Below are 127,415 nucleotides of genomic sequence, written 5' to 3'. Positions count from 1 at the left end.
AGTACAGAACTAAACAAAGAATTCTCAGCTGAGGAATACTGAATGACTGAGAAGCACCTAAAGAAATGTTCAAAATCTTTAGTCAGCAGGGAAATGCAAATCAAAACAACCCTGAGATTCCACCTCACACCAGTCAGAATGGCTAAGATAAAAAAAAAAAACTCAGGTGACAGCAGATGCTGGCAAGGATGTGGAAAAAGATGAACACTCCTCCATGGTTGGTGGGATTGCAAGACTGGACAACCATTCTGGAAATCAATCTGATAGTTTCTAAGAAAGTTGGACAAAGTATTACGTAGGACCGAGCTATAACACTCCTGGGCATATACCTAAAAGATGCTCTAACATAAATCAAGGACACATACTCCATGTTCATAGCAGCCTTATTTATGATAGCCAGAAGTTGGAAAGAACACAGATGCCCCTTTGCTGAGGAATGGATACAGAAAATGTGGTACATTTTCACAATGGAGTACTAGTCAACTATTAAAAACAATGACTTCATAAAATTCATAAGCAAATGGATGGAACTAGAAAATACCATCCTGAGTGAGGTAACCCAATCACAAAAGAACACACATAGTATGCACTCACTGATAAGTGGATATTAGTCCAAAAGCTTGGATTATCCAAGATACAATCCAGAGACAACAGGAATCTCAAGAAGACAGAACATCAAAATGTGGATGTTGTTGTCCTTAGAAAGAGAACCAAAAATATTCACAGGAGGAAATACAGAGACAAAGTTTGGAGCAGAAACTGAAGGAAAGGCCATCTAGAGACTGCCCCACCTGGGTATCCAGCCCATATACAGCCACCAAACCCAGATTTTGTGGACATTTCTGATGCCAAGCAGTGCAAGTTGACAGGAGTCTGTTATAACTATCTCCTGAGAGATTCTACCAGAGCACGACAAACACGAAGGTGGATGCTCGCAGTCAACCATTGAACTGAGAATGGGTTCCCATTGGAGGAGTTAGAGAAGGGATTGAAGGAGCAGAAGGGGTTTGCAACCCCATAAGAACAATAACAATTAACCAGCTCACCCAGGGACTAAACCACCATCCGAAGAATAAACATGGACTGACCCATGGCTTCAGCTGCATATGTAGCAGAGGACAGTCTTGTTGGGCACCAACGGGAGGAGAAGCCCTAGGTCCTGCCATGGCTTGACCTGCCCAGTTTAGGGGAATGTCGGGACAAGAAGGCAGGAAGGGATTGGTGGGTGGCTGGGGGAATACCCACATGAAAGTATGTGGGGGGACAGAGTAGGAGGTTTATGGATGGGAAACTGAGAAAGGGGATAACATTTTAAATGTAAATAAAAAATAAATCAAAGGACACAGCCTAAAAAGAAAAAACTAAACAAACAGAAGAAATCTAATGCAATAGCAATAAACCGCTAAAATGATTGTCCCAACAAAACATTTTAGTCAACTATAGTTATTCAACTATAGTTATTTCTTAAGCAGAGGAATTTGTTCCTTATATTTTAAATGTAATTTTTTTTAAAGAATAGAATAAAATACAGTTTATTCAGGGCACGGGGAGGGGAGTTAAGAGGGTAGTAGGGCAGAGAAAGAGAGCAGGGGAAAAAGAGAGAAGTAGAGAAATAGAAGAGTAGAGGCTGGCCATGAGCACATGGAGGGAAGGGGACTGGGGAGAACAGGGACAAAGGGGGTTAGAGAGGAAGGGCAAGTGGGGTCAAAAGCATATATAAAATTTAAAAGTAGACACCTTTTTTTTAAAGTGAAAGATACTTGCTTTCAAGTAGAGATATGCATTTGAGTGAGTTATAAAACATCATCCAGTCTAACAGAAGAAAGGTACACTAGTGAGATTTTGTTTAAAAAGTTCAGTATATTCACATGTTAGTAACACAAAGGCGACATCAGATGAGAATAGAGGGGGACTATAACCAGGTGTTACCGAGTTTCTGGGAAGGAACTCTGCACTTATGTTTCCATGGCAACAACTTTTCTTCTCACGCTCCCCTGTTATCCTTAGTTTTAAAAAACGAGACAGAATCAAATAAATAATAGTAAGACATACCCTTATCTCCCTTTGTGATAGGGTTGGAAAGGAGTTTGGGAGAGGTGTATAACATCCACAAAAATGAAATTGTGAGAGAAAAATTTTAGGAACCTTAATGTTAGCTTTTTGTCTAAGCTCTGCCCCACAGTTACCTGGCAACAGCCAGGTGTACCTGACTCAATATAAAAGGGGCTGCTCACCCCTGCAGCTTTCACCCCCTCAGCTCTCTCTTGCTCTTGCTTTCTTTCTCCTGCTCTGTCCTCTTACCCTTTCCCCCTCTCCATTCCCCTTCCCCTCTCTCTGCAAGTGCTCATAGCCTGGTCTCTCTCTCTCTCTCTCTCTCTCTCTCTCTCTCTCTCTCTCTCTCTCTTTCTTTCCCTCACTCTCTTTGCCTTTCTCTGACTCTACTACCTTCTCAACTTCCCTCCCCATGCCCTGAATAAACTCTTATCCTTACTATACTGCCTTTGTGGCTGGTCCCTCAGGGGGAAGGGGTGCCTCAGTGTAGGTCTCAGATGTGTCCCCTCCTCATATCTCTGACTACACATCCACCAAACATATTCCCTCTCTCTTTATCTTTTTATAAACACAATACTTATTCTCACAAGCTTCTATGTATGATGGAAATCAGCTTTGTTGTTTTGTTTTGCTTTGCTTCGTTTACCTATCCATTGGAGGTGACTTGGCGGATAGGAGCTGCTCTTGAGTTAAATGTAGACTCCATTGTAGTATGCTCACAATCACTAGCTGGAGGCTTGGCAAGCGATTGTGAGGTCTTGGCTCATTGACTGCACTGACTGCCTTTGCAAACTGTTACAGCAACCCGTGCTAAGTGGGCTCGATATTCCTTAACACACGGAGCTCAAATGCATTCTGCACATTCAGATTTCCCTTCTACCAGCTTCCTTCCAACAGCAGGAAATGCGATGTCTTTAGAGGCTGCCACATTCCACTGAAAGGTGCACTAATTGCTGGAAACATGTTGTTTATGCCGAGCTGAAATGTGTCTTCCAGTAATCTCACCTGATTAGTTTACTTTAGTGAGTCACCCACGGCAGTTCTAAAAAAACCACTTTCATCTATTCATGAGTGTCAATGACTTTGAGTTAATGCCTCATATAATGTGTTTAACAAAGATGCATACAAATATACCTCTCAGTGGTTGCCATCTTTAAGTCATTACTCAGTATAAATCACAGTAGTATATCGTCATGCTCTATGTAATGAAGTCTTCCTTGGTTAGCAGTAGATCTCACGTATGGTGGTTATATCCAGTCATATACCTGTGATGTAATCACTTGAGTTTGTGATGTTTTCATGATTCACTTTACCCTGTGGTTTGAATGTGAAAAGTCTCCCATAGGTTCACATGATCCCTGGCTGCTGGCCCTGTTGTGGAAGGACAGATGTGGGACTTTCAGGAAGGAAAGCCTTGCTGGAGGAAGAGAATCATGGGAGCAGGCCTTAGGGTATGATTTATTGCTCAGTTCCCCTACCATTTCCTCTCTGCTTCCTGACCATCAACACACTGTGGCCATCCACCTCTTGCTCCTGCCACCAGGCCTTTCCATTCTTGGTGGACTGTATCATCTGAAATGACAGGACGAAAGGAGCTCCTCCATCTTTTTTTTTTTTTTTTTTTTTTTTTTTTTTTTTTTGGTTCTTTTTTTCGGAGCTGGGGACCGAACCCAGGGCCTTGCGCTTCCTAGGTAAGCGCTCTACCACTGAGCTAAATCCCCAGCCCCGAGCTCCTCCATCTTTAAATTGCCACTTTTTAGGCAAATCAGTCATAGCCTCGCAAGGTCCCTCCATAAGTGACAAATCAGTAGACTTAGCTTACTGGCAATAATATTGTGTTCTTAAATTTGGAAGTGTGTGTGTGTGTGTGTGTGTGTGTGTGTGTGTGTGTGTGTGTGTGTGTGTGTTCCTCTCTTCTCTATGGGAGTTGTTGACCCAGGAGGACGAAGGGAGCAAAACTGAAGGACAGCTTTTGATGGCCTTTGAATACAACAGAAATGGTGGACTTCCAGGATCAGGTTCAGAGAGGCAGCTCAGCTTTATTTGGGGTGAACCAAGGGTCATACAGTTTTTGGAAATAGCATAGGGATTTCCAAGGTGGATATATATCATTGGCTGGAGTTTAGAATATGAGGAATGTCTCATTATCACAGAGAGGCATTCCAGGAACTCCAGGCGCTTGCTGGACAAGTTCTTTCTTTCTTTCTTTTTTTTTTATTAACTTGAGTATTTCTTATATACATTTCGAGTGTTATTCCCTTTCCCGGTATCCGGGCAAACATCCCCCTCCCCCCTCCCCTTCCTTATGGGTGTTCCCCTCCCAACCCTCCCCCCATTGCCGCCCTCCCCCCATAGTCTAGTTCACTTGGGGTTCAGTCTTAGCAGGACCCAGGGCTTCCCCTTCCACTGGTGCTCTTACTAGGATATTCATTTCTACCTATGAGGTCAGAGTCCAGGGTCAGTCCATGTATAGTCTTTAGGTAGTGGCTTAGTCCCTGGAAGCTTTGGTTGCTTGGCATTGTTGTACATATGGGGTCTCGAGCCCCTTCAAGCTCTTCCAGTTCTTTCTCTGATTCCTTCAACGGGGGTCCTATTCTCAGTTCAGTGGTTTGCTGCTGGCATTCGCCTCTGTATTTGCTGTATTCTGGCTGTGCCTCTCAGGAGCGATCTACATCCGGCTCCTGTCGGTCTGCACTTCTTTGCTTCATCCATCTTGTCTAATTGGATGGCTGTATTTGTATGGGCCACATGTGGGGCAGGCTCTGAATGGGTGTTCCTTCAGTCTCTGTTTTAATCTTTGCCTCTCTCTTCCCTGCCAAGGGTATTCTTGTTCCCCTTTTAAAGAAGGAGTGAAGCATTCACATTTTGATCATCCGTCTTGAGTTTCATTTGTTCTAGGCATCTAGGGTAATTCAAGCATTTGGGCTAATAGCCACTTATCAATGAGTGCATACCATGTATGTCTTTCTGTGATTGGATTAGCTCACTCAGGATGATGTTTTCCAGTTCCAACCATTTGCCTACGAATTTCATAAAGTCGTTGTTTTTGATAGCTGAGTAATATTCCATTGTGTAGATGTACCACATTTTCTGTATCCATTCCTCTGTTGAAGGGCATCTGGGTTCTTTCCAGCTTCTGGCTATTATAAATAAGGCTGCAATGAACATAGTGGAGCACGTGTCTTTTTTATATGTTGGGGCATCTTTTGGGTATATGCCCAAGAGAGGTATAGCTGGATCCTCAGGCAGTTCAATGTCCAATTTTCTGAGGATCCTCCAGACTGATTTCCAGAATGGTTGTACCAGTTTGCAATCCTGGACAAGTTCTTATAGGGATATAGAAAGCTGAACCTGTAATCTTCATGAGGCTATGTGACATTCTGCAGGTAGAGGATGTGGTGGACTATGGCCTTCAGCAGCAGGGCCCACACATATTACTTTATATACTTTTATGAGTAAGTAGGCATAAAACTATTCCTTGGCTCCAACTCTTTTCAAACTGGAGACTAAGTATGATATGCTGAGAGAAATAAACTATGTTAACCTGTTATAGCCGAGGATGAGGCAATAGCCAGGTAAGACAGAGGTTGTGTCAAGATAAAAGGTTGGTGGCATCTATTTTTAGACACCATGACTTGCAAAGAATTAATTTTGTCTTTTGTTGAATCGCTTTTATTTAGTCCAACTTTTTCCTTCTCACAGATAAAAAGCCTTGTACAAATGTCTAATGTAAGAGTGCATGGCTTTCTTACAAAGTATTTAAAACAACAATAACAGTACTGGATCCACCGAATGAATACCTGAGCTTTTGTGTGCTCTGTAGCCTTTTGGTACACGTCTTTCCTCCTTTCAATACCAATGATGCCTGTTTGACTTAGGCAAAAGGAGCAAACGGAAGTATTGATCTCTTATCTATCTCACGTCATTGACATTCATTCTGTCTATTCCCACCAGTCATAAAGAACAGTCCAAGATACTGATTTAATTTTGAGCACTTAGGAATCCATAGACAACATATGTTCTGCAGTGAAGGGAAGGCTGGGTGAGCGACAATGCCATGGCGACTTGACTGGGTTACATACATTTAGGAAAGCGTCAGGGGATCCAAAATTTGAAGGATGAACCAAGGTTCTCCAAAGAAGTATTAAAGAGAAAGAGCAGCCAGCTCATCGGTGCCCTTTCAAAATTAAAAGGATGTTGAACAATAGTCAAAATTCCACATGCCAAATTGTCTCAGTCTGCTTCACTATCAATAGTGAAACTGGGGTTTCAGAAATCAAAAATCTGCAAGCAAATAGTGTATTCCACGTGCTTTAATGTAAGATCCAAGATAAGAAAACACAGGAAACTCTCCATCATGTGTGGGGCAGGATTTAATGAATAAGAACAACTACCAAACCAGCCAATAGGATCTACAGATTGGCAATACTGCTCACAGTGAGGTAAATGCCAAGAAGAAGCTCTCTGTAAAGGGCAGATCAATCATGGAGCCGATTATCTTTAGTAACATGCTGCAAGGAACCCAGAGCTTTTTCACATTAATAAAAAGAAAGACTTACCTGCAAATTGTAAAGAGAACAGAAAAAATTACGGTGAAGTGGTCAGAATATGCTTTGAGGGAAGAGGTTGTTCATAGTATTTTAATGAAAAGTTTACTTCTTGGGCTAAATTTGAAGAAGAAATCAGACAACTCACAAATAGCTACCGTTTCTTCAGATTAATCAGGCTTACTTAAGTTGGGAATAATTCAAACCACATGGTAGAAACCATTTTTTCATAACATAAAACAAATTAGGCAAATGCATCGATGCCTGAAAGTTAGCAGACTATAATTTAAATGTTTCTTGTTCTTAAAGGGTTAATACTATGGTGTTGGGGACAGTCATCTATCTTTGTGTAAACAAGTTTTTAAATTATTAATTAGTATTATGTGTTTGTAAGCATGTCTGATGTGTATGTGCCAGTAGTATATGGGTATGTGCCAGGAGTATACATGCTGTGCCAGGAGTACATGTGTATATCCCAGAGTATATGTGCTGTGCCAGAAGTATGAGTACCATGTTGCATGGTTGGTGGTCAGAGGATCATTGAGGAGCTAGTGTTCATCTTTCATTTTTATGTAGGGTTTCTTCTTTCAACCTTTATGGGTCTAGGCACCTGGATCCGCCATCAGGCTCGGTAGCAAGTGAATTACCCACTCACCCTCGTGCTGTTGTTATTCACCACTTCTTAAATTTTATGTCAGTTTTACTTACAAAAAAGGATTATGATTACTAATAGATGACTAATTCTTATTCAGATCTCATTTCTGTTATGGATTTTTTTGATATTGAAAGCATAAATTTAATGAGAAACTTCATAGCTTCTGTTTTGAATGCCAGTTCTATATGTATACAAGCTCTTTAAGTTATATAGACTTTGGGCCTACCTAATTTTGATGTATGGTCGTTTCATTTTTTTGTAAGTATTTTTTAATAATTAAGATTATTAAACAGAAATAGGTCAGGCAGTGGGGGCACATGCCTTTAATCCCAGCACTCAGGAGTCAGAGGCAGGTGGATCTCTGAGTTCAAGGCCAGCCTGGTCTATAGAGCTATTTCTAGGATAGCCATAGCTACACAATGAAAACCGAGACTAAACAAATAGAAATTAAAAAAAAGTTATGAATGGAAAACAGGGATGGCTTAGGGAAAGAGGAAGTAATATTCATACATATGAACAACTCATAATCCAGAAAGCATAGCTTTAGTTGTCCCACTTCAGGGTAAATAGGCATTCACTTAAAAATGGCTAGCCCTGCAGTATGTCCCCTTTACAGAAGAAAATGCAGCAAGACATGATGTTGGAATAATATTACTCACACAAGCATAGCCATAATTAGACATGCAAAGGTGATTATGAATCTGATAGTGATTAATTAAGCCTTTTGCTATTATTGGATATCCGTAATATCTGTAGCCAAAGGTAAAGATGCTAATATTTGAACATCAGTGTTTAGGGGACAGAGTAAGGCACAGTGACAAAAAGAACACAGTATACATAAAAATGCCATACATAAGGTTACTCTGTATGTTAACTTAAAATTAATAAAAACAGGAAACAGGTGCGTAGGTTCTAATGTGTTTAAACAGTCAAGTTTCGTTAGTTTGTAGAGCTATTAAATTGATTATAATTACTTTAGGGGGTGAAGAAGAAAAGGATGGGCAAGAGAAAAGAGTCAGTGTAAGAAGAGATCAAGAGAGTGGTGGGTGGAATACTCTAAGAAATAGAAAGTTATCACGGAAAAATTTTAGAGCAATGGAGTATTCAGGAGGAGTTATGCTTTCTCAGTAGAGCACCATATAACAGGAGAGCATATATGCAGGGGCAATGTATTTTTTAATTATAAATTATATTTAACACTTTTATGGGAATTGAGTTTGGACTGTGAGTTGGACATGACTCAATTATGAATTAATTACACATGCAGATTTTATTACACTTATGACGATGATTAATTGTATTCATATTAGCCATGTAATCTTAACTATATTGCCTCACTTTTGTGATGTAATTGTAAAGGAACTGATTTGAACTATTCAAATGATAATAGGGACGGGGGATGTGGTTCAATGGAGAGTCAGCATTTTTAAAATTCTGTGTTCTGTGCTAGTTGAGTCCTAGAGTATGCAAAACACTCTATTAGCTCTATCTTGTTTTTTCTTGTTGGAATTATGTGGATATCTTGAAGTGGAAATTCTGTTTAATGGGATAAGCACAGAGTAGCCGTGTTAATATGTTGTATGTAGGGGACTCCATATAGGTGGTGTGAGAGAGAAGTGTAACACAAGTACAAGAATTCCCGTATATAGATCAATAAGACTTTAAAATATGACAGTATTTCAATACATGGCTCTCAGGTGAAAACATTGACAAAATTTCATGTCTTACTTTTAATTGCTCTGAAGTTACACCATGACCAAGGGATCTTACAGAGGAAAGAGTTTGTTGAGGGCTACATTTCAGAGAGGGAGCCCATAACCACGGCAGTAGGAAGCATGGCAGCAGACAGGCTGTCATGGTAATGGAGTAGTAGCAGAGAGCTTACACTCTGTATTCAAGCAGAGAGAGAGAGAGAGAGAGAGAGAGAGAGAGAGAGAGAGAGAGAGAGAGAGAGAGAGAGAGAACTGGATATGGAATGGTATGGGCTTTTGAAACTTCAAAGCCTATCCCAGTGACACACCTCCTCCAACAAGGTCACACCTCCTAATCCTTCCCAGACAGTACCACCCACTGGGGACCATTTAAATATGTGAGTTTTGGGGGACCATTACTATTCAAACTACTACACCCCAGAAGTCCCAACTGTACCCTTTTAAGAAGCACCTAACACTTCTTCCTCAACAGAATAGCATTTCAGTGTATGAGTATATGACATTTGCTCTCTAACAGTTGGGCGTTTGGAAAACTTTCCAGCACTGAGCTACTAAGAAGACTGTTTTCATAAATTTCTACACTTTTATATAAATATTGGTGAATATATAAAACACATTTTTGTACGTATAAACCTAAGAGTACACATTCTGGGTTGTAGTAGCATACATCAACAACTTGATGTAAATGGAAAATATTCTATATGTACTCAGCTTCACCAGCATTGCCAAAAAAGGTCAGGTGAAGTGGCAGTATTGAGTCTGCCTCTTTTTCAGTCCTTTCAGGTGTTTACCATAATCACTAATATTTTGTAGTGCCTTTTCATTGCAGCCTCCCCATAGACATGCATAGCTGGAGTGTTATGGCTTTCAGGTGTATTTCTTTGATGCTTAATGGCTCTAAGATCATCGTCGTAGATTTGTATTATCTTCCATAAAGAACCTTATACTCGTTCTCTTATTGATGTGTACGCATTTGTTGAGTATTTCAGGAGCTAATCTTTTGTGAAATTAACTGTAAACAATTTTCCCAAGTGACAGCTTTCATTTAATCCATTATATATTGCATAATTTGCTCTTCACAAGTGTAAAGGTTGGAGATATTTGGATAGTACCTAAGCAATCCCTATGGGCAGTTCCCATGGTTCAGTTATAAAATACTCTCTTTATCCCTAAAGTTTACCTCACCCCTATCTGTGGCCCTTCCCAATTCCAGTGTGCACCCACAAACAGCCACTGATCAGTGCTAGGAAGCAAATATTTTCATGTTTCAGAATAGTTAGAGCCTTCTGAGCAAATATTGCCAGCACCTGGTTAAAGGAAAGTTTTACAGAGGACAATAAACATTTTTTTTTTCAGAGCCAAACATGTGTCTGTCTGGGTTTTCACTACCTCTTACCTGTCTGGGAGAATTCATTTGTATTTCAAAGGCTTACAAATGAGAATCCTAGGTGATGTCCACAGTGTGGTGCCTGCCTTGGATGCTTGGAGACCAGAGTTTGGATCATTAGTATTCAAATACATGCGCAAGTGACACATATGTGTAACCTCAGCTCTGGTGGTGGTGGTGAGGTGCAAGGCACACTGGATCCCCAGAACTCAATCTAGCCAATTGGTAAATAAATTCTGGTTCAGTGAGAGACACTCTTTGAAATCCAAATGGAGAGTGGTAGAGGAAAATGACAGGCAATATATAATGTGCCCACACCCCCCCACACACCTCTCCCTTCCCTCATCCAAAATTAAAAGGTGAAAGGGGAAGGAGGTTACTTTTCTTCAAGGAGGGGAGGGGATGCAGCAGATGTGATTTCTTTTGTTAAGCTCATGGTTCCTGAACGCAGAGTTCCTATCCAATAGTGACCCTTGACTCTTGCATGAGCTTTGAACATGGACCTTGTCATCATTACTGTGCTGTGTGGACTCTGGCTTGTGTTCTAGAAGACTCCCTTCTTTGAGATACCATGTAGAAGTGAAACGGAAGCAGAGAAATCTGTCCTGGTTCGCAGCGAGAATTCACTCCACACACACAGGAAAAATAAGCAAAAAGCTCTTTACTTGCAGTGTGCATCCAGTTCTGGCTAATGCCCCCAAAGGAGCTAGCCTCAAACCAAAAATTTTGCTAAGCTATGTAGACCGTATACTTATCCATTCCACGTACATGATTATACTTAAATCTTTTTCAAGCCTCGGCCCCAGGTTACACTTTGAACAATCTAAACAGAGACAGGAGATTGTAAATCTGGCATCTTAGGCAAACGAGAGACTTGCACAGCAAAGACGCTGCCAGGATTGTTTTGTAAGCTGTGGTGTTGTTCTTTTCCAGTTCCTGTCACCCAGGGTCATTTTTCCAAACATGGCAGAATTATGTTTTTCCTAAAAAAATAAACAGGGCTTTAAGTTGGGCCAGGGCTTAACATGATTGTCACCTTGTGCTGACCCTGAGATGCCTGATAGAGGTGGGGGTCTCTGATAGGCAGAAGAACCTATTGAGTCACTGTACATCCCTTCTGTTATGGGAATGAAGCCAAATAGTTGATCAATTCTAATCACCATTTACATGTTAGCAATCCTAACCTTGGCTTGTTCCAAACAAGCCTGGTTAGTGCACTACTTATTTTTGGGGTACTTTAGAGGAAGAGCCTCCTTAGCTAAACTTACTTTATGCAACCTAATGTCTCCTAAGCTAGTTTATTGGTAAATTCTTTATGACAGCAAGAATATTTCTTCAAGCTCCTTCTATATCAAAACCTCATTTATTTTGCTGACAATGATGGTAGTTTGTTTGAAATTGTTCCCTTTTCTGTTCTTGCCTCTTCCTTCTTTCTCCTTCTCTTCCTCCTTCCTCCCCTCTTCCTCTTCCTTCTTCCTCCTCCCCTTCCACCTCCTCCTCCTCTTCCTTCTTCTTCCTCTTTTTTTTTAATCAAGACAGTCTTGCTGTATATAGCCCAGGTGGCCTTGAACCCCTGACAATCATCCTACCTTAGCCTCCTGAGTGCTGGGAATCCAGGCTTGCACAAAAGGACTGGATTTTGAAAGATGATTGTGTAGAAGAAAGAGAAGAGAGCCCCACTTATGACTGGTAAGATTTGAGGGAAGCCAACAAGAACTGAAGCAGTCATTTTCAAGAGGGCAGAGAAAGTGCTGGCTTGTGCTGAGGGCAGTGGGGCAGTGGGTCAGGCAGGTCAAATGCTGCTTTTGTCTTCAGTTCCAGGGAAAGGAAAACAAGATCTGGGAACATCCAGGTTTTCTAAAGAGATTGTCTCTCTTTCTAAAGAGAATTCTCTCAGAGATTCCATCGAAGTCAAAGTGGATCATGCTTGTACATTAGGTACTTAGACATCGCTTTTGCTAAGAAGCAGTGGCTGACAGGGTAACCAAAAAGATCCGTCCTGGTGTCTACCTGACTTTGCATCAGTGCTTCATCTGCGGGTAGCCCTGAGAATCATGCAAAGAGCATCTATCCAAAGGCCATAATACCTCATCTTTCTTATCCCCTTCCAAAGCTGCAGGCATAATGATGAGTAACCGGGTGAACTTACCAGCAATGTGTTGCAGCATCCTATCCCAGATCTCTAAAATACATCTAGAGTTCTGTATCCTTTGTTCTAAACCTGCAGTAACCTAGGCTTACAAGAAGAATGAGCCCTAGCCAAATAGAATATTAGTGCCCAATGAGGACGAAGCTGTATCCTGAAGTGGTAGTAATCATCTCATGCAAACTGGCTTGTTACCTCAAGCAAGGGTCTTCTTTGAACCACACTGTGGACCCATAATTGAGATAACCATTAAGGAGACTCTATTTAGAACCAGGACAGTTTAATCAGGAATGCCTTTTGCACCCTGCCCTAATTCTTCCTTTATTTAAGTCTAAATTTTATGACAGCACCATGAGGATGAGCTTGGGGTCACTCCATCCCCATTTCTGCTCCCCTTTCCAATGTGCATGCTCCTTTCTCTGCTTTGCCCATCATCCATCTAACAGGAGTACTGGGGTGTGTGGCCAACCATAGCTGTTGAGCCTGGATTAACAATTACTTGGGAGATGTACAACAATGCATCTTGAGGCCAGTGTGGATACCAGGGACTTCACAGCACAAGCCAAAGGGTAGGTAAAGTGGGTCTTCTCCATCCCACAGGTTGCTTAGGCCACACTGCCCTGCAGCCTGCTGGGAGACAGCAGGACACCTGGCAGCTGGGAATTTTGTAGCTGGAATTCTGTGGTAACTGTAGCTTTCAGTAAAGCTTGAAGGAAAAAAAATAATTGATAACATTATGCAGCTGATATTAAATCTAAATGCCTAGTAAAAATAATGAAAGACACTTAAAGGGATCCTTTGGATGTTTGGTGGCAGAGGAATTAAAAAGAAAAGTAGTTTTGAGTAATAAAGGATTTTTTTTCCCTAACCATGTAAAGAATTCCACTGACTGTCACACACAGATACAGTGACTTCATGAGGTGACAATTTTAGGTGAAAGGAGTTTGGAGCCCAAAACTAGGAAGGTTTATCATGATGCTTCACAAGATGAACGAAGCTTTACCAAGATACTTACTTGTTTGCTATAGCATTGATCTGTCGAGGAGAAACATACTTATCAATGGTACCTATCCTGAGTTTTTTTTCCCCCATCTTTATTATTTCTTATTTACATTTTGATTGTTATTCCCCTTCCTGGATTCCGGGCCAACATCCCCCTAACCCCTCACCCTCCCCTTCTCTATGGGTGGTCCCCTCCCCTTCCTCCCTCCCATTACCACCCTCCCCCCAACAATCACGTTCACTGGGGGTTCAATCTTGGCAGGACCAAGGGCTTCCCCTTCCACTGGTGTTCTTACTAGGATATTCATTGCTACCTATGAGGTCAGAGCCCAGGGTCAGTCCATGTATAGTCTTTGGGTAGTGGCTTAGTCCCTGGAGCTCTGGTTGGTTGGCATTGTTGTTCATATGGGGCCTCAAGCCCCTTCAAGCTCTTCCAGTCCTTTCTCTGATTCCTTCAACGGGGGTCCCATTCTCAGTTCAGTGGTTTGCTGCTGGCATTCGCCTATGTATTTGCTGTATTCTGGCTGTGTCTCTCAGGAGAGATCTACATCTGGCTCCTGTCGGTCTGCACTTCTTTGCTTCATCCATCTTATCTAGTTTGGTGGCTGTATATGTATGGGCCACATGTGGGGCAGGCTCTGAATGGGTGTTCCTTCTGTCTCTGTTCTAAACTTTGCCTCCCTATTCCCTCCCAAGGGTATTCTTGTTCCCCTTTTAAGGAGGGAGTGAAGCATTTGCATTTTGGTCATCCCTCTTTTGAGTTTCATGTGTTCTATGCATCTAGGGTAATTCGAGCATTTGGGCTAATAGCCACTTATCAATGAGTGCATACCATGTGTGTTTTTCTGTGATTGGGTTACCTCACTCAGGATGATATTTTCCAGTTCCATCCATTTGCCTATAAAATTCACAAAGTCATTGTTTTTGATAGCTGAGTAGTATTCCATTGTGTAGATGTACCACATTTTCTGTATCCATTCCTCTGTTGAATGGCATCTGGGTTCTTTCCAGCTTCTGGCTATAATAAATAAGGCTGCTATGAACATAGTGGAGCATGTGTCTTTTTTATATGTTGGGGCAAATTTTGGGTATATGCCAAGAGAGGTATAGCTGGATCCTCAGGTAGTTCATTGTCCAATTTTCTGATGAACCTCCAGACTGATTTCCAGAATGGCTGTACCAGTCTGCAATCCCACCAACAATGGAGGAGTATTCCTCTTTCTCCACATCCTCGCCAACATTTGCTGTCACCTGAGTTTTTGATCTTAGCCCTATCCTGAGTTTTCAATAGTTAAACTCCTATCTCAAGAGCTAAGAATGAAGTCCCTTTAAAATCTCCTTTAAAATTAAGTGTATACATGTATATATAAATTATATGTTTGTACAAATATATATAAAATATTATATATACATATATATTTACATCATTTAGCACTGTTTCCTCTAATTTCCATCTTCCCAAACCCCTTCCAAAATTCATGGTCTCTTTTTCTTTAAATATATAACATATACTTAATTATATATATGAATAAAAATGTAAGTGCACCCTGCTGAATCTTAGAAAACGATCTTGCATACATACTTTTATAAACCATTGTCATCCAATACTTTCTTCTAGTATGTTGATCCTGATTATTCTTGTCTTCAAAAGGACTTTTTGCAATCCTTTTTTCTGTGGGCACAATAGACTGTATCTTTTAAAGTGTCTGCAAGCCCACTGATTCTTCTATATAACATTTACCCTCCCCTCTTGAGGAAGGGGAGTCAGGAAATCTGCAACCTGTTTCATCATGCAGACCTTCACGACCTTCGCTTCGTGAATGCTTTTGTGCCCATAGGTAATTTGTGTCTTTCTCCTATTAAACAGGCCGGCAGTTCACTCCTGGACCCAGAAGGCCCAGACAAACTCCTCCTTTTGCCCGCTTGTTTATTAGAATTTCATGGTTGTTTAGAATTTAAATGTCAGTTGGTGCCACATTTCAGTCAGTTCTCAGTGCACAAGGAACATTAATTCTGAAAGCATTGATCCTGGGAGGATTCACATGATATAATCACATTGATAACTGGGTTTGGATTTTTATCTGGAAGACAAATTTTACGTTTGATTTGTGAAATAGCATGTTTCCCACTTAATTATCAGTAGAAAAAAATGGCAGGTAGTGAATAGGCAGGGCATTTCTAATGAGCCTTTGTGTTATTACATCTCAACATGGGGAGTTATTGTTCCCTGCAGTTGTATCTGTCAGTTGACAGAGACTGTGACAGGATTGTGGCAAATTTGAGAGAAAGGAAATACAATCAGTACTTGGGTAAGTATAGTTTAAACTGATTAACTTCCTAAGAGAACATCTTGATGCCAGTCAATGAATCAGTCCTACCCAGTCAATGAGTCAATGCCACTCATATGTCTAGCCAGTAAGATGAGTAAGAAAGGCATATCTTTTCCAAAAACAGAATTCTTAGTCCATCAATCTGGAGGCTTTTGTAAAAACAAACAAAACCAAGATGTGAACCATAAACATAAGCTTCCATATCCCTATGGAGACACAAAAGTTTATCTGATAACTACATTTTTTTTTCCTTTCCCAAAGTGGTACAAACTGAACATTCACAATCCCAGCCCCTATGTTTCTGTCCTGGAGATTGCTTAAAGCTAGTGCATTTTGTAATACTCAAAGCTGTGTTAGAAAGGCAATGTTCTGTGTTACGAGGAAATAAAAACGATATAGATAAAGCTTGCATCCATTTAATTTGATTTTTTTGCTCAGCTTTTTACTGAGACACTCTGTTCCAGTAGCAAGTTTTTATGGCGCTAGAAACTTCTGTACTCTATGTCAGTTTTGTTATTATGAAGAATGGTATTACACATAATTAATTCTAAACTAGGCATGGTGGCATGTGCCTGTAATCTCAGCACTTTTAGAAGTAGAGGCAGGATGATCAGAGGTTCAAGATCACTGTGGTGGTACGAATAAGAAAGATCCCATAAGCTCATATATGTGAATGCTTAGTTTCTAGTTGATGGATTTTTAAGGAAGGACTAGGAGGTGTGGCCTTTTTGGAAGAAGAGTGCCACTGGGTAGGGGCTTTGAAGTTTAAAAGCTCTCCCTGGCCCTCTTTCTGCCTCCGACTTGTACATATGATATAAGCTTCAGCTGCTTTTCCAGCATCATGCCTGCCTGCCTGTTGCTGTGTTCCCCGAAATGATGGTTATGGACCGACCCTCTGAAACTGTACATGGACCCCTAATGTTTGTCATGCTGTCTCTTCACAGCTCTAGAAGTGTAACGGAGCCATCATCTCCGTGTAGTTCAGTTAAGTGCATTTGTAGTCATTCTGGGCTACATGAGTCCTTGTTTAAAATTGAAAAGGGAACCTGGTCATGGTAGTGATGTACTCCTGGGATGCAGAGACAGGAGGATCACAGTGAGTTCAAGGACAGCCTGGTCTACACAGTAACTTCTGGGACAGTCAACCATAGAGAGACAGTGTCTCTTGGGGTGGAGGGAGGTGATTAGTTCTGTTTTTTTTTTTTTACATTTTATTTTTTTTTTATTAACTTGAGTATTTCTTATATACATTTCGAGTGTTATTCCCTTTCCCGGTATCCGGGCAAACATCCCCCTCCCCCCTCCCCTTCCTTATGGGTGTTCCCCTCCCAACCCTCCCCCCATTGCCGCCCTCCCCCCACCAGTCTAGTTCACTGGGGGTTCAGTCTTAGCAGGACCCAGGGCTTCCCCTTCCACTGGTGCTCTTACTAGGATATTCATTGCTACCTATGAGGTCAGAGTCCAGGGTCAGTCCATGTATAGTCTTTAGGTAGTGGCTTAGTCCCTGGAAGCTCTGGTTGCTTGGCATTGTTGTACATATGGGGTCTTGAGCCCCTTCAAGCTCTTCCAGTTCTTTCTCTGATTCCTTCAACGGGGGTCCTATTCTCAGTTCAGTGGTTTGCTGCTGGCATTCGCCTCTGTATTTGCTGTATTCTGGCTGTGTCTCTCAGGAGCGATCTACATCCGGCTCCTGTCGGTCTGCACTTCTTTGCTTCATCCATCTTGTCTAATTGGGTGGCTGTATATGTATGGGCCACATGTGGGGCAGGCTCTGAATGGGTGTTCCTTCAGTCTCTGTTTTAATCTTTGCCTCTCTCTTCCCTGCCAAGGGTATTCTTGTTCCCCTTTTAAAGAAGGAGTGAAGCATTCACATTTTGATCATCCGTCTTGAGTTTCATTTGTTCTAAGCATCTAGGGTAATTCAAGCATTTGGGCTAATAGCCACTTATCAATGAGTGCATACCATGTATGTCTTTCTGTGTTTGGGTTAGCTCACTCAGGATGATATTTTCCAGTACCAACCATTTGCCTATGAATTTCATAAAGTCGTTGCTTTTGATAGCTGAGTAATATTCCATTGTGTAGATGTACCACATTTTCTGTATCCATTCCTCTGTTGAAGGGCATCTGGGTTCTTTCCAGCTTCTGGCTATTATAAATAAGGCTGCAATGAACATAGTGGAGCACGTGTCTTTTTTATATGTTGGGGCATCTTTTGGGTATATGCCCAAGAGAGGTATGGCTGGATCCTCAGGCAGTTCAATGTCCAATTTTCTGAGGAACCTCCAGACTGATTTCCAGAATGATTGTACCAGTCTGCAACCCCACCAACAATGGAGGAGTGTTCCTCTTTCTCCACATCCTCGCCAGCATCTGCTGTCACCTGAGTTTTTGATCTTAGCCATTCTCACTGGTGTGAGGTGAAATCTCAGGGTTGTTTTGATTTGCATTTCCCTTATGACTAAAGATGTTGAACATTTCTTTAGGTATTTCTCAGCCATTCGGCATTCCTCAGCTGTGAATTCTTTGTTTAGCTCTGAGCCCCATTTTTTAATAGGGTTATTTGTTTCCCTGCGGTCTAACTTCTTGAGTTCTTTGTATATCTTGGATATAAGGCCTCTATCTGTTGTAGGATTGGTAAAGATCTTTTCCCAATCTGTTGGTTGCCGTTTTGTCCTAACCACAGTGTCCTTTGCCTTACAGAAGCTTTGCAGTTTTATGAGATCCCATTTGTCGATTCTTGATCTTAGAGCATAAGCCATTGGTGTTTGGTTTAGGAAATTTTTTCCAGTGCCCATGTGTTCCAGATGCTTCCCTAGTTTTTCTTCTATTAGTTTGAGTGTGTCTGGTTTGATGTGGAGGTCCTTGATCCACTTGGACTTAAGCTTTGTACAGGGTGATAAGCATGGATCGATCTGCATTCTTCTACATGTTGCCCTCCAGTTGAACCAGCACCATTTGCTGAAAATGCTATCTTTTTTCCATTTGATGGTTTTGGCTCCTTTGTCAAAAATCAAGTGACCATAGGTGTGTGGGTTCATTTCTGGGTCTTCAATTCTATTCCATTGGTCTATCTGTCTGTCTCTGTACCAATACCATGCAGTTTTTATCACTATTGCTCTGTAATACTGCTTGAGTTCAGGGATAGTGATTCCCCCTGAAGTCCTTTTATTGTTGAGGATAGCTTTAGCTATCCTGGGTTTTTGTTATTCCAGATGAATTTGCAAATTGTTCTGTCTAACTCTTTGAAGAATTGGATTGGTATTTTGATGGGGATTGCATTGAATCTGTAGATTGCTTTTGGTAAAATGGCCATTTTTACTATATTAATCCTGCCAATCCATGAGCATGGGAGATCTTTCCATCTTCTGAGGTCTTCTTCAATTTCCTTCTTCAGTGTCTTGAAGTTCTTATTGTACAGATCATTTACTTGCTTTGTTAAAGTCACACCGAAGTACTTTATATTCTTTGGGTCTATTATGAAGGGTGTCGTTTCCCTAATTTCTTTCTCAGCTTGTTTCTCTTTTGTATAGAGGAAGGCAACTGATTTATTTGAGTTAATTTTGTACCCAGCCACTTTGCTGAAGTTGTTTATCAGCTTTAGTATTTCTCTGGTAGAACTTTTGGGATCACTTAAATATACTATCATATCATCTGCAAATAGTAATATTTTGACTTCTTCTTTTCCGATATGTATCCCCTTGACCTCCTTTAGTTGTCTGATTGCTCTGGCTAGAACTTCAAGAACTATATTGAATAAGTAGGGAGAGAGTGGGCAGCCTTGTCTAGTCCCTGATTTTAGTGGGATTGCTTCAAGTTTCTCTCCATTTAGTTTAATGTTAGCAACTGGTTTGCTGTATATGGCTTTTACTATGTTCAGGTATGGGCCTTGAATTCCTATTCTTTCCAGGACTTTTATCATGAAGGGGTGTTGAATTTTGTCAAATGCTTTCTCAGCGTCTAATGAAATGATCATGTGGTTTTGTTCTTTCACTTTGTTTATATAATGGATCACGTTGATGGTTTTCCGTATATTAAACCATCCCTGCATGCCTGGGATGAAGCCTACTTGATCATGGTGGATGATTGTTTTGATGTGCTCTTGGATTCGGTTTGCCAGAATTTTATTGAGTATTTTTGCGTCGATATTCATAAGGGAAATTGGTCTGAAGTTCTCTTTCTTTGGTGGGTCTTTGTGTGGTTTAGGTATAAGAGTAATTGTGGCTTCGTAGAAGGAATTCGGTAGTGCTCCATCTGTTTCAATTTTGTGGAATAGTTTGGATAGTATTGGTATGAGGTCTTCTATGAAGGTCTGATAGAATTCTGCACTAAACCCGTCTGGACCTGGGCTCTTTTTGGTTGGGAGACCTTTAATGACTGCTTCTATTTCCTTAGGAGTTATGGGGTTGTTTAACTGGTTTATCTGTTCCTGATTTAACTTTGGTACCTGGTATCTGTCTAGGAAATTGTCCATTTCCTGTAGATTTTCAAGTTTTGTTGAATATAGGTTTTTATAGTAAGATCTGATGATTTTTTGAATTTCCTCTGAATCTGTTGTTATGTCTCCCTTTTCATTTCTGATTTTGTTAATTTGGACGCACTCTCTGTGTCCTCTCCTTAGTCTGGCTAAGGGTTTATCTATCTTGTTGATTTTCTCAAAGAACCAACTTTTGGTTCTGTTGATTCTTACTATGGTCCTTTTTGTTTCTACTTGGTTGATTTCAGCTCTGAGTTTGATTATTTCCTGCCTTCTACTCCTCCTGGGTGTATTTGCTTCTTTTTGCTCTAGAGCTTTTAGGTGTGCTGTCAAGCTGCTGACATATGCTCTTTCCTGTTTCTTTCTGCAGGAACTCAGCGCTATGAGTTTTCCTCTTAGCACAGCTTTCATTGTGTCCCATAAGTTTGGGTATGTTGTACCTTCATTTTCATTAAATTCTAAAAAGTTTTTAATTTCTTTCTTTATTTCTTCCTTGACCAGGTTATCATTGAGTAGAGCATTGTTCAATTTCCAAGTATATGTGGGCATTCTTCCTTGATTGTTATTGAAGACCAGTTTTAGGCCGTGGTGGTCCGATAGCACGCATGGGATTATTTCTATCTTTCTGTACCTGTTGAGGCCCGTTTTTTGACGAATTATATGGTCAATTTTGGAGAAAGTACCATGAGGAGCTGAGAAGAAGGTATATCCTTTTGCTTTAGGATAGAATGTTCTATAAATATCCGTTAAGTCCATTTGACTCATGACTTCTCTTAGTCTGTCTACATCTCTGTTTAATTTCTGTTTCCATGATCTGTCCATTGATGAAAGTGGGGTGTTGAAATCTCCCACTATTATTGTGTGAGGTGCAATGTGTGTTTTGAGCTTTAGTAAGGTTTCTTTTACATATGTAGGTGCCCTTGTATTTGGGGCATAGATATTTAGGATTGAGAGTTCATCTTGGTGGATTTTTCCTTTGATGAATATGAAGTGTCCTTCCTTATCTTTTTGGTGACTTTTAGTTCAAAATTGATTTTATTTGATATTAGAATGGCTACTCCAGCTTGCTTCTTCTGACCATTTGCTTGGAAAGTTGTTTTCCAGCCTTTCACTTTGAGGTAGTGTCTGTCTTTGTCTCTGAGGTGTGTTTCCTGTAGGCAGCAGAATGCAGGGTCCTCGTTGCGTATCCAGTTTGTTAATCTATGTCTTTTTATTGGGGAGTTGAGGCCATTGATGTTGAGAGATATTAAGGAATAGTGATTATTGCTTCCCGTTATATTCATATTTGGATGTGAGGTTATGTTTGTGTGCTTTCATTCTCTTTGTTTTGTTGCCAAGACGATTAGTTTCTTGCTTCTTCTAGGGTATAGCTTGCCTCCTTATGTTGGGATTTACCATTTATTATCCTTTGTAGTGCTGGATTTGTAGAAAGATATTGTGTAAATTTGGTTTTGTCATGGAGTATCTTGGTTTCTCCATCTATGTTAATTGAGAGTTTTGCAGGATACAGTAACCTGGGCTGGCATTTGTGTTCTCTTAGGGTCTGTATGACATCTGTCCAGGATCTTCTGGCCTTCATAGTTTCTGGCGAAAAATCTGGTGTGATTCTGATAGGTCTGCCTTTATATGTTACTTGACCTTTTTCCCTTACTGCTTTTAATATTCTTTCTTTATTTTGTGCGTTTGGTGTTTTGACTATTATGTGACGGGAGGTGTTTCTTTTCTGGTCCAATCTATTTGGAGTTCTGTAGGCTTCTTGTATGCCTATGGGTATCTCTTTTTTTAGGTTAGGGAAGTTTTCTTCTATGATTTTGTTGAAGATATTTACTGGTCCTTTGAGCTGGGAGTCTTCACTCTCTTCTATACCTATTATCCTTAGGTTTGATCTTCTCATTGAGTCCTGGATTTCCTGTATGTTTTGGACCAGTAGCTTTTTCTGTTTTACATTATCTTTGACAGTTGAGTCAATGATTTCTATGGAATCTTCTGCTCCTGAGATTCTCTCTTCCATCTCTTGTATTCTGTTGGTGAAGCTTGTATCTACATCTCCTTGTCTCTTCTTTTGGTTTTCTATATCCAGGGTTGTTTCCATGTGTTCTTTCTTGATTGCTTCTATTTCCATTTTTAATTCCTTCAACTGTTTGATTGTGTTTTCCTGGAATTCTTTCAGGGATTTTTGTGACTCCTCTCTATGGGCTTCTACTTGTTTATTTATGATTTCCTGATATTCTTTCAGGGATTTTTGTGTCTCCTCTCTATGGGCTTCTACTTGTTTATTTATGTTTTCCTGGAATTCTTTCAGGCATTTTTGCGATTCCTCTCTGTAGGCTTCTACTTGTTTATTAATGTTTTCCTGTGTTTCTCTAAGGGAGCTCTTCACGTCTTTCTTGAATTCCTCCAGCATCATGATCAAATATGATTTTGAAACTAGATCTTGCTTTTCTGGTGTGTTTGGACATTCCATGTTTGTTTTGGTGGGAGAATTGGGCTCCGATGATGCCATGTAGTCTTGGTTTCTGTTGCTTGGGTTCCTGCACTTGCCTCTCGCCATCAGATTATCTCTAGTGTTACTTTGTTCTGCTATTTCTGACAGTGGCTAGACTGTCCCTATAAGCCTGTGTATCAGGAGTGCTGTAGACCTGTTTTACTGTTTTTCTTTCAGCCAGTTATGGGGACAGAGTGTTCTGCTTTCGTGCGTGTAGTTTTTCCTCTGTACAGGTCTTCAGCTGTTCCTGTGGGCCTGTGTCTTGAGTTCACCAGGCAGGTCACTTGCAGCATACAAGTTGGTCTTACCTGTGGTCCCAAGGCTCAAGTTCGCTCTCGGGGTGCTGCCCACGGACTCTTTGCGGCGGCAGCAACCAGGAAGACCTGTGCCGCCCCTTCTGGGAGCTTCAGTGCACCAGGGTTCCAGATGACCTTTGGTGTTTTCCTCTGGCATCTGAGATGTAGGTACAGAGAGCAGTCTCTTCTGGTTTCCCAGGCTTGTCTGCCTCTCTGAAGGTTTAGCTCTCCCTCCCACGGGATTTGGGTGCAGAGAACTGTTTATCCGGTCTGTTTCCTTCAGGTTCTGGCGGTGTCTCAGGCAGGGGTCCTGCCGCTCCTGGGCCCTCCCCCACGGGAGCCCAGAGGCCTTATACAGTTTCCTCTTGGGCCAGGGATGTGGGCAGGGGTGGGCAGTGTTGGTGGTCTCTTCTGCTCTGCAGCCTGAGGAGTGCCCACCTGACCAGGCGGTGAAGTCTCTTTCCCACGGGGTCTGGGAGCAGAGAGCTGCTGCGGGCCGGGATCTGCGGGTGTGGGACTTCCGGTAAACACAGGAAGTGCCCGGTCCTAGGGGAATTCTGCCTCTGTGTGTCCCGATTTCACCAGGCAGCTTTCTTGCAGCAGACAAGTTGGTCTTACCTGTGGTCCCGAGGCTCAAGTTTGCTCACGGGGTGCTGCCCACGGGCTCTCTCTCTAGTTCTGTTTTTAAACTATGAAACCCTCATACAAGAAATGAAAAAGAAAATATAAGCAAATGTAGCTGGATAGCAGAGTATGTGATTTCATTTATTCATTCAAATCTATATTGAAAGCACTGTGTTTGGGGTGCGGTTTATGTAGATGAACAGAAAGGCCGGCCTGTGTAAGATAGCATACAATGCCATTAAGAAAGAGCAAGAGGAAACATGGGGTCATGTTGCTGGGAGGGGATGGCGATCAGACATGGCTGTTATGCTTTTGTCTTCTGGGAGAACGGATGCAGCAGGGGCCTTTGGATCCTGCCTGCCGTTGTCGCCATACCCTTGCATATGCCACTGCTATGTCACTTAACAGACATTGAGCCAATGGGTAATTAAACATGCTTCAAATGAGCTCTTCCTCTAATCCTTAGGTCTTTTATACAAATTTTCTGTTCGGCCCTTCACTGACCTTTTCTTTTGCTTGTATTTATTGAGTACTTACTTGACTAGGGAGTACTTGGCTAGAAAGTAATCTGCAGATTGGTAAACCACTGTAAAGAGCTGTTAAATGAATGAGTATCCGGTTGCATTTACCCCTTAAGAGACAAAATAGCTACTGGCTTATCATGTGGGGATTGTTTGCTGGGTTAGGCAGTTTCTTGCAAGGTCACAATTTACATGCTTATGAGTATTACTAATAAGAAAAACCAATCCTGGAGGCAAATTCCTTGGAGAATCAAAGTGTAAAATTCATTGACTATAATTATACAACTTTCAGTGACACAGCTTCCAAGTTAAGATTTCTAATGGAAACTCGATCCAGAAAATCATAATATCCATCAATTTTTAGAAAAGTGAGAAAAGGCATATAAACGAATATGAAATGAGTTTTTGCAGTAGACTAGACAGCTAAGAGCTCTGTGATTTCAGAGACTGTAAGGTTCTTGGTGCCAAGGTGTTTCATTACTGGCTTCTCTGTTTGAAGAAACCATTCTTAATCTCCATTTCCATCCTGTGCAAATAGATACCTCCACAAATTATTTTCTGGCAGAAGCAGTGGGGGGTTTCTCTGGTCTTCCTCAGTAAAGGATCAGAAGTCCAAAATGATGAGGTTTATACTTGAGAGAGCCACAGGCAGCAGATAAATGAGTCCTGAGGGCCTGCCGTAGCCAGAAGGGAACAGGCAACGCGGCACCAAGCTGGAGTAGGTTAGACGGAGCCCTGCCCAGCCTTTCCTTCTGAGGCATCTGGGGGTGCACCGTGATTTGCTGAGAGTACTTGGGAGATAATTTTGTTCATTCTTTCAGTTTCCAAGGAGTGAGACACTGAGACTTTTCTTCCTTAGCCCACCCAGGACCACAAGCAAAGGGCAGGAGGGAGACTTAACTGGGAAAGGAAGCTCTGTGGGAGGGGGCAGGGTGATCAGAATACATTGGTTACCAGTACAAAAATGACAAATAATAAATAAACATATTTTGAAAATAGCAACAGATAATTCCAGAGCCATTTCCTGTCAGGAAACTTTTGGCTTGTATTCAGTATTAAGAATTTACTGTTATTTATAGAGAACCAGTAATCCCATCACAATAGGTAATAGGTACTGGGCTCTAGTGTGGGTTAAAATTAATAATCTTAATTTACTTCTTTCACCTTTCTTTGGCCCCTCTGCCATACTACAAACATGAAGAAGATTGCATGGTAAGATTCTACACTTAAATAACAATTGTACAGTCCGCCAGAATCCTAGTACAATATAATGGACTATAAAGAAGAATTTTTATGATAAAATCAACGGCAAAAAGCTTTGTAGAAATTTTTGTCCTTTGTAATTATAATGCAAAGTTGGCTTTGAAAAGGCATGCATTAAAATGATACTGCTAGTTAATGTTTTAATGTTTTTGTTCCTCTCCTAGGGTCTATATATCCTTGTCTGGCCTGAAAATTGCTATACAGACTGGACAGGTTTTGAACTCAGGGAGATCCACTGGCCTCTGCGTCCCATGTTCCGTGATTAAAGGTGTGCACCTATATGTGTGGATCAACCAAGGATTTTTTTTTAAATCTATTTTTCTTCTAAACTCTGTTTTAGCTTAGCTGTGGTATAACAAAACCTTATGTTATGTTACGTCATAACGCCATTTTACATTCTACCGAAGAAAGGCCTGTATTGATAGTGTTCCCATAAGACAAAACTTCAGGAAATGCTATATAGCAAAATGGAACATCACTCTTTAGAAACAAAGTAGTAAAAGTAAGCATTTTTAAAAACTCATCTTGCCGATTTTAGTATAGTTTCAGAGCTAGTTCACAGATGTGTCCACTGGTTTTCAGAATCATGGGCAGCTGCCTCTGTTTTCCCATATTTGCGCAGTAAATGGTGCAGGCCCCGCCCAACTCTTCCGTCACTTCCTGTCTGATCATTGTTCTTAGCCATAGTTCCTGCTGTCTGTGACTCTTTAAACGTGGCCTCGCGCCTTCTGCATTAAGAGAGAACATACCAAAGAAAGTTCTATGCCAGGACAGTGGCTGCTCCCTAGCCCTGAGAACAGCTCCGTTACAGAAAATCATTCTTCCATCCTCTCATGTTCCATAGTGGGTTTTAAACGAGGCCTCACTTAATCTGTATTTTCCATTTCTGTTTTTCCCGACTCTGTATTATATGTAAGAGTAGGGTCATTGTAAATATTATTTGTCAATAACAGAACACTGTTCTCAATGCAGTAACCACATTGGGAGGGGGGATCTCTTCATTTGCAAAATATTTATTACTGTGCTAGGACACTATCTCTTCTAAGGCCTGTTTGCAAAGATTTTTTTTGCCTGTAGTCAGGCAAGCTGGTACATGTCCATTAGTCACAAGTTCAAGACCAGCCTGGGCAGTTAAAAATACTAACAAGATTTTTATTTGTCAAACTGAATAATATGGCTGTTTTTGGAAGTCTAAAATTTAAATAAGAAAAGTCACACTATTGCCATAAAATAAATCACTTTAATAATTAATATACATAAATAGTTTATGTTGGGAACAATAAAGTCAAATCAACTCTGTATAACAACAAACTTACAAAAGTTTAAAAATATATTCATCTCCTTACATCCAAATAATGGTAAAATATGGTGACTGTAATTTTTATGAATGAGTTTCCTTTTATAGTTTATGAACAACCATAAAATTACAGTAACTTATGGTATTACAGTGCTTAGGAACCATAAAGAATTGAAATAAAATTCTTACGTAGAAACTAAAATAAAATAATTAAAATCACTTGCTTAACTTTTTTGAAAAAATAAATTAGGCACTTTATATTGAAATTTTTGTTTTATCAAAGTGTTTGGGACATAGTTACATTCATTTCTGGCAATGCTCAGACATTGTCTGCCGTTCCTTTAAGCAGGATGAGATGAGGTGCAAGCTGTCCACGGAAGAGAAGCAGGTTTTTCTCAGAGAACAGGCGACAGCAACGTGAAATAAAAGTAGCTTAAAAGCCCAAGTTTCATGTGATACATACACAATTTTTTCATCTAGAAGCACTGTTTTTTTAGGTCTTTGAGGGAACACAATCTCTGACTACATCCAAAGTCATTTTTTAATCGTGTTACCCTGTAATTACTCAAGTCTACCGCGGGTCACAGTCCCTCTCGTGATTCAAGGGATTCAAAGCATTTTGTTTGGTCAACTGACTCATGATTCGTCACGGTTTACACAGACTAGGGATAAATAAGTAGCCGCTTTCTCCTCCTTGTGTGGCCTGCAGAAGCATAGCCTTTGGCACCCAGGAGGGTAGTTTTGTCCACATGGCAGCCAGGTGCCAGAAGTCTCTGGCACGGAGCAATGTGAAAACAAGCCCGAGGCGCTTGGCTGAGGTATGTCTGAGCCAAATTCTCTGAATTACCTAGAAACCAGGCAATATAAGTTTAACCAAAGCATTTAGCCAGTGGTAACTCTTGGGTGGCATTTTGTTGAGGAGCGAGCTGCCCTCTGCTTCCTCGTCCTAGCCTTACTTTTCTTTTGCATTTTCTTAGCCTTGGTTTTGTTTGTCTTCTTTTTCTTGCTTTCCTCTTTATACCACGGACCCCAGACTCCTCCGTTGAGCCTAGGGTTGCTTCTGGGATCCTTCGGGGGGTACCTGACAGGCACCGCTGTCTTGTTGAACTGTGACAGTCTCCGAAGCAACTTCTTCACAATGCCTGGATACCTGCTGGATAGGTCCACCCTCTCATATGGATCAGCTGTGATGTTGAAAAGCCAGATACTCTTGCCAGTTGACAAGGTAATCCTTTCATTGTGCCACCGGTTTGGGCCCAGATTGCTGAAAGCCTGAGGGGGGACCCAGTCACTGTAGCCAGGATTTCCTGTGAGCAGTTTCCAGTGCTGCACCCGGATGGCCGACTGGATCGCGGTGTTCCAGATTCCATAGCCTGCTGCCCAGGAACCATTTTTTGCCTTGGTATAGATGGGGTCAATGTTGTGCAAAATATCCACTCGGGGTGAACGAAGACCTTCGCTTATGGTCTCCCAGATATCGTATCCATCTAGCTGAATGTCTTCATCAATCTGTCCTTCAGCCAGTGAAATCAAGGTCGGGTACCAATCGGTGATGTGCACAAGCTCCTTACACACCGTTCCCTTGTTTTTCAGAAGTGGGCTGTGCACAAAGCCAACTGCCCGGATGCCTCCTTCCCAATATGTTCCTTTGCTGCCTCTGAGAGGCCAGTTACTTCCTCCTGCTGTGGGCTGCCCACCATTATCTGAGGAGTAAATGATAATGCTATTGTTATAGAAACCATACCTCTTTAGAGCCAGGGTCACATTGTGGATCGCTTCATCCAGGCAGGAGAGCATGGCCGCATACCTCCTCCTGTTTATGTTGATAATGGATCTATAGTGTTCAAAGTACCTGCCAGGGGCTTGCAGTGGTGAGTGGACAGCTTGGTAAGCAACGTATAAAAACAGAGGCTTTGTGGGGTCGTGGGAGGCTAAGATTTGCTGCACTCTCTGAGTGTACATCTGTGTTGAGTAGATGCCATTGTCATAGTCCCAAGCGGCATTGTCGTTTTCGTACAAGTCATAGCCACACACCCCAGGACTGTCACATTTGTAGTGTGTGTAATAATCACCACTTCCCAAAAGTGAGCCAAAAAAGGTGTCAAATCCTCTCTTGGTAGGCATGCAGTCTTTTCTGTAAAATCCCAAGTGCCACTTCCCAACCATATGGGTTGAATAGCCGACCTCCTTCAGCTTCTGAGGTAGGGTTGCGTTGTCCAGAGGTAGACAGTTGGGTTGGGTAGGTCTAATGATAGAATGCTGAAGTCCTGTGTGTATCTGATACCTTTGGGGGGAAGAGTAAACATTTGGTCAAGGCAGGATGAAAGGGGCATTCGCTATACAGATGATTCTTAAATAAAGTTTCTGTCAAGATCAACTCAACCCCAAATTAAATATGATCAATTGAGTAGCTCTCTTCTACGTCACAAGTTTTAAGTGGCTTCCCATTTAACAGTTGAAGAGCATTTTCAGTACTTTGGAAACTATCAAAGTCTTTTAAAAATCCTTTTAAAACTCAATTAAAATAGTCTTTTAATTACATGACAGAGTGCTAGTAATATAGAGACGAATGAACTGGATTAGAGTATTATGGATTTCATACTAGCGTCTGAATCATATCCTGAGATCATGTCTCTCAAACTACCACTGGTGTTCTAGAACACAGGCAGAGTTATGAAAATCCCTGGGTAGCTTGTCCTGCAATATGTCACACTTCATCCTCAACGCACTGGATCTCTGAAATGGGATTGTTCTTCTAGTTCCACAGGAAGTAAGAGCACTTCTGTTTGCCTGTGCCTCCCTCCCCCATCCCATTCCTCCTCTCCTGACCCCTCAGTAAACTGATTAGAATGAAGTGTAGCAAATCAGAGTGACCTTTCTACAATGTATTAAAATGACAAGGAAGCGAATTTCCAGCATTTTCCCTAGACGTTTTCCCAAGGGATTATCCCCCCTCTCCCCCCAGAACCCGTTACTATCATAGTAAACATATGGGGTTACTGTGAATCCATTTGCACCTGTTAATTCATGAAAACAGAATTGACTACAGGTCAAATATTATTAAGTATGGTCAAAATAACTTTTAAAATAGAACACAAACACAAAGGCTGTAAAAATTTAGGTCAAAAATGAAGGTATTCTTGAACTCAAATGATTTTCTAGAAAGAAAATTAAGATAGAAAACCCAAACTTGGGCTAGTTTCTTTGTAAGAATTTTATTTCAGTTCTTTAATGTTACTAAGCACTGTGACACCACAAGTTACCGTACCATTATGTTTGTTTATAAAGCATAATAGGAAACTCATTTAGAAAAATGACAGCCATCATTTTTTCACCATTATTTGAATGTAAGAAAATGATTATGTTTTTATGTTTTTGTAAATTTGTTGTTATGCAGCGTTCATTTGACTTTATTTGTTTTCAATATAAACTATTTATATTAATTATTACAGTGATTTATTTTACGACTTGGTAAATGAGTTTAGAGCCTTAGGACCCACATAGGAAAAGTTGGTCATGGTGGCTTATATATGTATCTGAATATTGGTAGGGACAGGCTACTTGGAGCTGCACACACACACACACACACACACACACACACACACACACACACCCCAACACTTCTGTCCCCAGTGGTTGGAGCTGCACACACACACACACACACACACACACACACACACACACACCCCAACACTTCTGTCCCCAGTGATGTCATATGTACTTTGGGTGAATAGGACAATTCATGTTTGAAGGCTTTGCAGGCAGTGTGATTCGAGTGCCTCAGTGTTAGTTACACATGCGCACTGATGAGGTAGTGGGGCCTGTGCTGACCACATCTCACTGTGCCAAGCTGCATTTGCATCTGCCTTTCTCCCCATTCATCATTAGCAGTCAGCATTTCACATCAATCCCAATGGTGGGAACTGAAACCAGAGAAACTCCTAAAGACATTTCACAAGCCTCACTAAGGACCAAATGCAGAGGGTGTCATCACTGTTCTTGACAGTTTTGGTCTAGCTGAGGATCCGTAACAATCACTTGTCACATCACTAGTTTGGCACATGAGAAAAATAGAGAAAGGCCTACCAAGTTAAACCTGGAAAGAATTTAAAGGAGGAAAGTCTATATTTGTAAAATTTTATCATTAATTCACAGGGCTATGTTATCGCTTAAATAATTATCGTACATAGGCCATGCATTGACCTGAATGCGTATTTAATTCCTCAAACGGCTAAAGATTTTAAGCCTTTGTAATTAAGTTGGTTATTTTTTTACCTAGTGGTAGAGACAAAGGAAGTGATGCTTCTGAAAATATAAGAAATGTTTGTGGAGGGGAGAAAGGGAAAAAGAGAAGGAGAGAGGAGAGAGGAGAGATAAAACTGAAGATGGGGAAGATGTTAGCAGATAAATGAGAGTCAGTAGTGAACTAAGAGGTATCTGCTTCATTCAGAAGATGGGGAAGTGTTGGCAGATAAATCGGAGTCCAGAGTCACTAGTCCATTAAGAGGCTTCTGCTTCTCTGAAAACAGAAAGGATCCCACATTGGGAAAATTTGAGCTGATAACATAAAGGCTTGCCAATAGCTCCTAAGGAATGAGAGACTTTTCAGGTAATTTTCTCCATTAGTAGTTTCCAGTTTCAGACTACAGAAAAGAGTTTGGAGCAGAGTGTGGGACCTTGATTAGGTAGGCAGGTGTTGGAATCTGATATATCTGAGTTTGGATTTCCACAGTTATCTATGAGATTGCAGGCAATGATTAACCCTCTGATCTTCAGTTTCCTCATCAGGGAAATGAGGGTAATCATATATGCTGGGATGTTGTGAGTCCTCAAAAGGAGCACAGACTCTAGGGTAGGGGGGAGAGTTAGAAAATGGTAGCTGTCCCCATGACCACCTGAATGTATAGGCTGGTATGTCATGACATATTTTTAGAAAGTTTTAGAGTTCGTTGATTTTCTGTCATATATATAATTACACTTAATCCTCAGTACTGTCAGGAGAACTCACATCCTGTGTGTTCATTTCATGGCTGGGACAGCAGGGAGGCAGAGGGTTATAGTATTTTTATGAACTGCCTCAGTTGCCCATCAGGCTGTGACACTGAGTTTGGAATAGCATGGCTATGTCTGTTACTCATTTAGTTTTTTGTTTTAATTTAATTTTTTTATTTACTTTTATTTTTCTTTTTTTTCAGGTTTTTTTTTTTATTAACTTGAGTATTTCTTATATACATTTCGAGTGTTATTCCCTTTCCCGGTTTCCGGGCAAACATTCCCCTCCCCCCTCCCCTTCCTTATAGGCGTTCCCCACCCCACCCTCCCCCCATTGCTGCCCTCCCCCCAACAGTCTAGTTCACTGGGGGTTCAGTCTTAGCAGGACCTAGGGCTTCCCCTTCCACTGGTGCTCTTACTAGGCTATTCATTGCTACCTATGGGGTCAGAGTGCAAGGTCAGTCCATGTATAGTCTTTAGATAGTGGCTTAGTCCCTGGAAGCTCTGGTTGCTTGACATTGTTGTATATATGGGGTCTTGAGCCCCTTCAAGCTCTTCCAGTTCTTTCTCTGATTCCTTCAACGGGGGTCTTATTCTCAGTTCAGTGGTTTGCTGCTGGCATTCGCCTCTGTATTTGCTGTATTCTGGCTGTGTCTCTCAGGAGCGATCTACATCCGGCTCCTGTCGGCCTGCACTTCTTTGCTTCATCCATCTTGTCTAATTGGGTGGCTGTATATGTATGGGCAACATGTGGGGCAGGCTCTGAATGGGTGTTCCTTCAGTCTCTGTTTTAATCTTTGCCTCTCCCTTCCCTGACAAGGGTATTCTTGTTCCCCTTTTAAAGAAGGAGTGAAGCATTCACATTTTGATCATCCGTCTTGAGTTTCATTTGTTCTAGGCATCTAGGGTAATTCAAGCATTTGGGCTAATAGCCACTTATCAATGAGTGCATACCATGTGTGTCTTTCTGTGATTGGGTTAGCTCACTCAGGATGATATTGTCCAGTTCCAACCATTTGCCTACGAATTTCATAAAGTCATTGTTTTTGATAGCTGAGTAGTATTCCATTGTGTAGATGTACCACATTTTCTGTATCCATTCCTCTGTTGAAGGGCATCTGGGTTCTTTCCAGCTTCTGGCTATTATAAATAAGGCTGCAATGAACATAGTGGAGCACGTGTCTTTTTTATATGTTGGGGCAACTTTTGGGTATATGCCCAAGAGAGGTATAGCTGGATCCTCAGGCAGTTCAATGTCCAATTTTCTGAGGAACCTCCAGACTGTTTTCCAGAATGGTTGTATCAGTCTGCAAACCCACCAACAATGGAGGAGTGTTCCTCTTTTTCCACATCCTCGCCAGCATCTGCTGTCACCTGAGTTTTTGATCTTAGCCATTCTCACTGGTGTGAGGTGAAATCTCAGGGTTGTTTTGATTTGCATTTCCCTTATGACTAAAGATGTTGAACATTTCTTTAGGTGTTTGTCTGCCATTCGGCATTCCTCAGCTGTGAATTCTTTGTTTAGCTCTGAGCCCCATTTTTTAATAGGGTTATTTGTCTCCCTGCAGTCTAACTTCTTGAGTTCTTTGTATATTTTGGATATAAGGCCTCTATCTGTTGTAGGATTGGTAAAGATCTTTTCCCAATCTGTTGGTTGCCGTTTTGTCCTGTGAAACATAGCCTTGGCTGTCCTGGACCTGTTTTATAGACCAGGTTGGCCCTGAACTCACAAAGATTCTCCTGCCTCTGCTTCTGGCTCTGTCTTCTGAGTACTGGGATTAAAGACATGTGCCACCACGCCAGGGGCACTCGTTTAGTTTTTTAAACTATTAGTTACTATGACTGCTTTCAGAAACATGCAGGGCAGTCAAAAGTGAATGGTTAGCAAACCAGATAGTGTGACTTATACTGATCACAAACATATTTGAGATTTTTAGCAGAACCCATTGGGCAAATGCAAAAAGAAAGTCTTGCCATGTTAGCACCCCACACCCCCATCTCCACCCTCATGCACAACTCCTTCACTTCCTAAAGCTTTGGTATTTCCTAGTCCTAATCAAGATATAGCTAACAGTGGAGGTGACTTAAAGGTACAACTTCTCTTGCCTTAAGATCAGGTAGAGATGGAGGCAGTGTCTGCCAATCATAAGGAAATCGAGCATGCTGCTTCTCTTTGCTCCTTCTCCCACCAAGAACGTTGGTAGATTGTTTTAATTCAGGCAAGAGAAGGACAAAAGCAGAGATGAGTTTGCCTGAATATTTGGGGTGAGCATAGCTTTCACTTGACAGAAGACAAAGCAGATAACTTCAAAATATACCACCAAATCCTGACTGAACAAAAGGTAGCTTCTTTCTTCTTTGATCTCAACTCATTGAAGGAAGAGTCTAAAGGACCCCTATTAATCAAGAGATCAAAGTTAATGTGATTAGTAATGAGACAAACTGGAACTGCGTGGAATGCTACTGATCTAAAGAGGAAGCTTTAGGAAGGAAAAAACATATTCTCTACAGCATTCCAACCAAAGATATGGAGCCTGAACTTATTACAAGATCATGTTGTGCTAAGAAGGGTCTCAAAGAAAGGGGTGTTTCCAGTTTGAAAGGAATTAAGGGGAAATGATGATCAAACGTGTGATCCTAAACTACAGTGGGCGTGACTGGAGAACTGAAAGAACTAAAGTGAACTAATTGAGAAGAGCTGTGTTGATTTCCTAATTTGATGGATGCCTGAGTCTAACCAAGAAGAAAACAAATGCAATAAGGGGGATGGTGTGTTGTGGGATAACAGTATGAGGGGGTGGTGAATCCTCACACTAGAAATTAACTCCAAGAAATTTAAGGTTTCTGGGTATGCCTGCAATTTTTTTACGAATATGAGATGGGCTCAAGTTGAGTAAAACTAGACAAAAAGTAATTATAAGTGAAAAGTAATTCAGTTACAACTTCAATTAGTTTAATGTCTACAAATGGAAACTATAAAGGAAGATTCAATGAGGGAAAGGCTGGGAGAACACCAACATATGGGCAAGGAAAGCTGATGTTAATGGCCTTTGGGAAAAGCATATGGAAACCCACTATGCTAAAAACTTCCTAATTTATATACATATATTAAAACAATTTAAATGGAGTCATTGTATAATGAGGAAGACAATACCCCAATTAGACATCTTGTTCTCCCATGTAAAATTTCCAGTAGGTTTTACATCTAATTGAATCATTGGTCAAAGGGTTCCATGGGCTGCCCAAGTATCACAGACCATTGTCAAGGCTAATGGCTGCTCTCTATAACCTAATGCTAAGGTCCTGGTGCTGAATGTAACACTTATGTTTTCAACCATAGAGAAGTCCAGCTTGTGTCTAATGGCAGTGTTACCCCTCCTGGCAAGTGGTCATAGTGCCGAAGAGATTCTATGTTATGGGAAGAGAAATGTGATCATCACTGTCACTGAGCTACAAATCCTGTGACCTACAATAGGGACCAACCTGCAAGAGACACTGGTACAATAGTGGCACAAATTGTGTGAGAATAGCCAGACACTTTTTGACTACATTTAAGGTCCATTCTGTGACCTAGAATGCACGCCTGACGGCTAAAGTGGCCAAGAACCTCAAACTAGATAGGTCAGAAACCTAGGGGGAAACCCAATACTACTATTATTTTGCTAAAAAAGAAAACATAGCAATAAAAATGACCATTAATGACATTGCTGTACCCATAGATCAGTGACTTTTTCAGCCTTCATCAGAGAAGTTTCTTTATTTAGTAGATGGTGTTTGTATATGTATGATGCGTGTTAAAATTCATTTTGTGCTATTAAAAATAAAATAATACTCCTGAAATATAGTTGACTTCTTCGGTCTGGCTACTTTGGGAAGAAAATGCGTGAACCTGGCACCGATGTCAACTCTGGTAAGAGCAATAGCCATCATTCTCATTTTCTTTCCAATTGAAAAGAAACATGCTAAGTGGCCCTTTCAGCTTCGCAGACAAACATAGGAAGAAGCTTATAATCTTTAAAAAATATACTAATTTGTTTCACTAGGTATTAGATATTATAATTAAAAAATAATTCAATTTGCCCAAGAATGTAGGATCAGATTATGGTTTAAACTAATTATCTGTTTAACAAACCTTTATAAACAGGATATAGAGTGAATCCTAGTAGTTCTGTGAAGATTGTAAAGTCCAGAAGCAGAAAATAAGCCATTAGTTCAGTGCAAATTGATTTCAACAGGAGGGAAACAGATATAGGAGATCGTGGCTCATAAATCAAGTAACAGATATTAGTATGCCTAAAATAATATGACATACTGTGAAAGGTATTTATGTATCACTTGCTTTAAGAAGACTCTGCTCTCTTGCAGAATAATTCTATTTATAGGCCTTAATTTCATCTTTTAGCTAATAGTACCCTGGAGGTTGGTGTAGCTGGATATGAGTGTCAGAAGAGAAGGACTAATTTTTCACTTAACAGTCATTTTTCTACTATCGTCCAAACACAATGCTTACTTTGGGACCATAAAAACAATTAAAATGGTCTCTGCTCTCAAAATACTCAGTCTAGTGAATAAGACCAAAAAGCAATTAGAGAACCCTCTGATTAGCAGCAAACACCCCGGCACACTTCCATTAAGTGCTTAAGGGCAGGATCAAAAGACTGCTCATCTGGGGCCATGTTTAGAAATTTAGTACAATCATAGGAGTATCTTGGAGATGCTGATCAAAGAAATTGAAAGAACAAAGAATAAAGCACACTGTCAGGGGAGCTAGACTCTGAAATGGTTCATTTAAGAGGAAGCACCAACCAGGTGGGGGCTGAAGGAGAGAGGAGGAATGTTCCAGGGACTGGAGCAGAATATTCAAACTTCAACCTAGGGAGGCGTGGCTCTTCACTTATGAATCACTTCGAACGCTGTGCTGTCTGGTTTTGTGTGCCAAATTGACATAAGCTGGAGTTATCACAGAGAACAGAGACTCCCTTGAGGAAAACGCCTCTATGGGATCCAGCTTTAAGGCCTTTTCTCAACTAGTGATCAAGGTGGGAGGGCCCAGTCCATTGTGGGTGGTGCCATCCCTGGGCTGGTGGGCTTGGGTTCTATAAGAGAGCAGGCTGAGGAAGCCAGGGGGAGCAAGCCAGTAAGCAGCATCCCTCCATGGCCTCTGCATCAGCTCCTGTCTTCAAGTTCCTGACCTGCTTGAGTTCCTGTTCTGACTTCCTTTGGTGATGAACAGCAATGTGGAAGTGTAAGCTGAATAAACCCTTTCCTCCCCAACTTGCTTCTTGATCATGATTTGTGCAGGAATAGGAACCCTGATTAAGACAAACATGAAAGATTCACACATGTCTTCCTGGGACATAACTTGATGGAGGCAGGAAGCTGCCAAATGACACAAGCTTGTGTTACAGTGTGGAGCAAACTAAGTATTTCATCTAGGTCACAGGTTGGCACAGGAGTGCTGTTCAAAATAATGCATAATAAGACGATTGTATTAGAAAACTCATTCAGATGGTAGTGAGGACAGATTAGTGAAACAAGACACACTTGGGACTATTTACCTAGTCAAGAGATAAACAGTGTCAGCAAAAACTAAGATTAGCACAGTGAAATTGAGCTATGGGAACATTTGTGTTTATAATAGACACTCGATAGGGCTACAGACTGTGGGTGGGGAACAAGGAAGACAGAATGTTCAAAGTGGGCTCATCTTGTCCGGGTGTGAGGGGGTTTCTTACACTGAGTTATGCATCCCGGGAAGAGACATTGGAGTGAAAGGGAGGACAGCGAGTCCAGATAGGTGTTGCTAAAATGTACAGTGAACTAGGGGAGATTCAAAGCTTACAGGCAGCAGTCAAATTACAGACAGGATAGAGCCGAAGAGCCAAAGTGGGAGCCCAGAAAATGCCCCATTTTGGATTAAAGCAAGGAGTGCTAGCAAAAGGCTGAGATGAAGCAGCCAATGGAACTAGAGCAAGGGAGAACTTTTAAGAGTTAGACCCGGAAAGCATCAACAAGGTGCAATACAAAAATATTGTAATAGAAGTCGGAAGAAAACACAAAAGGGGGAAGAGATAGTGTTTTGTGAGTGGAGACACAGATGGGAGTTGGAATGTGCAGATTGTTGAACATGGAGGTGGGGCTGTAAGAGCTGATGGGGAAAAATGCTGACAATGTATCGCCAAGAGAAAGAACACGGTTGAAGCAGAATGACTGTTGTATTATAAAATGTTTATGACAAACATGTTTAGGTTCCATGAGGGTAGGGTCTTTGTTCACCACTATATCTATGTCACCTAAAACTGTATGGGATCCATATATCATACATATTTCCTAGAAAGTTGTTAAATGAATGAATAGTGTAGCATATTCCCAAGGAGAGAAAAACAAGTGAGACTGTATGTGAAACTATTACAGATGATTATTTCTATGCTAATAATTGTAGAAGACACTTTTACTTTCAGTTCTATAAACTGATACAATTATATGTAACTGAAACTTAGATGATTGCATTAAAATTAGTCTTTTCTACTCCGTGTACATAATAATTCTCATTGAGGCTACAAATTGTGTGTGCGTGTGTATGTGTATTAAAGGTCCCCTGAGAGGCTCTGCCAGAGCCAAACCAATACAGATGGAGATGTACACCACCAAACACTGGACTGAGGGTGGGGATCTCCATAGGGAAGTTAGGGCAAGGACTGTAGGAGCTGAAGGGGTTTGCAACCTCATAGGAAGAACAACAATACCAACCAACTAGACCCCCCAATGCTCCCACAGACTAAACCACCAAAAAGTACATGGGATAGCTATGGCTCTAGATGGATATGTAGCAGTGAATTGCCTTATCTGGCATCACTGGGAGGGGAACCCCTTGGTCCTGTGGAGGCTTGATGACCCAGGATAGGGGAACTCTAGGCCGCTGAGGCAGGAGTGGGTGGGCATGTTGTGGAGCACCCTCATAGAGCCAGGGGTTAGGTAGGAGGGTATCATGGGCTTGAGGAGGGGAAACTGGAAAGGGGGATAACATTTAAAATGTAAATAAATAAGATGACCAATAAAAAATAAATAAATCAAAGTTAAGAAAAAGAATTCATTCATATCATCGATGCTGTCTTTCCTAGTAGGAGCATTGACTCTGAAGACCTTTAGAATAAAGGGGTGAGCGCAATAGACTGAACTGTTCTCTCAAAGTCAGAGAACATTTATCCTTTCACTGAACAACTGGATTCAGATCATCTGGCAAGCAACATCCGAATTCCTGACTGTGTCTAATCTTTCTTGGTCATCAAATCCTCCCGTTTGTCCTTGCAATTGCTCAGCTGATCCCCAGTTGACTAACATTTATGGCATCGTATATTAATCCACACTAAATGCAGTTTTCCTTGTGGAAAAGGCTACAAAGCATGTGGCTCCTCTTTGCAAATAGTTTCCATCGAGAGGAAGATTCGTCACTAGCACAGAGTCTTTTCTCTCACATTCTTTTATTCTTTGGGGGGGGGGAGGAGTTGATATTAATTATTTAATATGATACTTTATCTCTTCAGAGTCATTCCGTGGAACCTGGGTTGGCCTCCGATACTTTCTTCCAAGTGCTAGAATTCCAGGCTACTTCATAGTAAGAAGCTCTGTAGACTTAATGCGGAATGACTAAGATTTCATGTGGAATTTACAAACTACCACATGTCTATCAAAAAGAATTCCGCTGCATGAGATTGGTGGATTCTTTCTTTGATAACCTATTTTCAGGAGAAATTTTGAGGAGCAGCTTTGTGGGCACATTTAATATTCTCGATTAGACACGTTTCGCAGACACAAGTATCACCTGAGATACTCTGTCTATAATTCCGAGTACTTACAGTTTTCCTCTGTTTCAATATGACCAGAGATTACTATGAAATTAGTGTAAAGTGTTCATGTTCAGTCTCTCTATACCAAATAGAAAATAATATTAAATGTTAAACCATTAGTAATGATCAGGCTATGTTACAGAAAATATCCTTAAAAAGTGTCTTTGTAACAGTAATTAGGAGATCACTGTAAAATATAGTCCCTGGAAAAATTAAAATTCTTTCAATTAATTCAAAAGTATTCCCTCTCTCCTTCATATGCATCAATCTACAGAGATGAGCTTTTTTCCTACAGATATAATTGCCATATTTAAGAAATGTAACATTTCTTTGTAGTTATGCCTTCTTTTTTGTGTAGTGCACGTACTTGCTTACGTGTGTGTATATGTGTGTGTGTATATGTGTGTTGTATGTATGTGTGTGTATACATGTGTGTATGTGTGTTTATGTGTGTTGTATGTATGTGTGTATATGTGTGTATATGTGTGTTGTATGTATGTGTGTGTATACATGTGTGTATGTGTGTATATGTGTGTTGTGTGTATACATGTGTGTATATGTGTGTTGTACGTATGTGTGTATACATGTGTGTATGTGTGTATATGTGTGTTGTATGTATGTGTGTATACATGTGTGTATGTGTGTATATGTGTGTTGTATGTATGTGTGTATACATGTGTGTATGTGTGTATATGTGTGTTGTATGTATGTGTGTATACATGTGTGTATGTGTGTATATGTGTGTTGTATGTATGTGTGTATATGTGTGTTGTATGTATGTGTGTATACATGTGTATGTATGTGTGTATATGTGTGTTGTATGTATGTGTGTGTATACATGTGTGTATGTGTGTATATGTGTGTTGTATGTATGTGTGTGTATACATGTGTGTGTATGTGTGTGTATATGTGTGTTGTATGTATGTGTGTATATGTGTGTTATATGTATGTGTGTATACCTGTGTGTGTATGTGTGTATATGTGTGTTGTATGTATGTGTGTGTATACATGTGTGTATGTGTGTGTATATGTGTGTTGTATGTATGTGTGTATATGTGTGTTGTATGTATGTGTGTATACATGTGTGTGTATGTGTGTGTATATGTGTTGTATGTATGTGTGTATACATGTGTGTGTATGTGTGTGTATATGTGTGTTGTATGTATATGTCTGTATACATGTGTGTGTATGTGTATATATGTGTGTTGTATGTATGTGTGTGTATACATGTGTGTGTGTGTGTGTGCGCGCGCGTGTGCGCGCCCATATGCATTCATGTGGGGGGGGGGCCAGAGGTGGAATCTGGGTGTTTTCCTCCACTGCTCTCCCTTCACCTTACGTTTTGAGACCGAGTCTGCCTAATCCAGCCACTCAGGCACTATAGTTGTGGTTAGAGGTGAGCTCCCATGCCTGGCTAGTAAGGGTTTAAATGTGGGTCCTGACAATTCCAATTCAGGTTTTCATGCTTGAGCAGCAAGTACTTTTCCAAATGAGCCTTCTACCCAAACCCAGAAGTCATATAATTTTGAAAAATAAAAAGAAAGTTATGAATAGCTTCAAATTTATGTTCATTGAGCGATTCCGTAGCTATTAACCCAAGAAAAATTTCCATTCATGTACAGAATATTTCCTTTTAGCTGTGGTTAGGAAGTACCTGTCAAGCAACTGAATGTCTTTGCTCCCGTTAGACTGTTAGACTTATTAGATTGATAATGTGAAATTCGGATCTCATTTCAAACTTGCATGGAGGACATTGGCGTCTCTGCTCTAAGGCATATAAAAAGAACTGAAACTCAAGATGGCAGTTCCCAGAAAAAAAAGAAACAAAGTGTAAATTTAATTTAATAGAAACTTCACTTCTCAAGCCCTTAACCTTCTGGGTACCGTAGTTCTGGTGATGGTGTTGGTGAAGAGAGGAAATACTGTGATGTAACATGTATCTAGAGCAGGGGACATTTTTATGACTTACAGGGAGCTGAGCAAATAACACAATTGTTTATTCCCATCCCAGCTGTTTTTCTTCACTTTCAAAGGATGTTTATAATTCTGGTATGAAGCAGTTTCAGCTCATAATGAATTAAGCAAAATTCATAATAATTGCTATAACTAGAGCTGATGGCTGGGATGGTTGACATAAGTATGCTGGAATAAAATTTATCCATCAATTAACAAGTATTAGGTTTCTTTAAAATCTGAAGTTATGGCTTTAATGTGCCTGTGATTTTTACCCTTTTATTAGTGTATCTTGTAAATTCTAACAATGATAATAGTTGACTCTGTTAAATGCAAACACTGAGACACTTTTTGTTTTTTATTTGTAAAATAAATATTATTATTGTAAAATAATAAAATAATATTAAATTATAATTATTTCATTTTACTCTTTCTTTTCTTCCCTCAAACCCCTCCCACTACCTGCTACTTGATTCCTGTCAAATTATGGACAGGATTTGACATTTAAAATCATTTAAAAATGATTTAAAAAAATCATTTTTGTTTTACACACGTACACACACACATACACACACACACATACACACACACACATGCACCACACACACCACACCACACCACACCCACACCCACACCACACCCACACCCACACCACACCACACCCACACCACACATTACACACACTACACACACACACCACACCACACACCACACACACACACCACACACACATCACACACACCACACACACACCACACACCACACACCACACACTACACACACACACCACACACACACCACACACTCACCACACCACACACACACCATACCACACACCACACACTACACATACACACACACACACACACACACACACACACACACACACACACCCCTTTCTCATTCAGTGTACCCTTACTTGTCTCTATATGACTTCGGGGCTCATCAACTGGTATTGGATTACCAAATAGGGCTTTCAGTCCTGTGAAAAACTATATCTATAGCACTGGACCATATTTTAATAGTTTAGGATTTGTTATTAACATGACAATATTATGGATCAATTCATAGAAACAAATAAAAACATGGAATTAATACACAACGAAGTATTAAACTTTTTTAGTAGCTTCAAATGCCACTAGAAAATTAGCATGGCCAAATTTGTTTGTTACCATAATATTTATCATAAATTATTTTCCTTACCCTACCCATTACAAAAGCATAGCTGTTACTACTTTGATTTTGTACAGCAATTTTTCTTTTCATTTAGCTTTCTCCTTTATGTAGAAAATTACTCAAAATATTTGTTGTGTTCACTTCTTAAGGTTTTCAGTATATGAGATATTTTCTAGTGGCAAGAACCACTTTTACAATCTGAAAGAAAAGTGTATATACCCAGATGGTCTCTGATAGATACGTCTCCTGCCTTAAGCACCCCGGGAGCGAGAAACTCCCCACCTGGCTTCCTCTAGCCACCTCTTATTTCTCTTGCAGCAGGGAAAATAGACTTCTATTGTTATCACAAAATACAAAACCATTTTCTCCGTGAGCCTATAGAGATCCTATATTTTCCTCAGGAATGACGTCCTCAATTCCTAGTGAAGTGACCAGGAATCCTTGCACAGAGGGATTACTGCAGTCGGGTCGGAGTCCAGAGCCTCTGTAGGTGAGGATGCCCACTAGAGGGCTCCACGTTTTATCACTCCCATACTCTCTTGAGACTCGTTTCTGGGAAATGTCTCTCTGGTATTCATACCTGGATCTCAGAGGATCACCACCACCCATTTCCTGGGTGCCGAGTTGGAAAGAGAGTATATTTGTTAGAAACCAGGATTTTGGGGTGATTGGTAGGTACCCGAACCGTGCTTCGCTTTTGGGTATTCTGATGACAGCATTAGAGGCATCTTCCAGCGTGGAACAGCCAGCCAACATGGGGATAGTGTGAGAAGCCTCAGATAGGTTGGTGGAGAGCGTAAAGCCAGTGTGGGCTACACAGTGAGCCTCAGTGAAAAACGTTAGGGAAAAAAGAAAAAGGAAGGAGGGGGAGGGGGCTTAGGGAAGATAAAAGTAGTCCAGAAGAGTCAAAACATACAGGCTCAAATCTTGTTCTCAGGTAAGCTGAAACTCTGGTTAATCGAGCTACCCTGAGCCTTAGCATCCCCTTTGTAAAGGAGACGCAAACAACACCCAAGCTCCACAAGGCTTTGTTTCTTTTTTCCTTTTTAGTGAGGTATAAGTTTAAATAAAACAGAAGGTATAATGTACATGGTATACAATTAGGTAACATACACTCTGTTCTGTCTTATTTCCTCCCCATCCGTCATCCCTTCAATCTCCCTTCTTCCCTGTTCGTTGAATGCAAATAGAGAATCTCAAACCAGATTGAGGTAGAGCCTGGAGTTGGCACCTAGGGCTGCTTTAAGGGCAGTAGGATGGATGGCGTTGTCTTCCCTTTCCCTGGGGTTTCGAATGTGTAAGCATCTGTACTCTTATCCTCCTTTTGCTGGACTAATTATGTTAGTCCCTTCAGATGTCTGTGAAGGAATGCAAAGAGATCTTCCCCATGTGAATATGGAACATGGTTCTTGCTAATGGCTCAGATTTATTTTCACACACACACACACACACACACACACACACACACACACACACACACACCCCAAAGGAGACAATTTGCAAAAAAAAAAGAAAGAAAGAGGGGGGCTAGGCATTTGAACTTATAGGAATATTTATGATATGTCGTTATAGTTACCAATAAACAAAAGCCCACTCAGTTGTTAGACTTTCTAGTGTTAATTTAACATGTACATTTTGATACATTCCAAAATTGAGGTAAATTTGTTCCTAAAACTTCTCTTCGGAGTGTTTAATATGATGTTTAGTGTATGTATGAGGGACGTCTAGTTTTAGAGCAGAACATAGGATTCAGCTGAGATCAAGGACCCAACTGCAAACAGAGCTGATGGGACTGAGAACCTCTAGCAATGAGCAGAAATCTCCCGAGACGACTGGACGGACAGACGTTGCAACCAACTTTAAACAGATCCAAGAGAACCAAGTTCCAGGTAACACCTTGGTTACGCTTCTTCTCAGTGCACACGAAGGGGACTAAGAGTTCTTAACAATGAATTAGACATTCCATGCCTTAACGTGAGTGAAGTATCTGTGTTAACTATAATGTACTGATCCAGTGATAATTATTCACACTGTTCAATTAAACAGAGGAGTCCTGGTTTGTAGGCAGAGCGCACTGCCTTGGCTCAGGCCTGATACCTGGCTCTTTGCCTTTCCCTTTATTTTATTTTTTTTTAAATTTTATTTTTCTTGGATATTTTATGTATTTACATTTCAAATGTTATCCCCTGTCCCCCTCCCCCCATACCTCTTTCCCCTCACCCTGCTTCTATGAGGATGTTCCCCTTCCCACCTACCCATTCCAACCTCATTGCCCTAGCATTCCTCTACATTGGGGAAACAAGCCTTCAAAGGATCAAGGGCTTTTCCTTCCATTGATACTGGACAATGCCATCCTCTGCTACATATGTGGCTGGAGCCATGGGCCCTCCAATGTGTACTCTTTGGTTGAGGGTTCAGTTCCTGGGAGCTCTGGTGGAGTCTGGTTGGCTGATATTGTTGTTTTTCTTATGGGGTTGCAAAGCCCCTCAGCTCCTTCAGTCTTTTCTTTAACTGCTCTATTGGGGTTCCCTTGTTCAGTCCAATGGTTAGCTGAACCATCTCATATGTATCAGTAGGGCTTTGTCAGAGCCTATCAGAAGACACCCATATCTGGCTCCTGTCAGTAAGCACTTCTTGGCATCAGCAATAGTGACTGGGTTTGGTAGCTACATATAGGATGGTAGAGCAGTCTCTTGATGACCTTTCTTTCCACTTGATGACCCTACTCCACTCTTTGTCCCTGTATTTCCTCCCATGAGTATTTTGTTCTCCCTTCTAAGAAGGACTGAAGTATCCACATTCTGGTCTTCCTTCTTCTTGAGCTTCATATCCCTTTATAAACATCCTGATTGCAGCTCCCTCCCTCATTTTCTCCCAGTCCCACCTCACAAATCCATACCCCATTACTTCCTCCTCTTTTCCTCAGAGAAGGGGAAGGCCCCCTTGGGTACTACTCACCCTGGACTAAACCTTTATGTAGAGATAGAAAAATTAAAACTGCTGTTCAATGATCACAGTGATTATCTGGATCTAATTACAAAGTAGCTTCCATGAACATGAAAGCTTTCACAGAAAAATCTTGTTTGCCTGGTCTTCACTATCATAAAATCTTCTCTAGAAAACATTTGGTGGCTGTTAGATATGGATGAGATCGCTTAATCAATATAACACTCTGAGTAAGTGAAACACCATCCAGAATTGCTTTGTACTCTCCCAAGTTTGCAGAAAAACATCCGAGTAACTATTGCTGAAAAGCTAAAGGACTTATCACCATCAGAAAAAAATTAAAATTAACAAATGTGGAAGGAGCCTTGGATAAGAGGATTCCGGGGGCCTTTTGGTTCCAATGTGCTAATAAAAGAAGTTTTCACCAGCAATTGAAAGCTGAAAGCTGAACTGAATTTTTCTAAAATAAAAACTTTTCATACAAAGAGAAATCACGGGCTGGGGAGATGAAATATTTCAGTGGATAAATGGACACACTGCTTGCTTGCTGTCAAGTGTGGGGACATGAGCTTGGATCTCCAGAATCCAGGTAATGTTGGATGTGCTGCCATGCAGTTGCGATCCCAGCATTTCTACTGTAATGTAGAAGACAGAAACTGGAGACTTGGCACCCAAATCCCGGGGGAGGGAGAGCTAAACCTTCAGAGAGGCAGACACGCCTGGGAAACCAGAAGAGACTGCACTCTGCGCACATCCAGACGCCAGAGGAAAACACCAAACACCATCTGGAACCCTGGTGCACGGAGGCTCCCGGAAAGAGCGGCACAGATCTTCCCGGTTGCTGCCGCCGAGGAGAGGACTTAGGCAGTACCCCACGAGCAAACTTGAGCCTCGGAACCACAGGTAGGACCAACTTTTCCGCTGCAAGAAACCTGCCTGGTGAACTCAGGACACACAGAGGCAGAATTCCTCTAGGAACGGGCACCTCCTGTGTTTACCGGGAGTCCCACACCCACGGATCCCGGCCCGCAGCAGCTCTCTGCTCCCAAACCCCGTGGGAGAGAGACCTCACCGCCTGGTCAGGTGGGCACTCCTGACGCTGCAGAGCGGAGGAGACCACCAACACTGCCCACACCTGCCCACATCCCTGGCCAAAGAGGAAACTGTATAAGGCCTCTGGGTTCCCGTAGGGGAGGGCCCAGGAGCGGCAGGACCACTGAATCTGAGACACCGCCAGAACCTGAAGGAAACAGACCGGATAAACAGTTCTCTGCACCCAAATCCCATGGGAGGGAGAGCTAAACCTTCAGAGAGGCAGACACGCCTGGGAAACCAGAAGAGACTGCACTCTGCACACACATCTCAGACGCCAGAGGAAAACACCAAACGCCATCTGGAAACCTGATGCACTGAAGCTCCCGGAAGGGGCAGCGCAGATCTTCCTGGTTGCTGCCACCACAGAGAGCCCGAGGGCAGCACCCCGCGAGCAAACTTGAGCCTCGGGACCACAGGTAAGACCAACTTTTCTGCTGCAAGTGACCTGCCTGGTGAACTCAAGACACAGGCCCACAGGAACAGCTGAAGACCTGTAGAGAGGAAAAACTACACGCCCGAAAGCAGAACACTCTGTCCCCATAACTGGCTGAAAGAAAACAGGAAAACAGGTCTACAGCACTCCTGACACACAGGCTTATAGGACAGTCTAGCCACTGTCAGAAATAGCAGAACAAAGTAACACTAGAGATAATCTGATGGCGAGAGGCAAGCGCAGGAACCAAAGCAACAGAAACCAAGACTACATGGCATCATTGGAGCCCAATTCTCCCACCAAAATAAACATGGAATATCCAAACACAACAGAGAAGCAAGATCTAGTTTCAAAATCACATTTGATCATGATGCTGGAGGAATTCAAGAAAGACGTGAAGCACTCCCTTAGAGAAACACAGGAAAACATTAATAAACAAGTAGAAGCCTACAGAGAGGAATCGCAAAAATCCCTGAAAGAATTCCAGGAAAACACAATCAAACAGTTGAAGGAATTAAAAATGGAAATAGAAGCAATCAAGAAAGAACACATGGAAACAACACTGGATATAGAAAACCAAAAGAAGAGACAAGGAGCTGTAGATACAGGCTTCACCAACAGAATACAAGAGATGGAAGAGAGAATCTCAGGAGCAGAAGATTCCATAGAAATCATTGACTCAACTGTCAAAGATAATGTAAAGCAGAAAAAGCTACTGGTCCAAAACATACAGGAAATCCAGGACTCAATGAGAAGATCAAACCTAAGGATAATAGGTATAGAAGAGAGTGAAGACTCCCAGCTCAAAGGACCAGTAAATATCTTCAACAAAATCATAGAAGAAAACTTCCCTAACCTAAAAAAAAGAGATACCCATAGGCATACAAGAAGCCTACAGAACTCCAAATAGATTGGACCAGAAAAGAAACACCTCCCGTCACATAATAGTCAAAACACCAAACGCACAAAATAAAGAAAAAATATTAAAAGCAGTAAGGGAAAAAGGTCAAGTAACATATAAAGGCAGACCTATCAGAATCACACCAGACTTTTCGCCAGAAACTATGAAGGCCAGAAGATCCTGGACAGATGTCATACAGACCCTAAGAGAACACAAATGCCAGCCCAGGTTACTGTATCCTGCAAAACTCTCAATTAACATAGATGGAGAAACCAAGATATTCCATGACAAAACCAAATTTACACAATATCTTTCTACAAATCCAGCACTACAAAGGATAATAAATGGTAAAGCCCAACATAAGGAGGCAAGCTATACCCTAGAAGAAGCAAGAAACTAATCGTCTTGGCAACAAAACAAAGAGAATGAAAGCACACAAACATAACCTCACATCCAAATATGAATATAATGGGAAGCAATAATCACTATTCCTTAATATCTCTCAACATCAATGGCCTCAACTCCCCAATAAAAAGACATAGATTAACAAACTGGATACGCAACGAGGACCCTGCATTCTGCTGCCTACAGGAAACACACCTCAGAGACAAAGACAGACACTACCTCAAAGTGAAAGGCTGGAAAACAACTTTCCAAGCAAATGGTCAGAAGAAGCAAGCTGGAGTAGCCATTCTAATATCAAATAAAATCAATTTCCAACTAAAAGTCATCAAAAAAGATAAGGAAGGACACTTCATATTCATCAAAGGAAAAATCCACCAAGATGAACTCTCAATCCTAAATATCTATGCCCCAAATACAAGGGCACCTACATACGTAAAAGAAACCTTACTAAAGCTCAAAACACACATTGCACCTCACACAATAATAGTGGGAAATTTCAACACCCCACTCTCATCAATGGACAGATCATGGAAACAGAAATTAAACAGAGACGTAGACAGACTAAGAGAAGTCATGAGGCAAATGGACTTAACGGATATTTATAGAACATTCTATCCTAAAGCAAAAGGATATACCTTCTTCTCAGCTCCTCATGGTACTTTCTCCAAAATTGACCATATAGTTGGTCAAAAAACGGGCCTCAACAGGTACAGAAAGATAGAAATAATCCCATGCTTGCTATCAGACCACCACGGCCTAAAACTGGTCTTCAATAACAATAAGGGAAGAATGCTCACATATATGTGGAAATTGAACAATGCTCTACTCAATGATAACCGAGTCAAGGAAGAAATAAAGAAAGAAATTAAATTTTTTTAGAATTTAATGAAAATGAAGGCACAACACACCCAAACTTATGGGACACAATGAAAGCTGTGCTAAGAGGAAAACTCATAGCGCTGAGTGCCTGCAGAAAGAAACAGGAAAGAGCATATGTCACCAGCTTGACAGCACACCTAAAAGCTCTAGAGCAAAAAGAAGCAAATACACCCAGGAGGAGTAGAAGGCAGGAAATAATCAAACTCAGAGCTGAAATCAACCAAGTAGAAACAAAAAGGACCATAGAAAGAATAAACAGAACCAAAAGTTGGTTCTTTGAGAAAATCAACAAGATAGATAAACCCTTAGCGAGACTAATGAGAGGACCCAGAGTGTGTGTCCATATTAACAAAATCAGAAATGAAAAGGGAGACATAACTACAGATTCAGAGGAAATTCAAAAAATCATCAGATCTTACTATAAAAGCCTATATTCAACAAAACTTGAAAATCTACAGGAAATGGACAATTTCCTAGACAGATACCAGGTACCGAAGTTAAATCAGGAACAGATAAACCAGTTAAACAACCCCATAACTCCTAAGGAAATAGAAGCAGTCATTAAAGGTCTCCCAACCAAAAAGAACCCAGGTCCAGATGGGTTTAGTGCAGAATTCTATCAAACCTTCATAGAAGACCTCATACCAATATTATCCAAACTATTCCACAAAATTGAAACAGATGGATCACTCCCAAATTCCTTCTACGAAGCCACAATTACTCTTATACCTAAACCACACAAAGACCCACCAAAGAAAGAGAACTTCAGACCAATTTCCCTTATGAATATCGACGCAAAAATACTCAATAAAATTCTGGCAATCTGAATCCAAGAGCACATCAAAACAATCATCCACCATGATCAAGTAGGCTTCATCCCAGGCATGCAGGGATGGTTTAATATACGGAAAACCATCAACGTGATCCATTATATAAACAAACTGAAAGAACAAAACCACATGATCATTTCATTAGATGCTGAGAAAGCATTTGACAAAATTCAACACCCCTTCATGATAAAAGTCCTGGAAAGAATTGGAATTCAAGGCCCATACCTAAACATAGTAAAGGCCATATACAGCAAACCAGTTGCTAACTTTAAACTAAATGGAGAGAAACTTGAAGCAATCCCACTAAAATCAGGGACTAGACAAGGCTGCCCACTCTTTCCCTACTTATTCAATATAGTTCTTGAAGTTCTAGCCAGAGCAATCAGACAACAAAAGGAGGTCAAGGGGATACAGATCGGAAAAGAAGAAGTCAAAATATTACTATTTGCAGATGATATGATAGTTTATTTAAGTGATCCCAAAAGTTCCACCAGAGAACTACTAAAGCTGATAAACAACTTCAGCAAAGTGGCTGGGTATAAAATTAACTCAAATAAATCAGTAGCCTTACTCTACACAAAAGAGAAACAAGCCGAGAAAGAAATTAGGGAAACGACACCCTTCATAATAGACCCAAATAATATAAAGTACCTCAGTGTGACTTTAACCAAGCAAGTAAAAGATCTGTACAATAAGAACTTCAAGACACTGAAGAGAGAAATTGAAGAAGACCTCAGAAGATGGAAAGATCTCCCATGCTCCTGGATTGGCAGGATTAATATAGTAAAAATGGCCATTTTACCAAAAGCGATCTACAGATTCAATGCAATCCCCATCAAAATACCAATCCAATTCTTCAAAGAGTTAGACAGAACAATTTGCAAATTCATCTGGAATAACAAAAAACCCAGGATAGCTAAAACTATCCTCAACAATAAAAGGACTTCAGGGGGAATCACTATCCCTGAACTCAAGCAGTATTACAGAGCAATAGTGATAAAAACTGCATGGTATTGGTACAGAGACAGACAGATAGACCAATGGAATAGAATTGAAGACCCAGAAATGAACCCCCACACCTATGGTCACTTGATTTTTGACAAAGGAGCCAAAACCATCAAATGGAAAAAAGATAGCATTTTCAGCAAACGGTGCTGGTTCAACTGGAGGTCAACATGTAGAAGAATGCAGATTGATCCATGCTTATCACCCTGTACAAAGTTAAGTCCAAGTGGATCAAGGACCTCCACATCAAACCAGACACACTCAAACTAATAGAAGAAAAACTAGGGAAGCATCTGGAACACATGGGCACTGGAAAAAATTTCCTGAACAAAACACCAATGGCTTATGCTCTAAGATCAAGAATCGACAAATGGGATCTCATAAAACTGCAAAGCTTCTGTAAGGCAAAGGACACTGTGGTTAGGACAAATCGGCAACCAACAGATTGGGAAAAGATCTTTACCAATCCTACAACAGATAGAGGCCTTATATCCAAAATATACAAAGAACTCAAGAAGTTAGACCACAGGGAGACAAATAACCCTATTAAAAAATGGAGCTCAGAGCTAAACAAAGAATTCACAGCTGAGGAATGCCGAATGTCGGAGAAACACCTAAAGAAATGTTCAACATCTTTAGTCATAAGGGAAATGCAAATCAAAACAACCCTGAGATTTCACCTCACACCAGTCAGAATGGCTAAGATCAAAAACTCAGGTGACAGCAGATGCTGGCGAGGATGTGGAAAAAGAGGAACACTCCTCCATTGTTGGTGGGTTTGCAGACTGATACAACCATTCTGGAAAACAGTCTGGAGGTTCCTCAGAAAATTGGACATTGAACTGCCTGAGGATCCAGCTATACCTCTCTTGGGCATATACCCAAAAGTTGCCCCAACATATAAAAAAGACACGTGCTCCACTATGTTCATCGCAGCCTTATTTATAATAGCCAGAAGCTGGAAAGAACCCAGATGCCCTTCAACAGAGGAATGGATACAGAAAATGTGGTACATCTACACAATGGAATATTACTCAGCTATCAAAAACAATGGCTTTATGAAATTCGTAGGCAAATGGTTGGAACTGGAAAATATCATCCTGAGTGAGCTAACCCAATCACAGAAAGACATACATGGTATGCACTCACTAATAAGTGGCTATTAGCCCAAATGCTTGAATTACCCTAGATGCTTAGAACAAATGAAACTCAAGACGGATGATCAAAATGTGAATGCTTCAGTCCTTCTCTAAAAGGGGAACAAGAATACCCTTGGCAGGGAAGAGAGAGGCAAAGATTAAAACAGAGACTGAAGGAACACCCATTCAGAGCCTGCCCCACATGTGGCCCATACATATACAGCCACCCAATTAGACAAGATGGATGAAGCAAAGAAGTGCAGACCGACAGGAGCCGGATGTAGATCGCTCCTGAGAGACACAGCTAGAATACAGCAAATACAGAGGCGAATGCCAGCAGCAAACCACTGAACTGAGAATAGGACCCCCGTTGAAGGAATCAGAGAAAGAACTGGAAGAGCTTGAAGGGGCTCGAGACCCCATATGTACAACAATGCCAAGCAACCAGAGCTTCCAGGGACTAAGCCACTACCTAAAGACTATACATGGACTGACCCTGGACTCTGACCTCATAGGTAGCAATGAATATCCTAGTAAGAGCACCAGTGGAAGGGGAAGCCCTGGGTCCTGCTAAGACTGAACCCCCAGTTAACTAGACTGTGGGGGGGAGGGCGGCAATGGGGGGAGGTTTGGGAGGGGAACACCCATAAGGAAGGGGAGGGGGAAGGGGGATGTTTGCCTGGAAACCGGGAAAGGGAATAACACTCGAAATGTATATAAGAAATACTCAAGTTAATAAAAAAAAAAAAGAATGAATCTGGGAGCTGGGGAGACATGAGTGGAAATACTATCTCAGACTCATTTAACTTTACGTAAATCTTAGCATTCATAAATTCTTTGAGCACAAAAATCCGAAGAGCAATTTCTTTACAAGGTTCATGTGAAGGTTTAATAAAATACACAAATAGCTTAAAAAAAATCTTAGACACCTCACCCAGGTGTGTTGACACACACCTGGAACCCCAGCCCTTGAATGATGGAATCAAGAAGGTCAGGAGTTCAATATCAGCTTCTCTTGTATAATGAGTTTAAGGGTAGCGTGGGCTACACAAGACTCCACTCTTGTTCCCTGCAGAAATAAATGAAAGGACAAATAACAGAAACTTCGGGTGTCTTAGATTGTAACGGCATTTGCAGGAAGCCATGAGAGAGAAGTGTTGACACAAACCTTTGCAGCCACGGTGCTGAGCATCACTGTGCTGACCACTGCTCACTTCACTACTACCTGAGGAGTGAAAGAAGAGGGCCTAAGGCAGCTGGCCATTCCAAGCACAGAATACTGGTAAGATTCTTTTAATCCCCATCCTCTTTTGGTTTTATTCTCACTTAAATGCCATGGAGAAGGAATGAGGGGCATTCAGAGTTACTCACCCAAAACTACACAATCTGTTTAAAATTAACATCTGGCTAGAGATGTAAATTTTAACCAAGAGGCTTAGAGCTCCAGACATGACCAAGCTAATTACACAAGCCGTTATGAAAAGCCTTGCTCCCATAGCTCAAGGAAAAGCCAGAAGCTATAGGATTTATCTCCCAACATGTGGTAGCTCTGCTTTTTAGTTGGAAGCTAGATGCACTAGTGTTTAGCTTTCTTCTTTCACAGGAACCCACCTAGTGCCCTCTGGATACAGGAATATAGGAGCAGTCAGTGGCAGGAACTTTCTGGTTTCTGCCTGCACCTGGGACTGAACTGAACAGGTCCCACAGCTCTCTGTACCCAAATCCCATGGAGGAGAGAGATGGACCCTCAGAAGTGTGGACCATCCTGAGACCTCAGGGGAGACTGCCACTTCTCACATTCCTGGCCCAAGAGGAACCTGCATAGTAGCCTCTGTGCCCTCTGGGCACAGGGACCTGAGAACACTCAAGGGCAGGACCCTTCTGGTTTCTGCTTGAGTTGAGAGCTAAAAACATTAACACAACTGTCAAAGATAATGTAAAGTCTCCAGGAGACTTGACATACTTGGCAGCAGAGGTAAGACCAAATCTTCTATTCCAAGCGACCCACATGGTGGCCTCAGGACATGCATAGGCAGAAGTCTTCTGAGATAGGATACTTCCAGTTTCTGGCTGTGTCCTAAGCTGAACCCAATGGGTCCCACAGTTCTCTGTACCCAAATCCCATGAGGGAGAGAGCTGGTGTCACAGAAGTGCAGACAATCCTGAGAGGTCAGAGGAGACAACTACTTCTGCCCATATTCTTGACTCAAAAGGAACATGTCTAGTGCTCTCTGTGTCCTCTGGGCACAGGAAGCTAGGAGCAGACAGAGACAGGACCCTTCCTGTGTCTGCCTGAGCTGAGAGCTGAAAGCCAGTCACATGGAGCGCTGACACCTCTGAGAGCAGAGGTAAGACCTCTCTTCTGCTCCAAGTGACCTGCCTGAAGGCTTCAGGACACACAAACCCAGGAGCAGCTCTCTATTCCCAGATCCAGCAGAAAGAAAACAGGTCTACAAGAGTGCTGACACACAGGCTTACACTTACAGGAGGGTCAAGTCACTGTTAGTGACAGCAAGACCAGCTAACAAGACAACCTGACGATGAGAGACAAACACAGGAACCTAAACAACAGAAACCAAGACTACTTGGCATCATCAAAGCCCAGTTCTCCCACCAAAGCAAATACTGGATATCCCAAAACACCGGAAAAGGAAGATTTGGATTTAAAACCACATCTCATGATGATGATAGAGGACTTTAAGAAGGACATAAATAACTCCCTTAAAGAAATACAGGACAACACAGGTAAACAAGTAGAAGCCCTTAAAAAGGAAAACAAAAAAAAATCCCTTAAAGAATTACAGGAAAACACAACCAAACAGGTGAAGAAATTGAACAAAGAATAAAACCATCCAGGATTTAAAAATGGAAATAGGAACAATAAAGAAAGCACATGAGAGACAAACCTGGAGATAGAAAACCTAGGAGATCAGGAGTCATAGATGCAAGCAAGCATCACCACAGAATATAATAGATAGAAGAGAGAATCTCAGGGGCAGAAGATACTGTAGAAAACATTAACACAACTGTCAAAGATAATGTAAAATACAAAAAGTTCCTAATGTAAAACATCCAGGAAATCCAGGACACAATGAGAAGATCAAACCTAAGGATTATAGGTATTGAAGAGCATGAAGACTCCCAAATTAAAGGGCCAGTAAATATATTCAACAAAATTATAGAAGAAAACTTCCCTAACCTAAAGAAAGAGATGGCAGAATTCCAAACAGATTGGACCAGAAAAGAAATTCCTTCTGTCATATAACAGTCAAAACACCAAATGTACAAAACAAAGAAAGAATATTTAAGGCAGTAAGGGGAAAAAGTCAAGTAACACATAAAGGCGGACCTATCAGAATTACACCAGACTTCTCACCAGAGACTATGAAAGGCAGAGGATCTTGGGCTGATGTCATACAGACCCTAAGAGAACACAAATGCCAGCACAGGCTAGTATATCCAGCAAAACTCAATTAACATAGATACTAAGATATTTCATGATAAAACCAAATTTACACAATATCTTTCTACAAATCCAGTCCTTCAAAGGATAATAGATGGAAAACTCCAACACAAGGAGGGAAACTGCACCCTAGAAAAAAACAACAAAGTAATCTCCTTAAAACCAAAAGAACAGAGACACACAAACATAATTCCACCTCTAACAACAAAAATAACAGGAAACAACAATCACTATTCCTTAATCTCTCTTAACATCAATGGACTCAATTCCCCAATAAAAAGACATAGACTAACAGACTGGATACATAAAGAAGACCCAGCATTTTGCTGCATACAGGAAACACATGTCAGTAAGAATGACAGATACTACCTCAGAGTAAAAGATTGTAAAACAATTTTTCAAGCAAATGGTCCAAAGAAATAAGCTAGAGTAGCCATACTAATATCAAATAAAATCGACTTTCAGCCAAAAGTTATCCAAAAAGATAAAGGACACTTCATATTCATCAAATGAAAAATCCACCAAGATGAACTCTCAATCTTAAATATCTATGCTCCAAATGCAAGGGCACCTACAATCGTAAAAGAAACCTTATTAGAAGTCAAAGAATACATTGCACCTCATACAATAATATTAGGAGATTTGAACACACCACTCTCATCCATGGACTGATCATGGGAATAGAAACTAAATAGAGACATAGAGAAACTAAAAAAAGTTATGAACCAAATGGACTTAACAGATGTTTACAGAACGTTTCATTCTAAAACAAAAAAATATACCTCCTTCTCAGCACCTCATTGGTACCTTTCCAAAACTGACCATATAATTGGTCACAAAACAGGCCTCAACAGATACAAGAAATTGAAATAATCCCATGCTTCCTATCAGATCACCAAAGACTAAGACTCGTCTTCAATAACAACTATAATGACAGAAAGCCCACATATACCTTTAAGTTGAACTATGCTCTACTCAATGATAAGTTGGTCAAGAAAGAAATAAAGAAAGAAATTAAAGACGTTTTAGAATCTAATTAAAATGAAGACACAACATACCCAAACTTATGGGACACAATGAAAGCAGTGCTAAGAGGAAAACTCATAGATCTGAGTGCTTCCAAAAAGAAACAGGAGAGAGCATACATTAGCTGCTTGACAACACACCTAAAAGCTCTAGAAGAAAAAGAAGGAAATACACCCAAGAGGAGTAGAAGGCAGGAAATAATCAAAGTGAGGACTGAAATCAACCAAATAGAAACAAAAAGGACTATATGAGGAATAAAAAAAACCAGGAGCTGGTTCTTTGAGAAGATCAACAGGAGCGATAAACCCTTATCCAGACTAAATGGAGGGCACAGAGAGTGTATCCAAATTAACAAAATCAGAAATGAGAAGGGAGACATAACAACAGATTCTGAGGAAAATAAAAAAATCATCATCTCCTACTAAAAAGCCCATATTCAACAAAACTGGACAATCTGAATGAAATGAACAATTTTCTAGACAAGTAGCAGGTACCAAAGTTAAATCAGGATCAGATAAACCATCTAAACAATTCCATAACTCCTTAAGAGATAGAAGCAGTTATTAAAAGTTTTCCAACCAAAAAAACCCAGGACCAGATGGGTTTAATGCAGAATTCTATCAGACCTTCGTTGAAGCCCTCATACCAATACTGTCCGAACTATTCCACAAAATAGAAACAGAAGGAACACTACCCAAGTCCTTCTATGAAGCCCCAATTATGCTAATATCTAAACCACACAAAGACCCAACAAAGAAAGAAAACTTCAGACCGATTTCCCTTATGAATATCAACACAAAAATACTCCATAAAATTCCCATAAACTGAATCCAAGAACATATCAAAAAGATCATTGATCATGATCAAGTAGACTTCATCCCAGGGATGCAGGGATGGTTCAATATATAGAAATCCAATAACATAATCCACTATGAAAACAAACTCAAAGGGAAAAAAAACCATATGATCATTTCATTAGATGATGAGAAAGCATTTGACAAAATTCCACACCCCTTCATGATAAAAGTCCTGGAAAGAATAGGAATTCAAGGCCAAAACTTTAACATAGTAAAAGAAATATACAGCAAACCAGTAGCCAACATTAAACTAAATGGAGAGAAACTTGAAGCAATCCCACTAAAATCAGGGACTAGACAAGGCTGCCCACTCTCTCCCTACTTACTCAATATAGTACTCAAAGTCCAAGCCAGAGTAATCACAACAATAGGAGGTCAAAGGGACACAAATTGAAAGGGAAGAAGTCAAAATATCACTCTTTACAGATGACATGATAGTATATTTAAGTGATCCCAACCCACCAGAGAACTACTAAGCCTGATAAACAGCTTCCACAAAGTGTCGGGGTATAAAATTAGCTCAAACAAATCAGTAGTCTTCTTTTACTCAAAGAATAAACAGGCTGAGAAAGAAATTAGGGAAATGACACCCTTCACAATAGTCCCAAATAACATAAAATTCCTTGGTGTGACCATATCCAAGCAAGTGAAAGATCTGTATGACACGAACTTCAATCTCTGAAGAAAAATTGAAGATGATCTCAGAAGATGGATAGACCTCCCATGTTCATGGATTGGCAGGATTAATATAGTAAAAATGACCATTTTGCAAAAAGCAATCTACAGATTCAATGTAATCCCCATCAAAATTCCAACTCAATTCTTCATAGAGTTAGAAAAAGCAATTTAAATTCATTTGGAATAACAAAAAAACAGGATAGTGAAAGCCATTCTCAACAATAAAAGAATTTCTGGGGGAATCCCTATCGCTGACCTCAAGCAGTATTACAGAACAACAGTGATAAAAATTGTATGGTATTGGTACAGAGACAGGCAGGTAGGTCAGTAAAATAGAATTGAAGACCCAGAAATGAACCCACATACCTATGGTCACTTGATCTTTGACAAAGGAGCTAAAACCATCTAGTGTAAAAAGGATAGCACTTCAACAAATGATGCTGGTTCTATTGGAGGTCAGCATGTAGAAGAATGAAAATCGATCCATTCTTATTGCCCTGTACAAAGCTTAAGTCAAAGTGGATAGAAGAAAAATTGGGGAAGAGTCTCGAAAACATGGGCACTGGGGAAAATTTTCTGAGCAAAACACCAATGGCTTGTGCTCTAAGTTCAAGAATTGACAAATGGGACTTCATAAAACTGAAGAGTTTCTGTAAGGCAAAGGACACTATCAGGACAAAATGGCAACCAGCAGATTGGGAAAAGATCTTTACGAATCCTACATCTGATATAGGGCTAATATCCAAAATATATAAATAACTCAAGAAGTTAGTCTTCAGAGAGACAAATAACCCTATTAAAAAATAGGGTACAGAGCTAAACCAAGAATTCTCAGCTGAGGAATATCGAATGGCCAAAAGAATACCTAAAGAAATGTTCAATGTCTTTATTCATCAGGGAAATGCAAATCAAAACAACCCTGAGATTCCACCTCACACCAGTCAGAATGGGTAAGATAAAAAATTCAGGTGACAACAGATGCTAGCAAGGATATGGAGAAAGAGGAACACTTCTCTGTTGTTGTTGGGATTGCAAACTGGTACAATCACTCTGGAAATCAGTCTGGAGGTTCCTCAAAAAGTTGGACATTGCACTACCTGAGTATCCAGCTATACCTCTCCTGTGCATATACCCAAAAGATGCTCCAATATACAACAAAGACACGTGCTCCACTCGGTTCATAGCAGCCTTATTTATAATAGCCAGAAGCTGGAAAGAACTCAGATGCCCTTCAACAGAGGAATGGGTACAGAAATGTGGTACATCTACACAATGGAATACTACTCTGCTATTAAAAATATACTTCATGAAATTCATAAGCAAATTAATAGAACTAGAAAATATCCTGAGTGAGGTAACCCAATCACAGAAAACAAAACAAAACACAAAACAAACAAAAAAACACATGGTATGCATTCACTCATAAGTGGATATTAGCCCAAAATCTGAAATTACCCGAGGTATACGATCCACAGACCACATGAAGCTCAAGAAGGACCACCAAAGTGTGGATCCTTCAGTCCTTCTTAAAAGGGGGAACAAGAATATTCATAGGAGGAGATATGGAGGCAAATTTTGAAGGAATGGCCATTCAGATCCTGCCCTTCCTAGGTATACAGCCCACATATATACAGCCACCAAAACTAGATAATATTAATGAAGCCAAGAATTGCATGCTGACAGGAACCGGATATAGATGTCTCCTGAGATACACAGCCAGATCATGACAAATACAGAGGCAAATGCTAGTAGCAAACCATTGAACTGAGAACGGAGTCCCTGCTGGAGGAGTTAGAGAAAGGATTGAAGGAGCTGAAGTGGCTTGCAACCCCATAAGAACAACAATGCCAACCAACCAGAGCTTCCAGGGACTAAACCACTAACCAAAAAGTACACATGGACAGACCCATGGCTCCAGTTGCATATGTAGCAGAGGATGGTCTTGCTGGGCATCAATGCAGGGAGAAGCCCTTAGTCCTGCCAAGTTTGGTTCCCCCAGTGTAGGGAAATGTCAGGGGGAGGAAGCAGGAAGTTGGCGGTTGGGGAGGGGCAACACCCTTGTAGAAGAAGGGGAGATGGATGGGATAGGGGACTTATGGCGGGGAAACAGGGTAACATTTGAAATGTAAATAAAAAATATCCAATAATAAAAAAGGAAGAAAGAAATACAATAAATGATAAAAAAAATATAGTGCACTGACTGCTCTTCCAGTGGTCCTGAATTCAATTTCCAGCAACCACATGGCGACTCACAACTGATGCCCTCTTCTGGTGTGTCTGAAGATAGCAACGGTGTACTCACATATATAAAATAAATAAATCTTAAAAGAATATTAAGAAAACAACGGGTAGGTAATTCTGTATAGTATATCTGAAACAGTTGGCCATTTATTTTTTTTTTAAAGAAAACTCATCCCTTTAGACATCGGAGAAGCAACAAGATGCTGTTTTGGGCGTGAAATTGTAAACTAGCCCAAATCAACTTGAAACAGTGTTAATTGGTGAGAGTTTGTAATCAGGGAACGAATGTAATTCAACACTTAATTTTCATATTTAAAATGTAAATAGGAGAGTTACTATCACATATTGTAGGTATTCTTTTATGATTAGCTATTGTTCTGGGTTTAATTATGGCCTCTGTATTCACCAAATATATAGTCATTTTGTATAGCACTTGATGCAAATAATAATAATAGCTCTTATCAGTCACTGTTAAAGTCTCACTTGGTTAAAGACAAACTTAATAGTCTTTAGATGCATATTCATACCTTAAAGAAAACAGGCATAATAGAATCAAAAGTTTTAGGATGGCATGAAACTTTATAAGATATAAAACTAAATTATAGAGCCCTATCTAGTGACGGAGTTCCATTCAATCATGTAGAGCAATTTTCTCTAATCAAATTTCCTTCCAGTGAACTCAATGGAAGAATGCAATTTGCTCTACATAGAAACCTTTGAAATGAACCATGTCAACTTGGCTAAGTTAAGGTATCCAGACTTTACATATTCTAAACAATATTCTCAACAATATTCTAAATAGTTTCTGAGAGAAATTTTAGGTGAGGTTAAGACTTAATTCAGTTGATTATGAGTAATCAGATCACCCACTGCAATGTGGGTGGGCCTCATAGAATTCGTACAGACCCTTAATAGAAAAGAAAAATAGAGTTCTGCCAGCAGAACACTGTTTGACTTACACTGCCATATCAACCCTTCCTTCCCGTGGCTTTACTTAAGACTATAATAATAATGATGATGATGATAATAAAATAATAATAATAATAATAATAATAAAACAACAACAACAACTAGATTTAGATAGCTGAGGAGCCCACATTTTGTCAGGAGCATGTGTGAGTTTCTTGCTGCTGAGACAAAAATACCAAAAAAACCAATTTAATGAATAGAGGGTTTATTCTGTTTTACAGCTCAGGTGTATTGTCCATCGTGGTGGAGAAGCAAGGTATCAGGAACTGGAAGCCGCTGGTCACAGGGTATTCACAATTAGAGATAAGGGAGTGATGAACACAGGAATGGTGCTCAACTTCCTTACCTCCACGTTTTAAGCCCAGGACCCCAGTCAGAAAACGGCACATCCCACGGGGGTGATCTTTCTGTTTCAAGACAATCAACATAATTCCTCACAAGAATGCCAACATCCCAGTCTCTAAGGTAATTCTAGATTCTGTCAAGTTCACAACCATGACAGTACCTTTCCAAAAAATAAGCCCTAATCACAAGCAGCCATTTATATTAAATGTAATATTATTTAAAACCCAGTTTCTTAGTTACACTGACTACATTTTCTGTGTTCAGTGCTGCCTGTGGGTAGTGGTTATGGATAGTTATAGAACACTTGGGTCCCCAGTAAAACTCTATTGGATCATATCTCTAGTGCAAGATTATATAGTTACAGATTATAGTTTCAGTTTTTATTAGCAGAGTTCATCAACTGACTGTTGAGTATTTTAGTTTCCTTGTATATAGTGTGATAATTGTGGATTTTATTAGCTTGGGTTTTTAGATAGTAAAAATCAATATGAAACAGTTTATGTTTTGTAAGCATTTTTCATAAGTTCATTCAAATTGTAAAACAATTATTTTATGTATTTAATGTAATTCTATTTAACATATTGGGTACTCTAGTACTAATGGCAGCTTATAATCAGTAAATTGTGAAATGCTGTATTCTCAGGGCAATGAATGAATCTCAAATATAAATATTAATGTGCTATATAATTTTGTAACAAGGAAGTCAGGCCAGAACAGGAGCATGGAATAGTTTGTAATGTAGAAAATTTGCTTTTATTTTCTCTCATTACAATGAAAATTCAGACCTGGGATAAAGGAGGTGCCCAAGAACCAATAGTGGTGACCTTAGCTGCAACTTACTACACTGGGGATACGGAACCTGAAGAATCTACCTCATGTAGCCAGATAGGGACCCCAATACTAGCCCATGAACTATGGAAATTGAAAAGTAAAATGTCACATAATAGTGTCAATAATGAAGTACTGATTATTATTATTTTTCAACACAGTTCAGCTAGGTTTGATTCTACTAACTGTGGGGAAATAGCCAGCAAAAAAAGCCAGTAAAGTAAATACATGCAGCAGACAATTCAGCATTTATAATTTTAAACAAGATTAACAGTGATAGATCTGGAGTTTTCTTCTTTAAAACAACTTTGCTCTCTGCTTTGACCAAGAGTACATAAAACGGAAAAGAAATTAATAATGAGATAGTCAAAGAAAAATGAAAGGCAGAGGAGTACAGGGCCAACTGACAAAGGTACGCTAAGAATACAGCCTAGGGAACAGTTAAGCCACTCAAGGAAAAACAGAAATATTCATCATGAGCCAAGTTTCATGTATGATATCACCAGGGTTTCTTTCCATAAATGTCCCAGATAAACTATATTTTTACCTAGTCATAATTAACAATAACTTTTGGAGTTATTTTTAAGTGAAGAGGAGCAAAATATTTATTCTCTGAGCACTCTTTACATATGCAAGCAAAGTGTCACATTACAGGGATGAGAACATTTGTAAGAAAATGCATTAACTGACAAATAAATACAAATTAAAATAAGGCTGAAGTGTGAGGAGTGTCTTCACCTGGAAGATATTAAAACATAATTTTATTTTCTTATTCAAAACAATCTGAGATGTCAAAGAAGGGGGGTCACATATTGGTCTTTATCAGTAAAGAATGATGCTAACTCTCAATAAACCAACAACTGAGAATGGAGCTGGAGATCCACCCGAGAGCTGCTAATCAAAGGCTACCAGTTCTACTTCATTCCAGCCAGAAAGGCTGTCATCAAGAAAACAAACATCACATACTTCTGAGGAAGAAGGGAAAAGGGACATGTTCACTATGTGTGAAAGGGACACATTTACTATGTGTGAGGGTGTAAATTAATCTGTCATATAGAGACATTAGCATGGAGGTTCTTCAAAAAGCAAAACAACAGCAACAAAAATATAAAACTAGGTGTTTTTTTTATCTGATGTCTGGGTATATATATACACCCCAAAGAATCGGTCAGTTTACTATAGAGACAGATGCATACTCATGTGTATAATGACACTGTTAGAAACAGCTAAATAATTATAGTGATACCCTATGTGACAGCTAAATAATTATAGTGATACCCTATGTGCTCATATGGATAGAAAAGTATAAAACATAACCTCCCCCCACACCACTGGATCTTAAAACTGGATAGAATTAGAAGTCATTGAGTTAAGGGAAACAACGCAGATTTGGAAAGGTGGGTATTGCATGGTTTTGCTGATATGTAGAACCTATAAGAAAAGATAGAGAAATAAAGGCAGGGAAAGTAAAGCAGGGATTGCTAGAGATATGGCAGGATAGGGTTAGTTAAGGGACAGTGCAGTAAGGGGAATGAATGTGACCCAAATGCATTATCTGCATATGTACAAATGCTACAACGAAATGCCCTACACTTAGAATTACTCTAAGCCACTGACCTTTCTAAAGTGTGGCTGGTGCTGTCAGCTTGCATGGTTGTGACCTGACTGAACTGTGGGCCCTTTGAATGGTTTAGAGTAATTCTATTCTATTCTCGTTTTATTGCATATTTTTCAAGCATGCTTAAAAGAGAGAAATTGTAGGCTTGGTGAGTGGACCTTCACATTGGTCCTGATGTTAGGAATGCATTGGATCCTGGTATTACAATAATCTAAAAGCCAAGATATAGCAGATTGAATAAAATCATCTTAGGTCTAAACTCTGAGAATCTGACTGCTCTTTCTGTCATCCAGGACCATACTTCTGTTGCAAAGCTCCAACAAACTGTGCTCTGAATAATCCAGGGTCACTGCCTTTTGACAGAGTTGTTCAGGAACAATGGCTACAAACAGATTCCATCAGAAGAGAAAGGAGGCAGGAAAGTAGCCAGGAAACAGCTCAGAGAGGAGAATAATTGATATTACTCAGACAAATGGCAATTACCTAGTTTTTATTCTCACTGTCGTTACTAAGCAGAATTTGAGAATAGACATAGATTTAATTAATTAGCACTCATACATGGGCCAGAAAAATGGTTCACCCAGAGTCCTATATCCATCATAACCACATTAAATTTAAATGTTACTAGTGAAGCTTCGACCCTAAGGAAGTGAGGAGGAATGCAGGACACAGGAAATTATAAGTTACAGTGTGTGAAACTACAGATCTGCTCAAGAACACCGTATCAACATGTATGGAACCATGATGGCAACCTAGATGGGATAAAACTCTCACAAACCTAAGCCACGTGTTTCAGAAATTGAGTCAGTTTCGCTGGTCTCCCAGTCTCTTAATTGGTAAATGACTCAAAGCTATTTACATAGAGCACTGTCGGTTACCTAACTTTCATTCTCAATTTTTGTTGCTAAGACGATTTTGAGAATAGACCTATTTTTAACTAATTAATTAGCACTCATACTCAGGCCAGAAATGGTGAACATTATGAAGCTTCCTTTTCATTTTTCAACGTTTTTACTCTAATTTGGTTTGTTAAATTTTGTTCATGTGCATATTGTGTGCACATTTATATATGGTGGTGCAAGTGACCATGGACACTGTGGAGGCTCGAAGAAGACACTGGGTATCCTGTCTGCCACTCTCCACCTCATTTCCTCAAGAATGGGTCTCTTGATGAACCTGAACTAGGATGGCAACAGCCAGGCCCCTTCAAACCTCTGTCTTTGCCTCCCACAATGCTGGGGTTACACAGGTACACCTGGAAACGCCTAGATTTTTGTGGAGGTTCTGGGAATACGTACATGTTCTCGTCATGTCTCCATGTTTGCATAATAAGTCCTCTTAGCAACTGAGGCATAGTTCTAGCCCATATATCTTATTCGTATTCAATCCATCTTCTCAGGAAACTCCAAAGAAGTCTCATCTCCTAAAAACACCTGCTCTGCCATCCCCTTTGCAGGTGCTATGCTCGCTGCACTAAGGTCTAACATCCTGATGTCTGCATCTCTCCTCGGCTCAACTCCAACCCCCACCTCGTACTTTAACATGGCAGATGGACTGAGCTCCTGCGTAATTCCGGTTGGCTTCTGACATTTCACTTTCTCTTTTCATCTCTACCGTGCTGGCATATTGTACTCTCTGGGGCTCTCACTTAGCTAGGAGCAAAGTTGGCCTTGTCTTGAATCAATAAAGATATATAATAGTATTTTAAAAGAGCCTGTGTTTTCCTGGATGGTGGAGGATGCTCTATTCCGTGGAGGATGAGCCATGGTTCTGTTCCACACCTTTCATGCACTGCATCTGGAAATGGGTTAGCTACTACCCCTGCATCTTACTACGGCTTGAAAATAATTTCTTTTCCTTTTTTCTATACACATAAACTTGAGCATCATGTGATCAGACTGTAGAAACACGTGGCTTTGACTTGGTTTTTGGTTTACTGTCAAATGTTACTCAATCCACCCCATTATCTACAATGAGTATTCTTCTAATGCCTTCATCTCTTGGTTACTTGACTTGTTCTTCTCCCAGAGTCTTCTCCTTTGAGCTATGGTCTCATATGATCATGCTCTGGAGGACTTAAATGTCACCAGTTTTAAAGGCATACATTACAATTTATAGTACTTCATTTCTGATCACTGATACATTTTTTTCCTGCAAAAATCTGAACCTACTGAGACTACTACTCTGTCTGTTCTACCTATGTGTTTCACCCTTCCTATCCTTTTTGTCTCCTTGTTGAGTCTCCATGTATGAACAGGTTTTTTTCCATTATCGCTATGTCATACTCTTTTAGTAAACTCCAATTCTGTCTCTGTCCAAGGGTGGCAAACCCTGGAGGAAACCTGAAATGATTCACACTCATTGCTCTGGCTTGAATGTAGCCTGGACAGTTTCACACCATGTAATTACCAATGTAATAGCATTAAGCAGGGGGGGTCTGTAGACAGTGATTAACTCATGAGAGAGGAGCTACGATGAATGGGATTAATGTTATTCTATAAAAAATGTTGGTGAGTACTTTCTAGACCCTGCTCTCTGAGGCAGTGTTTTAGCTGCAGAGAGCAGCACTTACCTGATCCTTGCTCTGATGGTACTGGACCTTGTAGATCCAGTCTCCGGAGCTAGAAGAAACATCTTTCTGTGCTTTACAAATCACCTAGGTTAAGGTTCATTGTACATTAGTCTAAGTAGACTGATATCATTTTAAAGTTATGCTGACTCCCCTCCGGCCACCCCTTAGTGCTCCACCCTTATTGGGATTCTCTTCTTCATTGCTCTGCTTCCCCAGATAAACATTCCATATCACATTCGCCTCAGTTTCTGCGTCTTCTCCTCTCCAAACTGCTAAACCTACCTCCTTCCTTGCAAAGGAAACAGCAGCTCAACTTGGGTTCAGATTTTGGTATTACCCCAATTTAATACTTCATCACTCGGTGCCCATTCACTCTCTTCTTTCCATGTTCACAGCCGTGGCCAATCCTTACTTCTTCACTATATCCCATCTTCTCCAACAACTTTCTACAGCCTCTCACTGCTCCCCAATGTGAACATGCATGCATCACACACATGCACGCACGAACGCACGCACGCACACACACACACACACACACACACACACACACACACACACACTCAAAACAAAACCCTGACTTGTGATTATTCATATATACCACACATACATACAAATGCACAAAAGTTAAAAAGGAGCATCTTCCCAGTAATTTTGCTACTCTCCGGGATTAGCAAAACTTTTCTTTCTGTTGGACCCAAGGACTTATGCATGTTCTGCTGCTATCCCATCTTGCAAAGCACCTTTTAAAAATGCAACTTATATTTTCATACGCTACCTACATTTTCTCTGTACCTATAGCAAACCTCTGTGAAACATGTGTTAACTCTCCTGCTCATCTGTACCCCCGCTCTCAACATCATTCTGTGATGTTCTAATAGTTTCTGTAGTCAATCACTGAGTCTAAAAACCATCAATGGCCTCCATGTTAGCAAATCCATCAATTTTGAGTTTTTTTGGACAAAGTTCCTTTTAAAATGTTTACTTCTCTTGGGTTTTGAACATTGTCTATCTTACGTTTTTATATCTCATTGATCTTCCCCTACCCAGAATAGCTTTTGAGTGAAGCCAATTGTATAACCCTGATATTAAAAACACAATTACCTACAGTGTAGACAAAATATCACCCTTTCAGAATACAAGACCTTTGAAATTATGGCCTCAACCTTTTACAAACCCAAGTCTTAAATGTTCCATCACTCAACTAGTTCAAGAAATTTCAAACCAATATGACTCCTGTGACTTTACCTGAATCTATTCTGGATCCATGCCCAGCTATAATGGCCCATTTCAAGTGTTACTTCTTGTTATATGTTTCCCCCACCCCTTGAGTAGAGTACAATCTCTAACTAAAGGATCTTCTTCAATTACATCAAGCAAAGGAAATGAGGGATCTGTGTAGCCTTTCATTTTATTTTAGCATCAAGTAGTATTCATAGGACTTCAGAGATTTTTCCTTAAAATGGATGAGTTATAAAATATGAAAAATTAGCACATTTGTTTTGAAATTACTAAATAGGATCCATAATGTTTGTTTCAACATAGCTTAGATTCTACGTGTTTTTCAACCGTCCTAATGCCGTGACCCTTTAGTACAGTTATATGCTCATAAAATTATTTATTCTACTTTCAGAACCCTGGCATGCCCCGTAGCTTCAGCCAGGACGACTTTCTCTTCTGTTGGCACTCAGGCTGTCATGTCTTAGCCTTCATCTGTGAGTGGGGAAGCTGTCTTCTCACTGGACTTTCATTACCTCCTCACGACTAAGAGGAGCCGGTGACAGATGCTAACTCTGTCAATGCTTTCACGACACCAGAGCAACTCTGAACCCCAAGGTAATGGACTTTAATTACCAAGAAGCTAGTGGCTCCCAGGAGAACCACTGTGGTGCTTTGGTCTAAGATGTGTTGGTTTCTGTGACTTTTCCTGGGTAGCTGTGATCCAACTCCAGATAGGGCACTAACAGAAGAGCAAGAAAGAAGTTTACCTACCCCTAGCTTGATGTACCAGTGAGCTTATTGGAGTTAATCTCATGAGCATTGGATTCTCAAAGGCAGCTGCATCACTGTGGGGTGGGAGACACACCAGCATGGATGACAATTTTTAAATCTGAAAGCAGGAGTCCTCTGCAAAATGCACAGTCAGCTTGAACGCTGTGGAGGGTCCCCCTGCCCTAGCAATTATTACTGCTGGTAAAAGCTTGGGAAGGATTCTTGACAATCTTGTGGCTTCCTGAGCATTCTGAGCCTTGGGAGTTTCCATGGATTCTTGAGCCTTTTGAGTTTCTCTCTTCCCTGCAGGATAGAATATTTCCATTTGGAGGAGGAAATATTTATACAACAGCTGGTAATAACCAAAGATTCTCAAGATATTCTCATAAGTGGGTGTCTGATCAGAGTAGGAAGATGTACCACACATCCATTTGTTCCTGGTGTTTGCTTGTATGCTACATTCAGTAAAGGAAATTGGGAAGTTTTAAGCAGAAGAGACATAGGATCTGGGTAGTTAAAAAAAATCTATGGCAACTTGCGTTGAATTGATTTGGTGTGGTAAAAAAAAGATAAAATCCTGTATTAAGTTCCTAGTTCCTTGTCACGTAAGCAGACGTTTATCTAAGGTTTCATCATTTTAGAATCAATTAGCCACCAGAAGAGATCTTTTCACTAAAAAAGAGAGTTCAAATCAACATGTCCAGCAAAATTATGTTCTGTATTAATGAGGTTGTCCATGGCCTGGAAACAGGCTAAAGTGATTGCATGGCATCCTTTCAGGGTTATGGAGAGCGTGGGGGCACAGCAGGTAGAGGACCTTCTGGGGACCATTACTTCTATAAAGTTGTAAGCCTTATGACTGCCAAGGGTTATGTTATAAATGTGCGTGGTAGCAAATTGAGAACAGTACAAATTATTTTAACCATACCAATGTACCTAAATTTGTTCACTAAGGATACATTTTATTTTCTCTATAGAAAAACATTAGCCCTAATATTATATTTTAAAGCATGTTAACCAGTATTTTGTTCATCAAATTCACTTTAACGTTTACAAGTACTTACACAACACCCTCCCAAATTCTCCTTTGAATTAGTGGCATTTTAATTGCTCTTCCTTAAAAATATGACTTTATTAAAATCTTGAATGTTTTAATTCAGTATTTGAGCATAATATTTTTAGCTTTTGAAATTATGAGTTAGCGTGGAAAACAGTAGTACACAGAAAAATTAACAAACATTTCTGGGTTCAAATCGACAAATGATGTCATAGTTCTTTTCTAGTTTAGTTCCTCAAAAGGATAGAGGCTCTTCAGCCTTTACTATTGAAATTGATGGCACTGTTCCTGTCACTGAATTTTGTGGAACTGACTCCATGGCATGTAGATTAGGGGGAAAGTTTCTGAGGGATGAAGACATCATAAACAACCATGAAAAAATGACATAATTGCCCTCATAAGCCTTAGAAATATTAACATGCCCCATATAGGCTACCTTTATGCTTGCTTGTATAGATCTGTTCATATAAACTAGTATAATCATTACTGTTCAGAAATGGCCTGGGTTCTTTCACTTGGTCTATCTTTTGTCTTTTTCCTTCTTTTTGAAGGAAGGCAGAACACTTCTCTTAAGTAATTTCCACCCAGCTTCTTCTGTAATTTTAACCAACCATTTTGGTTGTTGATGGGACCCTTAGGGGCTTGAAAAATATCAATTGGTTCAGAGTTACCGGCAGAGTGATTTAGGAAAGCAATTTCTCATAAAATACTTTTCTTTCTATTCTTTAAAAAAAATTTCCCCCTAGAATCACTTTTCCCTCTTGGCATAAAAGTAATTTGCTTTGTAGTTATTGGAATGATTACGTTAAAATAAAAGAGTGTAAATCACGTTTAACCCTGTTCCCTGGTTGAATGAAAGACAGCAAGAGGCAATCCAGTTTCCCTCTTCACCCTTTGCAATCTGTTTTCTATTTCATTATCTGTCTCCTTTGTTTTCCTTGAACTAGATAAAGCAAGGACTGGACTTACTCTACTTAATTAAAGCAAACAGCTCCCCTAATGTGGCCACCACCTTGGATCTACTTGTAATAGGCATGCAGGAATATGATGATATAGACACAAAAGGGTTCTATATCAAGACTTATGTGTCCAAGGACATTTTAGCACCAAAAATAAATGCGTCACAAGACAAAGACACAGATTATGATTTTAAATATCATGTTTTTCAAAGTGAATTAATTGTCACTTCTGTAGGCATACGATTTCTTGTGTATTGTGTGGAAATATCACCTGTCAATAAAAATCTGATGGTCAATAAACCGAAACAGGAGGGACATTTGGCAGAGTGAGGTGGGGCGTTTCTGGGAAAGAGTGAGGTGTGGGGATTCTCTGCTCAGACTGGGAGGAAGTCAGACATATAAAACAGAAGAGAGGTAATTAGCCATGTGGCAGATAAAATGGTATAAGCAGGTTAATTTAACTTATGAGATGATGGCCTAGGCATTTTTAAATAAAATAATAAGCTTCTGAGTCACTATTTGGGCACTGGGAGATGGGTGGAAAGGATTGCAGTTACACACCTCAAATTTTGCACATGATCAATAGTGAACATTAAAGAGTAAAAATAATAACGAAACAAAAGGTTTTTTTATACCACTTCAAATATGCATCTATATGGAGAAATGATTTATGTCTTTAATATATAAAACTCTTCCAAGTTTCATTCTAATTTGCATAACCTTCATTTCTGTTTGCCTCAATAATAACAATATATTTATAATATTGCATGTTTGCATAAATTATATAACTTCTCCCCATACATAGCATTATAGTTGAGCAGTTGGTTTCACATCAAGAAGCAGTAACTATGTTGTTGATGTTGCATGGATTTATCTCTTCTGTTCCCTGTACCGAAGTTTCTTCCTTCTTCCTTCCTTTGTCTCTATGTCTTTACTTTTTAAATTATAAGAGCCAAGTCACAACAATATTGCACCAGCAGTTATTTCAGAATCAGACAAGACGGTGCAAGCCTGGAACTCTAGAACTCAACAGGCTGAGGCAGGAGGATCGCAAATTCAAGGCTTTCCTTGGCTACACACAAAGTCTCATGAGCTCCTTGTCTCCAGAGCAGGGATTGCGGACGTGCATGGGCTTGCGGCTTCTTAGGTGACTTCCGGAGTCCAGTCTCAGGGATGTGTGTGAAGTTGCACAACGGGCACTAACTACTAAGTCCCGGCTACCACTCCAGGCCGTCTGAGGTAGTTACTAACAACGGGGTCAATTTTGTTTTCACTCAGGCTCTCCTTGCTTAGATCAGTAAGTACAGAACCACCCCCTCCCACTACAGTTCTTCACACGTGTAAGGATTGTTCCCATCCTCTTGAGTTGTCTCTTACTTTGCTAAGCATCATGGTTGCTGCTTGCTAGATCTCCTAAGCGCATGCTTCCTTTTGTCAGTCTGCTCTCAAAATCGGCACTTTGAGTTGAATTTAGTACCTTGGATGTGTTCTCAGTGGTGCGGCATTCCATGGGACTGTCGCCTTCCTCGATAGTTTAGTGTCTATTGGCTGTGCATCTTACTGTGAACTTCCAAGCAGAGAAAACTAAGATATTTCTTTCTCAGTTGATCTTAAGGCAGATTTCCCACATCCCGTAGAAGAGTGGTTCGTTTTGTTGATCTTTATGGAGAATTTCCTATTTCTTGAGGCTTTCTCTCAACCTTCCCGCTATTAATAAGCCTTGAAAATGTTTGCTTTCTCATGCAGTGTATTACCTCATCCTTCTGTTAATTTTAGTAAATGTGTGCCTTCATGTGAATTATGTTTGAGTTTGAGGTAACAGTGCTTGGGTTAATGATGAATACTAAAATAACTTTGGATGGCACGGTCAACATTTTGTTTATTACTCACCCTATTTTTAAAATTAAATCAACTGCCTTTTCTATAAAGTTTCCTTATTGACATTAAGACATAGCATATGTTTAACTTTTCCTAGTACAATGCTAGAACAAATTTAAATGATGTTCTTTTTGCATAAAGTCTTTGTAAGTAATACAAGGTACCTTTTAGCGATTGCCTCCATGCAACCAATTGACTAACAAAGGAGAATGTTTAAACATGGCGCCTGTAGTAATCAATGTAATTTCCAATGTTTAAACTTTCTCTTTTGACATAGCACATTTTACACCTTCAGTATGGTGATTTCCTTCATTGTCATGAGTCTTCAATATCTATTCTTAATAGTTTCATATGTGGATCTATGTTTAAAATGCAGCATGTAATTTATTTTAATTTAATCTATTCTGTGCCATGAGTCATATAACTGCTCTTATAGTCCCTTAACTAAGAAAACCAAGGGTTTCAGTGGGAGAATAAACCCTGGGTGAGGCAGTACTGAAAGCAGTCACTAGAGGGCAACAGAAGGTTAAGAAATAGGTACCAAGCTGTGGCCTGGTCAAAAGGACCAGTTGTACCATTTAGGATGGGTAGGGAAAACCAGTTTCCAGCTCTTTGTAGGAGAGGTTAATCTCAGTCAGCTTTATCCCCAAATTCCAGTTTGGAAGAGAATCGCATGGGGACATGGATACTACTGTGTCCAACTTAGCTAGTAAGCATTCAACCAATCAGCAAGCAATGTCAAACGTTTCTACCACATCTAGGGCAGATGTCAGACAACAGCCTTGACAACAAAAGCCTTGGTGTGATGGTTCAAGTGGAAGTCTGTATTCAAAGCTAAGATCAAAATGGTGTAGAGCCAGCATTCATAGACTCCATGTATGGTCTACCTACCACATGTCTAGTAGAGAACCAAAATACCTCCCATGGCTGGAACACCTTTGTAAAGGAGTATTATGCCTGTTTCACTAGAAGGAAACTGGGAACAGAGTGTTAGGAATTTAGACAGCATAGCTGTGTTTGGCATGTGCAGAAGACAGCATAACTGTTTTGCACAGGTTATGATAAAAGACTGCAGGCAAGTTGCTGTAGTCATGAGAATGGCTGGCTGGGAGGAAACTTGGCTGGGGGATTGGGGGTGGATTTGATGACATCTGTTCCAAGACCTGACCCTCACTGTTAATCTGTAGAGAGGGGTCTGTCTTCTCACTATTCCCTCATCGTGTGGAGTTCATTGTATAGTGGATGTCAATGCAAACAAAACTATTGACACATCTGGTTTTCTTTAAAGTCTTGAGGAAAACATACATCCTATAAGTATAATAGATAACTCAGTTTACTAGTATGCATCTAATAAAAACAAGTGCAAAGTACAGTAGCAATTCTAACATCAGATAAGATATGCACCATTTTCCCCCAAGTACCGTACCAGATAAGTGCCATCCTAGACTAACTTAGTGAAAATACATCAAACAGTGAAGGGTGGGCACGCTTTGAGGGTTAGAAACACGTTGTCCATCTGTAAATCTAGGTGGATGGATAAATACAGTTTAAGTTGAAATGACCGTGTGAAAGCTTAATAAATGAACCTTTAAAGAACTGACTAAAATGACAAAAGACCAAGTACTCAGAAAAATAAAGGTGATCCCAAAAGTTAACTCATGAAATTATAAGGTCCCTGGTGTCACAGACGCATGGCAGGAGTTTAGATGAAATTGTTTGAGGAGGTCTGCAACTCAAAAGGAAGCATTTCTAGAATGTATTTCTAGTACTGTATGTATTTCTAGAACACTCTAGAATGAGCTATAAGTAACTGTAAAAAGCACAATCCTTTTTTAAAGTCCAGTTTTCTATAGTTTCACTGTTATGGGCTTCTAGGATCTTTCTCAGTAAAGGAGTAATTAACTTTTTGGAATTTTCTAAAGGGACTTCTGTTTCCCAGACTGGCTAATATTTTAAATATTTGAATGAATTTGTTACATGTCTAGATACATAAAAGCTACTAGCAATGAATTCCCATGGCTCAACCTCCCCACTTCCTGTCACATATAAATACAATATTCCTTTCAACTTTTCCCTTAGAATTAACAGACACAATGTCCACAATAGCGTTTTCTCACTTAAAAAAATCATTTTCAAGAAAGTATGAGGTAGAAAATGCTTCAGATTTATGGACTACAGGCCCACAATCATATTACTTGCTTATATGATTTTTGATTATGTAAAATTTTGCTTAAAATTCATCATAAATACTGAGAAAATAAACACCATGCTATATTTCAAAGTTGGCCTCAAGCTGTCAAAAGGTTTGTTTCCTTTAAGGCTCAAGCATAAAAAGGAACTCCTAACATCACCTCTCATATCTTTCTCTATACACGATATCCCAAGGATGAGGATTCCCATGGTATTGATGGGCACTTCTTTTTAATGTACCAACACAATAGGCGAGGATTTACCTCACAGCAGTAGGACAGCTGATCCCAACTCATCGCAGGCAGCAATGAAGGAATGTGCAACGTCCAAAAGTGGGCTGTTTCTAAAATGTCCACAGACATCCCACACCTATGTTCTAGGAGCTGTGGAGCCTCTTAGAAACCATCTGGGGTTTGTTCTAGGGAGACGACCGTCTTCCTTTTGCTGTTCTCTGTGTACTTATTTGTCTTGTGTTATTTTCATCTCCTATTTCCTCCTATAAATGGAGCCCTGCTCTTTTCTCTCCTGTCTCAATTTCTTGACTGTTTTCTTTAGCGTGTGCGAGCATCTGTTTGCGAGCCCATGACAGATGGATACAATTCATTATTGGGGAAATCTGAGGAAAAAGGAGTTCGTGGTTCTTTTCACATGGGCAGGGGATGAAAGAAAGGTGGGACTGGAAACCTAGGCACTGGTCAGGAGTATACTGAAGCCACCTAGAGTTCTACCAGACGAGAGGCACTGCATAAACCCAGGATGAGACTGGCCTCGGCAGTGCAGAAGCTACACTACATTTACCATCCCTTCACCAATTGTAAGCAACCTCTGTCAAAACCAACAAGCATCCTGGTTGTTATGGAGATAGTCACTTAGCGGAATACACCAATGTCTATATGGTCTTAGCGAGCTGCATGGTCGTCGCAGTGATGGTGTAATTAAATAAGAAAAAGGGTTGGGAAAAAAACCAGTGGGAATATTCAGAAGCCCAGTTGACCTTGCAAGAGCTAGGCTGTGGCTCTTCTTGTAAAAGAAGCCCCATGTTCCTGTGGGTAGAGCTCAAGAAATGGCCATGCAAATTATAACGACTGGCCGGTTCAGTGTTTTCCAGTCTACTGTTGCTTTGCATATCTTCAGTAACGGTTACAATCTCCTTTTATAGTTGAGGTAACCATTTCTTTAAAAAGTACAAAGCTTTAGCGGCCTATATCTTATAAAAACAGAACTTCTAAAGCACACCTGTCAGCTCTGAATGAGTTTTGAATTCTAAATCTGCTATTATTTCCCACATAATATGCTGGCCCCTCAAAAATGTTTAGCCACAGTCTACAGCGCAGGACTATCCTATTATGGTTGAGACTTTAATGCATTTTTCAGGAAACATTAATGTTAGTTAATCATTAGGGGCTATGTCCTAACAGTTCCCGGAGACAGTACTTTAGAACCACTGATATTAGTGAACACTTAGAATGACATGAAAACCTATGGAAACACCCGTGTTGTATCAAAACTATGCCCTCTCTGTGTGCTGAGTTTTGAAGCTTTAAAGCCATAGAGCAAAAATAAATGTCATCTCCCTGACCCCCACTTTTCTTTTTTTTAAACTAATATATTTCTTTATTTACATTTCGAATGTTATTCCCTTTCCTGGTTTCCTGTCCATAAGACCCCATCCCCCCTCCATATGGGTGTTCCCCTCCATCCACCCTCCGTTACCCCCTCCCGACATTCTGCTGCACTGGGGGTTCAACCTTGGCAGGACCAAGGACTTCCCCTTCCACTGGTGCTCTTACTAGGCTATTCATTGCTACCTATGAGGTCAGAGTCCAGGGTCAGTCCATGTATAGTCTTTAGGTAGTGGCTTAGTCCCTGGAAGCTCTGGTTGCTTGGCATTGTTGTTCATATGGGGTCTCAAGTCCCTTCAGCTCTTTCAGTCCTTTCTCTGATTCCTTCAATGTTCTCAGTTCAATGGTTTGCTGCTAGCATTGACCTCTGTATTGGACATGCTCTGGATGTGTCTCTCAGGAGAGATCTATATCCGGTCCCTTTCAGCATGCAATTTTTAGCTTCATCAATCTTATCTAGTTTTGGTGGCTGTATATATATGACCCCCACCGTTTTTAAGGACTTCTGCTCGGCACAAATGAGCGACTGAACCATGGACAAATGCAGTGGTTCACAGAGAAGAACGCTGGTCTGAAATGCACTGTGTGAGGGGCAATGTTCAAAACATGCCCCCTGTAGGCACCCTGGCCTGAGTGTTCCAGTGCTGGAAGGTTTTAGGCTAGAGATGCACTGAGGTAGGGAACTCAGACCGTCACACCCTCAGACAGTGTTTTCCCCATGCTATTTGATAAGTTTCCATGCCAAGAATTCTTGAGCTTGCATTGCTCTTTAAGGCTTGCCAGTAACCCTTCTAGTCGTGGAAATATCAAGAGATGTGGAACACGGGTCTTTCAGATTTTAAAGAAACTGCATTCCTCTTCATCGGAACAAAATGTGACCAAGTTTAGCTGAGATAGAAAATAGTTTGAGATGTTCTGAGCAAACTGAGTGCTGCTTTTTAGCACTGCAAAATGTCAAGCTTGTAATTCTTTTTAAGTTTGTAATTTTAATAGAAGCAAAGGATACAATTCTAAGATTTTCCCACTGTTCCTGGAATCCAGAACCAATTCCAGCTGAGTTCCTTACTTTACTTCATTGCAAAGGTTTCCTCTTCATGCATGCCCTTTGGAAAAAGAGCAATTCCTGGTTTTCCTCAAGTTACCTTATTATTGCTCTGCCTTTCTCTGTCTCTACCTACCTCTCAACTCCCCTCTGCACGCCCTGAATAAACTCTATTCCATAATAAAAAAGAACTTACCTGAACTACCACGACTTAACACTGTGTCTCACTTTATCAGTGTATCTATCCGTCTGCGATAGAAACATGACATTTTACAGTGTAGGGAAGCTCACAGAACTGACGATAACAGGTTTACATGCACTCCATCTCAGATCCACCTGTCCTAGGAAGGCAACGTGCCCCGGATTGCTGTACCCTTGTCTATTCTGCTCCACTAGCTCCAGTTTACAAGAGATTAGATAATGTCACTCACTTAGCTTTTGGTGCCACTGTAGTGACTCACTACATTTCGCACTGATAATCCAATCATGAAACAGCTCCAAAAATTAAAACAAAAACAAAAAGCAAAACAATAACAACAACAGCAACAGCAACAACAAAGCCCAAGGAACAAATCACGCATTTACAAAGTAAAGTGACATGGCATATAGTCTCAACCTTAGCCAGAGTTCACTGGGAGAGGTAGAAGTAGACACTGCTTCTAAAATTAAGCGGGAGGAAACCATAGCAGTCCTACCCTCAGGCCACAGCTGCCTCACTTCTAGCTCTATTGCTATTGAAGAAATAGTGACTCCTCCAGAGGGGGCCAGAAGCCATTTTTTTTTCAGGACTTGGAAGACAATGGCCCGGGCGCCATCTTCATTGTTGAACTAACCACCAGTGTTAACACCTGAGGTAGCCAAAAGCCTGACATCAGAGAACACCCACAGGTCAGAGAGCCTCAGCTCATCCTGCCACAATCCCCTGGTGAAAGACTCAGGGGTACTTTAGTCCAGAGCAAGAGGGTCGGGCGCTACTTAAGGAAACCGTGCAGAAGGCAGGGGTTGGGCTCAAACTGAGAAGGGTCTTAACAGAGAGAGTTTTGTCTTCTGCCGCTAAAACCAGCTCTTATCAGCAGAATTTCCTCACTGAGTTCGACAGCTCTGAACTTGAGGACAAGGGACCACTTCCATTCTGAAGTTACCTAGGCGTGCTTCACTGCCGTAGACCCAAGAACTCTAAAGGTCCGGTACTGTATATGACTTCACAGTGGTATCCTACAGAGGGGTGATTGATGACATCTTGAAGGTAGGATGTCCTTGATTTTATCTGTCTCTGTCCAGTGGTTGCCACCCATACTCTCAATGCATTCGGAAGATAACCTTTAGACGAACAGTCCCAACCAGGTAGGGTACCCTTTAGGACTCTACCCAGGTAGGGACTCTTTAGGAAGGAGGGAGGAGCTAAATGTGGCACACGAAGTCCCTGGCCACACAAAAGGAAAACAAAACCTGTTTCTATGGAAACTGCTCTGGCAAACATCAGGAAGTTTAACAGAGGCTCAACAACAGTACAAAGCATAGGAAAAACAAGAACTCTGTGTTCAGCTGGTCTCCTACACCCCACCCCATGTACAGATATAGCGGTATCTAACGAGAAAATAGAAAGAAGGTGCTAGAATGCTTCACCAGATCCACACGGATTCTTGTTCTGGTGTGTTTTCTTTCTTAAGCTACACAATTAGCAAGATTCTTACTTTAAATAAAAAAGTATTTGGCAATACTGTACTTGTATAGAAAGCACACTTGTAGTCAATGCACTGTGATGGTGTTACATTTTAAATTGTTAAAATGTTTTCATTTACTGCCTTTAACGTATTCATCTAACTTTTGTTTATGCATTTTCCTCCTTTTGGGAGCAATATTCTTCTTTAGTTTCTTTTTATTTTGCTTGTCTGTGTTTCCCTCTTCCTAGTCCCGTGTATGTGGTCTCATTCTGACTTCACTTTATGTTTTTGTTCTCTTAAATTCTCGTGTTTTATTATTGCGAACATCATGTTGAGATGTTCTCATGTAGCCCACATTAGCCTGGCACTTGCAAGGAAGACCCATTGGTCAGAGGAAGCTGAGATAAACATTAACTCATAGAAAGTCCCCTGCAGCTACAGTTACCTCATTTTTACAAAGGTGCTAAAAACGCAGATACCCTTGAGAAAAATACTGCTTATTTGGTTTTGGTTTTTTGCTCAAATAGTGTTGGGTCATCTGCAACTCAACTTCTTTTAAATGTAGAATGGTAGGATGAAACTAAAATTGCATTTCTCACCCTACACAAAAACTAAACTTTTTTTTTTAAATCGAAGACCTGAACATAAGACCCATTCATTGACTGAGAATAGGTCCCCTATTGAAGGAATCAGAGAAAGAACTGGAAGAGCTTGAAGGGGCTCGAGACCCCATATGTACAACAATGCCAAGCAACCAGAGCTTCCAGGGACTAAGCCACTACCTAAAGACTATACATGGACTGACCCTGGACTCTGACCTCATAGGTAGCAATGAATATCCTAGTAAGAGCATCAGTGGAAGGGGAAGCCCTGGGTCCTGCTAAGACTGAACCCACAGTGAACTAGTCTATGGGGGGAGGGCGGCAATGGGGGGAGGGTTGGGAGGGGAACACCCATAAGGAAGGGGAGGGGGGAGGGGGATGTTTGCCTGGAAACCGGGAAAGGGAATAACACTCGAAATGTATATAAGAAATACTCAAGTTAATAAAAAAAAATTATAAATAAAAAAAAAAAAAAAAGACCCATTCATTGGACACTGCTTAAGGAAACCATAAGGAAAACTCTATAGGATATAGTTAAGGATTTTCGGAACAGGCATGCTGTAGCATAGGAAAGAATTTCAAGAGTTGCCCCCTGGGATGACATGGAATTGCAGAAGACCTGAACAGTCACCAGATGGAAGAGGTGGCCTTGACTATAGGAGGAGATCTCTTCCAACTGTGTATCACTTGGGGATTGGAATCTAGGATATGCAAAGAGCTCAAAATGTTTACCTACTCCCATCATCCCATAATCAATAGATAGGTTGGTGAGATTAAAATGAGAAATACAAAGGCAAGTAAATTGAAAAATATTCAATATCCATGTCATCAGGTATAATAGCTGTTCCTGGTTGTCAACGATATCTGGAATGAACTACAACCTAGAATTGGAGGGCTCACCTGTTATCCAGACCTTAAGGCTTGACGACATAAGTTTCTGATCTGGATCTTTGCATGGAGATCTTGAGGCATAGTAGCTTTGAAAAATGTAAGCCCAGGCAAGGTAGTATACACCTTAGAAAACTGAGGCAAAGGGATCTTCAAGTTCAAGGTCAGCCTGGGACATAGCAAGTTCCTGATCCAGGTGTACACACCTTTAATCTGGGTCACACCTACTGCTGGAGGCCAAATAAGGACATTGGAAGAAGGAAGATTCACTCTTACTAGCACTTACTAGCCAGCACATCTGTTGAAAACTACTACAGAAGACAAGCTGAAACAACTAGCCTCGTGGGACTAAGAAACTAACTAGATTCTTAGACTTCCCATTTGCAACTGGACATTGATGGGTTAGTTGGACTACAGACTGGAAGTCATCACAATAAATTCTCTCAATATAGAGAGACATTCCATAAGTTCTGTGACTCTAGAGAACCCTGACTAATAATCATGTGAATGCAAATGAAAACTTTGAAATTTCATCTAACTCAGTTCTGGTGATTGTCATGAAGAAACACAGCAATATAAGTGCTGGGAAAGAGATGGGGGAAGGGAACCATATTTTTACTGTTGATACAGCTATAAACTGGTATGGAAATTGCTGTTGGAGTTCCCACAAAAATCTGAAATACAATCCATTCATACTACTTTTGTGAGTACACCTGAAGGATTCCAAGTCAACACACCTCAGAGGTGCTTGCATATATGTATTCCAGCACAAGAAACAACAGCCAGTTGTGGAACTGGCCTGGATGTCCTTCAACAATGGATAAGCAAATGTGGTTTGTGTACAGAATAGGATTTTATGAAGCCACACACACAAAAGCAAAGGCAAAATCCTGACATTTGGAAAGAAATGAATGCACCTAGAAATCACCATGTTAAGCAAAACAAACCAGACTCAAAAATATTGCCTGGTTTTCTTCACATGAACCCTAGTTTAAAAGTGTTTGTGTAATTACTGTATGTGTATGTAGTTCATAAGTCTAGAAAGGAGATCATGAGAGAGAAGCAAGAGATTTCAAGGAGGTTGGGAATTCGTGAAGTTAAGAAACATAATGTAATATGAAAACAGATGTTAGGACTAATCTGAGAAAAGGTAGGGGCAATGGGTGGAGTTTCTGCAGGGGAATGAATAAGAAACAAACTACCTGACACATATGTATGAAGATTCCATGGTGAAACCCATCGCATTTCATGTTAATCTAAAAAAATGTGATAAAGAAAACATACTTTGATGAATTAAAATATATGTTTAGTGATTTGGGTACTCGAATTGGGCATGTAATTATTTCTGTAATTCTAGGGTTGGGTAGGGAGTCCTTGGGACGATTCCTTATCTGAAAAGTTAACAGCAATGGTCATTAATAGGGTGTCCGAGGCTTTGTGACAGCAATGGTTCTTTTATATTTTCCTTTTGAAAAACTACTGCTACAACTTAATTTAAATGTCTTGATTCAAATTCTTTTTTTTTTTTTCTCTTTTTTCTCAGAGCTGGGGACTGAACCCAGGGCCTTGCGCTTGCTAGGCAAGCGCTCTACCACTGAGCTAAATCTCCAACCGCTTGATTTGAGTTCTTAAACATTAGTTTTTCCTTGTAATATTTTAAAAGTCAAGTTGAAAAGACTTTTTCTGAGATGAGTAAACAGAAATGTCCTTTATGTATGCAAAGAAAACTCACTGTAAAATTTAGTAGCTAATAAAATAGAAAAAAATGAAGCCAGCATGGTCACATATTTGAGAAGAAAAATTGTTCATTCAAATTGTTTTTGCTCCATTGAAGCTTCTTAAGTCAATCTTTGCATGGTGGACCACCTAAGACTCTGCATCCTCTCTACTCTATCACAGACATGCAATCCAGTGCACAAATGTGATTTCATATTGCAGGGCTAATTTTCTTCTATATACTGAACACAATGATCTGCTTTCTCATAAGTTTTTATGATTTTAAAACAAGAAACATTAAATTGCAAAAATGATTATAAACTGCTTGTGTGAGGCAAAAGCAAAAACCCTTAAAAGAAAGCTCGAGTTTAATTAGTTTATGATGTACCTCTATTAGTTTTATGATGAATTGGCAATCTTAAAACTTTTATGAATAAGTAACACACAGAGTACCAACATGAACCTGACATCCTGTCTGGATAATATCTTCCATGTTAAGACTTAGGAATTACCATTTTATATTCCACCTCCCAAGCTTCATACCGCATGACATGTACAAGTGCAGCAAATCTTTGTAAACGACCTTGCTGTTTTGGGAACCATTTAAAAAGAAACTGTAAGCCAGCATGTAGGAAACTATAAATGCAGCCACAGGTTGCCTGGGATCTAATTAGAGATGCGTTCCAGATGTTGCTACTACCTGGAGCCTCTTCCTCAGAGTCCCTCCTTTCAAATGCTATAGGGGAGGGGCAAAAAGAGAAGAAGGAGGGAGTAAGAATGAGAGGAGTGGGAGAAAGGGACTGAAGTAGAATAAAGGAGAAAAGACCAATTATCAGATATTGATTTATTGATTTATTTAAAGTGATTTTACTTAAAGCACTGCTCATACTGCCTATTTCACAAGAATAACTTCACTTTCTGCCTCAAAAGGAATGATGGAGAGACATAGCTGGATCAATGGGTCGTTGCTTTTAAGAACCTGCTGACTTCCTGATAGGCTTCTGTAAGATGTCGCTCCCTTGGACCTCTGCACCTTGTAATTTTAGAATACAAAATGAGAATACAAACCAGACTGATCAGTGAAGCCTTTCAGAGCTGTCTTGGCTTTGGTCCATCTTTATAACACTCTCATTGGTGTCAGGGTGCTTGTCCAGGAAAATTTCCATAAAAACAGGACCACCCCTGCATTAAGTGCTTCTATGTTTAAAACAAATATATATACATATATATAAGAAACATATAAAAGCAAAACATCAGTATTTAAAAACTGTGGTGGTTTCAATATGCTTGGACTATCGGAAGTTAGGAGTATAGCCTTGTAGGAATAGGTGTGACCTTATGGGAGGAAGTGTATCATTGTGTAGGTGGGCTTCGTGGTTTCCTGGGGCTCAAGCTCTGTCCAATGTAGAAGAGAGCCTCCTCTTGGCTGCCTTTGGATCAAGGTGTAGAACTCTCATCTCCTCCTGGACCATGTCTGCCCGCAAGTTGTTATGCTCCTGCCTTGATGATAAAGTACTGAATCTGAAACTATAAGCCAGTCCCTATTAAATGACGTCCTTTATGAGAGTTGCCTTGATCATGATGTCTCTTCATAGCAATGAAACCCTAAGCCAAAACTTATGTGCATTCTAGCAATAAAAAGTGTCATCAATGTTATGACTAATATCACACATGACTTCATGTTTATCTACATGCATGAAGATTAATTTATTTATTTATAGTAAGTTCCCTTAAACAGACACATTATCTTGTATTATGTATGTATGCATATATGTATGTATGTATGCATGTATGTAGTATGTATGTATGTGTGTATGTATGCATGTATGTCTTCAGACTTCATGTCTTGATGCAAACTAGTCCCTACATAATAGATTGGTTTCTTTCCTCTGTGGATATAAACTGATACAGAGGACTGGAGAAGAAGACAGACAATGGCTTATATTTTCAAGGTTAAGTAAAAATTTCAAACAGGCTTCATTTCTGTGGTTCAAGTTCACTTCTGTTGATTTAACTGTTTACCTTTCACTAGTTTGTGGGTCCATCTTGAAAACACCTTCCTTTTGAACCTTTGATCTCTTTAAGTACCATAGTATTTTCTCTTGGCTTTAGGCTAAATCCCTCCCTTCATCACAACACTCTTTCCTTTTCTACTCCAACAGCATTTCTAGAATCAAAGCTCTTGTTTAAGGAGTGTTGGTAGTGATGGGCTGGATGGTTAAATGATCTTCTTTTTCGGCAATTTAAAATATAATAAAAATTTAATTATGATTGAAACTCTGAGTAGAACATCGTGGCATTAAGTGATACGCAACCAGTTGCTGTGGGGATTGTGCCGAGTGGCTCAACGGAACTTAACCACATCATCCGGTTGTAGACTGTGGGGAAATAATTTCTGTTCATGCTCAGTTCAGCGTTCTAACTCATTAGCAGTCTAGCTTCTAAACACACATGCCATTTCTTCTCAAAAAACCTTCTGTTTAATGTTTCAAATGCAGACTCTTAAGTTGGTGACTCAGACGCTGGGTATTGAGTCACTTAGCCAAACATGAGTCAGAGCAATAGCGCCCTCGCAGACCTTCAGCTCTCTGAACTCAAGGGAAATATGTAAACTTGTGAATAACTTCCTGGTCTCAAAGGAGACAGAAGTTTTCGTTGCTATGAGATGCCAGAGCACGAGAGAACCAGCACGAGACAGTTTTCTTGCTTTATCTTTTCTGAACTTAAGCATCTATTACGGCAATCTCAGTCCTATTATTATTTCCCACAAAAAGATCACAGTGGCCGCGTGTCATCTAAACAAAGGCTTTCAAGCATCTGCTGCATCTCACTTCATGCTAATTCACTGTGGACTTTTAGGCCGTGGGTAACTACAGCCAGCAGAGGATTAATTAACTCTTGCATCGGAATGTGTTTGTTTGGCAGTGTATTATCACGGGAATTTTCTTTTTTCCCTGAAAGATGAGATAAACACACGAAGCCAAATGGCATAGTTTAGAGTTGCTCTCCACCTCACAGTGTAGCTTGGGTTAATGTCACGATACCCCAACCCCCAAGCAGAACTTTCTCTGTGAAGGTTTTAGCTTCTCTTGGTTTGATTGCAAGGTTCTGCTGACCTGCCGTTAAGTAGCGTCCCTTCCTTCTATCCCATGAGAGTGGTTGTTGATTTGTTCTCAGTTTGCAACACGGTTGGTATTTTTCTTTCACTATTTTAGTTTTCATTCAACAGTTCCCTTCTCATCGCCAGCAGTACATTTATGGGACTGATAAGGAACTAGGAAACCGCGATAAAGTGAGGGTGAAAGAAAATGGCAGACAAGGCTATTTTTGTACATGCGTCGGGCACCTAATTTTTGCCAGACAGGAGTGAGGAGTATGCCTGAAGAATGGGTAGTCACAGATCATCAACAAGCGTTTTCTCTTGGAAGGGCTTGCCCCTTATCACTGAGGAAGCTTTTGTCATCTTTCCCAAAGGGGGACATTGGCCTCGTCTTAGCCTACTTCAGCGCCTTTCCCAGCATGTAGCTCCAAGGCTCCCCTCTGAGAGTTCATGTAGCTGCAAAGGCTTTGTTCTCAAGAGTATCTTTTCATTAATGAAATAAGTCCCAAATGCTTTAATGATAGATCTATGTATAATATAAATATGAAAAAAAAATCTCATTCCAGATGGTTAGGAGCCACCATGTGGTTGCTGGGATTTGAACTCAGGACCTCTGGGAGAGCAGTCAGTTCTCTTAACCGCTGAGCCATCTCTCCAGCACCTTACTCTCTGATGTTGATGCGCTATCACTTTTACATTTTCTCAGTCTGATGTCTATATCTGAAGCATGGTTACAGGCTCAATGTTTCATTCATTAATTGTATTAACTTGGTAACTTCTCTTCTGAATATGTTTTAATAAAAAAACAAAACAAAACAAAACAACAACAACAAAAAAAACCCCAAACAAACCAAAAAAGCCAGAACATTTCTAACAATGACCCAGGAGTCCTGAAGCCTGGGTGGAAGGTCTGCGAATCTGCTTTGGAAGGCTGTGCGTGGTGTTGGGAACCTGCCGGGTCCCCTGCTTTCATGTCTGGGCTTTCCTTTCAAAGATGGCATTTGGATGAGAAGTCCCTCAATGGGAAGGAGTTATAAGTCACAGAACACTTTCAAATCCAAGAGAATAAGCCGCTACACCTATGGCCAACATGTGCAAGCCCGTCAACTCCTGCAATGGGGATAGTGGCAGAAAAGTACCCTGTGTACTGTGTACTGTGCACTGGGTACTGTGTACTGTGTACTGGGTACTGGGTACTGTGTACTGGGTACTGTGTACTGTGCACTGGGTACTGTGTACTGTGTACTGTGTACTGTGTACTGTGTACTGGGTACTGTGTACTGTGTACTGTGTACTGTGCACTGGGTACTGTGTACTGGGTACTATGTACTGTGTGCTGTGTACTGTGTACTGTATACTGTGTACTGTGTACTGTGTACTGTGTACTGTATACTGTGTACTGTGTACTGTGTACTGTGTACTGTGTACTGTGTACTGTGTACTGTATACTGTGTACTGTGTACTGTGTACTGTGTACTGTGCACTGGGTACTATGTACTGTGTACTGTATACTGTGTACTGTGTACTGTGCACTGGGTACTGTATACTGTGTACTGTGTACTGTGTACTGTATACTGTGTACTGTGTACTGTGTACTGTATACTGTGTACTGTGTACTGTATAGTGTGTACTATGTACTGTGCACTGGGTACTGTGTACTGGATACTATGTACTGTGTACTGTGTATTGTATACTGTGTACTGTGTACTGTACCCTGTGTACTGTGTACTGTATACTGTATACTGTGTACTGTGTACTGTATACTGTGTACTGTGTACTGTACCCTGTGTACTGTGTACTGTGTACTGTCTACTGTGTATTGTGTACTGTGTAGCCCCGTGTAGGCAGCGGGAGGCCAACAGAAGAGGCCAGCGATGGGGTGGGAGTCTGACAAGGCTTCCAGAACTCAAGTAGTAAAATTACACAGGCGAGGTAGCCCATCTTGCCCCATACTTCATGTTATAATTTAATTAGTGAATAGGGAGAGTAGAGGGTGAGGAAGTCAAAGCAAGTATGATAGATTTTAACAAATGTGGAACTAATAACAATTTTGAGAGACAGAGAGAGAGAGCAAGAGAGAGAGAGAGAGAGAGAGAGAGAGAGAGAGAGAGAGAGAGAGGATTTGACATTGTAAAGTATTCTTTACACTTCACTTCATTGAGGAAAGAGACTAAACGTCATTTTGTATCAGAGAGAGACCATTCATATCTATTGATTTAAGATCCAGGGAAATGGATGTTTGGGCTTACGTGTCAGATTAGACAGAGCACATATTTTATTTTCAAAATTGGGTGTGGTAACTAAGAGGAATGTAATGTACGAAATATTTCTGTCTATAGACTTAACTGCTGCCTGACTAAGCCTTACTAAGACTTACTATGTAGTATTACTGTTGGCACAATTGTTTATTCTGTGGCCCAGAAAGCAACAGCAGTGTTGCTCCCAGGCTGGTTCATACCCTGCTCAGCAGTGCTGTGTCCTGGAGAACAAAGACGAGATCACCATGTGGAAGAGATTTTTCTTTTTTGTTAAGACCATTTTCTAAAAATAAAAGCAAAATGGCATATTTTTAGATATTTCAAAATAAGAAGCGAAGGGCGTGCCTTAATTCTTCAGGAACAAAACACCCTAGGCTCTCAGAAATAAATCCCTAAACAAATTTAATTGTAAAAGTTCAAATATGGAGTCAGCTTGACTCACACTTTTGCTCTTCTAAAAGAAAAGAAGATACACACGTGTGTCTGTATGTCTGTGTTGCTGGGGGAGGGGTGACATTAATTCAAATAAGAATCTGAAATCACAGTGCTTTCTTCTTTGCGATAGTTTGCTCTTCTCACTGCTGTAACCAAATGTCTGACAGGAGAACGCGAAGGGAAGTTTACTTTTGGCCTTTTTGGTAAGGCGTGATCATGGGGTGGCTTGGTCCATGGCTGTGGAGGCTATACTAGTGTAGCATCTTCACACCTGGATGGATCAGAAAGCAGGATGAAGCTAGCGGGCCTCCTCGTGAATCTCTGTTGTTAACTCACCTCTACCAAACAGGCCCCACAGCCTCCCATACAATCCCACAGTCTACCACATGGCCCCACAAGCTCCCACATAGCCCCACAGACTCCCGTAGGATCCCTCAGCCTCTCATATGGTCCCACAGCATCCCATAGTGCCCCACAGCCTTTAACACAGCCCCACAGTCTCACATATGGTCCCACGGTCTCCCATAGCGATTCACAAGATGGAGAGAGAGGGCATTCAAAGACCTGAGCTATGAGGGACACCTCACATTCAAACCAACATACACGGAGTCTTCTTGTTGGTTCCTTTCCCTCACCAAGCCCTTGAGTGACAGGTTATGCTGATGTGTAGGATCTGTGCCTGTGTGCAGGGTTTGGAAAAGTGATGGGGACTGACAAATTCATGCAGTTATTGCTACCCTGGGCGAACACCTTTACCTTGGCAGTACCTCTTGGTGATAGTCACGAGGGTGGCTGCGTCTTCTTTTAAAATAGTACCGAGTGACAATGTCAGCAGATAGTCTGTCTCACCTATTATGATTAATTTAAAAAATGCATGTGTAGCTGTTACTGCTCAAGCTATAGAAACCAAAAGGAGCCAGGAAAAGGCAAGGGGAAAAGAACACATCCAAGGTTATTATTTATTGGTGGGCTTTAAAGACTAAAGCAATTTTGGAGATTGCTTTGTTCTAAGTGCTGCTTGAACAACACCTGCTCAGTAAAACACTTTTTGTTTCCCTCATAACATCTGGATTTGAAGCTATCTTTGTGCTTTGCCTAACTTCTGGTTTGATGGCTGTGCTTGATGGATCTGCTCCACAATCAATCAGAACCCATGCATTTCCTCGTGTCTATTACCTCCCATCTCTCACACAGCACAGAGTAAAGGATTCCTAGGCAGGCATTCCTATGTAAACCCGGCTTCTCAATGTACTGTCAGCACAGCTGCTGAAGGACTCCTGTAAATCTTCCTGAGAACATGGCACCCCTAAGACCTCAGCATTCCAGCTGTCCCTACTTGCTCAGAGGAAAGCCCTTGCCTCCAGAAGATGGCTTCTGTTACTGCTTGCATCCCATGTCTTTTCTTCTGTTCCTTGTCTTTGGCCCAGTTGCACCTCCAAGTGGCCCCTGAGCACACCAGAGGTGCTACTCTGCCAAGGCCTATAGATTTTATGCCCTTCCTTCTTGGAGCAGTTGAATGCAAGGCTATTCATTATTCTCTGATCTCTGTAATATTTCTGGCCCGAATTTTCTTCCTTTCAAGACTCCTTCCTGCCTTCTCATCTTTTGTAAAGAAGGATGCTACCTCTGGCAATGCTGTGCTCTTTGCTTCCTCAGCTGTCCTTGCACCTGAATTGCAATATCATCAAAACAGGGTGTCTGAGTGTTTTATGAACATGTCTAGTCTGTTATTAGTGCTCAACAGTGAATGAATGGTTGATTAGTGTACAAATGAATGGCAGATGAATTTTATGGAAGTAAATAGAAGATCAATTAAAGCAAGGAACATTTGTTTAGGAAATATTAAACTACCTAGCAGTAGAAAGTTATAGAAAGGCTTGTAGTTTAGTTAATGCAATCTTCTCCTTTACAGAACTAAGGCTCTGCATGAGCCTCAGAAGTTTCCTCTGTGCAGCTGAGACATTAGAGTCCTTGTCAGTTCACTGGACTCGTGATAAGTCACAAACTGTGTCAGCCTACTTTGGTCTCAAAAATAAACAAATAAACAAACAAACAACAACAACAACAAAAACCCAAACCATACTAAAACCAAACCAAACCAAAACAGAAATCATCTTATTTCTAATGAGTTGTATTAGTTCACATCCAACGGAGTGAGAATACTTAAAGTTCTGTTCTTCAAAACACCTCACTCAATTACTTTAAACCACAGTCCACTGCTCCAACTGTTCCAGTTTTCTTTGAAAGGTCAATAAATGATGGCAATGAACTAACTGCCTAGCAAGTTAACATGACTGTGATACTTCAGGAAATGATGACGTGTAGACACCGTGAAATGGTTGAAAGTGAGCTCAACATCATGGCTTAACTGATCCAAGTTCAGAAATAATATCCATTTTCTTCGAATTGGCATTGTGATATAAAAGTTCAAAAACTGGCAATATTCCAACCTTTTAACAGTGCGAATACCTTTAGTTTTATGACTTAGTTCTCAGAAAGTCTATTGCCTTTTTCTCTTAAACAAATTGCTTTGCCTAAAGAGGAGCTTTTTTTCTCTCATTTATTTTATGGCAGACAGACTGTGTATGCGATCTGGAAGCAGCTTTCATATCAGTGTATGAAGGGGGAGATGCAAGTTTTCCAGTTTGCTCCTGAGATGTTAAGTCAGTGGCAGTGACACACACACACACACACACACACACACACACACACACACGTGCGAGTGCGTATATACATACACACACAGACACACACACAGAGACACACATACACACATACACACACAGAGAGACACACAGACACACATACACACAGACACACACACATACACACAGACACACATATATACACAGACACACACAGACACACACAGACACACATGCACAGACACACACACACGTGCATGCACACACACACCTATATAACACACAGAAACACGTATCACCACTGTAACCATTATCAATAACTAGAACACCATCCCTGACTTCAAGCAATATTACAGAGCAATAATGATAAAAAACTGCATAATATTGGTACAGAGAGAGGTAGGTAGATCAGGGGAATAGAATTGAAGACCCAGAAATGAACTCACACACTTATGGTCACTTGATCTTTGACAAAGAAGCTAAAACCATCCAGTGAAAAAAAGATAGCATTTTCAACAAATGGTGCTGGTTCAACTGGAGGTCAGCATGTAGAAGAATGCAAATAGATCCATTCTTATTGCCCTGTGCAAAGCTTACGTACAAGTGGATCAAGGACCTCCACATCAAACCAGATACACTCAAACTAATAGGAGAAAAAGTGGGGAAGAGTCTTGATTGAACACATGGGCACTGGGGAAAACTTCCTGAACCAAACACCAATGGCTTATGTTCTAAGATCAGGATTTGACAAATTGGACTTCCTAAAATTGCAAAGCTTCTGTAAGGCAAAAAACACTGTCAATAGGACAAAATGGATACAGAAAATTTGGGACATTTACACAATGGAGTGCCACTCAGCTATTAAAAACAATGACTTCATATAAATCTTAGGCAAATGGATGGAACTAGAAAATGCCATCCTGAGTGAGGTAACCCAGTTACAAAAGAACATACATGGTGTGCACTCACTGATAAGTGGATATTAGCCCAAAAACTTGGATTACCCAAGATAAAATCCATAGACCACATGAAGCTCAAGCAGAAGGACAACCAAAGTGTGGATGTTTCAGTCCTTCTTAGAAGACTGAACAAACATACTCATAGGAGGAGACATGGAGACAATTTTTGGAGCAGAGACTGAAAGAACGGCCATTCAGAGCCTGTCTCACCTGGGGATCCAACCCATAAATATACAGCGACCAAATCCAGACAATATTGCTGATGCCAAGAAGTGCATGCTGACAGGAGCCTGATATAGCTGTCTCCTGTGAGGCACAGTCAGAGCATGACAAATACAGAGCCAGCCATTGAACTGAGAACGGAGTCCCCATTGGAGGAGTTAGAGAAAGGATTGAAGGAACTGGAGGGGTTTGCAACCCAATAAGATCAACAATACCAACCAACCAGAGGTCCCAAGGACTAAACCACCATTCAAAGGGTACACATGGATAGACTCATGGCTCCAGCTGCATATGTAGCAGAGGATGGTCATGTTGGGTACCAATGGAAGGAGACGCCCTGGGTCCTGCCAAGGTTTGACCCTCTCCCCCCAGTGCAGGGAATGTCAAGGTGGGGAGGTGGGAAGGGGTGGGTGGATGGATGGAGGAACACCCTCACAGAAGAAGGAGGAGGGGGATGGTATAGGGTGTTTATGGATAGGAAACCGGGAAAGGAGATAGCATTTGAAATGTAAATAAAATATATCCAATAAAATAAATAAAACATAACTGGAACAGAAGCTGTTAATAAGTGCCCCTTTCAAAGACATTATTATATCTTACTTGATTAGCAAAGATGACTGCTTTTACAGTTGTCCTGGACTCAGTTCTCAGCACCCAATTGGTGGCTCACTACTGTGTCTAACTCCACTATCAAGGGATTCAGTGCCCTTTTCTGGTCTCTGTGTGCCCAAGGCATGCAAATGGTGTGAAGACATATATGCAAGTAAAACATCCATATGCATAAAAATTTAAACCTTTGTAAATGACAAGTTTTAAATTAGAACATCCTTGTTAAAATTTAAGTAATTTTCAGGTATACAAAAACCAAACCCAAAGCAAAAAACCCAGGAAAGTCCCTGAGTCTCAGGGTAAGCTTAAATGTCAACACAAATATATTTTAAAACATGTTCTCTCACAGAGGTACTCATGCGATTTGGTACAGCTGGTGAAGGTACATTTATTGTGAGTCTGTCTCACAACAAATATTATGTATAGAATTACTATAACATGTTCTGCATGGAAATGGCAAAACAATCAAGGTTACATAGGATCACATATGACTGGCCCTGTTTGAAGGGATTCATGTACTACTTTACTCTGTCAGTAAGTCTCATAGACAGGTAGTAGAATTATTGTATTTGTTTTTCTTGACAAATCTGATCCATAAATGTATATACCATACATCCCACCAACTTTTTTCTCCTCCTTTTCTGTTTCAGTCCTCATCTTCTCCAGATGCCTGTGTTTGTGTTCATTTGGAGATAGGGTTTAACCATAGAGGACATGCTGGCCTTGAAGCCATGATTCTTCTGGCCCACTAAGGAGATAACTGGTCTTATACATTCACCCTATGCACAGACGTTTTAGGTGAGACTGTACGGGTGTTATAATATTGTGGATTGTTCCATATTTGGGGACTGGGAGGAAAGAGGTATGTGCTTGCAACACATTCTAATAATTGAAATGCAATAGTCACCATAGGAACAAAAATGATGTACTCAGCTCCATTCTGCCTGGGGCAAGGTGAGAAAGTAGTCAGAAACCTGTGGGAAAGGAGGTGAAAGTGGTGGAAGGTTTGCAGCCGTAGGATGGGGTTTTCTCAGAGGAGACTGTAGAAGTCTGGCAAGGAAGAAAACCAGGGAAGGGTAAATTGCCCTGTGAGAAACAGCTAGAACCTTGGCAGTGATGATCACGGGTGGATAATGGGTGTCAGCGGGTGCTGAGTCAGATTCCGTAGGTTCTCAGCTGGAGTTAGGAACTGGATCACAGCCTTCGGAGAATAGGAGCTGAACGTGTTAACTGGCAGGACTTGTGCTGTGTTGTGGGAATTTCATTCAGGTTCTTTGTAGAGATGGATTTCGATGCTGCAAGCATAGTCCTTTAGAAGTTACTGAAATGATGGCTACGAAGCCTAGATTTATGGGTTAATTCAAACTGGTTTTGGTGTGCCTACTAGGTGTGTCGACTTATGCAGCAAGATGGTGTTCAAAGTTGGATTGATGTCTACATAGCTGTATATTGTCCATATAAGAATATATCCATGTCTGTATACTTATATATCTATATAGGTATATAACCATGCATCTGTGGATCTCTCTAGATATTTATATATAATATAGGATGTATATATATATATATATATTATATTTAATTAAAACTGTTCTAAAATAAATGTTTGAATAAAGTTAAAGATATCACTGTCTTTTGTATTACCCATTTTCAATGCTATTCACTTAGCACCATATTTGTTATATTATTGTTTAAATATTTTCCTTATCTTAGACTTGGTAGGCTACTGGCAGGCTGTGCCCTTCTTAACAACCAACAATGGATATAAATCTCAAATGCAGAAGCTTCAAAATTCTACTCCTGTCACCTTCGTGGACACCTCAGAACTAAAGCTGTTACATGGAAACTCTGGGGAAATAAAATACACAAAATAAAAAACATTTTGACACTGAAGTTGAAAAAGGAAGATAATTACGTTAATGGAATATTTTTTACAAAACTTTTTTTATTAAAATAGAAGTACACCACTTTCTCCCTTTCCTTTTTCCTTCTCGCCCCTTCTAGATTCCCTCTTTCCAACCCATTTCATGACTCCACTCTCAGATTAATAGTATCCCTTTTCTCTGAAAATACATGTGTGAATGTGTATTCATCATTATGTAAATATTATCTGCTGAACCCGTTTTTGTTGTTTATATGTGTATGGTTGGTTACCATGGAAAGCTTTATAAAAGAAAAAGTAGCTAGCTAAAATTAGTGCATGATTAAAGTGATTGAAATACAGTGTAAAGGAAGCTTCACTTACTTCCTCATTTAACATGATATCAAAAGTTCTCAAAGTATTTCATAACTCAATTTCCTTTGAGACTGGATGAGGCTGGAATGGTAATGAAAGAATTCCTAATCTGCAAAGGAAACTGTGTTTTGGGAAGATTAAATGGCATATTTATAATCACAATGTTCATTTTTATTGAATTAGACTACAATTCAGATATTGTTACTATAAATTCTGGGCCATCTGAATATCAAAAGAAATATACAGATTCAATAAAATTCCTATAAAAATTCAACACAATGCTTCACAGATCTTGAAACAATTTTCAGTTTCATATGGACACACACGCAGAGAGAGAGAGAGAGAGAGAGAGAGAGAGAGAGAGAGAGGGAGAGGGAGAGGGAGAGGGAGAGAGAGAGAGAGAGAGAGAGAGAGAGAGAGAGAGAGAGAGCGCACCAGGGTAGCTAAGCCAATCCTGAACAGTAAAAGAACTGCTGGTGGTATTACTATCCCTGACCTAAAATTGCACTACGAAGCTATAGTAATAAAACCAGCATGGTACTGCCACAAAGCAGACACGCTGATCAATGGAATTGAAATGACTTATGGCCTAGACATAAATCCACATGCTTATGAATTCCTGATTCTTATAAATAGACACTGGAAAAATATGTATAAAACATATACATATTTGAAGGAGTTCTAAAGGGATCATTAAGTAATAGTGAGACAGAGCCCTGACTGGACATTTCTCATCGCCAAATGAAGCCTCCACTCCTGGGGATGGGTTAGTTGGCCCAAAGAGCCCCGTGAGAACCCTAAAACAACCCAGGTTACTTCTGAGACTAATAATTTTTTTTTCTCTCCAGAGACTGCCTGTGAGGCCTTGAAGATAACTACTACCCATGTCATTGAACACAGAGAAACCAAACTTGTTCCTACCAGGAGTCTTCACCCTGTGGATTAGTGTTCATGGTACTGTATGGTGATCTGTGTGCTACCGAAGGAGAAACATAAACACCAATCCAGCTACAAACTCTCCTGTCTAACATAGTGAACCACTTGCAATCTGCGGTAGTGGGATAGTGGCACAGGGCTTGTGGAACTTTTTGGTCGGATTTGAGGCGCATTGAATTTGGTGGAACCCAACCCCAAGGCTTCACAGGTGGCAAGAACCTAAGAGCAGAGAGCTCAGGGATCTAGGGGAAACCAAAGAAATACAGCAATAAAATGTCTCCTAACAATATTCTTCTATATCCATAGATCAGTGTCTTTTTAGCCGTCATTGGTGAGGTTTCTTCTTGCAGTAGATATCAAGTAATATGGAGACCCAGAGTTAGACAAAGTGAAGTGAGTGAGAGACCTTGAAACACCCAGTCCTAAATAGCATGTCTTTATCAATTCCCTCCCTCAGGGTTCAGGGATCCCTGGGATAGAAGAGCAAAGAGATTGTAAGAGTCAGATGGGATGGAGGACATAGGCAGCCAAGGCCTTCTAAATACCGCAGCACTGGCACACAGATGAACTCCCCAGAGAGTGTGGCAGCATGCATAGGTCTTGCACTGGTCTGGGCCTGATGGCGTGCCATCACTGAGAGGGGAAGCTGACACAAACTTCCATCCCTAATACAAAAGCTATCTGGAGTTGATAACCCTTCGAAAGTGAAAAATTGTTCTCTAGTGGCATCTCACTACATACATGAACCACACTGAAGGGCAGGCCTCAGGCCTAGTTGTATGTGACCAACACGAAATGAACTCACTATCATTGGAGTTTCTTTGTCTCATAATGATTTTTTTTTATCTATCTGGTCATATCTCTCTCTCTCTCTCTCTCTCTCTCTCTCTCTCTCTCTCTGTGTGTGTGTGTGTGTGTGTGTATGTGTGTGTGTGTAGTGGTTTCCTGTTTTGCTTTTCTATGGGGTCTCTGCATGTGTGAATGTGTGTATCCCTGTATCTATATTTATTATATGAACTTTATCTTCAGTTCTTTCCTTTCGTTTGTTTTTATTTTGTATAGTATTATTGGTTTCTCACTATCCTCAGGTGAAGAAATAGTGTGGATTCGGGTGGGTGGGAAGTTGAGGATCTCAGAGGATGGGGGAGGGTGTGAAACAGTAACAGAATCTATTTTATTAAAAATCTGTTTTCAATTAAAAAACATCCTGGGTCATTTTTACCTGATCGCATTGCTTACCTGAGGGAAATAAATAATTGTTTATACAACTATTCCTTCTTTCATTTGTCACATGTTTTCCTAGCGCCTAGGAGTACGGCGCTGCGGGCTGGGTGCTGTGAAATTTATGGAGTTGTAAATCAGAGTCTTGTTTCTCAGGGGGCCAGCAAGAGAGGTAAAAAGGCTTCCTAAGAGCTATGAAGGAGTGGAAAATCATGCCTCATACGACAGTTATAGAAAGAGTTGTGAAAGGTCACTGTTAAGATAAATTATTTCTGGCTAAGGAATCATGGGAAACTGTATGGGGAATGTGGTGGTTTTTTTTTTTTTTTTTTTTTTTTTTTTTGCTGAATCTTAACAAGTGGTTGGTATTTGGGCAAACAGTGCAAACCCCGTAAGTGAAGCAGATGGGAGCTAGACTGACAGGTCCCAGAAACCCTGAGCCATCCATCCCGTCTCTGGTGTGGAGAGCTGAAGAAACTGCTTGAAGACTGGAGTCAGCTGTCCTTCCAGTTCATGCTGGAGGGAGAAAGTACTGAAGAAAGCTATGAGGGAGCCTGACAGTTCAAGCTTAAATACAGGCTCTCCGGTTTAGAAGCTCTGGGATCATAACCAGCTTATATAATGCCCCTAAAATTTTAATAGTCTATCCATAAAATGAGAACATTTGTTAAATATTTTATTAATATTTTCAAATATTGGGTGTGGAGATTAAAAGGCAGGATGCTTGAAAGGAAAAAAAGCACACAAAAGCCCTCAGAGAAAATTAATTTCTTTTCTCATTTTGGGTGCATTGGGGAACGAAGGGAACTGTTTGCCGAAGGGGCTCTTGTGATGAATCTCATGTGTTAGTAAAGCAAATGTATCCGATGAATTGGAGGAGAAAGCGGGTAAAGGCTAGAAGATGAGAGGCAGGAAGGTTTCCTTCTTCTTTTAATTACAATAGAGCACATGGAGAACTAGATGCCTCAAAGAAACACCACTGCTGGGAATGTTTAATATCTAGACTATTAAAAGAACATTTCATCAAACTAATTATATCATAGTACAATACCCACAGGGTGAGATAAAATAAAAATTATCTGTAGAGTTTTGCTAGTATATTTTACTTGTTAGTCCTCTGTAGCTGAATATCCTTCAGCCTTCTGGAATAGCACATTATGAGACTCAACAGTATTACTTGGACAGACATTTATCTAAATTATGGATGTGCCTAATTTTAAATGAATCTTTTGAGGTTAATTTAAAATTTGGCACTTTGACCATCAAGGTGTGCCCCTAGTCTAACTCACTAGAAGTTCCACTATCAGATAATCCAAAAGTCAAGTACAGCTATGTGCTGGACAGCTTTGGCTTTGAGCTTTACTTTATGAACTGTCTATGAGGTTCTAAAGCCGTTCTCCACTTGTTATAATCACGTTCCAATGACGAAATAAGGATTGAAGAGGCTTATTTCTTATTGACAGATAATCATAAACATTTATATTTTCACAAGTGCCTAAGCATGAGCTAAATATCTGTGAAAACAAGGAGTAAATATGTTGAGTATTCTCTGGATATAGAACACTACTTACAACTAGGGTTTTAATCAAGTAGGATTAACAAGCATTTTTATAAGAGTAGGAATCAAACATGACTTTGATGTTGACTATGAGTTGATAGGAAATTTTGTGTGTGTGTGTGTGTGTGTGTGAGAGAGAGAGAGAGAGAGAGAGAGAGAGAGAGAGAGAGAGAGAGAGAGAGAGAGAGAAGAGAGAGAGAAAGGGGGGAGAGAAGTGTGTAAAAGCATTCACCTGACAATAGATGCTGATTGGCCAATGAGCTGAGGCAGAAATAGAGGTGGGACAACCAGCAGGGAAAGCGATTTCTGTGATAGAGTCAGGCAGGGATTCACCTCAGACTCTGAGGAAGAGACAGACAGATGAAATTGAGAAGTTAATCAGGCATGTGGCATGCCTCAAAGAGGATAAACTGGATTATTGAGATATAAGCTGGTCAGAATCACAGCCAAAGCTATTGGCCTAAGCATTTATTCACATACAAGAAGTCTTGGGGTTGTTATTTCTGGGAACAAAGTGGATGGGTGGAAAACCACAAGGTAAGAGATGGCAATCTCTCTCTCTCTCTCTCTCTCTCTCTCTCTCTCTCTCTCTCTCTCTCTCTCTCTCTCTGTGTGTGTGTGTGTGTGTATACATAAGGCCATACAATGAAGTAATTAAATCTGTTTCTCTAAACTTCCTTCTGTCACTTTATGATGCTCATTTCCAGGGCTTTTAATGCTAGTGCAGTTGGTAAATCTCCTGAAGACACACCATAGCTGTGGAGCTCTTGGCAAGCTCGCAGAGAAGCTCTTTGGATCCCTATCCACTGGGACTAATGAAAGCCCCTGAGTGCTTGGTTATGCACACAGCTGTGCAGTGTGACTTCCATGGTACATGACAGACATTTGGAAGGCTAAACCTCATCCATCTGCATAGGGAGACTGTCATTAAAGTCAAACTCTTAGAGTTTTTTATGGAAGCTTCTGAGGGGAAAAATATTATACTTTTGGTGCTCTGTGTAAATCTTCATTATAATCGAAGTCTTCCCAACATACCTACTTCTGCTCTGATTCTAACTTCTATGATTCTCTATGTCGTCAATTTTTAATCAACTTCTATCATTACTCTCCAGTCCATTCTAAATAGCCTTTGATTATTGAGAAATTGCTCTGTAGAAATCCCTCTTGACCTTAGCATGGCCCTAGGAATTCCTAGTTTTCACTCTAATTCATTGTTGTCTGTCCCCAGTTTACTCTCAGCTCTGAGCTGCTCCTCACTCCCCTTTTCTTCCCACAAAACCTGAGACTGCAAAGTTGGGAATCTTCTTAGTTCCTCATTAACTTCCTACCAACTGTCAGAAGCTCAGTCCCTTTAAAAAGCAGTAGGACAGACCAGACTCACCCCTTTATCCAGGTCCTGCACTTATCCTTTAGACAGAGACCATCCCTTTCCCTGCACTAGATTATCATCCTATTCACTATGGATGTTCCCATAAGTCCCATGATTTAAGCATCCGCAGGATTGAAGCGTCCAGCATTCTTCACTTAACTGTCTCACCTCCACCCTCACTTCTCTGTCATCTGTAAACACTGCAGCACTTTCAATTTTGTCCCAGTATGAGATTTTTCAGTGACCATACTGTCTAAAATAAGAAATAATGTCAACTGTTGGCATAGGCTGAGTTTTCCACTAATTCTCATCCTTTGCTTAGCAGTCTACTCAGCCTTGCCCATCTAGAAACTCCGTCTATGCTCTGTCAGAACATAAACTCCCTGCACTTCTTTTTCTTTCCACATCCAAATCCATGATCAGTCACTGTGTTTTGTTCATTTAGGAAATCCCAGAATCTTCTTATTTCCAGCTTCGCAGCCGAGGTGCCTCTCCATGGAGCACCCAAGGATAGCCAGATAGCAACAACTGTGCAGACCCCTTCAGATCTGAGCCCGCAGAACTCACATGGGCCTCAGGAGTGCCAGCTTTCTGTCTGTGCTTCCCTGCTCAGTCCACTTTTCCACTGGTCTAGAAAGCATTTTACATCCACTCTTTCAAACACCTAGAGCTTAATTCTCAGTGGCTGATCTCACTTTTTATGTTATTTGGAAGGTAGAAAGATTCTGCCGAAGTGAACTCCTTCATACTCCCCAAATCAAATCTTCCAATGCATTTGTGCTTTGTAACTGCCTTCATTACTATTATAGTGAATGAAATGGTGAAGAACAGCCCAGGGGATTTTGAGAAGCAATTAGGAATATTTATGTTCCAGACAGAAATATTTATGATACAATTATGTTTAAGAGTTGGCACCATTGGAAACAGAAGAGTCAAGAAATGGTGCACATGGAGGAACATTGATGAAGATGAGTCTGCAATGCTGTGGAGAAAGTATGGTCTTAGAGAATTCTCTCTCTCTCTCTCTCTCTCTCTCTCTCTCTCTCTCTCTCTCTCTGTGTGTGTGTGTGTGTGTGTGTGTGTGTGTGTATGTGCAGGTGCCCACACAAGTGTACACACATATATGCAAGCACACATGTATGCACACACACATGCATGCATGCACATCCTGTCACACATACGCAGGCGCTCGTGTGACACAGCATGCATTCCCATGTGGTGACATGCTGGTGGAGATCAGAGACCATTCTTGGGGGTCATTTGGGACCTAATTCTCTCCTGCTACCTTGTGGGTTCTGGGGACTGAATTCAGGTTGTCAGACCAAATGGACAGCTATGGGAAAATGAATACTTTGGAACTCTGATTTAATACTACATCAAAAATTAATTCCAGTTGACCTAATATAAAAACGTAGCAATAAAATGTTTAGGAGGGAAAGCCCATTATGATGATATGGTATAGCTAAACTCTCCTAAATAAACACAGGAAGGAAAGAACATAAATTGAATTGCAATAATTAAAACCTAGTCATTAAAAAAATCACTAGTACAAGAGTGGAAAAGAAAGCCACAAAGTGGAAGATTTGTTTAATACGAACAACTGACCAAGAAAAAAATTATATAGATAACTACCACACTCCATCAAGGAGCAAATAGTCACCTAAACAGAAAATAGAACGATGATTTGCATCAATAATAAGTAAAAGACATTTGCAATAATGAGTTATTATGAAAACGCAAACTTTAATCAGGACAGGCATACCAGTGTACAGTGACTATAATGTCAGAAATGAAGAGAAGCCATACCAAATGTTGGCATAGGTGGGGTTTCCCACACAGTTGCAGTGATAACACTGGCCCAGAAGCATTGCTTTGGGATCTGTTGGGCAGTGTCTACAAAAACTGAACACACATATGCCCGCACCTCAGGAGTTCTACTGAACACACACGAGGAATGCAAAGAGATGTTCATCAAGGCATGATCAAGTATGTTTATGGCAGCATTTCCATGCTGGCATCAAACTAGAAACTGCCAACATCCTCGACGGTAGAATGGATAAACGAGCTGCAGCTTATTTACACAGAAGAACACGATCCCACCATGAGATTCAACACACTGCATCAATGGGCAACAATGTGGGGGAAAGCATAATGGTGAAAGCAAGACTTATTGTGAGATAAATTAAATTCAGATTGCCAGTCTTCCCTGGAGTCTTCAAAACCGCGTGCCTAATGCTTGAGAATCCTATAATTCTTTTGGAAGCTATGGTTTCGTCCTTCTTAAAGAATCAGCGCTGTTATTTCTCTGTGCCACCACTCCGAGCACTTCCTTAAGAATAGTAAAGTTACCTTGACATTGATTAAGCCCAGGCAGCCACTTTCTCATTTGATGTTTATGTCATCAGACGAGCCATGAACATCCATTGACCGCACTGCCTCATTACCTCTCTTGGACTCTTACCAAATGTATACAAGACAGTAGCAACGGTAGCTGCTACAGTACAGAACTGTTGTGAGAATTAAACGAGATCACTCTGTGTGACCGTGATAGCTTTGTAGGTGCCTACATTTAATACTGACGCTTCTCATTCACCGCAAACAGGGTCATCCTCAGAAAACCCTGACATGCTCATACAAATTACTGCTGATTTCAGGACACAGCCCCAGGGCTGCTGAAGCGGAATGGTGGATAGGCTAGGAATTTTATATTCTGGCTGGGATTTGAAGTGATTTCATTCTTCACACTTGAGTTTGAGGACTGCCACCTACAGACCAGGTTTCCTCAGCTGTTCTTCCCAGTACACATGCGGCAGTCTGAGCTGAGTGAGAGCTTCCTGACAGGAGGACTGCTGTTCAGTGTTACCAGAGTGGTGTGTTACAAATTATAAAAGGAATTTGTTACAGATCCCTGTAGGATACAAAGAAAGTTTCACCTTTTGATTGCAGAGAAATATGAAAAGGACTGTTGTGTTAGTGACATCAAAAGCTAATTCAGCTCCAGCCATTAGACTCTCCTCAAGTCAGGTAAAGATATTTGACTGACTCCTCTCACGTTTCCTTACAAAATAATCCATCCCACCGGGACTTTTACTGCTTCCTTTCTCCCGCCCCCGTTAGAGAACGCAGTAGGCACAGACTTGTTCTCACAGACGGGATAAGTACCGTATTCTCTGGGCCTGAAATATTCCTGTTAAGCCCAGAACTAGACAGTCATGAGCACTTTCATTCTTACATCTGCATACATTTATAGGAAAGTCCCAGGGGAAACATCAAGTGAGCCTTCTCCCACTGTTTAACTGGAGTAGAAATCTATATGAAATCACAGTAGCTTCTTGAACTATTTTTTTGGTCTACAAAACAATTATATGACCTATTGTGCTGAATCAAAATTTTAGGAGGAAGCAACATCTCATTGGATGTTTGATTATGCTGACAAGGCCTAGTCAGCTTCTGGTTAAAAAGGAAACAAAGAAACAAACAGACAAACAAAAACCCAGGAGTTATGACTGTCTCCATTTGTCTCATCTAATTAAGTAAGCTTAAAGGTAAAAGATAAAGGTAGAATAAATATTCTACCCATTTAGGGTGTTTCCAAATGTTCTTATTCAGTAGATTATTTTATATACTTTATTATGGAAAGGAAGTTCATGAACTCAGTTTCACTTTTTTTTTTTCAACTACTGTTGGCCCTCTGTGAAAACCTGAATTCTCTAAGTTAACTGAAGTGTCTCTAAGACATGCCCATTTCATTAGTCAAGGATAAGAATGACTGGGAGTAGAGGTGAAGAACTGAATCCTAGGCCACCAGATGGGCGATTTTCCAGACAGTTGTGATTGTTGATATATAAATATAAAGACTCTTTGTGATGCAATAATTAACCCGGAAGAAGACTCTGACATTAAGACCTCTCCTTCCCCTCCTCTTTCTCTTCCTCTTCTTTTTCCTCCTCTCCTTCTTTACATTTTCGATGTTGGCTTGCTTTTTGGGCTTTTGAGAAGGGCTCTTTGTAACTCTGGCTGACCAGGAACTCACTCTATAGACTGACATCTCACTCACAGAGATCTGCCTGCCTCTGCTTCCTGAATGCTGGGGTAGAGGTATGCCCTGCTCTCTATCTCTTCTTTCTAATGCTGAGAAAAAATTATTTTCTGGTAGTGACGGTACATTTTGACAGTTTGCTAAGCGATGGAAATTATGCTGTAAGCAAGTCTTTTCAAGACAGAGGTTTCTACAAAACACCGTAGTCGTAATTTTTCCAGACTGGTTACTGGCTTCCCTTACAAGGTCCAATTCCAAGAACAACTGCACTTGAAGCAAGGGTTCTCTGTCCTGAAGCCAGAATCACAAGGCACATAGATTAAAGCCATCAACTCTTCAGGACTAGCCTGATCCCTTGACCCTTCTGCTTTGCCTTCCAAACCGAATTTGCACCATGAAAAGTTACAATCATGTCTATTCTGACAAAGTTAAAAAAAAAGAAAGAGAGAAAGAAAGAAAGAAAGAAAGAAAGGAAGGAAGAAAGAAAGAAAGAAAACGTATGAACACCTTAAGGAGAAGAGCTATTTGGCAAACTGCTGACATTTCTTAGTTCCCTGAGCTGTGTTAGTGACTCAGAACCCTTCCCCACATGGGAGGAGGAGGAGGAGGAGGAGGAGGAGGAGGGGGAGGAGGAGGAGGAGGAGGAGGAGGAGGAGGAGGGGGAGGAGGAGGAGGAGGAGGAGGAGGAGGAACAGCAGCGGCAAGTCCCACTGAACTCATTGCATTTTGAGAAAGGCCTTGGCAGACAGATACGACACCATGGGAGAAAATCACCCAACAAAGATACAGGCCGAGTCATACTCCACACGGGTCAAATTCCATGTCACCTTTCCTGCTTTTGTGGCCTCTGTTCTCTCTGTGATGATCTGGGGTTTCAAGCATGCAATTCTAAATTTTATAACAATTCAAGAGTTGTAAATGGCACTTTCCCACTGTGAATTCTGTTCTAACAATCAAAACAGATTGGGGAAGCAGCAACCATGGAGCTCTCTGATTGGTGGATGAGTATAAAAATACTGACACCACTCAAAAGCTCGCAGCTTTAGAGGGGGGGGGGAGGGGGGGAGGAAAGGGAGGAGATTAGGACCTGGGTATTGACACTAATGTTGAAGGGCTGTGTTCAAACATACATTCATTCATTCATTCATTCATTCATTCATTCACTTGTTCATTCATTGGACTGTTTCCCTCAATACTTTTGGATCCTTTCTTAAATTAGCAACCAATTTTAAATAAAGGCTTAAGAGTCTTTCCAAGTAATACATAAAAGCGGTAACACTTACTTTCCGGTAATAAACTGACTCCTGGACGGCGTGCAAATAGGCTGGACATAGTAGTTCTCTAGCTTAACTCCTTCCGCAGCGAGTTTGTCAAGAGTGGGAGTCTTTATCTCAGATCCGTGGTAACCCACGTCTCTAAATCCCTGATCATCAGCTAGTATGAAAATGAGATGGGGCTGGGAGGTGACTGCTGTGCCTGCTTCAGGTCTCTCTTCAACTTGAGCCCTTAGGGACCCCTCCTCTTCTAAGTCCTGGCCCCAGCTCAGGTAGCCATAGGTGATCAGGCTGAGGACCCAGAAGCCTGCCAGGGCACCCATCGCTACCATCTTTCCAGGCCAGACCCTGGCCTGTGGAAAGAGCGGAGGCAGAGGCTCCGCACTGTCCCTGGGGGCCATTCACTCTGGTCCCAGCAGGGATTACACAAGCAGAACCCTGCCCCTTTTGCTGCTGCTGGCACACTCATGCATGCGAAGGGGTAGGTCTCGCTGAAAGAAGGCTGCGAGGGAATCCTGCTCCCTTCCGCGATGCTACCACTTCCCACAACTTCAATCCTCTGGAGGTGATGGTTTAACACATGAACGCTAGAAAAACTGCTAGAGAGCAGAGGTCCTCTTCATCGACTTGCAGTTTTTATTTTTATTTTTAATTTTTTTTAACCTCCTAACATCACTCGGCAGCTTGGCAGGAAAAAAAGTTAGTATCTTCATCCAAAAGTTCTCACGAAGAAGAAGGGGGAAAAAAAAAGACAAGAAAGGGAATGATAGCCACACAAGACAGGGACATCTGATAGTTATATCGTCCTCCACATCTTCGGGGAGCAGGACTGTGCCCACAAGCAGGCAGGCACCAGAGGTGGTGGGACTGACATCGTTCAGAGTTCCCGGCACCCGGGAAGCCTTGCCAAGTTGCCCTGGGCAACTCCTTGCTTATGGATGAATGACAGGCTGATCCGAGCAGACCTTCTTCCTGCTGGCCGCTTTCCCTACCTTTTCAGGGCTGGTTCCCCAGTTTCCGCTGTGCATTTGTCAATCCTCTTGACCCCTTTCCGGGGCCCGAAGTGAGAAAGGATCCTGCCCCAGCCGGCCTTCTCTCCCGGCAATTCCTTCTCTACCCTGCCGCGCTCGGGGACACTCACGGAGTCCTGGCCGGCGATCGCAGAGCGCACGTGTCCCCTGTGGGTGCTGCAGCTGCTCCAGCGTGCCCTTGGGTGGTTGACTTAGTTCTAGCCATCTGTGCCTTCTTCCTCTACTCGCCAGGCAGTCGCAGCCGGAGATCCATGCTTGCTGGTTGAGGGCGGGCCCAGACCGGGGAGGCGCTGGCTCTCCGCCCTCCTTTCTGCTAGGAAAAGGATGGACCCGGGAAGGGCGGCTTTGCTGCAGGGCGGCTCCCTGGGGTCTCCAGTGAAACAACCCAGTGCAGGTGAAAGACCATCTTTCTGTGGTTCTGCCCATGGACGGCCCCCTGTCCGTCCTGAAACTTTGGAAGCTACGGGAGGGAGTGAGAAGTGAGCAGGAGAATCAACAGATGGCACGGGATACTCTATGGCTGATTTTCCTTCTTTGCTCCACTGACTGCAACCTCCACTCCTCCACCCGCCGCCCATTCCTATCCATCCTTGGCTTTGGCTTTTCTTTTCTCTGCATTTTTGCTGTCAGACACAAGTGCAACTTTTAAACTAGTACTTTTTCTCTTAACAGTTGACTTTTCCAGCCTCATTACTCTCTTCCTTAGTGAAGACGTTAATAAAGCAAGGCTTTCTTGCCTCTCTCCAGACTTCCAGAGGTTTTCCCGCCAAGAACGTGGAGAGAGAAGAGGGTTACACCCCAAAGAAGGAAGCCCATCTGTCTGTATAGTGTTGAGTCAGGGATTCATGTGCTGAACTGGGACTAACTATAGACCAGAAAGTGACTCTGAGCTTCTGATGCTCCTGCCTAGATTGTAAGATTTCTCCAAGCCAGGTTTATACAGTGTTGGATTAACACCCCCACCCTCCCCCACCCTCGGCACACTATTATGTAATGTTGGATCACCCCCTGCCTTCTGCCAAATGAGGTGTGCCTCCAGCCTTTGATTTTTTTTGCAGCGAACATTGCTTCCTGTCTGGTATCACGGGCTATTCCCCTCTCATTCCTCCCCCTCCCTCTCTCTTTCTTGTTCCACTTGTCTCTCCTTTTATTTTTGACTCTCTCCTCTCCCTATGATAGAAGATGTTTTCAATGAGAAAACATACATCACTTTATTATAGTTAATCCTTAGAGGATTTCTACAGCAGAGGCAGAGGCATCAATGCCAATATATATGCCAATATATATGCCAATATATATATGTTTTTCCCAAATTTTTCAACACTTCTTCACTGAGCACCTAGTGTACAATATGCAAGATTCCATTAATGGCTAAGTCATAGTTCTCACTTTCATTTTGCTGTTACTTTTAATTCCCTTCTGTAACTATAGTTCCTGTCAACTTCCCAGGCAAACTTGGTGAAATGGAAACTGGAAGTCAGAATCTGTCTCATGCAGCTAATTTTGCCAACATGTGCAGGCAGTTGCTTATTCTGGCTGTTTCCAGGAGAGATGTTGAGATTTAGAAGACAGGTTTAGAGTTGGGGGGTTAACAACTCTTTAAGTTTAAATTTCCAAACTTAAAAGAAGAGTCAGTCAGTCCTACTGGGAGCTTAAAAGTACGGAGAGGTAGGACTCCAGGTCTCACTGGTCTAATGGGGTGGGTGTTGGAGTGGAAAGGATGCACACATTCCAGAAGACAGTTGGAGAGAGAATGAGTAACACGGAAGGAGGGTTGTCTGTGCTTCTGTGTGACAATAGCAAGTAATTCCAATTTAGATTTCTGGCATGAATTTTCACTAAGTGGACATTGATGCAATATCTCGTATGAGCTGAGCATAGTACCCTTGACACGGACATACGTACGCACACTCATGTGCTTCTAAGTCGTGATGCAGTGTCTCTTACACTTCATTACTCTAGACTAGTCCTGAGGAACATTGTTCCACTTGACAGGAGTGGATAAGCTGGGCCAGTAATAGCAGTGGGAAGCAGGAGTAGACTAAGTTAGGATGTCTGGGCTCTGCTATACCCTCTACTATGGGGGGGGGGGAGAAAGATCCTGCTCACCTAAGACCTTCAGGCCCCAAGTGCTTATGTGAGGAGGCATTCTGGAGAAGACAAAAACAAAGAAATTATGAAACAAACACACCTAATGTAAGGTGTGTGTGTGTGTGGGGGGGGTGGTTAGGAGATGAGGTACTTCAGAGTGCTGAGCTTTAAATGGAAAAGGATATTGTTTTGTTATCTTTTTTTCTGCAGAAATTTTGGATGTATAAACCTGACTTCAAAGCTCCTTCTCTTCAAAAGATTAGCTTACATATGGGGTTCCCAGCCAACAAGCACAGACTGGTCAAAACTGGCAGCCAGGAGTCTATTGTCTGTGTACTTGGATTATATGTACAGACACAGCATTTCCTACCACAGAGTTGGGACTCTAGTTCTCTCTCTTTTTTTTTTCTTTCTTTTTTCTCCATCTTTATTGAATTGGATATTTCTTATTTGCATTTCAATTGTTATGCCCTTTCCCGGTTTCCAGGCAAACATTCCCCAACCCCTCCCCCCCTTCTCTATGGGTGTTCCCCTCCCCATCCTCCTCCCATTACTGCCCTCCCCCCAGCAATCACCTTCACTGGGGGTTCAGCCTTGGCAGGACCAAGGGCCTCACCTTCTGCTGGTGCTCTTACTAGGCTATTCATTGCTACCTATGAGGTCAGAGTCCAGGGTCAGTCCATGTATAGTCTTTAGGTAGTGGCTTAGTCCCTGGAAGCTCTGGTTGGTTGGCATTGTTGTTCATACGGGGTCTCAAGCCCCTTCAACCTCTTTCAGTCCTTTCTCTGATTCCTTCAACAGGGGTCCCGTTCTCAGTTTAGTGGTTTGCTGCTGGCATTCGCCTATGTATTTGCCATATTCTGGCTGTGTCTCTCAGGAGAGATCTACATATGGTTCCTGTCAGCTTGCACTTCTTTGCTTCATCCATCTTATCTAGTTTGGTGGCTGTATATGTATGGGCCACATGTGGGGCAGGCTCTGAATGGTATTCCTTCTGCCTCTGTTCTAAACTTTGCCTCCCTATTCCCTCCCAAGGGTATTCTTGTTCCCCTTTTCATGGGTTCTGTGCATCCAGGGTAATTCGAGCATTTGGGCTAATAGTCACTTATCAATGAGTGCATACCATGTGTGTTTTTCTGTGATTGGGTTACCTCACTCAGGATGATATTTTCCAGTGTCATCCATTTGTCTATGAATTTCATGAAGTCATTGTTTTTGATAGCTGAGTAATATTCCATTGTGTAGATGTACCACATTTTCTGTATCCATTCCTCTGTTGAAGGGGATCTGGGTTCTTTCCAGCTTCTGGTTATTATAAATAAGGCTGCTATGAATATAGTGGTGCATGTGTCTTTGTTATTTGTTGGAGCATCTTTTGGGTATATGCCCAAGAGAGCTGGGTCCTCAGGTAGTGCAATGTCCAATTTTCTGAGGAACCTCCAAACTGATTTCCAGAATGGTTTTACCAGTCTGCAATGCCACCAACAATGGAGGAGTGTTCCTCTTTCTCCACATCCTTGCCTCATCTGCTGTAACCGGAATTTTTGTTTCAGACAATAGTCTCACCACCCTTGTGAAATATCCAGTTGAAGTATCTGTACAGCTTAGTAGTTTTTTCCCCTCATTTTAGAACCAACAGTCTCTATTTCAGCCATCAGTTGTTGCTGTGGAATCTTGTCTTAGGTTTATTTTGGTTTGGGTGTACTTAATTATAAATATGCTCCTTTCAGTTACAGAATGGCCATATGTCTTGGTTACTGTTCTATTGGTGTGAAGAGACACCATGAATAAGGCAACTAAAAGAAGAAAGCATTTCATTGGAAGCTTGTTAGCAACTTCAGAGTGTTAGACAATTATCACTATGGCAGTGAGCAGGCAGGTGTGGCCCTGGAGTGTAGCTGAGAGCTAACATCTAATCCACAAGGTGTAGGCAGAGACAGAGACAGAGACAGAGACAGAGACAGAGACAGAGACAGAGATAGAGATAGCTAGCCAGCATTAGCTAGGCGAGTAGGATCTGAGATCAATAAACTCTCATGATATCATATACTCAGGTGATTTAAAGAGCTGGCCCACGACTTTTTAGACATTAGGAGTGGATAGTTTTATGAACAGGACATGCCATTGTAGTATGGTTTCTTCTAGATTGTGTTTATCGGAATAGAAACAATAAAAACACTTCATTACATGAATTTGACTAATTGTTATGTCCTTTCAAGATGACTGACACTTTTAAAGCCTTTTGATTAGAAGTGATGAAGACTAGAGAAAGAAAGCCTGGAGATTTCTTTTCCTGGAGATGTTTGGAGGAATACAGGTGGATTCCGACAGTTGCCAAGAAGTTTGAAATTATCACAGTAGTGCATTCCTTGATTAAAACACTAGGCTTTGGTTATGAGAACTGATGTTCATTGAAAGCTCAATAACAAAACAATTAATTGACTAGGAGGGAAATAGATACAAGTTTGGGGACCCCAGGTAGAGTTTTTCTTTGATAATAGAAAAGTCGAATGAAAGGTAGGGAAAATTAGGGGCATGGCAACTACTTAGAAGGGCAATCCAAATAAGACAAACGTGGTAGTGGCAGCCCCACCCAGGACAGACAGGATAAGGGTGTGAGATCACTAAGGTTGAGTATCTGACCGGTCAGTGAATAGAAAAGTGAAGGACATTACCAACAAGCAGCGAAATTAGAAACTGAGCAAACATTACTCTGGGACACTCATATTCAATCCCTCCATAAAAGGACATTACTCAAATCTGATTAATGCAAGGATGGAATTGCTGCAGCTCGCACACTGCACATGCTTAGTATTTAAACGCGATCAGACAGTATCTCTGCCATTTTCTTCTTCTTCTTCTTACCCATAGCTGTTTATTTTCAAGTAAACACGTACTCAGATGTTTAAAAGATGCAACACACTTTAAAGGCAGGTTCAGAAATTTGAAAAAGAGTCCATTAATGACTTACAGATGACTTAAGAGCTTCACGGGGCTTATGTGTATGTCAAATACTTAAAAATGAAGAAATATCATGACCTTTAAATTAAAGAATAAATAATGTAAAACAGATGTTTGTCTTAATGTCTTCATCTTGACATGGGCCCCTGTGTCAGTTGGGTTTGCATTGCTGTTACAAAAGACCTCAGAGAAGCAGTTTACTTTGGCACAGTTTTGAGGAGTTGAGTCAATGATCCATAGCCCTGTTGGTTTTGTTTTAGTGGCAGAACAACACATCAAGGTGGGAGTGACTAGGACATCAAAGAGAGAGTTGAAAATTTAGAGCTCTACAGTTCACCATTAGCACATGGTCCCAGTGATCTTAAACCTCCCATTAACTACCATCCTTTAATGTTTTTACCACTTCCTAACAGTGGTATTGGTTGTAGAGTGATCCTTGAACTTGTGAATCTTCAGCAAATGCTCCTCCAAACTATCACAACACTGCACAATAAACTCATCACTCACTATGACACTAATACTGCTTGAGTCCTTAAATACCACAGCAACATGAGCTTCCAGAATATGAACAGAACGGTTAACTAGCTGTGTTAGTAGTAATATTCAGAACTCATCTTCTTGTCTATGGAAATATTTGGATGTAAGTTATAACGCTTTTAAAATAAAAGAATTATATTGTAGATACTATACATTTCAATGTATAGTATAGAAAATTAAATACCTCCAAAACAGAAAAATTTTTGATATTATAAAGTCATGTAATCTAGACTGCCAAAGAAGAGTGCTTTAAAAAAAATTAAGCAACCTTTTTTATGTTAAGCCCAATTCTAAAACATTTATTAATGCTAAAACCCAAAATTTTCTATAATTTCAAAATATGATCTTAGTGCTCAAATGGTAAATAAACTATATTTTATATATTTACAATATTCTGTTAAAATTTTAAACTCAGTTGTTTATTATGACAACAGATATATTTTTGTGTTAAGGGGTTTTCCAGTCTCTGGTGGGAGGTGGGGCTCAATTGAAAGATCCACAGTGCATGAATAAATATTATTAAAAACTATGTCTGTGATTCAGTTCACGTAGAATTCTGATGGGCACCAATAGATGGTCAAAAGCATCAAGAAATATTTTAATAGTATTATGTTTTGGATGGAGTTGGTGTCATTTACCTAATACAATATAGGAAATGGAGCTTAAACAATGGATGAGTTGGTCTACATTCAAAAGATGTGAGAGCCAAGCATCTCATTTTGCAATGACAGGAGGAGGCAAAGTTGAAAACCAGTTAATGGGGTAAAGAGAAGAAGGAAGGTATAGGGGGGAAATACCAGGGGCAACAACTTGTGCAGTGGCTGCTGGATGCAGATAATCAGAGTCAGATAGAGCACTAAGAGGAGAGATCACCTTTAAATCTAGCTTCTCAAGGTGGTGTCTGCAAGCAGGATTCCTGGACCAGTGGTAGGAGACCCTCCCTTCTTGAGGTTAAAGTGAATAGTGTAGAAATGGGTTTTGACAGAGGTGGAACCCAGTCTCTAAACTAGCCAGTGAGAGTGAATGCCTGATGCTCAGGAAGTAGTGAAAAAAATCACTAATGAAATTAGTAGAAGTTGATGGTTTCAGATTTAGAATGAGGAGGAGGGAGGAAGAAAATGACAGGAGAAATGACTGAATTGAGGAACATTTTGAGGGCAAGGAGGAAATCTAGTGCAATGGACACTGCATAGAATCTATGAGAATAACCCTAGCAAAGACTAGTAGTAAAGGGGAGCACTGGGCCTGAACTGGTCATCTTCTATAACCAGGGAAGGCCTCAAATGGAGGGATTGGGACACCAATCAAGCCACAAAACCTTCAACCTACAGTTCATTCTTCTTCCAGAGTGGGCTGGAACTAGACTCTAGCATAATCATCAACAAAGGAAGATCACAATGGAAATATCACTACATCGTGATAAACTGAGTAGTGTGTTCCAGAATAGGTATAGAAAGGGCTCCAAATAGAAATTGAATGGGGTATGATCAAAGGGTCTCAGAGAAGATTATTAAGGATGAAGAAAATGAGAAGTAATGAGAGAAACACAACTGCCATGATAACACTAATCAAACATTACTAATCAAAGATACTCTGCTAAGTATCTTTCCAAAAACTACGACGGCACTGTCAGAACCACTCCATATAGATAGGCACACATGAGAAACAAATGCTGTTTGTACAAGGGGGCGGGAGATAAGAAAGGTACACTAAGACAGTAGGAAATCAAATATCTAAAGACCAAAAGGGCAAGAAAACAAACAAGACCGCAGCACCAGGAAGGGGAGAGACTGGCAGAGCTGACAAGCATGGCAATGAGAACCAGAGAACACATATCCTGGGTGTCAGGTATAACTTTGTCAGGATTCTGTTCCTCACATGACTTACGAATGCTTTCTTCCTGTGCATTCACAAGCATTGACAAAGGAAGAATCCCAACACCTGAACACACTGACATTCATGGAGTAGGCTTAAGGAGGAAGAGGCTTCAACCCAATCAGTAAAAGTGGATTGACAATTTTAACTCAATCGGTAAAAATTGATTGACAAATGCAAAATAATAAAAGAAATAACCTGCTGCATGGGACACACGGAGTCTTGACAACAAGAAGAACAGTTGCAAAAGGAGTTGAAAATGTAAACAAATGTGTTCAGAACAATATTTTTGTTAAAACATCAGCACTAGATATAATATAGATGAAAAAAGTCAGTATACCTACTTGCTAAATTATGAGTTTCTTGATCTGTCTTTGCCTCAGTTTTTCTTATCTGTAAAAGGAGGAGCAAAAACAGTACCGACTCTAGAATCTGCTATGTTACTTAGCTATTGGCAAACAAACAAACAGAAAACAAACAAAAAACACAGCCATGGGGAGATTGCTAAACAAATCAACAATTTCAAGCAACAATAATTCAATTTTACAAATCTCAGCATTGGGCCAGTTTTCTTCCTGGTGTTGTCTCTCTTTTTGCGATCAGTGACATAGATAACATGACTCACGTCATGTCAATAGCTGAGCAGCATAAGCCCAAGGAAGGAATCATAGACTCAGCCAACCTCCTTACAACCCATTGGTCAATAAACAAAACCACAAGATGAACATTAATGTCAAGAAGTAAGAAATGCATTCCTCCCAGGAAGAATCTATAAAAAAAAAATCTGTGTATCTACCAGGGGTGATGAATTGGGGTTAATAATTAAATTTACTTTGGTTGACTTGAGAATGATGTGATTTAATATCTAAGAAGTATTTCAGGAATTACTGGATGTTTATTAAAGACTATGGTGGTTCGAATAAAAATGGATCCCAAAGGTCCATAGGCAGTGTCACTGTTAGGAGGTGTGGCCTTGTTGGAGTAGGTGTGGCCTTGTTGGAGTAGGTGTGGCCTTGTTGGAGTAGGTGTGGCCTTGTTGGAGTAGGTGTGGCCTTGTTGGAGTAGGTGTGGCCTTGTTGGAGTAGGTGTGGCCTTGTTGGAGTAGGTGTGGCCTTGTTGGAGTAGGTGTGGCCTTGTTGGAGTAGGTGTGCCTTTTTTGGAGGAATTGGGCTTGCAGGTCTCAGATCAAATCAGTTCTCTCTCTGGGGTCTCCCGATCCTGATTTAGAGCTCTCAGTTCCTTCTCCAGCATCATGTCTGGCTACCTGCTGCCATGCTTCCTGCCTTGACAATTCGGACTAAACCTCTGATACTGTAAAGCCAGCCTTAATATAAGAGTTGCCATGTATAAGCCTTGTGTAAGAGTTGCCATGGTCATGATGCCTCTTCACAGCAATAGAGACCCTAACCAAGACAAAGGCTATCAATATTCATTTTAATTTTCGAATCTCAGCTAGAACCTTTTCTAAACTACAGGTTAGCATTATTCTAATCAAAAATATCACTTTAATGCTGACAACACAGAGTGCAGCATCCAACAATCTCAGAGTAAGATGATATTCCCATTCTTATGACATAGCATATACAATATTACATAATCATGATGTGTGTTCATAATATACAGAGAAGGCAAAAATGGATCTGGTGTTGTAGACAAAACAATATGTAAAGTGAACTTTTCAAAATAAAAAGAAGGGTAAGCAGTCTAAGCGATGGACATAATATTTATACAGTTATGTAACTATGCTAAAAATAATCCATAGATTGTAGCATATGCCAAAAATCTATCTCATTTAGAAAGAAAAACACCTTTCAAAAGAGTGTTTTGAAACTCCAATAGAAGTTTGAATAGCTAGACATGTGCAGGCAGCATTTCCAGCTTTTCAATGATATGGGATCTTCTGTGACATATGGCTGATCATGAAACAAATTCAAAAGACTATTAAGTTAGAAGTTTTAACTGAGGAACTAAGAAACAAAACTGTGATTTTTCCAATACTGTGTGCCAGAACAAGATGCCAATTTTCCACACAGATTATAGAAAACCAGTTGTACAACTCTTAACAATCCTTACCTACTCCAGTGTATGCAAATGGGAGGGGATTCACGATGGGACATTTTTACAAGGAGATTGTTGGGCCCTGAATACATCTACTCCCAACACACAGCTATGGTAGGACTTTCTGACCTTCTGAAATTCACATGGTCTGGTACTTGGCTTTCTATCAGAAGTCTATGGGGTAGTTGCTAGTGACCAGAAGTAAAGTATAGGTCACAGAAGGCTATTGCCTTTGGCCTGTAAAGTAGGGGAAAGAGTAGTGCTGTGGTCCATACAGGGTTCTACAGAGTATAAAGGGGGCGTTCTACATGGAAGAGGTGACTCTTGAATATATCTCTGGATAAGAAGCCCCTCAGAGGTTGTTGGGGCACCTTTATAAACAAAAGCCACTCCACTACACATGCTGGCTCAGCATACATCGTATTGGTCATTTGACCTAACTGGAGAAGTTAACTAAGAAGATAGGGAAGAAGGATTAGAAATTCTAGGTAGATACTACTGTGTTCTAGATCTAGGGAGATGAAAAAATGTTTGCTTCAATTCAAGCATACAGTTTTCATAACTGTATATTGTTGGGCTCACATTTCAGCATTGAGATCAGAGTTGTTATGGATACTGATCAAAAGACTGTTAATTGACAATGCTGCTCAAATTATTGGTTGGGATTGTTCAATGAAGTAGTGCTACTATCTTAGTTAAGTTTCCTATTGCTATGACAAAGCACCAAGACCAAAGCAACTTGTGGAGAAAAATGTGTACTTGCCTCGTGCTTCCACAGCACTGTTCATTGTCAAAGGAAGTCGGGACAGGAACTCGAGCAGGGCAGGAACCTAAAGGCAGGAATATGGCATAGTACTGTTCAGGAGTGGCCCTATCCCCAACGGACTGGGCCTTCTCACTTCAACCACTAGTTAAAATGCACTCCAGGCTGTCCTGCAGCCCAAACTTACAGAGGTATTTTCTTAATTGAGGCTCCCTCCTTTGCAAGTTGATACAGAACTAGGCAGCACAGGTAGATATGAATGGGCCAGAGATTTGAAAACAGCAAAACTAAATTTAAAATTGAACGAAACTATTTTATTTGCACCATAAAACATGAAAACAGTTAAGCATGTATGGAATTAAAAAAAATTCCTTCAAGTTTATAAAAAAATACTTCCCAATAAATATGTAAAAGATTGGACACAGTTAATGTTAATAGGAAGGAGTGACAGGGAAGTAAAAATATTTGTCTTCTTAATAGAGAAGAATATAAAGTAAGCAGCATAAAGCATGTTTATTCTCTTTAACAAATATACTGTTTTATGGTGTGGAATGTTGGCAAGATTAGAAAGAAGCTGGTCTTTACATTTACTCTAAGCAAACAATTCAAGATAATAGAGAAGGAACATTTATGAAACTCATCACCATAGCACCAGCTCAACAGAAAACATGAAAGTCATTTAGGAAAGTAGCTTACATAGATTTGGGGGCATCTGAATGATGCAATACTGTGGCCATTAGAAGTGTTTACTTTAAATATAGTGAAATATAAACTATTTTTATAATGCATAAAAAATATAAAAATATTTCCTCATTAAACCTGTAAGCTACATTTAAATATTTAGATTAATTCCAGAAGATATATGCCTTTTCAAATTTGTAAGTTTGAGTCACTGGGCAGAGATAGTGTTAAACAGAAGAGAAGATCATAAGAAACAGGGAGGAAAGAACACCAGCTGGACAGAGTGGAGACCCCTTCCTGGGTACAGGGAGGCCATGAATTCTTGTTCTGCAGCCTCATGTAATGTTTCCTCGTGAAGTAGAGCAAATCCCTTAACTTTTCTGAGTGTTGGTGACTTCAAATATATAAAAAAATGTTAGGCGAATTCCAAGCCCAAAATAATATCTCCTTTATCTTTGAGATTCCTTTCCTCTCTCCTTAATAAAAGAACATAGAATTTCTAGGGCAAAAGCCAGTTGGATATCAGCACCAACTCTAAGTCAGAGAATGTTCAAACAGAAACCAGCTCGAAGAGCTTGCGTCTCTTAAAGACTACTGAGCTGCATCATGGTAGAATTATATATAGTCTTCCCTGTGAGTTATATAGCCTCTTTTAAAAATAACGTTCAAATATTTCACACACTTCAAGGAAAGGGTTAAGACGGGGTTCAACTTTTATTTCTACCGCCTATCAAGACACATCTTGTCAATATTTTTGTCTGTTATTAGTGTGAAGAGTGTGGTCTGTCTCTACTGTTACTGTTATTTTCTGAGGATGGGGTCAGAAAAATACACATGAAAATCTTTTGTAGCATCTCCGTAAATTGCTACATTTCTCCAGTTTTCTCCATAGCTCTGACTTCAGAAAAATTCTTTGAAAATGTGTCACCCGAGAATTCAAATGATTCCTTTTGCATCTAAGCAGTTGGGGAAGGGCTAAAGCCAACGGCCTAGTGTGTGGCAGCCTGGTATAGCAGCTGAAGCCAGAGAAGACTCATTCAAAATCAAACCCTGGTGAGGCCATCCCTCACTTTTTGAGATGGGGTCAATTTTTTTAAAGTGGAAGATCATATATCATTAAAATATGTGTCTAATTGTAGCAGGCCAAGCTAACAGCCAGATATGGTTGCTTACATCTCCGTAATTCCAGCTGTTAGGAAGTTGAGATTGGAGGACTGCTATGAATTTTATGCCAGCCTGGGCTATATAATGTAACTGTCTAAATGAAAAAAAAATACCCCTTCCATTAATTCCATTAACAGACTAGGCTAAAACCTTCTATCTTCTACATTGAATTAGTTTGGTTGGCAACTATTTGAAGCCTCTCTTCACCCTCTGTCTCTGCTTCTGCTCTCCAATGTTCTTGGGTGTAGTATACAGACATTCAGGCTTCTTATGTAAACTTCACACACATCAGATAGATTTTGGCTTTTCATATGATATAGAGGACACATATTAGCTGAGTGGCTATTGAAGCTCTATATAATCTCTACATTTATCCATCTATCCATCTATCAATCCATCCATCCATCCATCCATCCATCCATCCATCCATCCATCCATCCATCCATCCATCTATCTATCTATCTATCTATCTATCTATCTATCTATCTATCTATCTATCTATCTATCTGTCTGTCTTCAGGACACGCCTGGAGAAGGATCTGTGCATAGAATATTGTACCGCAAGATACTAAAATTAAAGGGAAAGGGGTGAATCTTCTAGGTGGCACTTTGTTCTCTAGGGAAAACAGAACCAGAGAAGGTACAGAGAATAACTCCTCCCTGATGAGACATAGGAAGAATGGCTTTTGCCTTGGTACATAATGTTCCTAGATCCTGAATTCATTGATTTCTTTAGCTGCTTTCATTCAATTTAGTCACTACTGTGATCAGTTTTATTTGAGTCATTTTAATCTTGGGAAAGAAATAATCTCAATGAGTATTTTCCCACCAGAGTATTTCAAACTTAAGTTGTCACATACTGTTTAGTACTGCCTGGTTTTTACAAATTACTTTACCTCATATATATTTGAGTTATAAGTAGTTTTATGATAACTTGCTTCAAGAGAGTTAAAGTTATCACATAATTTAACCTGTAACCTTGGCACTCCTCCCTTAACATCAACTGGGCATGGAGAAAGAAGAGATGATGTCAAGAAGCCGTCATGCATAGTTCACATACTATGCATGTATAGTTCAGGTGACCCTGACTGGAGTATCTGCTGCACAGGAAGTCTTCAATCTATTACTTGAATTCCCAAAATGTCATGTAGCAAATCTCTGAGTATGTGATAATAAAAGTACCAGCTTCTTGCTATGTTTCTTGCTTTCTCTTAATTAATTTCTTTCAATTTGAAAAAGTATGGGGCTGGAAAAATCGTTCAGCAGTTTAGAACCCTTGCTGCTCTTCAGTTTCAATTCCCAGTACCTGTGTTTCCATAACCATTCATTATAACTCTGGGGATTCAGTTCCCTCTTATGGCTTCTATAGGCCATAGGCATCATGCTTTGATTACACAGACATACATCCACACAAAATACATACATACATATACACACATTAATTTCATTTGAAAAAGAAAAAAATCTATGTCTTTTTTGGTGTTGTTTGCTTAAAAAGCCAGAAGATTCTTTTTGTTTGTTTGCTTGAAAACTGTGGCGTCTTAAACATTTTTTTGGTTTTTCTTTTGAGATTGTAATTTAATTTCTCCTCTCCCATTCCTTCCTCCAAATCCTCCCATACTCTGCCCCCTGTTCTTCAAATTCATTGATCTAAATACATAAATCATTTATTAAGTCAATTGTTGTTACATGAATATATATATTTGCATCCCTAAACATATTCCTAAGTATACCCTGTTGAATTCATGTACTGATGTTTGTATGTTTGTTTGCACGGCTGACTGTTTGGCACTCAACAGCCAAATGTACTTCCCTGAGGAGTAGCATTCTCTCCCGTGCCATCTTTACTCTGTTGCTTATATTTCTTCATGCAGCATTGAGACCTCTCAGATTTTTTTTTCTTTATTAACTTGAGTATTTCTTATTTACATTTTGAATGTTATTCCCTTTCCCGGTTTCCAAGCCAACATCCCCCTAACCCCTCCCCCTCCCCTTCTCTATGGGTGTTCCCCTCCCATCCTCCCCCCATTACCGCCCTCCCCCCAACAATCACGTTCACTGGAGGTTCAGTCTTAGCAGGACCAAGGGCTTCCCCTTCCTCTGGTGCTCTTACTAGGCTATTCATTGCTGCCTATGGACCTCTCAGATTTTTCACTGTGCAATTTGGCATTTACATTGGTGTTCGCCTTGTTCATTTGTTGGTCATGGTGATATTTCATATGGATAGTTTCTGATCTCGTTATTAGTGATAGCATGGCTATTAAGGATGGGAATCTACAACCACCAATTTACTAAACCAGCATAATCCCTCACAATTCATAAACAGTCTTATACCCACGGACAAGAGCTGTCCTCATCTCTTATCAAGGAAACTTCTCTTTGGAACAGATGGAGACCGCTAAAGAAAACCATAGCCAGTCAACACACAACATTGTGGAGCCCAGTCTCAATGGACTTCTGTAAAGCACTCTCACACCCAAGGCTCAGGGACCATTGTGGAAGAGGTAGGGGGAAGATTGTTAGCCCCGGAGGATCAGGGGTTTTGTTGTGAGATTGTGTCTCCTGATAATGTCAGACTATAATTTTAGAAACATTTTCCACCATCATAAAGTAAGGAAACCATTTATTAGGTCAAATTTTATATTAGCTCAGAAAACATAATTTCTAAAATATGAAGTTCACTGGCTACGGCAGTACCTTCGTATTATGTATGACAGGAGTCCTAGAGGGCCTCCTGTTTTCTTTCCTTGTCAGTATTTGAGACTGTAAATCTTGGCCATCAGATTGAACGTCACCTGCATAATTGACCAAGTTCATTTTGTGGGGCGGGGGGGCGTGAAGGGGGTGTTTAGACTGACGTGGGTTATCACACGACATGACTGAGACGCACATTGAATGTGCTCAGCACATTCTGTAGACTGGAGATCTGGATGGGACAAAATAAATTAAAAAAATAAAAGGGAAAGGTGGGACGCAGCTACAAGATTGGTACCCGGTTTGCTGCTGACAACCTGCTCTAGGTTCCATGTTCATCAGTTTTCCTTGATCCTCTTAGTCTTCAGCCTGGACTTGGTGCTCTGCAGTCTCTTGCTCTTGTCCTGAGGTCCCAGCTTAGAGAGAGCATCTGCTTGTGTCCCATGATCCAGCCTGTAGACAGCCACTGTAGGGATGTTCAGTCTCTGGTTGTGTAAGTCAATTTAACTATTTTCCTTTTATAATATATGTATTTTATCAGTTCTAGTGCTCTAAGGACCCCTAATATGGCCCCACCCTATCCTCTCAGGAATTCTTTGGCTTTAAGTCGCTGGGTCAGCTGGAGCAATGAAATCGTTGTTGAGCAACACTGAAGCAAACACAAATACTTTGGAATAATTCTTGTACAAAATAGGGAACAGCAATTTTATTCATAAGGTTTTGAAATATACGTCTTTAAAGTTTTAATGTTTTAAAATGCTGTCAGGATTTCCTCTAAAGTTTATCTCATGAGAACTGGTTTGCATACTTTAATCATTTAAACATCATTGTAATGGGCATAATTTCTTTTTTTGTTTGTCAAGGATATGGCTCATAGATATCAGAGAGACTATTTCCCTCACGATTATCTTGTGATTCCTTGCAATAACAAGTAGGAAAGCAGATTCTTTGCAGATGTTTCTATTGTATGTTGAGTATTCTGAACCAGAAAGTCTTACTTAAATTTAAAGAATACGTCTTTAAAAACCCTTGAAATTATTTATTTAGTTTTCTTTGTCTAATGCCATATGGAAACTTGTCTTGTGATATCCATGAATTTCTTTTTCTATGAGTAAATTTTAAGGGGATCTGGTCTTCCTTCACAACAATGTTTCGATACTTTTGGCAAAAACACATCTAAGGAAACGCAATCATAAGCTATCTCTGCAGAACCAACAATAAACTTACACGTGTTTTAATTTAAGATAAAATAACTAATAATTTTATGTGGACAACTGGTATAATGGGAGCTTTTCAAATTCACAAATGAAGTGGAAAATAATTCCAGCTAATTGCTTTTTCCTTCAAGGCTGTAATTTTGTTCGAAATGAAGAATCTTTTTGCTCAAAGTCATTGCTGTGGTTTGGACATGGTTTGTGTTAATTCCTCAAGGGTCATGTGTTGACATTTAGCTGCCCTGCTCATCCTCCTCCAATCTTCATATTATCTTTCTGCTAAGTTCCACATATGAGAGGGAAACATGTGGTTATCATCTTTCCAAGCTTGGCTTATTTTACTTAAATGTTCTCCAGTTCCACCTCCTTTTCTGTAAATATGATTTTTGCCTTATTAAACATGTTCTATTATGTGTTTGTAGCACATTTTCTTTATCCATTCATTAGTTTCCCAGCCTCTGAGCTGACTCTGTATCTTGGCTGCTGTGAATATTGCCATGGTGAACACCGGTCTGTATGCAAGCACCCCTATCGCAAGCTCTTACTCATTTCTTTCAGTGCATGCCCAGGAATTGTGCAACTGGGTAGCATGGTAGTTCTATTTTCATATTTTCAGGGAGCCTCCTTATTGAACCCCAGAGTAGCAACATTAATTACTTCTCCCCCACAACATATAAGGTTCCTACTCAGCCTCAGTGAGAGACTAGTTAACTTCTGATTATTTCCAGTTTTCTTGTGGGAGAATACACTGTGCATATAATCACAGTCTATGTATTTTCCTGTTTAGTCCTATGATCAAGGCAATTATGAAAGCTAAGTCTTCTACTGGGGTGTTTGGGGAAAGATAAGCCAAGGACTCACGATTGTAGATTCTCTGGAAATTTTCAGGAAAACAACAATTGCAACAATAACAAGTCAAGCTGATAGCCACAGCCTTTATAAAGGCTAGACCATGGTAGCTTTGGGGTACTGTGGACCAGTATTCAGAATCACCACTCCATGAGTGAGCTCAGTGGTTGAAGGGGAGCTGTGGAAGAGTGTAACAGTGACATAGCCCTTGTTAGTGAATACATTTCAGGATCTCCCATCCGACTACTTTGTAGTTTCTTTTCAGAGGTCTTTCAATCTCTCCGTTATGTTAACCACTAGGCATTTTATCCTAGTAAAATGAAGTTTATCCTAGCTTTAGCTTTAGTGCTTTGGGCATGGTGTTTAATTTTGTTAAAGGCATCTGTTGAAAATGGGCTTCTTGCTTTGATTTCTTTCCTAATGGGTTCCTTACTGATATACCAAGAAAAAAACTAAATAATAAAAAGATGCTGATTTTTTTGCACTGGAAGTTCGTATCATTGTATGTGGCAAATTTGTTAAGTCTAAAGGCCCTTTAAGTCCTCTAAATAGAGGATCTTACCATATGCAAGTAGGGATTTGACTCACCTTACTTTGTAATTGAAACGTCAAGCACTGTATTGAATAGGCGTGGTGAGAGCGTGCCTCCTCATTGCTCACAACACCAGAAGGTGGTATGCTGTCAGTCTCCCCCATTCAGTTTCATGCTGGCTCTGAGCTTATCACATTTAGATTTTTTGATGGTGACATGTGGTAGCTTTTCCCTTGATTTCACAGTTGCAGGGTTCCTGCCTCCAGAGGAAATCAAACCGAGGGTACATTATTACTAGCAAGCACTCGGCAGCTCAGGTAAAAATCGTCCCCTCTCCCCTTTAGTTGGCTTAATTACATTCACTTCTTTGCCCAAGTCAACAGTGACTTTACTTTCAATTTGCTTTCCTCCTATATTACCCTTCTGAAAGGCTGGGCTATAGCCTGTTCCACCAGGCTTAGCTTTAGTGCTTTGAGCGTGATGTGATGTTTAATTTTGTTAAAGGCATCTGTTGAAATGGATTTGTTCTTTTTAAAACCTAGATTTATTTTTAAAGTGTGTGTGTGTGTGTGTGTGTGTGTGTGTGTGTGTGTGTGTGTAGAGGAGAGGTATGCACACATATGAATACAAATGACACCAGAGTCCAGAAGACAGAACTAGATCATCTGGAAGTGGAGTCACACGTGGTTGTGAGCTGTCATGTGTAGGTCGCAAGCAGTGAGTTGACATCCTCTGCAAGAGTCGTACAGTTCTGACCCACCTCTCCAGACACTTGATTTTGTTTATGGCTGTCTAATATTTGTCAATGTGTATTTGTTTAACCACCATCGAATCCTTAGAATGATACTAACTTCCCTTGTTAGTCTGTATTTGCTGGTGAAGTTTCTTTCCTGAATACAGTGAATAGTAGGACTTGGTCATCTACCAGCCAGTCAGTCTTTTCTTTGGGGGAGTTAAGATAATTTATATTTAGGGTTGCTATTGAAAAGTATGTATCAATTTCTACCATTTTGACTTTTGATGTTTGGTTTTTTTCCTAATTCTTATTTGCTTCTCTGTTTGCTTTTCTAATAGAACTTATTCTTTTCTGTGCTCCCATGATTCTATTTGCCTTTCTCTTCTGTGTATAGCACAGCTCTTAGTATTTTCTTCAATGCAGGCTTAGTGGCTAAAAATTGTTTTACTAGAAATTTTTTATTTATTTGTTGATTCTAAAGTGCAGGGGAATGTTAGAGCAGGGAGGTGGAAAGGGGTGGGTAGATGGGTAAGGGAACACCCTCATAGAAGAAGGGGGAGAGGGGATGGGCTGGGGCATTATAGATGGGAAACAAGGAAAGGGGATAGCATTTGAAATGTAAATAAATAAAAATCCAATAAAAAGTATAACTTTGCTGGCTGTAATAATTTTGGTTGGCAATTATTTTCTTAGTCTCCAAGACATATTATTTTAGGACTTCTGGCACTTAAAGTTTCTATTATTCTGCGAGTTTAATAAATTGCTTAACCTTTCCCTCTAACAGGCTATTTTATAAATACCTGTTCACTTTTATTTGATGTGAAGGGATGTTTTATTTGCGTGTTTATCTGTGACATGTGTGTTCAGTATCCCCAGAGACTGGAAGAGGATGTTAGGTTTCTGGATTAGATTACAAATGGTTGTGAGCCACCATGTATGTTCGGGTATGAAACCTGGGCTGTCTAGAAGATCAGGACATGATCTCAGTGACTACCCCATCTTTTCAACCCATCTCATGGCTTTATTTCATTAATTTTTTTCTTTTTCTGTTCTTCTGGCATTTTAGGTATAATATGCTGTGGGGAAGCCCCTTTCTGACCACATTTCTAGATGAAACCTGTATCTGGAAGCCCATATAAGGCTTTCCTCCATGATTTAGGAAATATCCTCTGGTTACTCCATTAAGTAGGTCTTCTGTGTTTTTAGTCTGGACCTTGTTAGGGCTAGGATTATAACGGCACTCCATGCATTGTTCATGTTCTGCTCATAATTTGTATTATTATTTAAATCTGTGTATCCATCAATTTCATCTTGGTACTAATTCTGTCTAGAGAATGATTCACAATAAGTGTACTTCCAGTTTTATATGAGAAAGTTCATTAAGTGTGTAACAAGTAAAAGGAAAGTAATAGCAAAGAGTGGTTAAGTGAAAGAACATAAATTTGGGCTCTTAGAGTATTCAGCATAAGTGACCAGAAAAGCCCCTTCAACATAGCTAGGTGTAATTTTCTATTGAGATCCCTGGGAAGAAAATATTTTCTCTTCAGGTAAGGTTTCTCATGTCTTGTCTTCACCAAATGCTTTTTTATACCATGAGCTATGCAATAGTGATGCTTGTTAGAAATGATTTACTTTCTGGCTGTCCTTGGGGCACACAGTGCTTGAATACCCCTGGCTGTTCACTGTTCTCCATCTTTCTTATAACAATGTCAGTGGGCCAGCTCTCAGATAGGCAGTCTTAGGGCCACTTGAGACTAAACATGGTTGAGTCTCAGACAGGAGGCTCTCCGTTGCTCCCAGAGTTTGTTTTCAACGAGTGTGAACAGCGCGCTCTCATTTATTAATATGATTTATGTTACAATATCCTACATGTTCCTCCTCTGCTAAAGCTTGTCCATTATTGATGTTTCCACTGAGTTTTTCATTTGACATCTTGAGCTCATCATTTCTAAGATTTCCATCTGGTTTGTTTTTCTAATTCACAAGGCATATCTACGTCTTATATTCATGTCATATATTATATTCTTTATTGCTGCCCTTAATTCAGCCATTTTTGTACTATCTCAGATGTTATTGGTTTAAATAAAACATTCCTCTACATTAGTTCTCTGATATTTCATCCATTTCAATATAGCTGGCTTAAACTACTCCAGAAATATGAACTGCTGCTCCTGATGGTTTGACTGTCTGTCTGTCTGTCTGTCTGTCTGTCTGTCTGTCTGTCTCTTATATATGTGTGTGTGTTTATATGTATCTATTCATATATTGTATTTCTATATTGTTTTTGAGCATATGCTGTGATGAATATCTTCCATTTTTTTGTGAAAATCTTGTAGAGAATGTTCTTTTGCTGATGTTTTCTGGTATATCACTTTAGTATATTATTGAGAACTGTAGCAGGAACAAAATGAGTGTAAATCATAGCTTTATAAGATGATCTTCAGACAGCTCCAGCTGCCAGACTTGATGAAAAATCAAACTCAACTTTGCTTTTTGTCCTTAACTGGAATTCCACTTCATACCAAGTTTGCTTCCAGAGGGAATCAGCCTTGGCCACTGGGAACAACTGGGTAGATGCTGGATGAGATATGGAGATATCATTTGTTCCATGGGATAGGGAACGTTAGAGGCTTGTGTTTCCCCATGTAGTATGTTCAGGCATAGCCTTTCCCAAACATCTTCTCATTACAACTCTATGCTCACGTGCAGGGAAATGCAAAGCAATATTCAAGCACCGGTGATGATGCAGCTCCCAGATCAGCTAAGCTC

General features: G+C 40.5%; 1 protein-coding gene and 1 long non-coding RNA gene across 3 annotated transcripts; one reads left to right on the top strand and one right to left on the bottom strand.

Annotated features, from left to right (window-relative positions):
* Positions 1 to 26,717: 26,717 nt before the first annotated feature.
* On the bottom strand, positions 26,718 to 106,713 carry Arsj (arylsulfatase family, member J). The gene is made up of 2 exons (NM_001047887.2): positions 105,470 to 106,713; positions 26,718 to 29,078 (listed from the first exon to the last, which is right to left on the bottom strand). Exons 1-2 carry the CDS (start codon positions 105,859 to 105,861, stop codon positions 27,677 to 27,679), a joined length of 1,794 nt encoding a protein of 597 aa, NP_001041352.1. The 5' UTR covers positions 105,862 to 106,713; the 3' UTR covers positions 26,718 to 27,676.
* LOC108350105 (uncharacterized) lies at positions 78,616 to 96,288 on the top strand. 2 transcript variants are annotated; one of them, XR_010064426.1, is made up of 3 exons: positions 78,616 to 78,975; positions 93,478 to 93,625; positions 95,912 to 96,288. It is a non-coding gene; the product is annotated as an uncharacterized LOC108350105 (long non-coding RNA). The 2 variants fall into 2 exon arrangements; XR_001836897.3 differs by lacking the exon at positions 78,616 to 78,975 and adding an exon at positions 78,982 to 79,073.
* Positions 106,714 to 127,415: the final 20,702 nt, after the last annotated feature.

The sequence above is a fragment of the Rattus norvegicus genome, chromosome 2 (genome assembly GCF_036323735.1).
Source record: "Rattus norvegicus strain BN/NHsdMcwi chromosome 2, GRCr8, whole genome shotgun sequence".
Lineage (NCBI taxonomy): Eukaryota > Metazoa > Chordata > Mammalia > Rodentia > Muridae > Rattus > Rattus norvegicus.
Note: the sequence above shows the minus strand (reverse complement) of the source record. Positions and strands in the feature narration are given on the sequence as shown.

Excerpts from the sequence above, each read along its gene's own strand:
- Arsj (NM_001047887.2), bottom strand. The coding sequence starts at position 105,861 with ATGGCCCCCAGGGACAGTGCGGAGCCTCTGCCTCCGCTCTTTCCACAG. Across the intron at positions 29,079-105,469 it reads AGTCAGTTTATTACCGGAAA|GTATCAGATACACACAGGAC; the intron begins GTAAGTGTTACC and ends TTCCCCCCAAAG.